This window comes from Capricornis sumatraensis, chromosome 10 (genome assembly GCF_032405125.1).
Source record: "Capricornis sumatraensis isolate serow.1 chromosome 10, serow.2, whole genome shotgun sequence".
Taxonomy (NCBI): domain Eukaryota; kingdom Metazoa; phylum Chordata; class Mammalia; order Artiodactyla; family Bovidae; genus Capricornis; species Capricornis sumatraensis.
In genome coordinates this window covers 43,496,221-43,609,141 of record NC_091078.1, presented here as the reverse complement: position 1 = coordinate 43,609,141, position 112,921 = coordinate 43,496,221, and the positions used below count along the sequence as shown (strand labels likewise).

General features: G+C 44.3%; 2 protein-coding genes across 3 annotated transcripts; one reads left to right on the top strand and one right to left on the bottom strand.

Moving 5' to 3' along the window:
• Positions 1 to 34,937: 34,937 nt before the first annotated feature.
• Positions 34,938 to 64,497, bottom strand: TAF5L (TATA-box binding protein associated factor 5 like). Of its 2 annotated transcripts, none has more exons than XM_068982331.1 (5): positions 64,455 to 64,497; positions 52,635 to 52,779; positions 49,422 to 49,526; positions 42,393 to 43,117; positions 34,938 to 36,755 (listed from the first exon to the last, which is right to left on the bottom strand). In XM_068982331.1, the coding sequence occupies exons 2-5, from the start codon at positions 52,774 to 52,776 to the stop codon at positions 35,958 to 35,960; spliced, it is 1,770 nt and encodes a 589-aa protein (XP_068838432.1). In that variant the 5' UTR covers positions 52,777 to 52,779; positions 64,455 to 64,497; the 3' UTR covers positions 34,938 to 35,957. The 2 variants fall into 2 exon arrangements, with proteins under 2 accessions (XP_068838432.1, XP_068838431.1); XM_068982330.1 differs by lacking the exon at positions 64,455 to 64,497 and adding an exon at positions 62,889 to 62,977.
• Positions 64,498 to 66,724: 2,227 nt separating this feature from the next.
• On the top strand, positions 66,725 to 90,907 carry URB2 (URB2 ribosome biogenesis homolog). Its single transcript, XM_068982704.1, has 9 exons — positions 66,725 to 66,850; positions 69,067 to 69,243; positions 71,062 to 74,383; positions 77,045 to 77,205; positions 79,794 to 79,904; positions 80,363 to 80,605; positions 84,192 to 84,279; positions 86,805 to 86,944; positions 90,562 to 90,907. Exons 1-9 carry the CDS (start codon positions 66,725 to 66,727, stop codon positions 90,757 to 90,759), a joined length of 4,566 nt encoding a protein of 1,521 aa, XP_068838805.1. The 3' UTR covers positions 90,760 to 90,907.
• The last annotated feature ends 22,014 nt before the right edge of the window (positions 90,908 to 112,921 follow it).

Sequence of the window (112,921 nt, the reverse complement as noted above, 5' to 3'; positions counted from 1 at the left end):
TTGAGGCAGTAATGCCATCCAACCATCTCATCCTCTGTCATCCCCTTCTCCTGCCTTCAATCTTTCCCAGGGTCGCAGCATCAGGGTCTTTTCCAAGGAGTCAACTCTTCGCATCAGATGGCCAAAGTATTGGAGTTTCAGCTTCAACATCAGTCTTTCCAATGAACATTCAAGACTGATTTCCTTTAGGATGGACTGGTTGAATCTCCTTGCAGTCCAAGGGACTCTCAAGAGTCTTCTCCAACACCACAGTTCAAAAGCATCAATTCTTTGGTGCTCAGCTTTCCTTATAGTCCAACTCTTACATCCATACATGACTACTGGAAAAACCATAGCCTTGACTAGACGGACCTTTGTCGGCAAAGTAATGTCTCTGCTTTTTAAAATGCTGTCTAAGTTGGTCATAACTTTCCTTCCAAGGAGTAAGCGTCTTTTAATTTCATGGCTGCAATCACCATCTGCAGTGATTTTGGAGCCCCCAAAAATAAAGTCTGACACTGTTTCCACTGTTTCCCCATCTATTTGCCATGAAGTGATGGGACCAGATGCCATGAGCTTAGTTTTCTGAATGTTGAGCTTTAAGCCAACTTTTCACTCTCCTCTTTCACTTTCATCAAGAGCCTCTTTAGTTGTTTACTTTCTGCCATAACGGTGGTGTCATCTGCATATCTGAGGTTATTGATATTTCTCCCGGCAATCTTGATTCCAACTTGTGCTTCTTCCAGCCCAGCATTTCTCATGATGTACTCTGCATATAAGTTAAATAAGCAGGGTGACAATATATAGCCTTGATGCGCTCCTTTCCTGATTTGGAACCAGTCTGTTGTTCCATGTCCAGTTCTAACTGTTGCTTCTTGACCTGCATACAAATTTCTCAGGAGGCAGGTCAGTTGATCTGGTATTCCCATCTCTTTAAGAATTTTCCACAGTTTATTGTGATCCACGCAGGCAAACGCCTTGGCATAGTCAGTAAAGCAGAAGTAGATGTTTTTCTGGAACTCTGTTGTTTTATCAGTGATTGAACAGATGTTGGCAATTTGATCTCTGGTTCCTCTGCCTTTTCTAAATCCAGCCTGAACATCTGGAAGTTCACGGTTCATGTACTGTTGAAGCCTGACTTGGAGAATTTTGAACATTGCTAAAATGTGAGATGAGTGCAATTGTGCAGTAGTTTGAGCATTCTTTGGCATTGCCCTTCTTTGGGATTGGAATGAAAACTGACCTTTTCCAGTCATGTGGCCACTGCTAAGTTTTCCAAATTTGCTGGCATATTGAGTGCAGCACTTTCACAGCATCATCTTTTAGGATTTGAAATAGCTCAACTGGAATTCCATCACCTCCACTAGCTTTGTTTGTCATGATGCTTCCTAAGGCCCACTTGATTTCACATTCCTGGATGTCTGGCTCTAGGTGAGTGATCACACCATCATTGTCTGGGTCGTGAAGATCTTTTTTGTACAGTTCTTCCGTGTATTCTTGCCACCTCTTCTTAATATCTTCTGCTTCTGTTAGGTCCCTACCATTTCTGTCCTTTATTGAGTCCATCTTTGCATGAAATGTTCCCTCGGTATCTCTAATTTTCTTGAAGAGATCTCTAGTCTTTCCCATTCTATTGTTTTCCTCTATTTCTTTGCATTGATCGCCGAAGAAGGCTTTCTTATCTCTCCTTGCTATTCTTTGGAACTCTGCATTCAAATGGGTACATCTTCCCCTTTCTCCTTTGCTTTCACTTCTGTTCTTTTCTCAGCTACTTGTAAGCCCTTCTCAGACAACCATTTTGCCTTTTTGCATTTCTTTTTCTTGGGGATGGTCTTGATCCCTGCCTCCTGTACGATGTCACTAACCTCCATCCATAGTTCTTCAGACACTCTGTCTATCAGATCTAATCCCTTGAATCTATTTCTTACTTCCATTGTATAATTGTAAGGGATTTGATTTAGGTCATACCTGACTAGGGTCCATCTAGTCAAGGCTATGGTTTTCCTAGTAGTCATGTATGGATGTGAGAGTTGAACTGTGAAGAAGGCTGAGCACCGAAGAATTGATGCTTTTGAACTGAGGTGTTGGAGAAGACTCTTCAGAGTCCCTTGGACTGCATTGTGATCCAACCAGTCCATTCTGAAGGAGATCAACCCTGGAATTTCTTTGGAAGGAATGATGCTAAAGCTGAAACTCCAGTACTTTGGCCACCTCATGGGAAGAGTTGACTCATTGGAAAAGACTTTGATGCTGGGAGGGATTGGGGGCAGGAGGAGAAGGGGACGACTGAGGATGAGATGGCTGGATGGCATCACTGGACATGAATCTGAGTGAACTCCGGGAGTTGGTGATGGACAGGGAGGCCTGGCGTGCTGCAATTCATGGGGTCGCAAAGAGTCGGACATGACTGAGCGACTGAACTGAACTGAACTGAATGGTCTAGTGATTTGCCAACTCTAAGTACACACGCAGACAAACACACACAAATATATCCAATATATTGGTTTGGCCAAAATGTTTGGGTGTTTCAATAAGATATTATAGGAAACCTGAACAGATGTTTTTGTCAATCCAATATATTGGCAACAATAATATATATATACACACACACATATATATAATGCATTTCCCATTTTAAAATAAGGATAGGCCTTCCCTGGTGGTCTAGTGGATGAGAATCTGCCTGCAAATGGTGGGGACGTGGGTTTGATCCTTGGTTTTGGAAGAATCCACATGCCTCAGAGCAGCCAGTCCCAGGCACCACAACTGCTGAGCCCATTGTGCTACAACTGCTGAGCCTGTGCACTCTAGAGCCCATGGGCCACAACAAGAGAAGCCAGCATGAGAAGCCTACAGCCACAACTAGAGAGAGCCCAACCAGAGCAACAGAGACCTAGCGCAACCAGAATAAACTAAAAATAACAATAATTTTTCATTACCTTTTTAGAAATTAGCATAAAATCCCTTGGCCACTGAAAAGAGCAAGAAATGTTCTAAAATGTGTTTGGGAAAAAAGAAAACAAACCACTTAGATGTGAGTGGATCAATACAAAATTCCTCAGGAAAACAAGGAAAGGCTGCACATTAATTCTGAGAAAACAAGCAAAAGTTCAAATGCTACGCACAGTGAGACAGAGGACTCTTGGTGGAGAGATAACTGAACAAAGTAGCAAAATCTGGCCTTCGATGAATAGAATGTTGATAGGTTAGGTGGCCAACAGGTGTCAGATTCAAAAAGGATGTGTTTTGGTCGAAACTTGAGATCAGTTGAGATTAGTTCAGGGACAGCTCCACCTGTGGGTTTTTGTCTTTTTAAAAAGGCGGCAAGGGGGACAGCAGGAGGGGGCCCCCCGCGAGGCACAATAGCCCAGGAAGTGGACAAAAGTCTCCCTGGCCTACAGTCTGACCTGTAATCTGATTGGGGGGGGGGGGGGCGGGAGGGGCGGGGGGGGAGTCATTTCACCTTTCTTAGTTCATTTCTTTTTTTCTTCAGCTTGCAGCTCACCCTGTCAGGGACAGGGTGGCAAGGTGATGATTGAAAGAGGAGCATGCAGTTCAGTGAATCACAAATGAGCAAAGGGGTGGGATCCACCAGGGGCAGAAATGCTTTGTAAGTTCCTCTGAAATCTAAACTTTTGGTAATTCCTCCACATTGTGTACTTACAGCCAACACCCATATGGCTCAGGTGGGCTGAATGCTGTGGATAAAGAAGGTGTCAAAATCTTGACTTTCACCTTCTCTCACCTATCCCAAAATAATCTAGTGAAAGGCTGTTATGGATTAAACTGTGTCCCTTCGTAAAAGGTATGTTGAAATCCTAAACCCCAGGACTTCAGAATGGGAGCTTACTTGGAAATGGAGTTGTTGCGGATGTAACGATGAGGTCATATTGGATTAGGAGTGGTGTATCCTTATAAGAAGATGGCCCTGCAAAGACAGAGACCCACAAGGAAGATGCCCTGTGAAGACAAAGCAGATATGGCAGTTATACGGCGGCACGCCAGGGAATGCCAGAGATGGCCAGCAAGTCACTAGACACTGCCAAGAGGCAAGGAGGGACTCTTTCACAAATTTCAGAGGGAGCATAGCTCTTCAAAAACCTGATTTCAGACTTCTAGCCTCCAGAACCATGAGACAGTAAATCTGTTTTAAGCTATCCAGTTTTTTTTTTTTTTTTTTTAATTGTATTAAGGTAGCTCTAGGAATGGAGAAGGCAATGGCCACCCACTCCAGTGCTTTTGCCTGGAAAGTCCCATGGATGGAGGAGCCTGGTAGGATACAGTCCATGGGGTCGCACAGAGTCGGACATGACTGAGCGACTTCACTTTCACTTTTCTCTTTCATGCATTGGAGAAGGAAATGGCAACCTATTCCAGAGCTCTTGCCTGGAGAATCCCAGGGACGGAGGAGCCTGATGGGCTGCCGTCTGTGGAGTCGCACAGAGTCGGACACGACTGAAGCGACTTAGCAGCAGCAGCAGCAGCAGCGGCTCTAGGAAAGTAATACCAAAGTCAGTGTCTCATTTGATACTGCAGTAGATGCTCACTATTTGTCAATTTCCTCATTTTTGGCCTCCCCACAACCCAATTGAATTATTCAGGCTACTTTAAACCATGAGTTTCCATATCCCATATGCTACAGTGCTTAACTTTGTTTTACTAAAAGTATGTTCGGCAGCTCTCCAGATTTTAGGCTACACAAAGAACCTTGCATGATCTAAGGAAAGGTCAGGACTGTAGACAGTGCACTTGATTCTATACTCTTTGTAACATTTAGGTACAGTATTTTTTCTTATGTTAAGAGGCTGATATTGTATCCAGGTATATAGAAAAAGTACTCATACCCTATGACTTTTCATTCTGTTTTAATTTCATCTCATGCTTAAAGATGCAAAGTTGACTGTGGGGTATATGATGACTATATTTTTTTGATCCAAAATGTAAGATCTCAATACCATCACTCCCATTCCGATTTGTGGATTTCTAACTCTAAAATTAGATGCAGACCTAATTGAAAAATATGGAAAGAAAATGAACAGACACTTCACCCTCAAAGGAAATTCAAGTGACTCAGACATAATACAAGAAAAAAAAAAGATGTTCTATCTGATTTATGATAAACATGAAAATTAAAATGATAAGCCATTAAAAAGAATACACTTGAATCGGTTCTAACGAGGTGAATGAAACTGGAGCCTATTATACAGAGTGAAGTAAGTCAGAAAGAAAAACACCAATACAGTATAGTAAAGCATATATATGGAATTTAGAAAGGTGGTAACAATAACCCTGTATGCAAGACAGCAAAAGAGACACAGATGTATAGAACAGTCTTTTGGACTCTGTGGGAGAGGGAGAGGGTGGGATGATTTGGGAGAATGGCATTGAAACGTGTATAATATCATATAAAAAATGAATCACCAGTCCAGGTTCGATGCAGGATACATGATGCTTGGGGCTGGTGCACTGGGATGACCCAGAGAGATGGTATGGGGAGGGAGGTGGGAGGGGGATTCAGGATGGGGAACACGTGTACACCCGTGGCAGATTCATGTTGATGTATGGCAAAATCAATACAATATTGTAAAGTAACTAGCTTCCAATTAAAATAAATTTAAATTTAAAAAAATGATAAGCAGTTACCCTAGTCCATTACCAATTTAGCAAAGATCAGAAAGTTCAGTTACATTGTATTGATGAGGGTGAGTGGAAATATAGGCAATGCTGATGAAAACTGTTGCACTATTTATGGAAAACTCATTATATATATTAAAAACTTAAATGTATGTGTCCTTTAACCCTGAAATATCTCCCCTATGACTTTAAAAGTGGGCTTTCTTTCCTAGAGAAGTTTTAGGTTCACAGCAAAATTGAGCGGCAAGTACAAACGTTTCCCATATACCACCTTTGTCCACATACATTCCCAACCTCCCCCATCACCACATTCCCGCCAGATGGGACATTTGTTACAAAGGGTGAATCTGCACAGACACAGCATTATAATCCAAAGCCCACAGTTTACATTGGAGTTCATTCTCGGTGTTGTGCACCTTGTGAGTTTGACAAATGTATAGTGACATGTATCCACTGTTATAGTATCATGGAGAGTATTTTCATTGCCCTAAAAATCCTCTACTTTTTGCCTATTCATCCCTCCCTCTCTGCAGCTTCCAACAACCACTGATCTTTTTACTGTCTTCATAATTTTGCCTTTTCCAGAATACAATACAGCTGAAACCATGTAGTATGTAGCCTTTCAGATTAGCTTCTTTCACTTATAACATGCATTAAAGTTTCATTCATGTCTTTTCATGGCTTGATAGTTCATTGATATTTATTATTCACTAACTCTCTATTGCCTGGCTGTACCACAGTTTATTTATCCACTCACCTAGTGAAAGATATCTCGGTTGCCTCCCAGTTTTGCCAGTTATAAATAAAGCTGCTGTAGACGTCTGTGGGCAGGTTTTTGTATGCACATAGTTTTCTACTTCTTGGGGTAAACATAAAGGAGAACAATTGTTGGATCATAAGAGTATGTTTAGTTTTGTAAGAAACCATCACACTGCCTGCCAAAGTGTTTGTACATTTTGCATTCCCACCAGCAATGAATGAGAGTTCCTGTTGCTCCACACCCTCGTCAGCATTTGCTGTTGTCAGTGTTTTGGATTTTAGCCATTCTAATAGGTGTGTCACTTAGAATAATGATGTGTACAAAAACATTTATTACAGTATTGTTTACAATAGCAAGACTGTACATTTCAGTCCAGCATCAGGACATTAATTAAATGAATTAAATTGAGGTACATTCAGGCAATGGAAGACCATGTAGAGACAGCTCTACATGGACCAGTTTGAACCCATACCCTAAGATGTACGATGAAAACAGCAAGGTGCAGAATTGCATGTGTGGTATAGTATATTTGTGTAAAAAATAAAAATATAAATACACAGACAGGTACTTATACTCACATTCACAGAATATGTTAGGAAGGATACACAAGATACAGTGATTGCTTCTGGGGAGAAGTAAATGGTATACAAGGGTAAAGGTCCTTCTGTAACTTTTGGATTTTTCACCATTATTCAAAAATCAAAGAAAACAATTAAAGATAATCTATGTAGAGATAAAGGGAGAAGAAATTTTTTAAGATACTAAGGATTACCTGAAAGAAAAATGTGGAGGAGTTCCTGGTGGTCTACTGGTTAGGATTCAGGGCTTTCATTGCTGTGGCCCAGGTTTAATCCCTGGTTGGGAAACAGATTCTGAAAGCTGGGCAGCATGGCAAAATAAAAAAAGAACAAAAGACAATATGGCAAGTTGTTTCCAAATTTTTAAAGACTAATTAATCCTCATTGTATCAAATCGTAGAAAAAGATAGATTTCTTAATTCAATTTGTGGAATGCATTAGCCATTATGAATTCAATTTATGAAATACATTAGCCATTATGAATAGCCTTTATTCATAATTGCTGTTAAAGATATCCACAAAATCAAAACACAGACAAATATCAGTATATAAATGGAAAATTTCTTAACAGCAAATCAAATCCAGTACAATGTTAAAAGACTTAAGAAAATGTTATTAGTATTAAACTAACACAATAAAAATAGAACTGCCACTTTGTACAATACACACCCGATTTAAAAAATACTATATCAAACCAGCATATGTTGGCAATTTGATCTCTGGTTTCTCTGCATTTTCTAAATCCAGATTGTACATCTGGTTCTCGGTTCACTTACTACTGAAGCCTAGCTTAAAGGATTTTGAGCATAATCTTGTTAGCATGTGAAGTGAGTGCAACTGTATGGTAATTTGAACATTCTTTGGCATTGCCTTTCTTTGGGATTGGAATGAAAACTAACCTTTTCCAGTGCTGTGGCCACTGCTGAGTTTTCCAAATTTGCTGGCATGAGTGCAGTACTTTAATAACATCATCTTTTAGGATTTGAAATAACTCAGCTGAATTCCGTCACCTCCACTAGCTTTGTTCATAGTAATGCTTCCTTTTTAAATTTTTTCAACTTATGATTAAAATTTATTTATTTATTTATTTTAATTTAAATTAAAAAGTAGTGGGGAACGACAGAGGATGAGATGGCTGGATGGCATCACTGACTCAATGGATGTGAGTCTGAGTGAACTCCGGGAGTTGGTGATGGACAGGGAGGCCTGGCATGCTGCAATTCATGGGGTCACAAAGAGTTGGACACGACTGAGCGACTGAACTGACTGAACTGAACTGAATGCTTCCCAAGGCCCGCTTTAGTTCACACTCCAAGGATGTCTGACTCTAGGTGAATGATCACACCATTGTGGTTATCTGGGTCATTAAAGCTTTTTTGTATAGTTCTGTGTATTCTTGCCACCTTTTCTTAATATCTTCTGCTTCTGTTAGGTTCTTGACATTTTTGTCTTTTATTATGTCTATCTTTCCTTTGGTATCTCCAATTTTCTTAAAGAGATCTCTAGTCTTTCCTATTCTATTGTTTTCCTCTAGTTCTTTGCATTATTCACTTAAGAAGGCTTTCTTATCTCTCCTTGCTGTTCTCTGGAACTCTGCATTCAGTTGGGTATATCATTCCCTTTCTCCTTTGCCTTTTGCGTCTCTTTTTTTCTCAGCTATTTGTAAGGCCTCCTCAGACAACCACTTTGTCCTCTTGTGTTTGTTTTTCTTGGGGATGGTTTTGGTCACTACCTCTTGTACAATGTTACAAACCTCTGTCTATAGTTCTTCAGGCACACTGTCATTCAGTGGATCTAGCCTGTTGATCTATTGAACATTCAAAAAGCAAAGGTCATAGCATCCTGTCCTATCACTTCATGGCAAATAGATGGAGAAAAAGTGGAAATAGTATCAGATTTCATTTTCTTAGTTTCCAAAATCACTACAGATGGTGACTGCAGCCATGAAATTAAAAGATTCTTGCTGCTTAGAAGAAAAGCTATGACCAACCTAGACAGTTTATTAAAAATCAGAGACATCACTTTGCCAACAAAGGTCTGTATAGTCAAAGCTGTGGTTTTAGTAGTGATGGATGTGAGAGTTGGACCATAAAGAAGGTAAAACACTGAAGAATTGATACTTTCAAACTGTGGTATTCGAGAAGACTCTTGAGAGTCCCCTGGACTGCAAAGGGATCCAACCAGTCAATCCTAAAGGAAATCAGTCTTGAGTATTCATTGGAAGGACTGATGCTGAAGCTGAAACTCCAATACTTTGGCCACCTGATGCAAAGAGCCAACTCATTGGAAAAGACCCTGATGCTGGGAAGGACTAAGGGCAAAAGCAGAAGGGGGTGACAGAGGATGAGATGGTTAGATGACATCACTGACTCAATGGACATGAGTTTGAGCAAACTCAGGGAGAGAGTAAAGGACAGGGAAGCCTGATGTGCTGCAGTTCATAGGGTCAAAGAATTGGACGTGACTCAGTGACAAAACAACAACAACAACATATCAAACCATCAGCTTCAGTATGCTTAGTAGCGAACTGCTAGAGGCACTTCTTATCGAAAACAGAAGGAAGACGAAGATGCTGGTCATTCCTGCTACTGTTACATGTGTGCTGGAGGTCCCAGCCATTGGGAGAGACAACAGTCAATGAGGTGTCATTATCAGCAAGAGAAAGATAAAATATCATTACATGCAAATGATAGTTGTGTCTCTTTCAAAAACTAAGGGAGTCAAGTGAAAAAATAGTAAGAGAATTCTACAAGGTAGTTGAATCCAAAATTGACAAAAACAACAGTGTTCCTTTATGAAGGTAAAAAATACACTGCAAAAAATATCGTTAAGAATTGCAAGAAAAATATAAAACACCTAGGAGTCAAAAGCAACAGGCAAGATAATTGTGAAGATAATAAAATTTTACTGAGAGAAAAACAAGAAGATGCAAATGAATAGGAAATAAAAATTTTCCTGAAGCAAAGGCTGAATGATGATATGATTAGAATGTAATTAGTCTCTTGATAAGTACCAGATCCTGTGGTGAGTCCACCTTCCAGTGCAGGGAACTGGGGTTCAGTCCCTGGTTGGGGAACTAAGACCACACATGCCACGGGGCAACTAAACCCATGCATTGCAACAGTGATTCAGAACAACGAAAAATGAAAGTAAACAAGTGGAAAAATATTCTGGTCACCAACTATCTTTTTTTTAAAAAAAGTCAACCTAAGATCAGACGAGAAAGGAGAACCTAAGTATGAAACTAAGTTTTTAAAAAAGAGACAGTGTTCTAGTGGATCAAACACTGACTACAAAGCAAGAAACTAAAAGTGAGCTGGACCAAGGTAATTGCCTCAAAAAGGGAAAAGGAGAAGATGGGAAGAAAGTTTAAAAGGAAAGGAAAAGTGTTCTTTGAAGGTTTGGTGGTACAGAGAGAAAAAAAGAAAGAGGAGGAAATTTGGTATTATAAGAACTGAGATCAAAGGTCATACAATTTTCTTCTCTTCCTTTCCAAAAGAAAGTCATTCATTAAAGAAATTGAACTTTATTATACTGACGAGAGAGGGCAGTCCTGAGCTATGATCTTGTGATATAACCCTAAACCACCATTCATGGAATGGAGAATTTTCATCAACAAAAAATTATTGTAAGTAGGAAACAGATAAGGAAAATAAAAGCGTTTCAACTGATAAAAATTGAAAGTGAAATTGTTAGTTGCTCAGTCATGTCTGATTCTGCGAACCCGTGAACTATAGCCTGCCAGGCTCTTCTGTCCATGGAATTCTCTAGGCAAAAATACTGGAGTGGGTTGCCATTCCCTTCTCCAGGGGATCTTCTGGACCCAGGGATCAAACATGGGTCTCCCACATGGCAGGCAGATTCTTTACTGTCTGAGCCACGAGGAAAGCCCTCCTTCCCCTCTAAATTAGCACAAAATATAAGAAAATTATAATACAGTAAACAAAAGCAAATGAATTACCTCCAAATAAGCATTTGGGATATGAAGAACATCTTGAATAAGAAATTAATGAACTAAGAACAAAATACACAAAAAGTAGGAAATGAGTTGATTGAACTCAAAGCTCATGTCAAATTAAAGAAAAAACAGTGCCCAAGCCCAAGGGAGAATAGTTTAAATTTTAAAAATCTGATGAGAAGTATTAAAAGTCCAAAAAGCCTCAAAGAATAAAAATGAGAAAAAGAAGTATAAAGGGCCAGAGAATAAATGGCTGAAATGGAAGGTAGGTAATAAAGGTCCAAAATTTCTATAATTAGAGAAGCAAATCAAAACAATAGACCAGAACTAATATTTCAACCTATAATCCAAGAAAAATTCCAAATGAAAATAACTTGAATCTACTATATAAAGAAGCCACATGGAAGTTCCCTGATGACCTCACAGTTAGGTTTCTGGGCCTTCACTATTGTGGCTCATGTTCAGTCCTAGTTGGGTAGTGGAGATCCTGCAGGCCATGATGCAGCCAAAAAAAGAAACAAATGAAATGCTAATCTCCATCAGTCTTTATAAGAAAGAACCCACAACTATTTGAGAAAATTGACACTGAATGGTCAGTTCTGAGACCTATTCTAGTAAATTTTACCTTAAAGAAAAGATTCTCAGGGCCTCCAGGCAAAAATGTTAAAGAGCTTGCAAGGGCAGGAGAATTAGCCATCGGACTTCAGACTTCTCCCGAGTAACATACAAGGCAGGTCATCGTGGAACAGCACTGACAAAAAATGTGAACTGAAGATTTCAGTCTGTGTTAGTTGCCTATAGCTGTCATAGTCAATTACCAACTTGATGGCTTAAAACACTGGACACTTATTCTCTCAGAGTGCTGGAGGCCAGAAATCTGAGATCAAGGTGGTGACCGCATCGGCTTCTTCCGGTGGCCCTGAGGGACGGTCTGCTCCCGCTCCCTTCCTGGTTTCCAGCAGGTGCCAGCAGCTCTCCACGTTCCTGGCTTGTAGCTGCGTGACTGCAATGTCTGTCTCTGGCTTCACTTCGTCTTTCCGTCTGTGTCTCTGTGTTTAAAATCTCACTCTCTTTTTTCTAGAAGGACATCAGTCATTGCATTTCAGGTTCATACTAAATCCAGGATACTCTGATCCCAAGACTGCAGGTATTTATTTATTTATTTCAAAAGGGCTTCCCAGGTGGCGCTAGTGGTAAAGGACCCACGTGCCAATGCAAGAGACAGAAGATCATGCGTTTGATCCCTGGGCTGGGAAGATCCCCTGAAGGAGGTCATGGCAACCCATTCCAGTATTCTTGTGTGGAGAATCCCATGGACAGAGGACCCTGGTGGGCTACAGTCCATAGCGTTGCAAAGAGTCAGACACGACTGAAGTGACTTAGTATGCACACATGCATATTGGCAAAAATCCATTTTCCAAATAAGGTGATGTACGGGTATCAGAGGTTAGTACTTGAACATCTTTTTTTGTGGGACACCATTCAACCCACTATGTTGTCCTTCAAGTCTTAAAACTATAGAAATATTGTTTTCAGTATACAAAAGCTTGGGAAATACGGACTTTATGAGTTCCTTTTGAGGAGACTATTAGAGGATTAACTTCAACAAAGAGATGTTGGGGAAATCTTTTGTAAAGCCAGTATAGCATTTATACTGGTTTCTGCTTAAAATAATAGCAAAAATAATTACAGATTGATGTCACTTATGGTTATCAGGGCTAAGATACTTTATTATTTGCTAGGGATGCTTGAACAAAATACTACAGACTTGGTGGCTTAAACAACAGAAATTTATTTTCTTACAGTCCTGGAGGACAGCAAGTCTGATTTCTTCTGAGGCCTCTTCCTTGCCTTGCAGACAGCCACCTTCTCCTTTAGTCCATACACGGCCTGGCCTTTCTTCCATACGTATGCCTGTCTGGGTCCAAATCTCCTCTTCTTGTACGGAAACCAGTCACATTGGATTAGGACCCACCCTAAAGACCTCATTTTAATTTGTCACCTCTTTAAAAACTCTGTCTCCAAACATTCTGAGGTACTGTGGCGTAGGACTCAAAATTTTCAGTTCAGTTCAGTTGCTCAGTTGGGTCCGACTCTTTGTGACCCCATGAACTGCAGCACGCCAGGCCTCCCTGTCCATCACCAACTCCCAGAGTCCACTCAAACCCATGTCCATTGAGTCAGTGATGCCATCCAGCCATCTCATCCTCTGTCGTACCCTTCTCCTCCTGCCCTCAATCTTTCCCAGTCAGTTCCTCGCATCAGGTGGCCAAAGTACTGGAGTTTCAGCTTCAGCATCAGTCCTCCCAATGAACACCCAGGACTGATCTCCTTTAGGATGGACTGGTTGGATCTCCTTGCTGTCCAAGGGACTCTCAAGAGTCTTCTCCAACACCACAGTTCAAAAGCATCAATTCTTTGGCGCTCAGCTGTCTTTATAGTCCAACTCTCACATCCATACATGACCACTGGAAAAACCATAGCCTTGACTAGACGGACCTTTGTTGGCAAAGTAGTGCCTTTGCTTTTTAATATGCTGTCCAGGTTGGTCATAACTTTTCTTCCAAGGAGTAAGTGTCTTTTAATTTCATGGCTGCAATCACCATCTGCAGTGATTTGGGAGCCCCAAAAAATAAAGTCAGCCCCTGTTTCCACTGTTTCCCCATCTATTTGCCATGAATTGATGGGACCAGATGCCATGATCTTAGTTTTCTGAATGTTGAGCTTTAAGCAAACCTTTTCACTCTCCTCTTTCACTTTCATCAAGAGCCTCTTTAGTTCTTTTGGTGGAATTCTTAATTGTACAATCTTTTTGAACAATTTGGCAACATGTTAAAAAAAATTTTGACAAATACACTTCATTTTAACATTCTACTTCCAGGAATGCAGCCTAAAGAAATTGTTAGGAATTTGCAGCAACCTGCATAGTCCATAATTCAATGGTCCATAGTTCGCCAAATAAATTTTGGTACCTCCCTAGAATGGATAACTTTGAGGCCATTAAAAATCATGCAGAACAATATTTGATGACAAGGGGAAATGTTTATGACAAATTGTTAAATGAAGTAAGGAGATGACATTAATAGCATCTTAGATTTGATCCCGATTCTGCAAGGTGGACACTGCTGAGTTCTCTCTGAGTGGTGCAGTTACCTGTAATTCCAATATATAGTTTTGTGATTATTGGTCTTCTCCAAGTAGCCATCAATAAAATAAGAACCTTCTTTTAATTAAAAAGCAATCTCGTATGTTCCTACATGTATCTATGTATCTATGCCAAAATTCAAATACCTAACAAAATGTTTGACATGAGGATGTTTTAGTTCCATCTTCCCAAACAGTAGTACCTCACCTTACTATCAGGGTTGATTGGGGGATGAAAGGAGTGTGTGAATTGGGGTACTGTCTTGATTTTTAGTCTCTTTGGACTGCCTGAAATCTTCCTTTTTCTTAATCAATTCGGATCATCATTGTTCATTGTTGTTGAGTTGCTAAGTCGTGTCCGACTCTTTGTGACCCCATGGCTCCTCTGTACTCCAGTGTCTCCCAGAGTTTGCTCAAACTCATGTACAGTATCAGTGATGCTATCTAACCATCTCATCCTCTGCCACCTCTTTCTCCTCCTGCCCTTAATCTTTTCCAGCATCATGGTCTTTTCCAGTGAGTCAGCTCTTTGCATCAGGGAGCCAAAGTACTGGAGCTTCAGCTTCAGCATCAGTCCTTCCAGTGAATATTCAGGACCAATTTCCTTTAGGACTGACTGGTTTGATCTCCTGCTGTCCAAGGGACCCTCAAGGGTCATCATGCCTATTTACAAGCCACGCACTACCTTTGTTCTCCTAATAGACTGCCTTGGCAGCGGTTTCCAAAGTAAATTCCTTGAAATATGGTTCCCAGGGACATCAGTGGGCTTAATGAGATTAGGAAAAAAAGCTTATAGGGTTTTGACAGCTAAGTAAGTTTTGGAAACAGTTGTAAAGTTTAATTTTCAAAAAGCTACAAAGCATGACTATTTCATACAAATATAAAATCATAATATGTCAGGGATTGATTAAGTCATTAAAGAGGGGACCAGCAGGGTGGTAACACTTCAAGGAGCATTTGAGGAACAAGAGTCCATATGTTAATCAGGAAAGACTTTTTTTTTTAATGTAGAATGAGACTGCTCCATTACTACAAGCATGGGTAATTTCCCACAGAGCGATAAATGATGGTTTTGGATGTTGTCTCTACTCTTAAGACAAATATCATTTGCTGTATTATCAGTTTTCTTTGCATTAATCTCCTGTAGAATTGTAAAACAGCCTGATCAATACTAAGAAGATTTTTCTAGGAAGCTTGTTAGAAACTTTGAGCTGGACACAGAAACAGCAGCTAGTAATCCCCTTTGCCTCTTTCCAAATTTTGGATTACTTTTCTTTTCTTTCAGTTTTATTTACTTATTTACTTTACAATATTGTCTTGGTTTTGCCATACATTGACATGAATCAGCCATGGGTGTACATGTGTTCCCCATCCTGAACCCCCTCCCACCTCCCTCCCCATCCCGTCCCTCTGGGTCATCCCAGTGCACCAGCCCCAAGCACCCTGTATCATGCGTCAAACCTGGACTGGTGATTCATTTCACATATGAGAATTTACATGTTTCAATGCCATTCTCCTATATCATTCCGCCCTTGCCCTCTCCCACAGAGTCCAAAAGATTGTTCTATACATGTGTCTCTTTTGCTGTCTCGCATACAAGGTTATCCTTACCATCTTTCTAAATTCCATATATATGCGTCAGTATACTGTATTGGTGTTTTTCTTTCTGGGTTACTTCACTCTGTTTAATAGGCTCCAGTTTCATCCACCTCATTAGAATGGATTCAAATGCATTGTTTTTAATGTCTGAGTAATACTCCATTGTGTATATGTACCACAGCTTTCTTATCCATTTGTCTGCTGATGGACATCTAGGTTGCTTCCATGTCCTGGCTATTATAAACAGTGCTGCCTGAACATTGGGGTACATGTGTCTCTTTCAATTCTGGTTTCCTCTGTGTGTATGCCCAGGAGGGGGATTGCTGGGTCATATGGCAGTTCTATTTCCAGTTTTTTTAAGGAATCTCCACACTGTTCTCCATAGTGGCTGTATTAGTTTGCATTCCCACCAACAGTGTAAGAGGGTTCCCTTTTCTTCACACCCTCTCCAACACTTATTTCTTGTAAACTTTTGGATAGCAGCCATTCTGACTGGCATGAAATGGTACCTCATTGTGGTTCTGACTTGCATTTCTCTGATAATGAGTGATGTTGAGCATCTTTTCATGTGTTTGTTAGCCATCTGTATGTCTTCTTTGGAGAAATGTCTGTTTAGTTCTTTGGCCCACTTTCTGATTGGGTCTTTTATTTTTCTGGAATTGATCTTCAGGAGTTGCTTGCATATTTTTGAGATTAATTCTTTGTCCATTGCTTTGTTTGCTATTATTTTCTCCCAATCAGAAGGCTGTCTTTTCACCTTGCTTATAGTTTCCTTTGTTGTGCAGAAGCTTTTAATAAAGGAGGCAAGAATATGCAATGGAGAAAAGACAATCTCTTTAACAAGTGGTGCTGGGAAAACTGGTCAACCACTTGTAAAAGAATGAAACTAGAACACTTTCTAACACCATACTCAAAAATAAACTCAAAATGGATTAAAGATCTAAACATGTATAATATCATATAAGAAACGAATCTCCAGTCTAGATTTGATGCAGGGTACAGGATGCTTGGGGCTGGTGCACTGGGATGACCCAGAGGGATGGTACGGGGAGGGAGGTGGGAAGGGGGTTCAGGGTTGGGAACATGTGTACACCCGTGGTGGATTCATGTTGATGTATGGCAAAACCAATACAATATTGTAAAGTAAAAATAATAATAATTAAAAAAAAAAAACTAGAGGAAAACACAGGCAAAACACTCTCCGACATAAACCACAGCAGTATCCTCTATGAACCACCTCCCAGAATATTGGAAATAAAAGCAAAAATAAACAAATGGGACCTAATTAAAATTAAAAGCTTCTGCACAACAATGGATTTCTTTTCTTAGTAAGCACCTTAAGCCAAAGCTAAACAGGTTTCCTTCTTACTGGGTATTGATATGCATATAACTGGTATGTGAAACAAGCACTGTTTGTAACATGAACTTGAAATTCAATTTTATTTTCATCTTCCACAGCCCTTATAAAGTTTATTGAGCAGAGGTAAACTTCCCTTGTTCTTAGAAGAAAAGGCAGGCAGGCACAAGGATTTCCGGCTATTCAGAGGTAACAGTACATTCTAACTAAGCACCAAACCTCCTTACCTTCCCCACTGTGGATCAGGGCAGGTCCCTGTGGATCAGGACAAGGTTTTGTCCTTTTTCCCCTGTCTTGCAGTCAGCCTCTTCTTCTCTCCCAGTCTTCCTGCACCCGCATCCTATCCAGTTTCTTGGTGCCCCCTCCAGTGTTGGAAAAGGATGTGTGGGGTGGAGGGGCATATGGAGTGGGAAAGCCCCTCTTTGAACTGGCACAGTCTTCAGGCTGCCTTCTGCTCTCTGGGCAGGGTAGATGTTTCAGTGACTAATGAGTCAGTTGCCTCTTACAGGTGGTACCACGGGATCCCAGGAGAGTCTACTGGGGATCTTTGTTCCCGTGATCCAGGCTGATGCATCACTATTGGAAGTACTCACTTGGTCCTCCTTCCTCAGCCCTTAGGAATTGAGCCTTGGGTCCCCTCTGGCCTCACAGAGTATCTGAAGGGCACACGATGACCGCATGAGGGCACTCTCTGGCATGATCCACGTCTGGTCCACAGGACGCATTTGTGATCCCATCCTGACAAAAGCTGGGAGTGGAGGCTAATCTCAGCACAGTTTTGCTCATCTTGTGCACACACCCCATTTGAGCATTTAGGTTGAATCAAGCACTGGTCTTCCATATCTCCAAATTCAGGGTATGCTTTCCAGGCTCAATAACTGCCATACCACACACTCACAGAATGAAAGGTGGTAAGGGAAAATGTTCAGTTCAGTTCAGTCGTGCAGTTGTGTCCAACTCTTTGCGACCCCATGAATTGCAGCATGCCAGGCCTCCCTGTCCATCACCAACTCCCGGAGTTCACTCAACTCACGTCTATCGAGTCAATGATGCCATCCAGTCATCTCATCCTCAGTCGTCCCCTTCTTCTCCTGCCCCCAATCCCTCCCAGCATCAGAGTCTTTTCCAATGAGTCAACTCTTCGCATGAGGTGGCCAAAGTATTGGAGTTTCAGCTTCAGCATCATTCCTTCCAAAGAAATCCCAGGGCTGATCTCCTTCAGAATGGATTGGTTGGATCTCCTTGCAGTCCAAGGGACTGTCAAGAGTCTTCTCCAACACCACAGTTCAAAAGCATCAATTCTTCGGCGCTCAGCCTTCTTCACAGTCCAACTCTCACATCTGTACATGACCACAGGAAAAACCATAGCCTTGACTAGACGGACCTTAGTCGGCAAAGTAATGTTTCTGCTTTTGAATATGCTATCTAGGTTGGTCGTAACTTTTCTTCCAAGGAGTAAGCATCTTTTAATTTCATGGCTGCAGTCACCATCTGCAATGATTTTGGAGCCCCCCAAAATAAAGTCTGACACTATTTCCACTGTTTCCCCATCTATTTCCCATGAAGTGATGGGACCAGATGCCATGATCTTCGTTTTCTGAATATTGAGCTTTAAGTCAGCTTTTTCATTCTCCTCTTTCACTTTCATCAAGAGGCTCTTTAGCTCCTCTTCACTTTCTGCCATAAGGGTGGTGTCATCTGCATATCTGAGGTTATTGATATTTCTCCCGGCAATCTTGATTCCCCTTGTATTAAAGAAACATGAGTCAAATGTAAGACTGTATACTGTGAGACTCCTAGAGGAAAACATAGGCAGAACACTTGTCCACATAAATTGCAAGAGTATCTTTTCTGCTTCATCTCCTAAAGTAATGAAAATAAAAACAAAAATGGGAGAAAATATTTGCAAATGATGCAGCTAACAAGGGATTAGTTTCTAAAATATACCAAGAGGCTCATGCAACTTTTTAATATTAAAAAACCCCAACCCAATAAAAAAGTGGAGAGATCTAAATAGGCATTACTCCAAAGAAGACATATCAATGATCAACAGGCATTTGAAAAATTGTTCAACACTGCTAATTATTAGAGAAGTGAAGATCAAAACTATAACGAGGTATCACTTCACTCCCTTCAGAATGGCTGTAATCAAGAAGTCTAAAAATAATAAACGCTGGAGAGGGTGTAGATAAAAAGGAGCTCTCCTACACTGTTGGTGGGAATGTAAATTGCAGCCACTATAGAGAATAGTACAGAAATTCCTTAAAAAAAACTGAAACTACAGTTACTATATGATCCTGCAACCCCACTCCTGGGCATATATCTAGAGAAAACTATAATTCAAAAGGAAACACAAATCCAAACATTCAGAGCCACACTATTCACAATAGCCAAGACACGGAAGCAAACTAAAAGTCCACTGACAGATAAATAGACAAAAAAGATATGGTATAAATATGCAATGGAATATTACTCAGCCATAAAAGAGAATTAATACCATTTGCAGCAACACGAATAGACCTTGAGGTTATCATACTAAATGAAGTAAGTTAGAGAAAGACAAATATCATATGATATCACTTATATGTGGAATCCAGAAAAGTGATTTTCAAAACAGAAATAGACTCACAGACATAGAAAAGTAATTTATGGTTACCAAAGTGGGGAAAGAAGTGAGGAGAGGGATCAATTAGAAGGCTGGGATTAACACACACATTAATATATATATATATATATATATATATATATATATATATATAATCAACAAGGCCCTACTGTATAGCACAAGGGACTATACTCAATATTTTATAATAGTCTATTAATATAAGGGAAAAGAATCTCAAAAAGAATATATATACACACATATATATATGACTGAGTCACTGTGCTGTATCCTGACACTAACGAGACATTGTAAATCAAATATATTTCAATAAAAAAAAGAATGCATATGATTTACTTTAGAGTTGGATTCACTTTAGAATCCCTGGGTTGGGAAGATACCCTGGAGAAGGGAAAGGCTACCCACTCCAGTATTCTGGCTTGGAGAATTCCACGGATGCTATAGTCCATGGGGTTGCAAAGAGTTGGACACAAGTGAGTGACTTTCACTTTCTTTCACTTTCAGTAATTTATATTATGCTAAGATATAGAGAAATAATGGTGATATTTACTTTAGAAATTCCTGGTAGATGTCCCATTACTTTTTTTGTATGCATAATTATTAGACTCACATGTATTGGCGACATGGGTAAAACACACATGATGTAACTTTTAGGAAGAGTACCCTCTGCAGAAGTTCAGGTGTGAAGAAGGCTGGTGTAGAGACTGGAAATGTAGACTTGACTCCCAGCCATGCCAGGTGATAGCTTAAGATTGCTTACATTCCTTTGAGACTCAGTTTTCTCATCCATAGAATGTGTAATATCACTCATAGTGAGGTTTGAATTAGGTACCAGAGCCCTTTCAAACTGCAGAAAATGCATTATTCTAGCATGCAAAATCTGAATTTGAACAACTCTGTTAGTGGCCTTCTTCAATTTCCTATTATTCACCAACTTCCTAGATTTATCAGTTGAGAAAACACAATGGAAATTTGTCACCTTTGACCTTTAAGCATTTCCAGTGTCAACTTTATGGGCTCGTGGTTTTTCTGCAAGGCTGACCCACAAAACTGTGTTCTTTCAATGTGGGATGCCCAGGGCTCCTGGGAGGAGGCATGCAGGTGCCAGAAGGTGAATTCATAGTCACAAGGAGGTTCAACGTGGTGGTGAAGTACAGTGTTAACAGGTTTACAATGTGACTCAGATGAATACAAAAGGAACACTTGTCAGAGATTGTATTCGATTTGAGATTAGAGGGGAACCAGTAAGATGACATGCTTGGTTCTGAAGGGAATTTGAGAAGTAGAGATTTGCATAGTCAGTCCAGGGACATTGAAATGAACTGGCTAATGGGTTAATAAGACAATAACCTCTGGGCCGACCTTTTCTATCCGATAGAAATCTATATATTGCTGCTTCACAGTATCGGGGCTTCAATGAAATGATAAACAACGGAGTCAAACATGGTACATCCTGCTAGATGACTGAGTAATTCTTTGTGTCAACTGAATTGACATGTCACCCACCTTTTTACCTTTTGTGTCAGTTGGGGCCTCTGGAAGCAGACACTGAATGTAAGTGAGTACTAGCGGTGTGTAAGTTGAATCATGTTCTGGCTTCCAACAAAAAAGATATGTTGAAACCCTAACTCCCAGCACCTGTGAATGTGACTATTTTGAAAGCGGATATTTGCAAATATAATTAAGATGTAAACTGGAAGGTGGTCACTCTGGGGCAGGGTGGCCTTTAGTCCGATATGACTGGTGCCCTCAAGAGAAAAGAAACCACCACACAGGACAGAGCACTGTGTTCAGGCTGGGGGCAGAGATTGGGGTGACCCAAGCTAGGAACACCAAGGGTTGCTGGAGCCCAAGCCCTGGAAGATAGGAGAGAGGCATGGGCTCATTCCTCCGTCAGCCTACCAATGCCTCTGACACCTCGAGTTTGGACTTCCGGCTCCAGAACTGAGGCGCTACAGACTGTTGTGGGCAGATACCCAATTTATGGCCACATGTTCACGGAAGGCGGGGAGTGAGGTGGAGCTTAGGAAAGACAGAGGAGAAGAAGCAGGAGCAAAACTGAGCAGGGAAAGCTCGCAGGTCATATTGGGGGCCTGACCTGCCCCAATATGGAGGAATGGAGGAAGGAAGCAGAACAGGCAGGGCGGGCCTTGCATAGGATGGCCATCTGACAAAGGCTCGCTCAGCTCGGTGGGAAGGCTGGGCTCGATGCTGTCCCTTCAAGGAGTCCAATTTGAGCAAACAAGGTCATGCCCAGTCCTTGACTAGGAGCTCCTGGAAGAGCATGGCGGCAGATTGAGGGGTGGATGGAGCCCCGAGACACTGTGGCTTCAGTGTCACTGCCAGTGAGTTCTGTCTTGGAGAGAGGTTTAAGAACACAGCTCCTGGCAGCCCTGGCTCCCTCCCATGCCACAGGGCTTCATGCTACCTGTGGTTTGGGGAGCCGGTGCTCCAGGGCACTTGGGTGTGTTCATCCCCAAGGGGCTCCTGACCCATGGAGGGTAGCGTGTTACTGCTCATGGATTTGGGGCCACAGCCAGCACACACTGGCTCCTCCTCCACTGGCTGTTCTAATTTCCCCTGCCCTCACCTGTCATTTCTGCCAGTCCTGGTGACTGGCTTGCTGGTGTGACCCCAGCCCTCATTTCTGAGGGTACAGTCTTCTTCCCAGCTTGGGGTTGTTTCACTCGAGCATTTGTGGGCACGACAGGGAAGGGGGAGCACAGGCCAACACAGGCTGACCACTTGAGTGACCACTGCCCTGTGGTCAGGCAGCAGCTCTGCTTCTTCCTGACGCTCACAGCCAGGTACTCCTGCCAAGATGGGGGCTTGTCCTCTTACCTCTGGGTCTCTGGACACATGGGTACCAAGCACCCAGATAGCAGCCGTATCCACTTGCTTCTGTACACACTTTGTTTTGTGGCAAGGGTGGGCTCCCTTTGGGACCCCTGACTCTGCAGAGTGCAGAAGGGTAGGGGTGGCAGTGGGCTCTGGAAAAGGATGGTGAGCAGGCCACTCCAGCGTCCTTGGTTCTTGGATTGTTGGATCCTGTCTAGAGGAGACACAGCTGCATAGAGGCATCAGACCCTGGAACACGAGACCTGGAAGACGGCATTCATTCTGGCAGAATGTTGTTTCCAGCTGGCTCCTCTGTTGTGCAGGGGCAGGGCCTCCCCTCAGTGCCTGGGTCCTGGCTGTGCTGGGACACATGGGATGCTGAAGTGGGTCCCTAGGGTGAGCGCCAGGTGGGTCAGGTACTTCACAGCCCCCAAGTTTGGGGCTGGCTGTAGTTCTCTGGGAAGGAAGGGCAATCCTGCTTGGAATAGGGTTTATTCCTGTAGGACAAACTGTGAACCTTTCCAGGGTGATATAAACTTGCCACTAAGTAGGTGGTTGGTTCTATCAAAAAATAGTGCCACCGCGGGGGCTCAGGGAGGTGGTAGGCTGGACATTCACAGACAGTGGTAGCTAGATCAGGCTTGGCCAGCAGAGTCCACATGATGGGCTGCATGTCAGCTGTACATCTCTGGCACTGTGGTCATTCCGTATTTGTGTCCGTCTCTCCAGGGCCGGGGTGGCTGATGACGAAGAGCGGCTGACATCCATAGGCTGAGGTGGTCATCGGTGTAGCTGATTGGTGCCTCTTCTGCGGTGGATGCTTTCTGCTGAGCATGGCTTGTTCTTCCCACCCTGAGCCCAGCCCTGATGGCCATCCACGTAGGGGTCCTCCATCTCCAACCTCCTTGTCCTTGGTCTTCCACGGCACTGAAATAGCCAGCCAGGTCATTCACCACTGCCCGTGAGCCCAAATATATTCTCATTCTGGGCCACCTTTCTTTTGCTCAGCACACATAACCAGGTACACTGTCCTCTAGGAGATTTCCCCTTTCTGCCATCTTTCAGGGTCACTCCTGAGTGTGGCTACAATGAAGCTGCAATCCATTTTCTGACTTGAATTTTCTCGTTGAGCCACCCCCTCATAAATCGAGTCTGGGCACTTTCTTCCCGCTTCAACTGTTTGTAGGGGAGCCACCTCAGGTAGCCGTCCCTGTCGGCTGAGGGAGGGGTGCCACTGCAGCCGTGGTGGGTGGGGGTTTGGCTACTGCTCACATGGCTCACATGTGCCCTCTTGGCTTGCTCGGGCTCAGACTAGATGGACCATCTTGTGACGGGCTGTATCTGGGCTCCCTGACCCTGTGAACTGATGCATCTGACAGCATAGCACGTGTTGGGCGGTGCTGATGCAGGGCCCTTGAGCCCTCCCAGAGCCTGTAGCATGAAAAGTGGAATGTGTTAATCATTCAGTCGTGTCCCATTCTTTGTGACCCCATGGACTGTAGACCCTCCAGGCTTCTCTTTCCATGGGATTCTCCAGGCAAGAATACTGGAGCAGGGAGCCATTCTCTTCTCCAGGGGATCTTCCTGACCCAGGGTTTAAACCCAAGTTTCCTGCATTGTAGGCAGATTCTTTACCATCTGAGTCATGTAATCAGGAGCTATTTTTCAGGTAGCAGATAGGATAACATTGTTCCAGAGCTGGGCTTGCATCCCTTGAGCTGACCATCGGCTCCTCACATCCTCATCTCCACTAGCTTCACGACTGTTGGATCATGTGGCCTGAGCAGAACTGTTCTGCCTGCAGCCTGGGCCTGGTGAAGAGTTTTTCCTGTTCCGTGCCCCATGCACATTTGTGTGACGGGGTGTGCGGACTGGAGGGGTTGTCCTGAGGGTGGAATGTCTCACCAGAATTCAGAGAGGCTTCTCTCTCTGTGGGGAGGCATGCCAGGAGCTGCAATTGGCTTTTCCCTTAGCATGTGTGTCCCAGCAGGCCCCTGACCTGATGGGTGAGCTCCTGAATCTTTGTGGGGATTATCTTTGTGTCTTATCACAGCTCCAGCATGCTGGCCGCTGCTTGCTTGTCCAGCTGGACCAGCTTGACACCAGCACTGCATGTTGTATATGCCTAGAAGGGTTGGCTGCCTTCTCACAGGTTGGGTCAGGCACATAAAATGGTAGAATCACATGACCTACATCTCTGTGATCTTAAACCAGTAAATAAATGATTAAGAAAAATAGTTTGCCAATTTCCTGCTTTTGTATGGGACCGGATCATCAGGTCAGAGAATGCATAACATGAGAAAAAATGAGTTAAGTTTTAGACAAAGTGTTGAAATTTGTCATCAAATTCGATTTTGAGTATTGTTTTAAATCAACTGACCTTCAGAAGAAATTTGTTTTTACTTAATAGGCTAGATCTAGGGCATTCAAGTTCTTTGGAACTGCTTAAATGCCTGGGTACAAAAAACCCCCACGAAACAAGCTACTGGGAAGGCTTAGCAAATGTTGTCACTGTTCGACCTACATGCTGACATTTCAGGTATCTGAGTACTTAGTCACACATCTGACCTCTCTGTTAACTGAAAGATGGAGGTACCAGTTAAGCAAATCTGGAAGTGTGAAATAGTTACCCTACGTGACACAGTCTTGATAACCTCTTCTAGAAGTGGGCACCACCCACAAATATTGAAAGGGCTTAGTTGATGTAGTTTGAAGTGTAATACATTTTTTTTACTTTATATTAAAATTCCTGCACATGCTTAACATTCTTCTCTTTGAACTTGCAGAAGGATACCACATCAGTAGACAGTGCCCTGTGCTGCGTCACGCCCGCGGACCTGCTGGAAGTATTTAAGGTATTTGTTTTTGATAAGAGGTCAGATCTGCAGTGTCACGGCTCACAGGAATTTTGTGGGCTGTTGTGCACACGTCTGAGAAGCAGATAGATTTTACGGTGCTGTCATTCCACCCATCAGCAAACATTTAAGCTCAGTGCTGTCTGAGTGCCTGCTGACCCCATGGCCTCTCTGGTCTGGAAGACGGAAGTGCCAGTCCTGTGTCAGCTCATCTGATTTATCACCGAGTCTCTGGTATCCAGCCTGATGCCTGGCACACAGAGTATAGTCTATAAGTGGTACCTTTTATTATGATCCTGCTCCCTTCTTTTTTATCTACTCCCCTCTCCTCTCCCACCTCCAAACGTCTCAGTTACCAGAACATTGCTCCAAAGAGTTTCTTCTTATTTACCATAGCTTTGCTTTGGCTTCACACTGATTATAACCTAAGGACCAGTCCTGCTGCTTCACTGTGGGGCTCCACAGAGAAGAACCACCTTTCATCTCCTCAAAGGGTTCACTCTTCGCATTTCACCAAGAAGATGAAAGAATTGGGGGAGTGAGGGAAGCTCTCCAGGACCTTCAAAAAGGAGCGAGCTAATTGCGCAGTGGTAAAGAATTCACCTGCCAATGCAGGAGACACAGGAGACTCAGGTTCAATCCCTGGGTTGAGAAGATCCCCTGGAGGAGGGCACAGCAACCCACTCCAGTAGTCTTGCCTGGAGAATCCCCATGGGCAGAGGAGCCTGGTAGGCTACAGTCCATGGGGTTGCAAAGAATCGAACACGCCTGCAACCACTGACTCTTAAGAACTATGTCATTAGAACATAAGACCCTGTGAGAATAAGTCCTAAGACAGGGGAGAGGAGAGGCAAGTGCCTGGCTTGCCTCTCGGTCATCCCAGTATAGCTCAGAGCAGAGCAGAGTGGGGTGAGGCTGGGAAGGGATGCCCTGTGGCTGCCAAGGCACCTCAGGGGTCTCAGAAGGGTGCTTCTCATGGAAGCCAGAGGGAAGCAGTGTGGCGAGGTTACAGGGGGCTCAAGTCCAGGCTGAGGGCAGCAGGGTCACTGGGGCTGTCCCAGACAAGATGTCAGCATCAGGGCAACTCTAGTTCTCTTGTTTCTTCCTTCGTATTTTGAAAAAATAGTCTCAAGTTCAGAGAGGCTAAAAGTTACTTGCTCCAGGAAACATATCGGTCATCAAAGGTGAATGATGTGAACAAAACTTAATACAGAGATAATCCCAGTGATTAAACATATGTGGGTCCTGAAGCTCATTCTTTAATCTACAGCCTGCCTCCCTTGCCCGCCCTTTTCCTTGACTCCTGCTGCCAAGCTTCTCTCTGCCAGCGACGTGCCTCTTGCTCACCTCTCTCCACTCTGGGCTTCTCTTGCCAGCATTCAGGAGGCCTAGACAGCACTGACCCATTTGCCAATGATGGCCTCACTCAGGGGTTGTGAACTTCTTTGGTGGGGTTGCTGCACGGCTTGTGAGATCTTCGTTCCCCAGCTAGGGATCGAACTTGCAACCAGGGGACCACCAGGGAAGTCCCTGTGGGCCATGAACTTAATGCATGTGTTGTGACCAGTGTTAAAGTTAGTATCTCACAGCACATCACACATGGAAATGGTTTTCTATGTGCTGTACTCTTTTGAGTCTACAATGGAATTTACAAAACACACTTTTGAACATTGCTGGAGTCAGGAGAGGATGGGCCTCACAACTGGATGGCACCTTACCTGCCCTTGGCCAGGTAGCAGTTGTGACATGTGAAGTGGTTTGTTAGCCCAGGTGCCAGGCCCTCAGTGCTGCAGTCACTCGTTAGTTCTGTCACCAAAATATTTAAGGATGATTTGGGAAGGAATAAGAAGCCTTATTTTGCTTTCAGAAAGCTTCTATTGACACCAAGATAAAGAAGGTGCCAACATTAAGCCTTGCCAGATGGGTATTGATGGCCTGGAATGAAATCCTAGGGACAAGAGTCTGCCCTCTTCTAAGATGTTCCATCCAAGGTGTATTTGAGGTCAAAGAGGGGCAAACTTAGGCACTGATGATTGACTCAGAAAGTTGGGACTCAGGGTGAGGAAGCTTTAGGAAAACTGGTACCAATGTATTTCACTTATAAGACTGTATAAGTCTGAAAGTGCTTCAAATAAACATCAGTTCAGTTCAGTTCAGTTGCTCAGTCGTGTCTGACTCTTTGCGACCCTATGGACTGCAGCCCACCAGGCCTCCCTGTCCATCACCAACTCCCAGAGCCTGCTCCAAACTCACGTCCTTCGAGTCAGTGATATCATCCAACCATTTCATCCTTCTCCTCCTGCCTTCAATCTTTCCCACCATCAGGGTTCCACCACTGAGTCAGTTCTTCACATCAGGTGGCCAAAGTATTGGAGTTTCAGTTTCAGCATCAGTCCTTCCAGTGAATATTCAGGACTGATTTCCTTTAGGATTGATTGGTTGGATCTCCTTGCAGTCCAAGGGACTCTCAAGAGTCTTTTCCAATACCACAGTTCAAAAGCATCAAATAAACATAAAATAAGACTTACAAACAATAATAAAGCATTGTTCATCATTTGATGAGAGTTTAAAAATGCGTCTTATAATCAATGGAGTCTTAGGTTCAATGAAACCCTGTTTCTATGCGTTCTCTGTCACAGTATAAAATGTATTTTTTTCCCGTAGGTTGAAGTCTAAAAGTTTAAAAGCCTTGTTTTTGGAACTTTCATAAAAATCAACAAAAACAAAAAAGCAGGCAGATGAATTCTGTCTGCTTCCACATGTCTGTTTCTGCTCCTTTTAAGACGTCTCCTGCACTGGCTCCACCCTCCACTCTCACCTCAACTCTTTACTCTTTTGGAAATGTTTTAAACATAATGGAAATAAAGCTTACCTGCGCCACATAACACATAAGCGACAGTTCTCAAGTGTCCACGGGGGTCACCACTACGTAAGTCACCCCTGGCACACTGGTGGCCCCTTCTGATCTGGACTCCAGCCCTCTTACAGTTTGTCTTTGAACACATATTAGAAAATAATATGGTTCATTCTGTGAGATTTGAACTCTGTGTAAATGGATACATTCTGTGGATTTTCTTTCTCTTCACTCAAGACTGTGAGGGACAGCCACTTCACTGCTTGTAGCTGTCAGGTTTTCTTGTTGCAGTTTATCGCCATGTGACTACCCAGTAACGAGCGTTTCCTTTCTGTTCGGGAGCACTTAGTTTGCTTTCAGCTCTGGGGAATGGAGAACACTGTTGTGTGGATGTTTCAGGGTCCACTCCTGGGCAGCGTGAGCCTGCAGCCCAGACAGCGGTGGGATGATAGGTGATGGCAGAGTCTGCCTTTCTCCAGCTTCGCTGTGTAATTCCAGACTGTGTCTGAAAGACATCAGGAATATCCATTCCCAACCTGTGTCAGGAGGGTCCCCAAACACCAACACTTAGCACTGTTGAGCTTTTATGCTGTTGTTAGTCTGATGTGTCTATAATAGAATCTCACTGTTTTAAATTGCATTTTCCTGAGTAATACAAGGATGAATACTTTTAAATTTGTTTATCGACCAATTGAGTTTCTTTTCTGAAGTGTTTAAGACTTTGCTTTTCTTCCCCATTGACTGTAGGCTTTTTTCCTCACTGGTTTACACGATTTCTTCATAATTTAGAATTCTGCAGACTAGTATGTTAGCCAGATAGTCTCAAGAAGTTAAATTCATTAAATAAAAAAAAAATCACATCCTTAGTTATACTATCACTATTTCAAATGCTGAAATGTGCTGCTAGCTACCTTACTGGACAGTAGAGAACAGGAGAGCATCCCCAGCCTCACAGAATGTTCCACAGGACAGAACCAGAGCACATTCCCAGCCCCACAGCTGATTCTACTGCGAAGTACAGCTCTCGACTTTTTGTCTCTGTCCCTCCCATGTTACAGGTACCAGCTCCCATTCATACCCTGTCCATTATTTCTTTTTGTGGTTCTTTTGATGAATGGATGTTTTTGAATTTAATCAATCCTTTTCTTCTTTCCTGTCTCAAAGTCATGAGGATATTCTTTTAAATGCTTTGTATTTCTGTCTTTCATATTTAGGTTTTCATTTACCTCAAATTGATTTTCACATGTGGTGAGGTAGGGGTCTAATTTTAGTCTTTCCCCTGTGGATAGCCAGTTGTCTCAGCACTGTGGTCCAGTTCTGTCCTTCTTCCCTTTTGTCTATGTCACCTTCACAGTGCTTATATTTGCTTCCTATTGCCTTTTAACTTCTCGAGCAGTTTCAATGCTCTTTCTAATTCATTATTCAATCATAACTTTTACTGCTCCACCCCCACCCCTCAAATCTAATGGGTATTCTCGCATCCTTATCCCATTTGAATTCTTGGTAGTAAGCTGACCACTCTGATTTTGAAGCATTTTCTCCTCTAGGTTTCTGGAGGAAAAGCCCATGCTTGTTTTTCTTCCTTTGTTGGCTGTAACTCCTTTCTGACCTATAAATGTCAAGAACGTCAAGTGTTAAGCCCTGATTGCCTCCTCATTATCCTTGGCCACCACAGCTATTTCCGAACTTTCAATTCCAACTACACGTCAAGGATTCTTGCCTGTGTCAAGGCCTGGCTCAGTAATTAGCAGGCCTAATTCAAATTGGAGGTTTGATGTCAGATCTACAAAGTAAGGTCACATGGCCATGGGACATGGATGAGGCTGGCTGTCAGTAGCCCTCTCACAACCTTGGGGAAAGCCGGCCTGTGATGAAGGCAGCCAAGAAGGGCAGTGGAATTACAGACAGAGCAGAATCCTTAGTGATAAGCACGTGAGATACATGACCTCTCCACTTTGTTATATGAACTAAGAAGATTCCTTATTTTAAAGGCCACTTGGAGTCCTGTTTCTGTTCCGAGTGGCAGAAAGCACTGTAATGGAGACAACCTCTGAACTAGCCTGTCAGGCTTGACCCCTCCTAAGCATGTCATCTGTCCCTCTCCAAAGGCCGGTTTGACATCTTCACTTGGTTCTCTCATAAGCACCTCAAACCTAAGAGGTGCAAACTGTCTTTTCCTTGAAACTCTTCTTCCTCCAGTAGTTTCGTCAGAGTGGGTGGCAACACTAGCCACCAGCAACACAGGGATCAGCCACGTATCCTTTCTTCTTTCCTCCCATCCCATTAACACATTTGATCATAACGGACACATTAATGTGATTTTTTTTGAATTTCAGTCACTCACTTTGAAGCACTCGGTGCATTTATCCTCTTCCCTCCACGTCTTTTGTGGCCACTCTGGCCCTAGCCGTCTGCCTCTCTCCCCTGCACAACTGCAATGAACTTTGTTGGGCCCTCTGCTCTGTGTTCCTTATGCCTGCCAGTGATCATTTTTTAAATCAGTAATTCTGTCATTAGTACTGTACTAGTTGAGAGAGTGGACTGTGCAGTGGGACAGATGGGCTGGTTATCTACTGCTACACAAGAAATCACCCCAAACTCCAGTGTGGGCTGGGAATCTGTACACTTACGCAATCACTCTGCCTCCAGGCCGGCCAGGAGCAGTGTTATTTGAAGGTTTGGCAGGCAGAGTCTGCACCCAAGCTTGCCTGTGTGGCTGTTGGCAGAGTTAGGTCCTCACTGGCTCTTGGTTGGAGGCCGCTCTCAGTTCATTGCCCCAGGGGCCACTTGGTAGGGCAGATGGCTTCCATCTCTCAGCGGTGCCCTGCAGTGCCTGGCATTTTGGGTTCAGTGAATGATGATGCCTAGTTATCCAGACACTGAATCCCAGTTGTAAATGTGATGTCTGTATGCCTCCTGTTGCCAGTGATATTAAGATGGAAACTCTTCTATATCCTGCAGTAGCTCCCACCACACCGGGGATGAGAGCCAAACTCCTGCTGGTGCCCAAAGCTGTGCCAGTTACGTATGGGCTCGTTACACTGCCTCAGCCCTGCTGGACTCTGGTGTAGTGGATTCCCTCCTGAACTCCACCTGGCTAACTCCCAGCCACCCTCCAGGTCTGAGCTGAACTACTTCTTCAGATCCCTGGGTATACACTTCCATAGCATCCACAGTGTAGTACAGATTGAAATTACATTCCTAGTTATCATTTGATTAATATCTGCCCCCTTCTCTAAATTCAAGCCAGGGACTGTATCCATTTTATTTCCACCCATTAACACATTTGATCATAACAGACACATTAATGTAATTTTTTTTGAATTTCAGTCACTCACAGGGGAGTATCCAAAGTATTGAAAAAGCAAGAGAGTTCCAGAAAAACATATTTTTCTGCTTCATTGACTATGCCAAAGCCTTTGACTGTGTGGATCACAATAAACTGTGGAAAATTCTGAAAGAGATGGGAATACCAGACCACCTAACCTGCCTCCTGAGAAACCTGTATGCAGGTCAGGAAGCAACAGTTAGAACTGGACATGGAATAACAGACTGGTTCCAAATAGGAAAAGGAGTACGTCAAGGCTGTCTATAGTCACCCTGCTTATTTAACTTATATGCAGAGTACATCATGAGAAATGCTGGGCTGGAAGAAACACAAGCTGGAATTATATCAATAACCTCAGATAGGCATATGACACCACCCTTACGGCAGAAAGTGAAGAACTAAAGAGCCTCTTGATGAAAGTGAAAGAGGAGAGTGAAAAAGTTGGCTTAAAGCTCAACATTCAGAAAACGAAGATCATGGCATCCAGTCCCATCACTTCATGGCAAATAGATGGGGAAACTGGAAACAGTGGCAGACTTTAATTTTTGGGCTCCAAAATCACTGCAGATGGTGACTGCAGCCATGAAATTAAGATGCTTACTCCTTGGAAGGAAAGTTATGACCAACCTAGATAGCATATTTAAAAGCAGAGACATTACTTTGTCAACAAAGGTCCATCTAGTCAAGGATATGGTTTTTCCAGTGGTTATGTATGCATGTAAAAGTTGGACTATAAAGAAAGCTGAATGCTGAAGAATTGATGCTTTTGAACTGTGGTGCTGGAGAAGATTCTTGAGAATTCCTTGTACTGCCAGGAGATCCAACCAGGCAATCCTAAATGAGACCAGTCCTAGGTGTTCATTGGAAGGACTGATGCTGAAGCTGAACTCCAATACTTTGGCCACCTGATGCGAAGAGGTGATTCACTGGAAAAGACCCTGATGGTGGGAGGGATTGGGGGCAGGAGGAGAAGGGGACGACAGAGGATGAGATGGCTGGATGGCATCACCAACTCAATGCACAGGAGTTTGGGTGGACTCTGGGATTTGGTGATGGACAGGGAGGCCTGGCTTGCTGCAGTTCATGGGGTTGAAGAGTTGGACATGATTGAGCAACTGAACTGACTGATCCAAAGTGTCCTTCAGCAGATGAAACTGACAAGGAATGTCTGCATTTTTTAAGTTCCACAGTGAAGATTTTCTGTTCCCCACAAAGCAGTTTGAGTCATCTGGCTGCTATGTAGGTGACAATAATATAGTCTTGGTGTCAGTTGGGCATAGATACAATGAACACTTCTAAAACATGCAACTGAAAGACAAGTTGAAGTATAGACTAATCTTTTAATTCATATACTTAATACCAATCTGGGCAATAGCAAAATCAGAAGGCTACATATGCAGGGGTTTTTTTTAATACAACCAAGACATTTTAAATACAGGCATAAAACAAATGAATAACTAGGAATCATGGATATCCTTAGAAGCTGGATCTTGAACATAATTTTAAATTGTTTCCTGTTTTATGTCTTTCATTACTTCATCCTAATTTTTGCTCTTTTGGTCAGTCTCTGTAATTTGGCTAAATTACAGAGATTTTTCTAAGAAATTTCAGCTGTTTTTTTCCCCCACCTTACATTTACAAAGATTTATCATTGTGTTTTAAAATAACAATATTCTCAGGTGTCTTTTATCTATATATTAAGTTTTTTCCTACTGCCAGTTCTTGATCCTGCTTATTGTTGACTTGACAGAGAAAAGCATGTCTTTTAACTATTGCCAGGAACACTATTACTACAGACCTGAGGCCACTCTTTACCTGGTTCTGTGGGGATGAAGGGAAACTGCACGAAGCATGGGCCCTGAGCCAGACTGCCTAGCTCGGATTCTGACCTCATCAGTTATCAGCTGTAGCCGATGACCCTTGGCACATTATTTAACCCTTCAGTGCCTCAGAGTATTCATCTGTAAAATGAGGATAAAAATGGCACTTAACTCACAGAGATGTTATGAAGGTAAATTAATTTTCATAAAGTAATTGGAGTTTCTGGCAGATAGAAGGCACTATATACATGCCTTTTAAATTATTTATATTTCCTTTTCAGAGTTTAAGTTTTTCTATCTTTAGGGCTATATCCTTTATCTAGAACTTGGAAGATCTGAAATATAGACCCTCTCTATAACCCATCTGATACGGGACTATTCCATGTTGGGTACAGATAAAACAGTTCTTCCAGGTATCTTAGTATTTCATCTACAAACTGGTAATATCTCTAGTCCTATCTGCCTCACAGGATTGCTCTGAAGATAAAACAATACAAGAAAGGAACCTGAAGAGTTGAGTGTAACCATGTTTTTAGGCACCTTGTGGACATAAGGACACAGACTCTTACAATATTTCTAAGATTCTGGGAGAATAAGGGCATTCTATAAAGTTAAATTACTCCACATTAAAATTAATCCAGAAAAGAAAAGGGCCCAAGATGCATATCATTAAGAGCCTGAAATGAAATCACAGTGTGTATGTGATCTGTAGTATGAAGGCTGACCAAACTAAGGCATTTTTGTGTTTAATCAAAGAAATTCTGCATTAAAAAATAAACATGAAACCTAAAATTAGTGATATTTTCACTTCTGAGAATGATTCAGCTCAATTTAGGAATTCATGGTTTCTAGCAATATACCACACAATCTAAGAGCTCATTTATTATAGATAAGAACACATCTGAATCCCAACCTTTACCAGCAGACCACGTGGAAGGTGATGCTGTCTGGCTAAGTTGCCAAAGATTTCTTACAATGTCTCAAATACATGAGTTTTTATGAATAAGAAACATTTCCTGTTAATTAATATTTTAGGCTCAAGTTAAAAAAAAACTTTCTGGGCATAGAATTCTAGTGTCCTGTTCAGAAAATTATGTTTTAAAAGTACATTAAAAAAATTCACACATGATTTACATCTTTAAATAAGTCCTTTACCTGAAATGGTACAATAAATGGTTTGAGTTAGTTAAGTGACATCATTTGTAATGCCCCTTAGGGATTTTATCATGGAGTCTTCACTGAAGTAGGATCTCACCAAATAACTACAGATAGAAAAATATATATCATCTCTGGTCAGCAACTGGCAAGCTTGGATGTGTAGAAAAGTGTTAAATGCTTTCAATAATCCCTGTGAATGCCAAGAAGAAACGCCATTTGAAGCCAGCTGAACAGAATACAAGGGGAGACAGGAGGGCAGCTGGGGAGTCCAGTCTGCACAACTGGCTGTCACTCCAAAGAGAGGTGACCTGTGCCTTCCAAAACAGCCCACACACCCGCCTGTTAAAAGAGATGCCAACACTTTTTTGGAAACTAAACACATTTTAATAGAAAACAAAATACAAAATAACTCTTTTCAGAAAACAGAAATATTTAATCCTTTTCCCACAAATTAGAAGTCGCTTCATCCTCAGAGCATAGTTTTCGATGTGTGTGTTCATACTTAAGATTTGTTTCACAGACTGTTCATTAAACTGCTATTGCAAAGCAGGTGGGAAGGATGATCTCAGGAGGAAAAGATGCTGGAAAAGCCACACCTCAGAATCATTGGGAAATTCAACATTTTTAAATTCTTTCTTTTGACTTTTCACTTCTAATTATTGTCATTTCTTTACCACAATCCGTCCTTTCGGGGAAGAAAATTGTTAACAGAAGTGCAGCCACAAAAAGACTCTTTCTTTCCCACCATTGCTGTAAGAGCCCAAGACTTTCTCAGTCAAATCCACCCACCCACTTCTAGAAGCATGTCAGCTGGAGTGATCCAACTGTCACCCAGGAATTTTCCCTTTCTCCCAATACACTGTGCGACCAAGTTCTTTGAATTCCCTGAACCTCAAAATTCCAAGTATCACAGCCAGTGCCAGGAGTAAAACCTGAAAGATGAGAGCAGAGAAGGCCCCCTCTGCCAGTGCTAGGTTTCCTCTTCTCAATAATAATTATAATAACAATAATAAAAAATCCTGGTTCTTTGTAATCACAGAAAAGGAAAGACGTTTGCCAGGATGACCCTGCCCCCTTTCCTAATTCTCACTCCCACTTTCCTACCTGTATAGAGTCCCTCCCACCCAGTGACCCTGTGGCACTGCTCCCGGGGAGGGTGCCTGGCAAACATCCTCAGGTCAAGTGCAGCCCCAGCGAGGCAAGGGCACCTTGGCGCCAGAGATAGGGAGAGGCCACACGAGGACACAGTGGGATCTCCGTGATTCCTATCTCACGTTTGCTCCCCATCACCACCCTTCCTGCCCCTATCCTTCCACACTTCGGGGCTAAGTGGAGAGTGGCGGTTTCAGGACATCTGCAGGGCAAGGGGGGACACGGGGAGTCTTTCACAGTCAGTCAGTGATTCCGTCTGTCCTAAGACTTGCCATATGGAGCCCTTCGCACGCCCCAGTCTGTCATATCAAAGATCCAAATCAATGTTCCTGATTTTCCTGTGTGATTCCAGTCACCAGCAGGAGGTTGCAGGCCATGAACTGCACACTCAGCACATTACTCATCTGGCCGGTGTAGACGCCCACAAGCTCGCTGGATGAGCCGTCGGCGGGTGTGCTACAGTGCGCGCTTCGGATGTCCCAGACACGCACGGAGTTGTCCATGGATGCGGATGCGACCAGACTGCTGTCTGGGCTGAAGGTGAGGCTGGTGATGTTGTCCGTGTGGCCCCGCAGCTCTTTGTAGAGGGTCCCGGACGCCAAGTCCCACAGCTTCAGCCTCTGGTCCTCACCTGCTGATGCCAGGTACTTACCGTTGGGGGAAAAAGCCAGGGAGAGCACAGGGCCACGGTGGCCCGTGAAGAGTCTCACTGAGTTCCCCTGCTGAGTGCTCCACAGCCGCACCGTTTTGTCGGTTGAGCCCGTGGCTAAGTAGTTTGAATTGGGGTGGAACTTGACACAGTCCACATCTGCCAGGTGCCCGGCGTAGATTCGCAGTGGGTACGTCCGATCAAATGACCACAGCCGGGCCGTGCGGTCGTGGGACCCGCTGGCGAAGTACAGGCTCTGCGGGCTGATGTCCAGATCCCACACGGGGTAGGCGTGGCCCTGGTACAGCACGGTGTTGGTGAAGCTGCCCAGGTCCCAGTACCTGATGGACATGTCCTCAGAGCAGGAGAGCAGCCCCGAGCTGTCTGCGAGGAACCTGGTGCTGTACACTGGCCCACAGTGTCCCCGCAGGACCTTCATCTCCGTGCCTGCGTTGTCGTCCTCGTCATCCTGGGGGCAGTGGGGACACACACAAGAGAAGAGTGTTTAGCGGTCTGCCACGGAAAACAAAATGTCCAGAAACAAAGTGACCTGCTTGGGAAACAGCATTTACCCAGTAAATGACTCTGTCCTTCAGGGTGACCCCAGGATAGCACCTTGTCTCCTACAACTTACAAATTTGCTTTCTTTAAATTCACCTTGCAGCTAACACTATAGTGAGGCTACTACTTCAGAGTAATGACCATGGACCTTACTCTTACGCTGAGGACAGATTTCAAAAGTCAATCACTCGAAAAAATTGATTTTTGATTTTATGTTCTTAGATTCTTTTATTCTACAGGCATGTCTTCACCTGTCAGTCTTGGCTGCTTTGTAGGCCACAGTGCTCCCTGTTTTTAGTCCATTAAGAAAAATCACCTCCACAGCTGGGGTCAATGATGGAGGCAGATGTGGTTTCATTTCAAGATGCATACAGAACCACTGTGGGAGTTTAGCCAGAAATAAAATCTGGACATATCAAAGAAATAACCGTCGGCTAGGAAAGTGCAGTCATCGGTAACTTACCCCCATGCCCTGTAACCAGACATGAATGGCTGGTATCCAAAAAGAAAGAATAGTTTTGAAACAGTGACCTTCTGGGTCGGCTCAAATATTTCCCCAAAGTAAAACAGGAGGCAAGGATTCAGAATTCCTCTCAGAGTCAAGTTACTCTTGTGATTCCTGGAAATAAACCCCTATGTGTGGGGACAGGAAAGACAACTCCTGGTAAAAGGGGCAGGGGGTTGTGGGGGAGGCCCCCTGCTGCACGCCCAAGCATATTCTCTGGGTTCAAATCTACTTTCCTTTCATTCTCTCGCAGACAAGCTCCTTACAACTGCAACTATCTCAATCCTGGAGTTCATAAAGTCAAATGAGTTTTGGTTATACACTGGACGAATAAAGACTTAAAATGAAGCTTCCTGAATGAAATGGGCCTTGCTGGCTTAGAAATAAATACCTTTGTGAGCCTTTGTACAGAAAAAAGCCATTCTTTTAATTTCTATTTAAAAACTATTAAATTAAAAATAGAACGAATGCCTCCAACGTATACATTTTTGAGAAAAGAGAAAATAAACATTGATGTTCATGGATATTCAAAATGGCTATTCCAGATAGTCAACACTGAAAATACATAAGCATTTGGGAGCTTAAGGTTCTAGTGAGCATTACCAAGAATATTAGTAATTTTTCTTTCCAAAGAGGTTACAATAATACTTTAAAATTTCAGGAATGACTCACTGCTCTACACCAGAGTTTATCTCTGAAGCTTAAGACATCTTCGTTTGGAGCAGGAAGTCCTGGCAGTGGGTCCTGCCTCTGAGTGCTCAGGGACAGAGAGAGGAGGACGCACTGGGAGGCAGCTGGACTTCTCAGGGGCCCCATGACTGCCCTGAGCCTGTGGAAAGTGCCTGTTGACTCTATAAACCAAGAAATAGGGAAACTAGAATAGCCCTGCAGGCTGGACCTATCAACTCCCTGCCAGGACCACAGCTTAAAATAGTTTGGCCACATTTTCTTCTGTGGGTCAGCCAGCCCCACAACGGCCTCAGTGCAGTTGAGCTGAAACCCTGAACAAGCAATGGGTCACCCAAGCCTGACCACGCAGACCCCTCCCATCCCTCCCATGCTAATAGGACAACATCCCAAATGTTCTACAACTGTCTAACCCTGCCCCCCACCACAGTAAATTCTACCCCAGATGCATCCCAAATATGAATTAATTTGTAAAGTACATTCATGTAATAATAAACTGTATTATATACATTGTAAGATATGCTTAAAATAGAAATTTTAAAAGAGTAAGAAAAACCAGCTCTTTGAATACTACAGTCTGCTGACCCTGCCTTAGACCAAGGAGCCCCGAGTCTGCTTCTGGACTTGTGTGTCCCCAGGGCCCTAGTTACAGCACAGTGAGTCCTGGGTCAGGGTGCTCTGGGATCTGAACAAGACTTGGGTTGTTCTCCAATCAGCTACCAATGGAGCCGAAAGAAATTAAATATGGCTGGGCTTGGGAGTGGGTAAGACCTGGAAGCAGGTGAGACACTGCTACTGTGTGAGCAGGCAGCAGCCTGATCGAGGAGAGAAAAGGTGGCTGCTGCCCAGTGTAAATGGACATGTGCTATATGGTTTCTAAGGCTTAGGACAAAAAGGCAGAATGTAACAGATTTCATTATCATTTTGAAAATATTGCTTACATGCAGAATGATAATATTTTGGCTACAATGAGTTGAAAATACATTATTAAAATTAATACCAACTACTTCTTACCTTTTTAATATGATGATGAGAAAACTTAAATTACACATATGGCTCACACTATATTCCTATTGGCTAGCATACATCTATGACAGTCTGGTACACAAACTACAGAACTGACTATTATTGACAACACTGACTTTACTTTTCAAACTTAAAGATGACCAGGTTGGGGCAGAATGACCAAACGTTAAATGAACTGAACACAGGAGCTGCATCGCTGGGCTGAGGTTGCAGGGAGGCTGGTGTCCTATCCACATAACTACAAAGGAGGGCAAGTCCTCCTTTCTGGTACCTGTGGTTTTATCATGCTGCATAAATATTAAAAACATGCAACTGCCAATTGACAAGCTCTCTCCGTCGTCCAGTATGTCACAAAGTGTGAGGGAATGGAAACTGTAATCGGAAATCTTCCAGCAAACAAAAGCCCAGGACCAGATGGCTTCACAGCTGAATTCTACCAAAAATTTAGAGAAGAGCTAACACCTATCCTACTCAAACTCTTCCAGAAAACTGCAGAGGAAGGTAAACTTCCAAACTCATTCAGTGAGGCCACCATCACTCTAATACCAAAACCTGACAGAGATGCCACAAAAAAAGAAAACTACAGGCCAGTATCACTGATGAACACAGATGCAAAAATCCTTAACAAAATTCTAGCAAACAGAATCCAACAGCACATTAAAAAGATCATACATCATGACCAAGTGGGCTTTATCCCAGGGATACAAGGATTCTTCAATATCCACAAATCAATCAATGTGATACACCACATTAACAGATTGAAAACTAAAAACCATATGATTATCTCAATAGATGCAGAGAAAGTTTTTGACAAAATTCAACATCCATTTATGGAAAAAACTCTCCAGAAAGCAGGAATAGAAGGAACATACCTCAACATAATAAAAGCTATATATGACAAACCCTCAGCAAACATTATCCTCAATGGTGAAAAATTGAAAGCATATCCCCTAAAGTCAGGAACAAGACAAGGATGCCCACTCTCATCACTACTATTCAACATAGTTTTAGAAGTTTTGGCCACAGCAATCAGAGCTGAAAAAGAAATGTCCACCAGAAAATTACTAGAGCTAATCAATGAATATGGTAAAGTTGCAGGATATAAAATCAACACACAGAAATCCCTTGCATTCCTATACACTAATAATGAGAAAATAGAGAAATTAAGGAATTTCCATTCACCATTGCAACAAAAAGAATAAAATACTTGAATATATCTACCTAAAGAAACTAAAGACCTATATATAGAAAACTATAAAACACTGGTGAAAGAAATCAAAGATGACACAAATAGATGGAGAAATATACCATGTTCATGGAGCAGAAGAATCAATACAGTGAAAATGAGTATACTACTCAAAGCAATCGATATATTCAATGCAATCCCTATCAAGCTACCAATGGTATTTTTCACAGAACTAGAACAAATAATTTCACAATCTGTATGGAAATACAAAAAACCTCGAATAGCCAAAGCCATCTTGAGAAAGAAGAATGGAACTGGAGGATTCAACCTGCCTGACTTCAGGCTCTACTACAAAGCCATAGTCATCAAGACAGTATGGTACTGGCACAAAGACAGAAATATAGATCAATGGAACAAAATAGAAAGCCCAGAGATAAATCCACACACCTATGGACACCTTATCTTTGACAAAGGAGGCAAGAATATACAGTGGATTAAAGACAATCTCTTTAAAATAAATAAAGTGAAAAAAAATTAAGGGAAAAATATATTACTGATAAAATGAAACAAACAAACAAACAAACAAAAAACTGGGAGGGCAGTCCCGCTCTCCACTCCGCGTGTTTCTACCATGAGGAGGCTGCCAGCAATGGGGTGACTGAAGCAGCAGTGCTGGGCCATCAAACAGATTCCTGAGGCTAATCAAGATTACCTTCCAGTGCAAACGGCAGAAGCTGAGGGCAGTGCTGTAAATCCAGTTGAATTGGGGGTAATTTTATGCTTACATAGAAGATTTTGGTTATTGCTCTTGATTTTTTAAAAAATGAGATAAAATTCACATATTATAAAATTCAGTGGTAGCCAGGGGGGGAATCTTAAAAATTTTTATTTTAATCTAATGTTCTTTCCATCTTTGCAGCTATCTTTCTACCTTTGCTATCTTCCTTTATATTAATACCTAGACTAATCCCCAAACCAGTATCATATCATCAAAACTAGTAAGGTCAGCAGGAATAATTTTTCTAAATAGAAAATTCAGAGTAGATGAGGGCAGTATCCCTCACTGCATGTGAAGAGCCCCTAAGAAGCTAGAACTGTCCCCAATGAAAAGAAACTTAATAATTCAAATATGCAATGAAAAGTATTCTAGAAGGCACTACAGATTCTAGAAATCAAAGTTTGTGCATCAGAATTTAGATTCTTTGTTCATCATAACAAACTCCTCTAATTTTCCTCTCTCAACTTCAAGAAGCAAAGACTCAAAGGCCATGCTAACTGGAAAATGACTCAGAAAACAGGAATAGGTAAAAAAGGCTGACTTTGTACATCCAATATTCTTGACATCCTTATCAGCAACTGAAAATTAACTTGAATGACTTTAAGAAAACCCTTAACCTTTCAACCTAGTGCAAAGAATTTTCCATCCAAAGTAAGCTGAGTCTGAGCTACCTGAATTCCAATGGTGACATGACAAAGGTATTCTCCCTGCAAATTCCGAGCCACCACTCTCAGGCAAGGTGAACTCTATGAAGTTCCACGTCTATTTCCCTTTGCCTTCGCTTTTTCTGAACGAGTGCTTCTCAGTGACCTGAAACTCAGGCCACTAGGCCTGCCCTTTCCAATGACCACCCCCAATCAAAGCAAACAAGATCATTACGCTGACTGCCAGACAAAAACAGGGCACCCTGGAGAAGTCAGAGGACTGCACTGCTGTGAAAGGCCAAGGGCACCCAGGATCTGCGGGGAGGGGAAAGAGAAACAGCATCCTAGTTTACTCTTGGGAAACAGCAATATACCTTTTGACCCAGTAATCCTACTTCTGATTGCTTATATATGTACACATGCACACTCACACACATAGCTAAAGGTCTTTAGGCTCAGCAATGATATCCACATTTCAGGTAGTAATACATACTGACCATTCGTTAATGATGTTCAGCTCACATTAACATTTTCCTCTTGGCCAAGGCTGGCCGTTAGCAGGAATTCACTGGTTACAGGTTACCAGGCATTAGTCTGGCATTAGTTATATGGTGAGGAATATAATGAAGTCCATTTGCTGTAACATCTGTCATGTTTGGTAAGAATACTTGAAGCACATTAGTAAGGCAGGTACAGGGAAGAAAAACCGATATGCCTACCTCCTCCTCTAGGAAATCACAAGCCAAGTGGATGCGGGACACATTTACGTGATGGGGTTCGGACTTTAACTTCTTAGAACGCAGACTCCACAGTTTTATACAGGAGTTGTCAAAGCCTGCTGCGAGCAGCTTGCTATCTGGGGAGACCTCTGCAGTGTTCAGCAGCTGCTCTGTGTTGTAGAAGGCATAGAAGTAGATGGTGGTGAGGGAAGGGGGACCGTCCTTGACGCGCTTGATGCTCTCTTGCAGGAGCTCCAGCGCAGCCTCATTCTGCAGGATGGGCGCTGGCATGTCGGCGGGCTCCAGGCCACCACCCTCGCCGCGGGAGGAGCCACCACTGGCGTAGAGCTGGTAGTCCGTCCTCTTGGCGGGCTGCACATCCAGATGGATGTGCCAGGCGAGGATCCTGCACAGCGCAGCGTTGTTGTCACTCTGGAGGTAGCGGAGAAGGTAGTTGTAGCTGTCTTCCTGCAGACGAACCACGTACTTGTTGTCCAGGAAGGCTCGCAGCCGGAAGTTAGACAGGATGTCCTGGATGGTCTGAGTGGTCTGGAGCTGCTCGATGACATCCTTCTGGCTGGCGTTCTGCAGAAACATTCCATGGAAGCGGCTGTAAAAGCTTTCCACTGTGCTCTTCGGACTATTCTGTATCAGGTTGAGGTGGAGGTAGACAAAGAGAGGGTAGAGGAGAGGCATCACTTCATGGCTGTGCTGGGAGTCAGAATCTGTAAGGAAAAAGAAGTGACGCCTTTATAACCAGCATGGTCTCCTGTGGAGTGCACAGTCCCCTTCTGGCCAGGACCCTACTTTCTGAGGCTATGGATTGAAGTATAAGCCCAACACAAAATTTTGGAAACTTGAAGCCAAAGCCTTTAGACCAAGGAAGGAAGATCACAGACCCAGAAGGCCAGCAAACCTGGAATTTGATGCCCAGAGGCTAAACAGTGTGCCTCTTCTCACACACATTCAAAGGAGCTTGTATCCAGGCCTTTGGGTTAGTGTTTTCCCCAACGCATTAACATTGCTCAAATTGGGATCTCAGACCTTGCAGAGACCCTACATGAATTCTGGGGAGACTGAGTTCTTCACAGAAACTTTAATTTGATACTTTAAAAAGTAACACAGATAAATTCAGAATTATCTGGGTGGTCTTTAGCAAGTACTGGCATACAGTCTTAGTGCTCTCATCTCCTGCAGTAACATCAAAGTTCTTAGTTCAGTGGGTTCACTTACAGGTACAGACCCCTGGTCGACATGTCCCAGTGCTAAGACGACATTGTTCATCCCTAAGTGTCTCACACCTGTCAGTGTAGTCATTTAGATTTTGTTGGTTAAAAAGGACAACTTCTCTTTGCAGCGGTAATTTATAAGAGGAATATTTTCACGTCATTAAAACTAAATAATTTGCCAATGTGAGACTTAAACACCATGAAACCACATGGCAAAGAATGTTCACATTAGTGTCCAGTTTTGTCACAGGCTGATAAGAACAGCACCAAGGTGTATGTGTGACACCTGAGTGAGGGAAGGCAGAGAGCGGTGACAGAGCAAAGGCTCCACGGCCACGTGGACAGAGGCAAGTGGCCAGCAAGGAGGCATGCCTGTGCACTGGCACCTCGGTCCATGTGGAGCAGTGAGCTATTTATGGCAAAATCCATCTGTTACATTCACTGGCTAATCTGAACTTTATTTTTTGTGATTTTGCTTGTACTTTATTTGTAAATGAGTTTAGGTTCAAACAAAATAAAGGAACCATAAAAGTTTCATATCTAGTGTAATGTCTGTATGTACCTAAGGAAATAATATAAAAATGCTTTAATTTAGCACTATATAACATTCTGATAGTATTTTCTGTTTTTATTCCATGGAAAGGAATCCACACCTGTCTCAAGACTCAGGAATACTGAATTAGGGCACTTATCTCTCTAATCAGAAGGGAGATGATTCTAGCATGCTACCTCTGCTTAATGCTCTATTTCATCTTACCATAGGTGAATTAACTGCATAGTATGTGCATTTAAGGATAAACATGCCCCCACTCAAACGCATTCTTACAAGATGAACTTCAATTACAGCGATCCCAAACTGAATTAGGGCTGCTGCCCAGCTGCTGCAGGCTCCTGCCTCTGAGCCAACAGGAGCAGGGTGCTCTGGTGCTGGCCCTGGGTGACTGAGCCTGACTGCCGCGGGGAGGCTGCACTGCTGCTCCACAGGGGGAAAGGAGAGCGTGTCTGCAACAGAGGAGGTCACTTACAGCATCTTAGTGCTACCGTCCCTGAGGTGAAGGTGAATAAACAAATGCAGCAATCCAACCAAGGCAGACCCTTCAGGAACGAAGGCTTGTGTCATCCCACCATGTAAAGAACCAGGACCAGCTGAGGTGCTAACTAAAGGTAAAAGCAATGCTGGATAGGGAGTAGAAGGGAGCTGAAGACCAGCTCTGACCATGCGACCAGTTTCAGACCCCAGAACTGTAACTATTATGAGTACTCCTCCTTATTTTATTATGAACATGTTGGTGTGAGTATCTGTACATAAGCAAATATCTTTGTTTTCTTTCCTTTCTTATCCCCTTACCACAGAATATAAGTTACACTGACTTTGCGTCACAGTATTTACTCCTTTTTTGGCTGTGCCACACGGCATGCAGGGTCTTAGTTCCCTGACCAGGGACTGAACCCATGTCCCCTGCAGTGGAAGCACGGAGTCCTGACCACTGGGCCACTAGGAAGTCCCTATATCATAGCATTCAAATCACAGAGTTTCAAGAAGAGTAAACATTACCTGCGGACTTTGTTTCTTCTTCTGAGAAAGTGATTAGGGAATTCTTGGTTGTTGTTCAGTTGCTAAGTCTCATCTGACTCTATGTGACCCCCACGGACTGCCAAACTTCCCTGTCCTTCACTATCTCCCACAGTTGGCTGAAATTCATGTCCATTGAGTTAACAATGCAATCTAATCATCTCATCCTCTGCTGCCCCCTTCTCCTATTGCCTTCAATCTTTCCCAGCATCAGGGTCTTTTCCAATTAGTCAGCTATTCGCACCCAGTGGCCAAATATAGCTGTACTGAGTGTTAGGCAGAATTATGACCTTGTTAATCATTTTTATTTGGAGATTAATTATCTTTTAAGAAGATGGGTATGGGTGCCAAGTTCATAGTGGGTAGACTTATGATGGTTAATTTTATGTGTCAATGAGGCTAGGACACAGCACTTAGATATTGGGTCAAACATTCTAGATGTTTCTGTGAAGGAAATTTTTTAGATGAGATGAACATTTAAATCAGTAGACTAAGCAGAGTGGGTTCCCCTCCATATGTGGGTGGGACTCATCCAATCAGCGGAAGGTTTTAGGAGCACAAAGAGGAGAAGAGGGAATTCTCCCAGCAGACTGCTTTTGGACATGAACTGTGGCTCTCCTGGGTCCCAGTCTGCAGGCCTGCCCTGAAGATTTTGGACTTGTCAGTCTTTGCAATCATGTGAGCCAACTCAAGATAAATCTCTTTCTTTATATATATATTCCATTCTATTGGTTCTGTTTCTCTAGAGAACCCTAATAAAGATTTTGGTATTTCTTTGAATACTGTAATTCTTTAGAAGACCTCTGGAAAATTTCAATCTCAAAATACTAACAAGAAGATGCAATTTTATCAATCAGACATTCAATATGTTCTACTGGGGTGAAGGGCTGTTTTCAACTCCTTACAATCTTAAGTTTCAGGCTTATTTTTGAAAATGAGAGGTATTTTAATTTACTAAGCTCAGAATAAAAAAAACACAAAACACTAGCCATCTAGAAACAGGGATGCAGTACTTTAAAAATTCCCATCAACATATCTGGAACAAGGTGAGATTACATTGAAGTTTTAGCTCAATTTTAATCTTGTTCCCTTGTAATCATAATATACACCTTATGTTTTACTGAAAGGACACTAAGTCAAACAAACACCAGTCCTCATTCCCTGGCCTTTCTCCACAGGGTTGGGCCTTCAGACACAACCCAACACCTTCCTTTGTTTGTCGGCAGTGCCACTGACCTGCCCCTTCACATCCATGTCTGTGCACTCCTCTTCCTACCTTGCTCTTCAGAGGCTTACCTCGCTTTAAGGAACTAACACCGCATGTATGCCTCCTATGAGCCAGGCACTTACACACAAACTGTATCCAAGAGTCCCAGGTATCCCCAGGTTCAGATCCAGAGTGACTGACTCCAGTCTACTGAGTGTCTTGGAGAAAAGGCCCCAACAGGCGAGCTCACAGAACCTCTCACCCCATGGCTTCTAGAGAAGAAACAAACTGCAGGTGCTACAGCCTTAGTACTCACTTTTTCCATTATTTCCTTTAGGATTTTTCATCTCCTAGCCTTTAATTTGTACTTTCCCATAGCTGATGCTGAGTTCTGTACCTTACATGCTATGCAGCAGGATGCCATCATCCTAACCACGTAAAAAGTAAAACCTGACTTATTTCTGCCCAGTATACCTCCCCCCGCTCCCCACTCCAAGCCCGTCATTCTCAGCTCTCCCTCCTTTACTCCTGGATATCTCACCTTGACGATGGAACTATGGACTCAAGACGCCGCTTTCCACTTCCGCAGCCCTGTCCCCCTCCTCAGGGCCTCTGTGCACTTGGGCTGGCCTCCATCGCCCCTTAACACACACACTGTCCACTGCTCCCATACCCAGAGTCACACCCGGGCCTGTCTCCATCACGCAGGATGAAGGTCACACATCTAAGCCTGTGGTCAAATCCTGCCTCCATTCTGTCTTTATCTCCAATCTGAAAGCCCATTTTCAACAAAGGGCTCCTTCAAGGTTCCTGAAAGCATAATCACCACCTCTGCCACTCTGTTCATGCCTCTGCACACAGCCCGAATCCTTCTACTTCTCTTCCACAGATGTCTGAAATCCAAGTGCTAATGTAAAGCCTACCCTCCTAAAGAAGGCCGCCTCTAACTGCCACACGCCAACCTCTCTCTCCCTTCACTTCAAATGCAGACTCAATACCCCGTGATTGGTTCTATACTGGTTCATGAAAACACTTCCCCTACTGTCACATTTCATGCAAAAACTGTGACTGTTAGCCCTCTTAGGATTAATCACCAATTCAGATTAATGACTATATGTCATACTTCTATCCTGGGGCTCAGGAGATAATTATTCATTCGATTTGGCTGACTACCCTTCAGAGACCTGATGGTAGAGAAAAATGTTCCAGGAAAAAGCATTCTGTAAGGAAAAACCATATATATTTTCCCTCTCAAAATAACCTGTGACCAAGAACTGAAGAATTAAAACTTTCTCAGTTTTGAAACAAGATGAGAAGTTACACAGGAAAAGGCTAAGAGAGACTGTCTCAGTGACAGATTTGGAGCTCCCCAAGTTGTCTGGCTCCTCCATCAGAGGGCAGGCCCCCCCCCAACACACTCTACTGTCACCCCAGCCCCAGTGCGATCAGCGCCTCATGCACATGCAGTCTGAATGGATGCAAGAGAAGGGCTCAATGAGGCCAGGCATTTCTCTCTAAACCAACTTCCTCATCACTAGATTGATGAGAAAAATCTATAAAGGGGAAATCATAGCTGTATTTTAAAAACCAAGTGAAATAATTTTCTAAAAACAGATTTTAAAAAATTTTAAAAATTGCTTAAAGCCTCAAAAACCAATGCCAATAGTTAAAAATATCTCATCTCTAAGTTCTTGCTTACCTCTGACTGAAATTCTTTTTATAAATCCAACTTTTCTTTTTTTATCTTTAGCCAACACAGAAAGCAACTGATCGCTGTTCTATTTAACATTCATATGATATAATGATCTTACTGGAGTTTCTTTCTTTACAGTTTAAACAGACTCTTTTTATTAAATTGTTAATCTTCACAATTTTTAAATTTCTGTAACAATTTAACAGACTATTCTCTACTTAATGAATCCCATCCCTCAACATCTGTGAAACTGATAAGATAGCCCTCTCCAGGGTTTTATTTGTAACCTTTCTCTCCTGTAACACATTGGTCATTCTGCCCAACTACACAATGCAGGAGATGTGGACTCTGCTTTAAGACACTGGCCACTGTGAGGGTGAAGTGAAATTAGAACGCTCAGTGGTAATCAGATATATATATTACTTTTGGTTTATATACTTGCTTACTAAAATTATTAACTCAAGGATTGTTCAAATAAGAAAAGAAAAATAAAACAACTTCAAAGTATGTGAACTATAATTTTCTACTAACCAATACGTGGCTAATTACTCTCCATCTGTTGAGGACAGAGAAAGTTTTTTATTTCTTGCACCTCAAGGTGTTTTGTGGAAGGAAAAGTACTCAAAAGACTTTGATTAGAACCAGAATTAACGTAGTCACATTTATTGTAATCATCGTCCCAACATTAAAATTATAATCAGTTGTCTTAGGACTGGTCAAAATCACTTGGTTTTGTCTCTGAATAGCCTTGTTCACTCTACATATGAGGAACTAAAGGCATCAGACAGGCTACATGACTTCATTTTTAAAAGTGACAAAGTCAAACAGTGAATTATGAAACCTCATTATAATTCCTATCTACTGGTTCTGTATTTCCACGGTTATTACGCCACCCACAAACTGGTCTAAATTACAACTTTCAATTTTTTGTGTTGCTGATTCATGAGTATTATTACTCTCTCGCACTTTTCGAAATAAGGGAAAAAGGCCATTTTGAGATGTCTTACTGGCAGTATAGCAACGTCCATTTCACATCCGCTGCATGTAAGGAGGCATCCTTACAGGGCTGACTGAGCCTCCACTTATTCAGCACAAGTCACAGTCACTGTGCTGAAGGCCATGGACTAGTGAATAGCATGCTCAGAGCCCTTTAACCTCCTGATTTAACTCTCAGGAGTTGCAACACACTATAAGTTTGAATACAAGACTTGTGTTCAGCTACCTTCGGATCCCTGGCACCTAAACCATAGCTGGAACAAAGCGGGTTCTGAGGGAAATGTGCATCACTCCCTTTTGACAAAAAAAGGTGCTGGTGCTGAGTACTCACCAGTGAGAAAATTCCGCAGCCGTCCGAACTGTACTTCATATTGCTGGGGCTCTGCCTGGCAAGGGGCTGCGGACACTATGTTGGTACAACCAGATTCGGATTGGACTGTAGAGGAAGAGACACACAAGATGCACACAGACAGACAATCATTAGCCTAAAATGTGGCAGGATGGGTGGCAGCTGGTGTTGTGGGGCATCAGTAGCATTGGGCATCTCAGTACATTTTCAAAGGACGTTGGGGCCTCTGGTTAAGTATGGCTGATACATCTACCTGCCCTTCCTGACACCCAGTTTCGTGACAGCAGAGGAACAAAAGGTATAAAGCACAAGATACACGAGCCGCATGAGAGGAGAGGTACAGAGACTCATGAGAGACTCCTCTGGACGCATGTGAGCACAGGACCTGGTACTGTACCATCATGTGCCCTGGGATGGGTCTATTTTCAACCTTGGTGCTAGGCATCCAGGGGGCCCTTTCAATCTAGAAATTCACATCTTGCAATTCTGAGAAATTTTCTTGAATCATTTTGTTGACTCTCTCTTGTGTTCTCTTTCTGGGACTCCTACAATTTCCAGATAGGCCTCCAGAACTGATCCTTTAACCTCTCCCAGATTCCATTTTTTATCTTTCTGCTCTACTCTGTGGGAGGCTTTCTCAACTTTCAACTCTTCTAATGATTTTTCAGTCGTACTGTCATGTAAGTACATGTACATACATAAATATGTGGTTTTGAACTATGGTATTGGAGAAGACTCTTGAGAGTCCCTTGGACTGCAAGGAGATCAAACCAGTCAATCCTAAAGGAAATCAAACTGAATATTCACTGGAAAGACTGATGCTGAAACTGAAGTTTCAATACTTTGGCCACCAGATGCGAAGAACCGACTCATTAAAAAAGAACCTTGATGCTGGGAATGACTGAAGGCAGGAGAAGGGGATGACAGACATGAGTTTGAGCAAGCTCCGGGAGTTGTGATGGACAGAGAAGCCTGGAGTGCTGCAGTTCGTGAGGTCACAGAGTTGGACATGACTGAGCAACTGAACATCAACAACACAAACATTTGAATGTTCTTTTTTCCTTTCAAAATAGCATTCTCTTGTTTTAAGACCATCAGTGATGATATTGCTGAGGTTTCTCTTCTTTCTGCTGTTTGTTTTCTCCAAGATGCTTCTCATCATTTCTTTTCGATTCCATTTTTCATATGAAGTAGATCAGTTTCTTTCAAGGTCTGAACCAACAGTCTCTAGTTTTCTGAAAGTCAGCATCACAGAGCTGATAAGAACTCTGGGCGTGGGTTTATCACCCAAGAGGACGCGGATGGCATCTTCCCGGTGATGTCTTAAGGTCTCTTCTGTTCGGCAGGGCGGTTTCACCAGGACGAGCGATAGTTAATCACTTTCCTGGTCAGTAGGTGCTTGGCTGCCAAAATTCTCAGTAATGGGAGGAGGAAGAAGGCTGGAATCTCAATACTCAGGATGTAAACATACACTTCATCACCATTCTGTGAGTTCATGCTTTGCAAAAAGCAAAGTTCTCCTACCCTTTTTGCTGGGAGTGGGAACCTCAGGACTGGAAAAAGGTGCCTGGGGACTGAGGAGCCATCTTTAGCAACAATCTGGATGAAACACTGACACACGTGTAAGTAAGCATGGATGTAATTTATGCAGCAAGGATGCAGAGCCATGACATACAACACACAGAGATGGGGAGATGGGTGAGAAGAATCAGTGTCCCCTCCGAAACTCAAGAGACTTGATGGAAGGCTGCACATGTAGGAGCAGCCTCCTTCTCCTGCTGCCCCTCCATGAGGAAGCCAGTCTCGAGTCCTCAGTCACAAGTGCTCACCTCGTCCTCCCCTCACTCTTCTGAGCCTTTCAGCTCAGGCTGTCCTCACTTCAGACTGGATCATACCGTAGCCTTCTGAGTAGCTCCCCTGGTTCTCATCTGGCCCTTCCTTGGTTAACACGGACACCAGAGTCATCTTCCAAAAATCCACATTTGGTACCTTGGATGCTCCCCTTCAACTCTCCCCGCTGATAAGCTCCTAATAGTTCTTTGGAAACTCAGCTCACTCTATGATTTACTGTGGGAACCATTAGACCTGCTGGGAAGCCCTTTTGACGTGCTGATCTACCTGTTTGCATAGAGGCTGAGTATCCCCCTCACAGGACTCACTATGTCACTCTCCCACGAATGCTGATTTACCTGCCTTATTTCCCAACTGTAATGTGAAGCACCTCAGAAGCCAGGATCAAGTCTCAGCTCTCTCTAGAACTTCTCAGCACCCGGCCACTGGCAGGCCTTCAAGATTGTCTGCTGAATGCAGACATAATTATTCAGATTACTCAATTAAATTATTCAGGATAAAATTTTATGATAATCACATTTCATGCTTCTTACTTTTCCTGGCAGTTTTTTAGAAGTAACAGGCAGTCTCCTGATATGCCATCATATCTAAATCAAGACAACTGAGAACACAAATTTTACAGTGGTTGCCCTACTGTCTATCAGCAGCAACACAGGTTCCAAAGAAGACAAGGCAGCAGGTGCTTACCCAAGACTGTGATGCCAAGCTCAGAAGGACTTACTCATGATTGGTACACTGGCCATCTTACTAGGAACAGTAAGGCATTCAGGAATCTATTCCAAGTCCATCATCTGGCCCCACCCTTGTCAGGGGAAGCCATCTGAGTCTGAAGGTGAGGGAGAGTGAATGAGTCTGACATGGAAGACAAGGAGGCAGATGCCTGCTGGGCTTCTTAAGAGGAGCCAGGGCTGAGCTAGAGAAAGCACTATAATCTCAAGCTTCACCCTTGGCCATTTAAAGATGCTTATACAATCTAAAAGTACTGCAGGAAAAATTTCTCAAAATTTTTTCTAAAAAATCCAAATCCAATTTCAAAACAATTTCAAACAACAAAAGCAAAAACACATTGTAAGTCTCAGGAATATGCGTATGATGCCAACACTTCCAACCACTTCCCAAAGGACTCATCCTGGAGAACCTGGCCTTCCATGAGTGAGGTCCAGGTGAGATGGGAGGGGCCCGTGCAAGAGGGAAGAGATGACCCTGGCCCCGTTCAAGGAAGGAGAAAGTCGCACACATTAGGAACAGCTCAAAAGCCCTGGGATTCCAACGGAGGACGTGTTATGACGGGCTTTCGAAGAGGCACTTGGGCCAACTGCCGCCTCTGGGAGAGGGGCAAGGTACCTGTGAGGCTGGCAGCCATCTCCTCGGTGCTCTGCGACAGCCGCAGGCCTTGCTTCAGCGGGCCGTCCGCGTCCCCGTACTGCCGGCGTTTGAGGTAGCAGGACACGGCCATCTGGATCTGCTCCGTGCGGACCCGTTTCATGACCTGTGGGGGAGTCACATGGACAGCTGGATGTCATGCATGGACAGGGGCCACCGGGCCAACTTGAGAGCCTTAATGACCAACCTCACCCTCTCTACCACCTTATCTACTGTCCCAATGACCACCTGGCCAGCTTCAATCATGGAAAATGAGAATGGCCTAGATATTAGGTTGGTACAAATGTAACTGTAGTTTTTGTCTTGTTAAATTTGCTGATACTGAAATACATTTTTAAATAAATGTGGTTATGTTATATAACATTTCTCACCTTATTTTCTTTTTGCTAATGACTTATTACTTGCTGTTTATTTTATATTCATTTCAGACTGTGGAAATGAGGTTTGACAAAATGCAAATCCAAACAATTTTCTTATTTGAGTTCAAAATGGGTCATAAAGCAGTGGAGAAAACTTGCGCCATCAACAATGCATTTGGCCTAGGGACTGCTAATGATCAATTCGCTAATGTGGTGGTTCAAGAAGTTTTGCAAGGGAGACAAGAGCCTTGAAGATGAGAAGAGTAGTGGCTGGCCACCAGAAGTTGACAACAACCAGCTGAGAGCAATCACTGAAGCTGATCCTCTTACGACTACAAAAGAAGCTACTGAAGAACTCAATGTCGACCATTTTACAGTTATTTGGCATTTGAAGCAAATTGGAAAGGTGAAAAAACTTGGTAAGTGGGTGCCTCAGGAGCTGACCAAAAAAAAAAAAAAAATCATCATTTTGAAGTATTGTCTTCTCTTAATACACACAACAACAATATACCATTTCTCAATCAGATTGTGCTGTGGGACAAAAAGTGGATTTTATATAACAACCAGTGATGACCAGCTCAGTGACTGGACTGAGAAGCAGCTCCAAAGCACTTCCAAAAGCCAAACTTGCACCAAAAAAGGTCACAGTTACTGTTTAGTGGTCTGCTGCCTGCCTGATCCACTACAGCTTTCCGAATCCCAGTGAAACCGTTATATCTGGGAAGTATGCTCAGGAAATCGATGAGATACACTGGAACTGCAATGCCTGCAGCCAACACTGGTCAACAGAAAGGGCCCAATTCTTCTCCATGACAACTCCTGACTACAAGTCATACAACCAATGCTTCAAAACTTGAATGAATTGGACTACGAAGTTTTGCCTCATCCACCACATTCACCTGACCTCTCGTCAACCGACTATCACTTCTTCAAGCATCTTGACAACTTTTTGCAGGGAAAATGTGTCCACAACCAGCAGAAAGCAGAAAATGCTTTTGAAGAGTTCGTCAAATCCCAAAGCATGCATTTTTATGCTACAGAAATAAACATTTTTCTCACTGGCAAAAATGTGTTGATTGTAACAGCTCCTATTTTGATTAATAAAGATGTGTCTGAACCTAGTTATAATGATTTAAAATTCATGGTCCAAAATCGCAATTACTTTTGTACCAACCTAATAATAAAGCCCCGCAGGGAGAATGGTTACATGTATGTGCATGGCTGTTTGCTTGAGTCCCTTTGCTGTTCGCCTAAACTACCACAACATTGTTAATTGGCTATACCCCAATACAAAATAGTTAGAAAAATAGAAGCCCCACAGACATCCCCGCCAAACTCCATTTAGATCGGTGTGTTTACATTTCAGTCATGTTGTTTACCTCTTTCACTCTTGATCTGTAACACCAGGTACAGATAAGCATCAAAATAATAAGAGGACATGTATACCTATCAGAAAGTTTCTCAGGAATTCTGTTAATCTTATTCCTGGCTGCGCTGGGTCTCCACTGTCTCGCGCGAGCTTTCTCTAGTTGTGACAAGCGGGCTGCTCGCTCTCTGGGCCTCACAGGTTCTCACGGCAGTGGCCTCTCTCATCGCGGAGCACCAGCTCTAGGGCACGTGGGCTTCAGTGGCTGTGGCTCTTGGGCTTAGGTGCCCCACGACACGTGGGCACTTCTTGGACTAGGGACTGAACCCACATTCCCTGCACTGGCATGTGGACTCTCAATGGACCACCAGGGACCACCAGTGAAATCCTCTCATGAATTCTTATAAGGGAGGAAATGCAGGGATAATATTCAAACTAATTTGAGGTGGTAATTCAAGCTAGTTTGAAAGTTCCCCTTTAAAAGGACTATCTTCCTTGACTGCTAAATTTATGATCAACAAGGACAGAAACTCATTGGCCTTCCCTAGTGGTCCAGTGGTTAAGACTATGTGCTCCCAATGCAGGGGGCCCAGGTTTAATCCCTGGTCAGGGAACTAGGGGTTTCCCTGGTGGCTCAGATGGTAAAGAATCTGCCTGCAATGCAGGAGACCCAGGCTTGATCCCCGGGTCAGGAAGATCCCCCGGAGAAGGGAATGGCAACCCACTCCAGTATTCTTGCCTGGAGAACCCCATGGACAGAGGAACCTGGAGAGCTACAGTTCATGGGGTCGCAAAGAGTTGGACATGACTAAGTGACCAACACTTTCACTTCAGGGAATGATCCCACATGCCACAACTAAGACCTGGCCCAGCCAAATACACACACACACACACACACACACACAGAGAATATCAGGAACCCCTGATGCTGCTATTGGCCTCAAGCACTCCTCTGCCTGAAGTAAAGAATACTGCAGTCCATATGAACACTGACAGCTGGATGAATTTTCTAGGTTCACTCCAGTGACGTAAAAAATATTTTCTTCTTCAGAATCAAAACACGGTGTCCACTCTGGAATGCAAATAACATTATCTGTACACAAGTGATTGTCCCCATCAGGGTGACTTTCTCTAAATCAAGAGCTTCTAATTTTTTTGTCTGTATGTGGAAGATGTGTTTTTGATCATTTATTTGGATATGTTTAAGTTTTCAGTTTCAATTATAGGCACTGGACTTCTCTTTTGTGATTTCCTCCATTTGTTTTCAGTTCAGTTCAGTCGCTCAGTCGTGTCCAACTCTTTGCGACCCCATGAATCGTAGCACGCCAGACCTCCCTGTCCATCACCAACTCCTGGAGTTCACTCAGACTCATGTCCATCGAGTCGGTGATGCCATCCAGCCATCTCCTCCTCTGTCGTCCCCTTCTCCTCCTGCCCCCAATCCCTTCCAGCATCAGAGTCTTTTCCAATGAGTCAACTCTTCACATGAGGTGGCCAAAGTACTGGAGTTTCAGCTTTAGCATCATTCCTTCCAAAGAAATCCCAGGGCTAAAATTCCTCATATTCCAAAAATCTGTTATTCTTTAAATATTAAAAAAATTTATCCATATATAATTTTTATCCATTGAAATTTCTTTCAGTGAATAACCATATAACTGTTTTATCCAGATACAGCACCAAACAAGCTGTTCCAAAATCACTGACAAATAATCCTTGCAAACTGATTCAAGTTGACTCTTTCAAAACATAATCTGAAGATTTTTTAAAACATAATCTGAAGATTGACTTTTCAATTGTATAAAAGTCATACAACAGAACAAACAGTAAAGGCTGGAGATATGCATATACAAAAATACATATATTTATATACAAATATAAAATGTTACAACATCATAAATGTTATTTTAAACCAAGTGTATAGAATGATTATATTATCTATGCATTTCATTTCTGGATTACTAGAGACAGGATCAAATGTTTGTTAAAAAGGAGAGGCAGTGGGTCTCAACCTTTTAAAAAGGTTGAGTCAGTGATACAATGAAACATATAGCTAACTTCAAGAATTCTTAGTCTCCAAACTCTTCCAAAGCAGCCCAATTCCTTATATTTTAGCTGAAACTAAAGCTTTTCCAGATTTCCTACTAGCCATCTCTTATTGCCATGGGAATGCAAACTATCAATGAATGTCCCTCAGTGTTTCAAATAAGATGGGAGTTAAGAGGTTACCTGTCTGACAGGAAATACGTGTACACAGGACAGACATGGGAAAACTGACAAAGGAGACCCTGGAATGGCAAGTGAACCCAAGGTGGGACACTGTATATGCGTGTTTAAAGAGAAGGGGAAACGAGACAGCGAAGAGAAAGCAGCTAGAACGACAGTTAAATAAAACACAACTGGCCCTATTGGGGATCACCAGAAACTAGTCTGTAAATACAGATTCTAACGAATTTGCCCAAATTAGCTGCACCAATGGGGTCACACAGAGTCGGACACAACTGAAGCGACTTAGTAGCAGCAGCAGCAGCAGCAGCTTCCCCAAACAGCAGATTCTGGCTCCAAACCACCACTTACGAGAACCTTCCCTGAGGGTAGGCAGTGAATCATCTGCAAGGCCATGGATCTCAAGGGGAGGAACACAGGCATTAAGTCTCTTTTACAGCTGCACTCAACTGAAATATCAGAAACATGAGCCAACTGACTTCCCTGGACTAGATTTCAGTGCACACATATTTTAAATGAAATAAATAAAGAGTTCTGCAAAGAAATCAGTCCCTCTCCCTTGACTGATTTCCCTAGATGCCATGTTGTTTTTCAGTAACTAAATTGTTTGACTCTCTTGCGACCCCATGGACTGTAGCCCACCAGGCTGCTCTGTCTGTGGGATTTCCCAGGCAAGAATACTGGAGAGGGTTGCCATTTCCTTCTCCAAAGGATATTCCCTACCCAGGGATTGAACCCACGTCTGTTGCTTGGCAGGTGAATTCTTCACCACTGAGCCACCTCGATCTCCATAGTACTAACACCCATAAATGGACACATGAAGAAAATAAAAAACAAAACAAAACAAACCCTCCTTAAAATGGACCGGTCTTTTTGAGAGACTCAGGCATGAGACTAACACTGCAATTCCCTTACCTGTTTATCTTTTCTCATATTTATAAAATCTTTTAAATTTAAATTGATTTTCAATCTAATTACATCTTTGTCAAAAAATTTCAGGTTTTCTCTTAATTTTCAATTGACATAAAATATTTTAGCTTTAAAGTTAAAAATACATACATACCTTTCTTTTCATATCACGTTATTAGTATTTCTGGAAACTAAAATGAGGATTCTAACCTATTGTATCTATTTCTCATGCATTAATAGTTCTCTACTATTTAATACTTCAACAAAGTTGCTACAGAAGATCAGGACACTAACGCTTGCAGCCTAACCCCACCCACTTATGTTCAAATGTGTGTGGTTGGAGGGGTGCTTAAAGAGATAGCCCCAGCCCAGCACTTCATGGGTTAAGGACTACCAATTCCATGAGATGCCAATAGAGCACCATGTGAATAGCATGTCTCCCCTTACCCCTAAGATACAAGGTGACAGCTTTGAGGATAAGAGTTCAAAACAAATCCAGGCAAACTCACCACCACTATCCTCAAATCAATTCCCTAACTGAGTATATGGACAGCAGCTAGGTGTTTCTGTGTTTTTTTTTTAAAGTGTATGTTTTCCAGTTGTAATGATGCTTAAAAACTGATAAAAATCATTTTATACTTTTAAAGTGAGATGTAAAGTGCCTACTAGGGACTCACATATCAGTTCTCTTCTCTTTCACTGCAGCATTCTACAGGCTTGCAAAATCCATTGACAGATCTTCTAAGTAGCATCTAAAAACCTAAGTTTTTGCATTAATCATCATGATTAAATGCTTTGTGGAAATATAAACCATAGCTTAAAAATAAATGAACCAGACTATTCTCAGTTTCGGTCATATATGATATAATTTTAAAACTTGCAGAATAACTAAAAGCTGTGCTCTTTCCCATGGAAATAATATGCCACAAGAATAAGGCTCACAGCTCGGGGCTTAGGAAGCAATGTAAAATCTGGGAGGCAATAGGGTGGAGCAGAAATCATACAGTCTGGCAGCCCGATAACACTAGAAATTGATCTTCTCTAACATCAGCTGAGACCTCCATAAAGTCCCAGAAGTCTTTTCTTGTCAATTCTTTTCCCGTAGCTTCCTACCCCCAGCCACTCCAAACCTGCAGTAGTCTCCTTACCCAGCCAGCCATCAGCGAGCTATTTACTTAGACTTGAGATTCCTCAACTCTTGTCAAATCTAAGTCATTTCCCCCCATTATCTTTACATGGTCCCCAGGCTGCTGAATATGCCACCTCCCCTGCAAGCGTGTCTTCCGGCTCCCCTCTCCCGTCCTCCACATTCCCTGGATCACAGCATCAGTGACACAAGACTCTCTGCTGTCTGTAGTCAGATCACGTTTCTGAGCTCAAGACTGAATGACTTCTCTACCTAGATGCTGCCAACATCTGAAATGCAATGTGCTCAAATTCTCTTCCTTCCATACTTCCTCCTTCTAGTTTTCCTAACCAGCTTAATGGTGCCACCAACCACCAACAGAGACAACAACAATAAAACCCACAAACAAAACCAACCAAACAAGCAAAAACTAGTGGCCATCTTCTCTTGTCTCCCCCAGCCTCACTTCTAAACAGCCATCATGTCCTTCTATTCCAGACAGGATTCTGTCTTGGAGCCACTGTGTTACTACATCCGCACTGCTGCTTTTTGACAGCACAAATCACTTCTCATCTGGACTAATCCAATACCCTCCCACCTGTAGGCCTACCTCAAACACCCGTTTGAAGGTGGTCAGAGAAAAAGACAAATCTGATTATGCTACTCCATGCTAAAAACCATCCTCCACAACCGATGCAGCTGCCCTCTTCTGCCATCATTGTTTCTTAGTTGCCCCAGATGAACAGTTCCCTAGAACAGGGCTTTTATCTTGGAAATTCACATTAAAAATAAAGTGAGCTTTGTCTAGCTCCTGCTTGGAATTCCCAACGGTTTAATTTAGGCACGTGATTTCTCTGTATTTTTATGAACCAAGAAAGCCACAAATATTTAATTCCTACTTCAACACTTGTTTTAGGGCTCAGAAAACTTATTTCTATACAAAACTTTGTTAACGTGGAAGGGTATGGCACAATCTATAGAATGGCTACCTATATCTACCATGTCTGCTTTTATAAAGAAAACTTTTCACATGTACTCCATTTACAATGTCTGCAGACAGAAGAAACAGGATATTGTGCTCTCAGAATAAGGGGGATATGGTTTCCTATGTTTATCATTCTCTCTGAAACAGGACTCAAATGAGGTTTTGAAGATGCTTTAGTGACATTAAAGCCTCATGTGTGTCTCAGTGGAAAGATGACTTTTTTATTCTAGAGTAGTACTGCCCATGGGCTTCCCGTCTGCCAGTGCAGGAGACGCAGTTTCAATTCCTGGGTCGGGAAGATCCCTTGGAGAAGGAAATGACAACCACTTCAGTATTCCTGCCTGGGAAATCCCATCGACAGAGGAGCCTGGTGGGCTACAGTCCATGCAGTCACAAAAGACTGGGATACGACTTAACAACTAAAACAACAGCACTGCCTGTAGGACCTCCTGCAATGGTGGGAATGTTGTCCATCTGCACTGCTCAGTGTGGCAGCCACCGGCCACAAGGGCTATTTAGCAATTAAAGTGTGACTAATGCAACTGAGAAGGAAATGGCCACCCACTCCAGTGTTCTTGCCTGGAGAACCCCAGAGACAGAGGAGCCTGGTGGGCTGCCGTCTATGGGTTCGCACAGAGTCAGACACGACTGAAGCGACTTAGCAGCAATGCAACTGAAGAATTAAAGTTTTCATTTTAATTAAAGCAACCACACGTGGCCAATGCTTACTGTTTTGAACACAGTTCCAGATCATGGTATTATTTTGTGAAAGTAAAGCAGCAGTATCATGACTTAAAAATGTCAATTTACAAAGTTCTGCAAAATAATTCCGATTACTGAATTGCCAGCTCTCCCAGATACATTTAAATACATCTTACCAGAAAGATATCTTATCTGATTGCTAAACAAAGATTTATGAATGGGAATTTTCTATAGTATTTTCTAAAGCTTGCCAATATACAACGTTCTTTAAACCATCTTCAAGTTAAAAAAAAATGAGAAGGGAAAAAGGAATTTGTTTCAGCAGACAAACAGAGCAGCAGTTACTGTCTGTGTGTGTGTGAAGTTGCTCAGTCGTGTCCGACTCTTTGCAACCCCATGAACTGTAGCCTAGCAGGCTCCTCCCTCCATGTACTGGAGTAGGTTGCCATTTCCTTCTCCAGGGGATCTTCCCAACCCAGGGATCGAACCTGGGTCTCCCGCATTCCAGGCAGATGCTTTAACCTCTGATCCACAAGGGAAGCCCTACTGTCTATAAAACTACATTCAAATAAAAGCAAGCTCAAACCTAAGACAACTTTACCCTTGCGATAAGAAAATTAATAGAGAAAAATATTTCGTTAACTTAAAAAAAGGTTCCATTCCTGGATCAGAAAGATCCCCTGGAGGAGAGCATGGCAATCCACTCCAGTATTCCTGCCTGGAGAATCCTATGGACAGAAGAGCCTGGCGGGCTCTAGTCTATAGAGTCAGAAACCACTGACCAGCAAAGAGGCAGACACCACTGAAGCAACTTAGAATGCAGGCAAGCACCCACTTCTATCTTCAACATCTATGCCTCTGTGATCACTTTAGTCACTCTGAATCATCAATTCCATTTTCTAGAACACATGACCTTCGCATCTATCAAATCACCTATGACAGAGTACTTCTTGAACCCACACATCACTAGAAATCTCAACAAAGCCATCAATACCCATTCAGGTGGGTATACTTTTTCTACTTATCACTCATTAATACTATACTGATTGTATAAATAATCCCAAACTAGCATTGACTAAGATTGTTTCAGTCCAGTACATTTCCCAAACGGCACCTTGTTGTTGGAAAGCGTAATTACAGTGTTTGTAATAGGAGACACTTAAGCGTGCGGTGACACTTTCTTTTAAGAGGGATACTTTCAGGGATACTTTGTCAACAAAGGTCCGTCTAGTCAAGGCTATGGTTTTTCCAGTGGTCATGTATGGATGTGAGAGTTGGACTATAAAGACAGCTGAGCGCCAAAGAATTGATGCTTTTGAACTGTGGTATTGGAGAAGATTCTTGAGAGTCCCTTGGACTGCAAGGAGATCCAACCAGTCCATCCTAAAGATCAGTCCTGGGTGTTCATTGGAAGGACTGATGTTGAAGCTGAAACTCCAATACTTTGGCCACCTGATGTGAAGAACTGACTCATTGGAAAAGACTTCAGTGCTGGGAAAGATTGAGGGCAGGAGGAGAAGGGTACGACAGAGGATGAGATGGTTGGATGGCATCACTGATTCAATGGACACAGGTTTGGGCGGACTCCAGGAGTTGGTGATGGACAGGGAGGCCTGGTGTGCCGCGGTTCATGGGGTTGCAAAGAGTCGGACACAACTGAGCGACTGAACTGAACTTCAGGGGGCAGGTGGGGGGAAAATCCTGCCTTGTAGTTAGGCATATACAATATATCCCTGAAGATCTTTTCAAGAGAAAAAGTTGCCTGGAATGGTCTCCAGGTTTCTTCATGCCTTCTCAAAGCGCCCTTTAAGCTTCCAGATTTGGATTAAAATGCCTGCCTCTGGTAAGCAGTCCTTTTCCTTTCAGAGTCAAAGGCAGACACAAAGCTACCAAGACAAGTGGCTGGGCCTTCCCTACTTTCAATTCCACATTACTACAAGTATAATCTTTCCAAAAAGCTAATCTGATGCCATCTGTGCTCAGCTTAAAAACTTTCTCCTTCCTCCACCAGTGGGGAAGATAAAAAAAACAAAACAAAAAAACCCATCTCCACCTTGTCATCTCAAGGTTACTCTGAACTGTCTTTGTTTACAAAACAGGTGGGTACCACCCCACTGTCTAGCCTTAGGGGCTTTGGTCAAAGCCTCCTTCTTTAATTGGAGGAACTCCTCCCCCTTTCCTCTCCCCTAACTCCTACCTGGTTTAACTAAGTCTTAAAGCGTCTGCCTGCAATGTGGGAGACCTGGGTTTGATCCCTGGGTTGGGAAGATCCCCTGGAGAAGGAAATGGCAACCCACTCCAGTATTCTTGCCTGGAGAATCTCATGGATGGATGAGCTTGGTGGGCTACAGTCCACCAGTTGCAAAGAGTTGGACACGACTGAGAGACTTCACTTTCACCCAGGTTTCACAGCCCAGCTTGGCCATCTCTTCCTCAGGCCTGATTCTCTCTGCCCATCAAACCCAGGAACAAACTTCTATCCTGGGAATCACCACACTATTAGTTTCCTACACCACCGCTATACTAATACCTAGCCCTTACTGACCCATAGGGTAGGGAACATTCCTCAGATGAGAAAGTTGAGGCTCACAGAAGTCAGACAGGTGCCGTGGGGTCCACAGTGCCAAGAGGGGTGCTTGGGTCACCTGGCTGCTGGGTCTGAGCTCTTCCCCTTTATGTCTTGCTGCTCCAAGGGTTCTCTTGGGGAACAGAACAGTGAGAACTTACCACACGCTTGTTGAAGGCATCATCAAAATAGTTACTACTTGAGAAGCTATCTGTCACAGAGAGGCTAGGAAGGGCTTCTAGCACTGTCCTGGGCAATGCTGTTTAACAGCATCTTTGCGGCCTCCTTCCAGCTGAATCATCAAACAAACAAAAACCCTTTCTCCAAAGGTGTCCTTCATAGGTATCATGGAGGATGTCTGTTTGCAAAAGTAAAACCAAAAAATTGGTTGACTGCATAGTTAACGGAGGACTTTTCCTGATTTCCCAGTGACAGAACCAAGTATAAACTTCACACATTTAGAGGCAGAAGCATCAAAATCACTCCCAAACACACTGATTTACCGTTGATGACCAAAAACAAAAAATGCTTAAGCTAAGCCCATTTTTGGTTTTCCAGCTTAATACGGATTCGTAAGGCAGAAAATATTTATAATTCATAAAAATCAAAAGTTAGCATGCTTCACATTTAATGCAAAAAATTTACGCCCACAAGGAACCTACAAAGTACTCTACCAAAAAAGTAATTGTAATAGCCGATAATTAGTATTAACAGAACACATCCTATTTGTCAGGTATTTTCATATACGTTATTCCTCTTTTGGGTATCCTTTAAAAAGTCCACTTTTAAGTTATCAGTCAATACCCCAGAAGAAGAAACGAATGCTCATAGAGATTACACGTAGGTACATGGTTTCCACAGAAGGTCGATGTAGACATCAAGCCCATCCACTACGAGAAGCTTCCCTGAGTGTAAGGATATGGCCCGAACTCCTCTTCTGACTTCCACCCTCAAGCAGGGCTGGGACCCAGGCCGAGGTCGGCCACCGCAGTCCCCTTCCCCCCACCCCGCAACGCTGGGTCACCTAGGAGCAGACAGTCCCCGCGCGCCGCTCCCGGCGCGGCCCGGGTCCCGCAGGCCGGCTTTCAGCTCCGAGACCGCCACCTGCAAGGTCAGAGGTCAGAGCTCAGCCGGCCGCCGCGGGGGGCCGACCCGGGGCGCCCCCGCCGCAGTCTGAAGGGCCTCGCTTCCGCCGAGCCCAGGACGCCGGCTCGCTCACCTTCGGCTCCCCGCCCACGCCTCGCCCAGGCGCTCCGCGGCCTCCCGGCTCCGCGGCGCACAGCCCGCAGCCGGCTGTCAGGGGTGCGGCCGCCTCGAGGGCGCCCTTGCAGGTGGGGACCGCCGCGCTCGTCAGCGTCCTCCCCGCCACCATGTGCCAAGTTTCAGCCCGACTTTGGCCTAGAGACACTCTTCTAGCTTAAACGCCCGAGAGAGCCGGCCCGCGCTCCGGGCCTCCGGGCGGGGCCGCCGCCCGCAGCCACGCCGGCCCGCCCCGCCCCCACTGCCTAGGCCGCGCCGCCACCCGCGCCCGCCGCCCGCACTCACTGAACATCCCAGGCGGCTCCCGCTTCCCCCGCCGCCGCTGCCGCCGGGGTCCCCCCGCGTCCGCCTCCGTCGCCTTCGCGGCAGGCTCGCTATCCGCGGCCGGCTCAGCCGGACCCCCGAGCCCCGAGCCCCGCCGCCCCCGCGGCGGCTCTGGGCGGCCGCCCCATGACTGACTAACGCGGAGCCGCCGCGGGCTGGGCCGGGCCGCTCGGGCCTAGACGCGCAGCTGTCTCCGCCAATGGGCGCGGCGCCTCGGCGCTCGGCTGGCGATGCCTGGCGCGCGCACCGCCCCGCCCCCGCGCTCCTTCGGCCCCTCCCAGCGCCGCACCGCCCAAACCCGGGCGGCTGGCCCCGGGCGGAAGAAGCGAGGCCCTCACGTGGTAGCTCGGGAGTCGGTTCCGTTGTTGCTGTCAGTCCCCGCGAGGTCCGGGACTGACCGCCGGGAGAGCGCCCGACTCGGGGACTGACCTCCGACCAGTCCGCTGCCCTTCACGGCGGGGCCTGCGTGAGTTCCTCACCTGGGGTTGCCTGCAGGTGAGTCCCCTCCCGGCCGGCTTTCCGCCCCGATCGCGGCTCCTACCAGGTGACCACGTCCCTCCAGGTGAGCTCCCCACCAAGGCACGGTCCTCCCCGCTGGTCGCTCCTTCGGCGGCCTCTCACCTGCCTCCTGGCTGTTAGCTTCCTTGAGTTCCTCAGGGTTCCGGCGTGTGAACGCGCAAGACGGACGCGGCTTTGCTGTCCTCGCGTGTTCGCAGAGATCGTTGAGGTCACCGGGAGCCCAAGGTTGGCAGGTCTAGGAGAGTTGTCTGGGGCGTCTTTGTAGCCAGTTCTCCAGACGCTTTTTAAGTACTTGGTAGCTGTCGTGATGGTCAACATTGAATTTCACAGTTAAGTTAGTAACTGTTGGATATATATTGGATGTTTTGACACACGGCAGACTGACATCTTTTGACTGTTCTGGTCTCTGTAACAGAGGAAGGGTATCATTCCTTATTCCCTTGTAAAAATGCCTATAGAGAATTAATTCTGAAGGTAGATCTGGAGAATTTCGGACCCCTTAGATTAAAAAAATCCAGTGATCCAGCTCTCAGTAGATCAAACTCTTTTCGTTTGAGAGTATTTAAAATAGAATCTTGAGGCCGCGATTTTGTCTCCATATTTCACTGGTCCTATTTTGTTGCTGTTTGCAGTGCTGTGGTCCGTCCTTCAGTCGTGTCCGACTCTTTGTGACCCTGTGGACTGTGGCCCACCAGGTTCCTCTGTCCACGGGGTTCTCCAGGCAAGAATACTGAAGTGTGTTGCCATGCCCTTCTCCAGGGTATCTTCTGGACCCGGGGATGGACTTGCATCTCTGTGTCTCCTACATTGCAGGCATATTCTTTACCCACTGAGCCACCTGGGATCTCTATTTCAGTATTAAGTACCATGAAAAACTTTCTCCTTTGAAGAGCTGATTTGTTTATTTTTATATAATGAGAATGATTTAATCTGATTTGTTTTCCATTTTTACTATGACTTTTAGGAGACTCAAAGCTACATTTATCTCAGTTTTATAGGATTATAAGTGGTTGGTATGTTTGTATTGGTTGCTTTAGTCATAATTTTTTTTGTATTGTATTTTTCCAACATTAATTGTATAACTGTATTCTGTAGAGTCTTTAGAAGCAGTGTATTTTCATAAATTAATGAAGTTACTGTTGCAGCTGAAATAAGTCTTTCTGTTGGGACTGGGTTTATACTTTATTTCTTTTGAACTTGGAGAAATATTACCATTTCCAAATACTGCTTATCTTTTTAAACTGTTTAGTGGAGTGGATCCTAATACATACTCTACAGTATGTATGTATTAGGACATTTTTGCTGTAACAATCCTTTCAATCTAAAGCCATGTGTGAAAATAAAGTAATTTGAGTGTTCTGAAGTAATTTGAACACTTTGGGTTTTGTTTCAGTGAATTCCTGCACACTGACCTCTGAGGATGTCATGTTTGATCACAGCAGGAATACTTTTACACGTGTGGGTAATCCATCTTCTGTCTGCTTTCATGTGAAAAGCATGAAAGTTTTCTTCTAGAAAACTCATGGACTCAAGCATCTTATATATTGACTTCTGCCCAATGGTGTTTTAATTCACTGAAGAATTTTTTTTAAAGGAGTGTAAGTTATGTAGACAATAAGGTACATAATGTTCATTTTTGGTGCCTATTAAGTTTGACCTTTATATAATGTATTTTTTTTCCCATTGCTTTAAATTGTAGGTAAAGTGCCGAAATGGCAGCTGTTTATTCTGGCATTTCTGTGAAACTTAAAAGCAAGACAACGTCCTGGGAAGATAAACTAAAACTAGCTCACTTTGCTTGGATTTCTCACCAGTGTCTTCTTCCAAATAAAGAACAAGTAAGTTTAATGCAAAAGTTACGGTTTTAAGACCTAAACTAATGGTCACTTATTAAATTGCATATTGATGTTTAGTTAAAATTTTAAAAGATTAGAGAAAAGGTTGGAGAAGGAAGCATGGTTAGAAAGTTAAAAGTAGTTTCAGTGAGAAGAAGTTAATAGATATTTCACTAACAAACTTTTTCTGTTATAAAACCTCAGCATTTCTTTTATGTTTGGAAATATCTCTTATATTCCAAATTATGTGGGTGTGTGCTAACTTACTGCAACCCTGTTCAACTCTTTGAGACCCTATGTACCATAGCCTGCCAGGCTCCTCGGTCCATGGGTTTCTCCACGCAAGAATACTCGAGTAGGTTGCCATGCCCTTCTCCAGGGGATCTTCCCAACCGAAGGACTGAACCCGCGTCTCTTATATCACCTGCATTGGCAGGCAGGTTCTTTACTACTGGTGCCACTTGGGAAGCCCTAAGTATGTGCATCAGTGAACAAGTTTGGACTTGGGTTACCTGGTGGCTCAGACAGTAAAGTGTCTGTCTACAATGTGGGAGACCAGGGTTCAATCCCTGGTTTGGAAAGATCCCCTGGAGAAGGAAATGGCAATCCACTCCAGTACTATTGCCTGGAAAATCCCATGGACAGAGAGTCGGACACGACTGAGCGACTTCACTTTCACTTACAGGAATTAGGTTCTGAGTCTGTTGGCAGTTTCATTTATTTGTAAATCCTAAGTGATGCTCCATAAACAATTCTTATTGGTGCTTTTTGAACATCTTTGGAACTTGATGAATCAAAGGTTGGGAAGTAGAGAAGCTTTAGCATTTGTAATAACCCAAGGGGAATTAGATTATAAAGTGATAGATTAGAAACAGATTAGGAAGCAAGAAAGACATCTTTCTTTGTTAACATTTCTCAAACTTATCTGACTAAGAAAAACTTTTAATGTAATGGAGACACCAAGGTGATGAACTCATTAAAATGGATTAACATACAGTCATTTGGTGCCTCAGCAGTAAAGAATTCACCTGTCAATGCAGGAGACACAGGTTCGATCCCTGGGTTGGGAAGATCCCCTGAAGAAGGAAATGGCAACCCACTCCAGTATTCTTGCCTGGGAAATCCCATGGACAGAGGAGCCTGGTGGGCTATAGTATGTGGGGTTGCAAAAGACATCAGACACAACTTAGTGACCAAACAACAATAAAGCTGTTCAAAATTGTCAAAGATGGATTACCACTGTTGAAATGATGAGATCCACTTTGTACAGCACCAGCAGAACTAGTAGTTTCTGAATCTGGCTCTACGTAAGAATCGTTTTGGCTGCCTAAGTGTCACCTGACAGCTGTGGCAGGCAGTTTGATCAAGGTTTCCACTATCCTTCTCGGGAGAGTTTTTTTCTTTTAGCATTTGCACTATTCATGCTGTTATGGACATTTCTGGTGTCTTGAGCTGAGGCCTCACCACCTTTCCTTGTGTTTATGAATAAGGAATCATGTCATAGTAATGAAAACTATCCATGTTCAGCCCTCCTCCTAATACAGTATTTGTGAATCATTCATGGAAGACTCTGTCTTCTAAATGCAATAAGTAGGTTTAGAGATGAAGCTGCAGGTAACTCAGGAAGGACACAAACTCTGGTCTCCTGACTCTGCATCTTTGCTTTTGTGTGTCATTCTTTTTGTGGCCGTCCTGAGCAATTGTTGTTGTGCTTTTAACTTTTACAATTTAGAAGTGATTAGTTAGAAGAAACTGTTTCACTTGAAACTTTTTATTGGCCCCAGGTGAAGGCAAAATTAGTTTTTTTCTTTTTTGTTTAATTTATTTATTTGGCTGTGCTGGGTCTTAGTTGGGGCACACAATATCTTTGTTGCGGTATTCAGGATCTTTTAGTTGTGACATGTGGGATCCTGTTCCCTGATGAGGGATCGAACCCATGCCCCCTGCATTAGGAGCATGGAGTCTTAGCCACTGGACTACCAGGGAAGTCTCCAAAGTTAGTTTTTTTTAAATTGTTTAATAAACATATTTTAATGTTTATTGTTTAATAAACATATCTTAAGGTACCAAAACACAATATTACCAAAGATAAGTTTTAAAGAGAGTTCTTCCCCCTGGCAGTTGTATTTGGTTATTCATGGGATGTCCCTATAAATGTCCAGTGTTTTTCTTGATAAAGAAATTCATTTATTTTTAAGTATATTTTTTTCCAAATTCAGGTATTGCTTGATTGGGCAAGGCAGTCGTTGGTTGGATTTTATAAGAAAAAATTTGAACTGAAGGAAGACATTGTTGAAAGGCTTTGGATCTATGTAGATAACATTCTACATAGCAGAAAACTGCAGAACCTCCTCAAGAATGGAAAGACAGTTAACCTTCAGATTTCCCTCATCAAGGTAATTAACAGTTTCCTGTGTTATCCTGTATGTGTTACATGTATCTCTGTTAATTTCCTGTTAATGCCAGAGGCTTAATTGTCTTATGGTTAATTATATCAAGATGCAGAAAATATCAAGGTAGGAGGGGAGATGGCTTCCCAGGTAGTGCTAATGGTAAAGAACCCACCTGCCAGTGAAGGAGATGCATGAGACGCAGGTTCGATCCTTGTGTCTAGAAGATCTCCTGGAGTAGGAAATGGCAACACGCTCCAATATTCTTGCTGGAAAATTTCATGGATGGAGGAGCCTGGTGAGGAGCCTGGTGGGGTTGCAAAGAGTCGGAAACGACTGAGCACACACACAGCACAACAGCAGGGGAGAAGAAAAAAATAGTACATTTAGAGTTATAATAATTGATGTTTACTGAATGCATATCAAATTCGCTATACCAGGTGTCCCTAACCCCTGAGAGTTAGGAACTGGGCTGCACAGCAGGAGGTGAGCGGTGGGCAGGCCTCATCTGCCATGGCTTTCATTACTGACTGAACTAAGCACTTTATATTATTTAATATTGAATAAAAGATTAGAACTTTTTCATAAGCTGGTTAATTACCTTTTTAATTAGAAAAGGTATCCAGCAGATGATGCTGCTTTATGACTTTTTCCCCCCACCTTTTTGTTGGACTAGAGGGAGATCAAAGGTCAAAATCTAGATGAGATTTTTCTCAAAGGTTTTTGACTCAGTGGGGAGGAGAAAAGCAGTAGAGGCTGGGAACAGAGGAATTAAATGGTTGATAGCCTGATGATTCACAAGCTTTAGTGGTTCTTGAAATTATGCTCTGAATTATGTCACTTTTTAAACTAATAGGTCAGTGGTCACCAAACTGGATTATTCTGAATGGTCCTTAGGGGATATGAGAAGAAAATATTTCATCTTTATATGATTTTTAAAAGGTCACCTTAATTTTTATGTATGCCTTATAATTGTATAAAATACTCGTACTATGGTGCATGTGTGTAATTTATAACCTTATCAGGTATAAAAGTAGAAAAAGTTGTCTAATCAGAAATATTTGGAGATTACCGTAGTGGAGTGCTGGCATTTAAGTACAAAATATTTTTGGTTCAGCTTTTCCGGAGCCAGCAGTTATATGGATGGAGATAAACACACCTGTGTCATTGGGCTGCTCATAACTTAGCACCTGGGATAAATTTGATTCTCAGATGCTATGAGGCTAGAAGCAAGTTGCATAGCCCATAAGTGAATTTTGGAATCTGCCTGGCCCTTGTGATTTCTGTTTTTTGTGACTTTCAGAATTTTGAAACCTGTAGACTGGGTTTGCTATAAGTAGTAACTGGCCATGTTTGTTTTCTTCTTTTAAGAATGCCTTTTGCTTTGGCTTTTTTAGATACAAAGAGTATTACTGATTATAGAAATGTGTTTTGGACCACAGGATCATAACCGAAGGTCACTGTCCCATCTACCTGTAGCATCTAAGTTGAATTATAGGTTTAGGTTCTAAGAAAACATGAAATCTTTGGACTTTAAGCCTTATAGAACTCTGCTATTTAGAAAGGGACAGCAGATATATAAAGGCATGGAGCCCTTTTCGTAATTTATATTGGTAGGAGATGGATGTGTGTAGGAATTAAGACAGGTCCTCTGGCTTCCTTTGATGTGCTAAGGAAAAGTCAAGTCCATTTAGATGTGCTAATCTGGGCATTTTTTTCTCATTAAGATCAGGGCAAGGAGCGAGTTTGCTCATTGTGTTGTGGTTTTTGAGTGTCTGCGGGTTTAGCATCAGTGACGAGTTTCCTTTCTTTCTCAATACTCAGATCATCAATGAGAGGATAGCCGAGTTCTCTCTTTTGGGATCCCAGAGGAACATCTGTGTTGTGCTGAGCTGCTGCCAGGGTATCCTCTCGACACCTGCCCTTGCTGTCATCTACACGGCCAGGCAGGAGCTGATAGTTGACCTGCTGAGCCAGCTCTGCTGGTTGGCCTGTCGGCAGCCAGGAGCCGTAACACCCCAGTTGTTTGAAGTCATTCACCTGAGCCTCAGCCACTACCTCTCACTTCAGCAGCAGCAGGTCAACCCGAGACGCGCCTTTGGGGAGTTGACTGGGCACCTGCTCCAGCCCTGCCTGGTCTTGAGACACTTTCTCTCAGGGGGCACATGGACTCAGGCTGGCCAGGGCCAGCTGCGGCCAGCGCTAGGCCGGGACATTAGGAATCAGATTGAGGCTGTGCTTCGAGGTGGAGCTTTTCAGCCTGAGCTGCTCCCTTCATACAGAGAGGAGCTCTTGGATCAGCAGCAAGGCGACTCAAAGATAGGGGCCATGAAGAATCTTCTAGCTCCCCTGGGCACTATAATTGCCAGGCTGGTGGATGCCGGCTACTGTGACCCGCCCCTTCAGGCTTCAGTGGTGGCCAACTCTGTGGCCTTGCTGTATAAACTCTTTGTTGAGTCTTACCTCAAGGAGGGGAACCAGCTGCTTTGCTTCAAGGTGCTCCCTCAACTTTTTGGCTGCTTAAGAATTTCCCACCTGGAGGAGCAGAGGCAAGCCCTGTCTGTGTCCGATTGGACCACAGAACTCCTTGTTGTGGAACAGCTTCTAAACTCAGTGGCCAGTAACACCATCTACAACATCGCTGCGGACCGAATCCGGCATGGTGAGGCTCAGTTCCACTTTTACCGTCGTCTGGCTGAGTTGCTGCTAAACCATCCACAGGCCCTCGTGCCAGCCTGGTTCCGCTGCCTCAAGGTTTTGCTCTCCCTGAATCATTTGATCCTGGAGCCAGACCTGGATGACCTGTTGGCTTCAGCATGGATCGATGCAGAAGTCACAGAGTTGCGGACCCAGAAGGCCCAGGAGGCACTGATCCACACGCTCTTCCAGACATACGCCAGGCTCCGGCAGGTACCCCGGCTGTTTGAGGAGGTGCTAGGGGTGCTCTGTCGCCCCGCAGCTGAGGCGCTGAGACTGCCACTGCTGGCTGCTGGTCCTGCCGCGGTGCTCCAAGAGTGCCTCCCGGAGCTGCCCCTGAACCAGGTCCTGGACATGTGGGCCCAGGTGCAGGAGCGGTTCCAGTCTCTGGTGTTGCCTGGCTTGCAGGGTGACGAGGACATGGCCCTGAAGTCCCTGTCACTGAGCTCGCTGCTGTGCTGTGTCATGGTCCACGCGCGGAGCTTGGATGCTGGCTCACCCCTGCCCGTGGTCAGGCGCATGCGGCAGGCCATGGACGGAATGCTGCAGGGCCTCGTGAAGCCCCTGCTGGACCTCCTTTGCAAGCCCTGGCCCTCAACGCCTGAGCTCTGGCAGCAGAAGGTTGGCGACTCTGCACTTCTGCTTGCCCACTCCTGGGCCCAGGTGGACACCGTGCTGCGCTTGAACTGCAGCCCGTACCGCTCTGAGCCCGGGGCCTTGGCGGGCGCCACCCAAGAGCCCTCAGGCCCCCTTCCGCTGCTCCCAGGCGTGGAGGCCAAGCATTGGGAGGAGATAGAGGAGTTCACGCTTCAGTCTGACTCCCTTGGTCGGTACTGCTTGGAGCAGCTCCACCTGCAGAGAATGAAGAACACCTTACTGCAAGCCAGTTTCCAGTCTGAAGAAGCCCTCTGTGCTCTGAGGCGTGATGCCGCCTACATCCTGGGCTCTGGGAGAGCGAGTGTGACCCGGGGGACATCAGCTTCCTGGGATGGCCAGGTCGGGACAGTGAGTGCGCTCACCTACCCCATTGCCCACTGGCACTTGGTCATGTCCAATCTCATGATTTTAACATCATATCTTGGTCCAGATGACCTACAGTACCTGGCCAGCATCCTGCTGAGAACTTTACCAGTGAGCAAAGCCCAGGAAGGCTTAGCGGAGGAGGAACCAGATATCACACTCGGAAAGATCTCCCAGGCTGTCCTCCACAGCCCTCTCTTCCCTGAAATGCAGTCCCTCCACTCCGCGTTCTTCCTGGGCTTGACCGCACGCTGTGGCAGCATCCTGTGTGCCGCTGCCCCGAGGGAGCCAGCTCTTCTCCGCCAGCAGCTGCCCTGGCTCTTTGAAGAGGATGACATGGTCATGGCTCACTGGGAAAGCAGATTTGCCAAAGTTGGATCTGAAGGTGTAGAGCCAAGAGAAGAAATTGCCCAAAACGTACTCTCATTGGTCAGGGGTGACTCCCCTATTCAGCTGGAGGGGGAGCAGTTGGAGAGCATCCTGCAGCTTTTGGGGATTCTTTCTGCTCTACAGCTGGACAGCCTCCCGGCACCCTATCATGTGCATTGTTTTCTTCTGTTACTGTCTGTGGCTGTCGCCACGCCGGGCAGCTCTTGCTCCTCCTCCCTGACCCTCAGGTTTTTGAGGACGTGCTACCAGCTTCTCGGTTGCCTGCAGAGAGGAAAGAGTGCCCAGACTGTGCTTAGGGTCATGTATGTTAGCGATATCTTTGAGATCACACTGACCTCCTTGTTCAGAGCCAGCAGGAGGTTTCTTGTGAGTGTGGATGACCCCTCTTGGCTGGAATTCCTGCAGGTGGTGGGAACGTTCTTAGAACAGCTCCTGCAAATGCTTATCCAGAGAAAGCTCAGTCTGAGGCTCAATTTTGGGAAAATCCTTGCCTTCCTCTCAGGGCACCAACTGCACGATGAAGTGACTTCAGGCAAACGGTCAGAAAATCAGATGCCTCTGGGCCAGCAGCTCATGCTGGTGTCCTTAACCAAGGTGTGCCAAGTGCTGGGGCCTTTAGTCAAGGAGCAGAAGCAGCAGGACGAGGCCCCAGAAGTGCTGCCCAAGCTGTTGAAGGAGGTAGTGCTGCAGGCGGGGACCCTGCTCCAGCACTGCATGGCCCCCGGGGCCCAGGGCCGCCTCCTGCCCGCTGTCATCTCGTCCTTAGGCTCGCTCTTGGAGGCCGATGTGGCCCTGCGCTCCAGGCACAATTGGACAGATGTTTCGAAAGGGACAGACAAAGCGCTGTCCGCCTACACCACTCTCTACCAGACCATCTATGCTCAGATCCTGTTGGAGTTGCCAGCCCTAGTGGGAGATCCCCGATCTTTCCAGGCAGCCGTGCAGTTTTTAACTCTGTTCTTTTTGGTCCCAGAACTACATCCTCAGAAGGATTCTGTGTGTACCTCCGTGTTTCATTCTGTGAGAAAAGTCCTTGCAGGTGAGACGTTTTCTCTTGAGCTACTTCTGTACTGTATAGCTTTTGGTGAAAGGTTACTGAGTGGCAGCCAGGTGACTTTCTGCCCACCCCCTTTTGTGAAACAGGTGTGCATTTCGGAGGGTACTACGCCAGGAGCTGGTAGAAGCCCTCCCTGGTGTTCATGTCTAGCATCTCCCTTCTTTGGGCATGTGAGCAGTTACTCACAATTGTTTTCCTGCTTTTTACACAAATAGCAGGCTTCTAGATATATTGCTTCATGCTTTAGTTCTTCACTTATTTTGGAGGTCATTCTAGTTTATAGTTTTGAATCACTCTTCTCTGATTGAGTCTTTCTGTCCTGGCCCCAGAAGTCAACGTAGACAGCTTCATCCCTCTTTGTAGGCTCTCCAGTATCAGATCTTCAGCATCACCAGTGAACTTAAGAAAGATTAAACCTGCCAACCTTTTAAAATTGCAGGTGACTTAATTTATAGGGAACCTCATGAAATTCTGTAGGGCGGATATCGTCCCCCGGGTCTCAGTGGTCCTGGTCATTGTGGGGCCCTGGGACCTGATTGGACAGTGGCTCAGCCCATGATGTCATTGCAGTGTTTTAGCTGGATGTCACTCTTGCAGGGTAGCTTATCAGGACCAAAAACCCAGCCAGTGTCTTCATGCAGAATTCACTCCCTGCTGTCCCCAGGTCAGAGGTTAGCAGACCAGAGTCCATCCCTGACTTGATCTCATCAAGGTAGCACTGTTCCCAGTTGCTGTGGGCCTGTTTTCTTATTTGCTTGTTACTGAAGTGGATGCTAGTTAAGATCCTCTGAGGTGGGGTGGGGGGCCCGCCAGCCTAGCCCAGCCCTCACAGTGCACACTGACCTCTGTTCCCTGGTGGGGAGGCTGCAGTGGCGAGCTGGGGCTGTGGTATGCTCGCACCCACAGATGTTCTTGGGCTTTGTAGGAACAGAGGCCTCCTGGGCCACAGCCAGGGCAGAGGGCTGCTGCCTCCCCTCCTGGTCTGCTCTGGGTGTGGACTGACTTGGGGGCCTTGGGCACATGTTCTGTGTTCTGTTTCACTCTGTCAGCAACTCTCATGGAATGGTGTCACCTTCTTCATGGGTTAAATTCAGTCTTCCGTTAACTCATTTAACACGTTCTGATAGAGCATTTAAGACCAGTGTCCTAAGAAATGGCCGCTGGTGGTCTAAAGCTCTGGCCCCCTTCCCCTTTGTTAAATATGAATGGAGTGTCCTCCTTTATCCCTGAGACCCCTATAATTGGAGGCAGCCTCTGAGTCCTAGTTATGTGTCCCTGGACTTGTCGTATCTTTTACCCCAGACAGAGCTGGGTCGGGGGGTGAGGCCTCATACCCTACTGCACCCCCAGATCGTTGGCCTGAGTATTGCCAGTGTTGCTGTGGGGGCAGGCCTCACACACCTGAGCTGCTAGATTCGCCTCTAGAAGGGACCAGGGTGGTGAGAGGTCTGGAGGAAAGGCCAAGGGGGGTGGCCTGGGGCTTTGGGCTGGGAGAGGAAGGGTTAAGGTGACCACCTTGGTCCTTCAGGGTAAGTCAAGTAGGTCTCAGCTCAGAAAAATGAGAATTTGTAAGAAATGCTGTCTGACAGGAGAATTGACTACCTTGATTCAGTTATAAAAAACCATCACTTTAAAAAATGCTTCCTATATGTGTGGAACTGTGTCCTCCTCCAGAGATGAATAAGGTATTGGTTTTGACCTAATTTAGTAAACAGACATTCACACAAATTACCAGAGTCACAGGGTGAGGAAAGGCTTTGAAGCAACCAACACAGTGGACTCTGGCAGTCAAGGCCTCCTGTGGGAGATGGGTGAGGGGAGGACAGTGAGGTCATGGTGCTGACGTTCAGCCATCCAGTGTTTGACCAACTCTAGGAGTTGGTGCTATCCCACCCATTTCACAGATGAGAGAGTTGAGGCTCAGGGAGGTCACGCCTCCAGAATCCTGCAGCTGTGGGACACTTGGACCTGGATGTTGTCTCTCAGAGCCTTGGGCTGGTCCACCCACCCTCAGTGCTGCCTGTAGGAAACAGATTGGGGCACAGGAGGGACTTGCTCATGGTGGGCCCCTCTGCTGGCTGGAACAGTTATGCTGGGGTTGGATCGTAAAGGTCCTTGAGCCTGCTGACTGTGGGCTCTCTGATGAACCTGCAGACCCTGGGTGTACTTCGTAAGACTGTCCTGCATTAAGTAGGGGAACCGGGGTAACTGCAGCAGGCAGGCTCCATGAGCCTGGGCTTCTTTCCATCCCTTCAACATCCCCATCTATGTAAAAGTACCACCCCACCCCTGAGCCCCTACTGAGTTCATAAAAGAATATAAGAAAAGTAGAAAAGAGTATGAAGCAATCGCCAGTCACCTGTCTCCCACGGTCTAGAGGTGAGCCCTGCTGGACGTCACCGTCGTCGTCCCCTTGGACTCTTTACACTGGGTGCACAGGTGCTGTGGGCAGGGCGCAAGGGCCGGGTGTGAGAGGGCGGTGCCAGGCTGTGAGTGTGCTCCGCTTTCTCACTTGCACTGTGACTCTGCCCATGTCTCCAAAACACTGGCCTTTACTGACTGCACACCGTTTCATCTCATTGAGATGGTTTACTTAACCTGCCCCTTGTCTGCCATATCTTAGCAGTCTCGTTTCCCTCACAGATCCTGCGATTCCGGTTCAGGTAGTTGAGGAGATTGAGCCTCACTTGGGAGCTTTGTTCACCCAAATGTTAGAGTCTGGAACGACAGAGGACTTCCGCATGTGGCTGCAATGTATCCTCCAGGGACTGGACGTCAGTAACCTGTGGAGAGCAGATCTGCAGGTGGGTTGCCCCTTTGGCTTCAATGGGAAAAGTTAGAAATGCCCATGTCAGTGCTGAAATGACACAAATGTCAATATCAATCCAACAGCGACTGTAGGCACTGTGGGAGTTTGGGACGGAGCTGTGGACTCAGAGGAGCCCAGGCCCTCAATGCACAGAGGCTGTATTTTCCAAAGGGGAACTCTTTCAAATTACAGCTGTGTTCTTATCATATGAAATACTATTGGGCTTCCCAGGTGGTGCTAGTGGTAAAGAACCTGCCTGCCAGTGCAGAAGACGATGTAAGAGGTGTGGGTTCGATCCCTGGGTCGAGAAAATCCCCTGTAGAAGGAAATGGCAACCCACTCCAATATTCTTGCCTGGAGAATCCCATGGACAGAGGAGCCTGGCAAGCTACAGTTCATAGGGTTGCGTAAGTCAGACACGACTAAAGAGACTTAGCACGCATAGCACGCACACACTCATAATCAGTCAGTTAGTTCAGTCGCTCAGTTGTGTCCGACTCTTTGCAACCCCATGAATCGCAGCACGCCAGGCCTCCGTGTCCATCACCATCTCTCGGAGTTCACTCAGACTCACGTCCATCGAGTCCGTGATGCCATCCAGCCATCTCATCCTCAGTCGTCCCCTTCTTCTCCTGCCCGCAATCCCTCCCAGCATCAAAGTCTTTTCCAATGAGTCAACTCTTCTCATGAGGTGGCCAAAGTATTGGAGCTTCAGCTTTAGCATCATTCCTTCCAAAGAAATCCCAGGGTTGATCTTCAGAATGGACTGGTTGGATCTCCTTGCAGTCCAAGGGACTGTTTTCTCCAACACCTCAGTTCAAAAGCATCAATTCTTCGGCACTCAGCCTTCTTCACAGTCCAACTCTCACATCCATACATGACCACAGGAAAAACCATAGCCTTGACTAGACAGACCTTTGTCGGCAAAGTAATGTCTCTGCTTTTGAATATACTATCTAGGTTGGTCATAACTTTTCTTCCGAGGAGTGTCTACTGATACATAAAAAGTTAAGTGCTACTCTCCATTGTTTGAGATCATTCATATCATACTTTTGAAAATGTTACTTGGTTTGGTCACATAGCCCAGCTCCCATTTGAGAATCTCTCAGGGTAGCAAGCTGCCCTTGGGCTCTCTGCCCCCAGCCTACTCGGTCATTGCTAACAAAGCCCTGACTTCACACTAGGTCAGTGTGTCCAGGGAGCCTCTGTGCAGAGCCAAAGTGCTCGAGTTCGGCCCCCTGGCCAGCCTGAGCACCAGACCGGCTGGAGGGTGTCACTTGCACAGGAGGAGGAAAGCTAGGGGCTCACTGGGTCCTAGGCTCTCTCTGTTTCCTGAGGGTTTTCTTGACTTCTGGTTAGAATTGGCACCCAGAGGTGGGTTTTGATGTGAGTGGGAGGAGAGCTGGTTGGGGGCAGATTGGGGGCAACAGAGGGAGCTTGCTGCTTCTCCATGTGAGCCCTCTCTCCACCCCCCCAACAGCATGTGCTTGCCTCTCTGGGAGTTTTCACTGTGTGTCTGCAGCTCCGAAAGCCTAGCTTTGAGAAGGCCTCTGGGCTTTCCTTCAGCCAACCAGCGAATACAACCCATGAACTTCCATTTACACCTGTCAGGGACTGCCCTGGCAGTTCAGTGGTTAAGACCCCATGCTTCCACTATAGGGAGCTCAGATTTGATAACTGGTCAAGAAACAGATCTTGCATGCAGTATTTATTTATTAAAAAGAAAGAAAGATATCATCAGCTAGTCAGAGGAACATCGTGGAAGAGGTGAGACTGAGCTGAGTTCAGAGATAAAGAAGATTTGAATGGAACTGGGGGTGTTGCTGGGGAGACAGGGAGGTGGAATGGGTGTGAGTAGGGAGATGGATGGCAGGGGCTGGGGCAGTGAGCAGACCCTTGATGGGGAGACACAACCTCCAGGGAGGTGGAGAGGGGAGTGGATCTCAGCAGAGAGAGTGGGGGTATCTGGTCAGAGGGAGCAAGGGCAAAGCGCAGAAGCTAGGATTTCATGGTGGGGGAGGCTACAACATTAGGAGAGAATTAAGGGGCCGCCATAAGGCTCGAGTTCACGGTGTGAGATGCCCACATGGGTCTAGTCACTTTCCTTCCCTTCTCATGGTTTAAAATCATCACCTGTCATCATGGCACTTGGTCTAATTGTTACACTTTGTCCATGTTTCCTTCTGGCCCTGCTTTTTATCCCTAGGCACAGATGGATCTCATGGGTAAGGGATGATGGCCTCCTCTTTTGACACCACTTGGATGAACTGGGCCCCTGATTAACATCTCTGCAGCGTCTTCTGTTTCACTGTCCTGGCACGTTTATGTGTTTGGTTTGGTGAGGTGCTACAGAGAAGTCTCTTCCTTTGCCACAGTTCTGCCCACCTAGTTCATGTATTCCCTCAAGTGGTGTAAAGGGTGTCACCCTCAGGACTTGACCAGAGCCGAGTCTCATTCCCACCCCAGCGTGGGACTCTTAATGGGCTCTGCTTTGTCACAGCAGCGTGATTGGCCTGCTTCCTGAGATGGGCCTCCTTCCGGAGCCAGCTCCTTCCACTGCTAGTGTTTTCCCTTGTCCCCTAGGCTGTGTTGTCGGCTGTGACGTTGGTTAAGTTACTCCTGAACTGTCCGTGCAGTGAAGAGAAGGCTAGTTTATTCTGGCGCGCGTGCCCGCAGATGGTCACGGCTCTGATGGTGAGTACCTCTGGGTTGTGCGTACCCCTGTCCCTGCCTTTCAGTCGCTTCTGCTTCTGTCACACTCGGGTTTTATTATGCAGAGCGTGTTTCTGGGGCCGTGTCCTGAGCTGTAAGCACTGTGCTTGCAGCTTGCGCTTATGTCATTATCAGCTCTGAGTCTAACTTGTGCTACATGAGCAATGCCCTGAATGAGCGCATTCTCAGGGCATAGGGTCTAAGCCTTCTCTCTGATCTTCTGTTTTCACTGGGAATCTGCATTAGTGGGCAAAGCCCATTTGTACCTAGGTATGGGTAGGGGGAGCATCAGGATGAAGAGGGTGGGGGTGTGGATGGAGATCAGGGTGGGACCTGGTCAGTGCTGGAGTCTGGACTTTCTTACCTCTGTCACTTCAGGTTTGGGGCTATTTCCCTGGAGATTTGCCTTCATTTTCTGTCCCTTGTTCCTTGCCCTGTAGCTGCAGACCCGAGAGGCTTGTCAGGAGCAGCCCTCGGCCCTGGCTCTAGTGGGGCCTGTCTTGGACGTCCTGGCTGCGCTGCTGCGGCAGGGGGAAGGGACCATCAGCAACCCGCACCACGTCAGCCTGGCCTTCAGCATCCTGCTGACCGTACCCTTGGACCACCTGAAGCCCCTTGAGTATGGGCGTATCTTCTCGAGGGCACACAACGTGCTCTTTTCAATCCTGCAGTGTCACCCGAAGGTGAGGAGGGCAGGGTGCATGTGGGCAGGGAAATGCAACTTTCAGGAGAACAGCAGCAGGAGGAGCGTAAGGATTTGCAAGGCAAACTTTTTGCTTCCAGTGGTTTCTAGGGCCTAAGTGGTTTCTCATGCACAGGAGGATGTGACCTTCACATCAGGCTGTGTTGAATCTGACATTTGAAACATATCTGTGTAGTATGTGTTTCTGGAAGCCCATTAGAAATTATTCTGTTTTTGCAGTTTTTATTTGGTCACTAAGGTGTGTCTGACTCTTTGTGACCCCTTGGACTGTGGCCCACCAGACTTCTCTGTCCATGGGATTTCCCAGACAAGCATACTGGAGTTGATTGCCATTTCCTTCTCCAGGGGATCTTCCCAACACAGGGACTGAACGTGCATCTTCTGCGTTGCAGGCAGATTCGTTACTGCTGAGACACAGGGATCATATATTTAAATGTCACTCACTGGCTTAGATCTCATCTTGGGTTTATAATTCAGTTGATTATAGTGAGTGAGGTATCCTGAGTTCTGGTTTTATAGTATGCCACTTTTTAAATAAAATGAGACTAGGAACAGATGCTTCATAGAAAAGATTTCAGTTCAGCTAACATTTACTGAACATGTGCTGTGTGTCTTGTTTCACCGCTACAGCAACTCTAGTCAGTGACAGTCCCATTTCATTGGCAGAGAAACTGATGCTCAGAGCTGCTGAATGATTTGATCACTGTCACCGCGCTGAGTCTGAATTTTAGCTAGAAGACTGGAATTCTTTGACCAATGTTCATTTTGGTATGCCACTGCCCTACATGATACATGGGAACTTCTAAAAAGGACAGATACACATATACATAGGCACATTCAAATATTTTTTAATGTTTTAATGCTCTAAGTTTGGAGACCTGCCAATAGTGTACTTTTTGAAAAATTGATTTTCTGGTAAACTAAGCACTCCATCCAGTGTCCTCCCCACTTAACAGTTGCCTTTGGCCCTGCCCATCTGGTCGGCATCTTTGTTTGTTAGATCACTGCTGATTCTTAGATTACTGTGTGACTGTAGAATATACATGCAATAAAGTGAAAGTGAAGTTGCTCAGTCGTGTCCAACTCTTTGCAACCCCATGGACTGTAGCCTACCAGGTTCCTCCGTCCATGGGATTTTCCAGGCAAGAATACTAGAGTGGGTTGCCATTTCCTTCTCCAGGAGATCTTCCCAACCCAGGGATTGAACCCGGGTCTCCCACATTGTAGGCAGACACTTTACTATCTGAGCCACCAGGGAAGAGGTCAGTACCAATCAGTTATAAACTGAACTGCAGATCTTGCAAAAGCTGTGGGATTTCATGCAGTTTTTGAAAGTAACATTGGAAAGCTGTGTGCATCTCCTGCAAAACCAACAATGAATAACCATTGAGCAGAATTAGACCGTTTAATAGTAGGAGAGAGCTGGCAAGGATAAGAACATGGCATTGCAATAAAGAAGGGCGTGACCTGTGACAGCTTGTGGGCACATTGCAGGGAGCAGGGCCCGTGCGTTGGGTCATGTGTGCAGTAGGTGATACAAAAGGGTTGATAGAAACCCCAGGCTAGAATCTGCTCAGGTGAATCTGAAGGGACCAGCACGAAGTGAGCCCAGCCAGGGTACCCAGCAGTACGGCAGCTGGTGCCATTCTGAGCTTTTGATATGTTTTACCTTATTTAACCCTCATGACAACCTGTTGTTATCCTCAGTTTGCAAATGAGGAAATAGGCGTGGAAAGACTCAGTGCTCTGTCTAGGACTGCATGTTAAGCAGGGTGTGAGTTCAGATGGTCTGACCTTGGATCTGTGTGCTTTTCATCACTGTGATGTCAGGATGAAGCGAGGGCCTCAGGAAACATGGTGACACACTGAGAGATTTGGCAAGATGACCTTTCTCTGAACATGTTGCGGAAGTTGATGATTTGGCATAAAGAATGGTACATTATGCTCTCCAGACCTTGCTTGAATAAACTGTACCAAAGAAAAGAGTCCTAGCGCTTGACTCACTCTTTGTTCACCCTGAGCCTTAGAGCAGTGCTGCCGAGTAGAACTTCTCCTGGGCTGGGGGTGTTTGTACCTGCATCTCCCACGGAAACTGTTGGCCATGTCTTGACCATGTGAAATGTGGGCTAAAAATTGTATGACTAGGAACTGAATTTTAACTTAATTTAAATTTCAGTAGCCCTGTGTGGCTTCTGCCTGCTTTATTTGACAGTGTCTTTGATTATGATCTCAGGATTAGTTCAATTCAGTTCGGTTGCTCAGTCGTGTCCGATTCTTTGTGACCCCATGGACTGCAGCACGCCAGGCTTCTCTGTCCATCACCAACTCCCAGAGCTTGCTCAAACTCATGTCCATTGAGTCAGTGATGCCATGCAACCATCTCATCCTCTGTTGTCCCCTTCTCCTCCTGCCTTCAATCTTTCCCGGCATCAGGGTCTTTTCCAGTGAGTCAGTTCTTCACATCAGGTGGCCAAAGATTTGGAGTTTCAGCTTCAGATCAGTCCTTCCAATGAATATTCAGGACTGATTTCCTTTAGGATGGACTGGTTTGATCTTGCAGTCCAAGGGACTCTCAAGAGTCTTCTAAACACCACGGTTTAAAAGTATCAGTTCTTCAGCACTCAGCTCTCTTTATAATCCAACTCTCATACATGACTACTGGAAAAACCATAACTTTGACTAGATGGACCTTTTTTGGCAAAGTAATGTCTCTGCTTTTTAATATGCTGTTTAGGTTGGTCATAGCTTTTCTTCCAAGGAGCAAGTGTCTTTTAATTTCATGGCTGCAGTCACCATCTGCAGTGATTTGGGAGCCCCCCCAAATAAAGTCTGTCACTGTTTCCATTGTTTCCCCATCTATTTGCCATGAAGTAATGGGACCGGATGCCATGATCTTCGTTTTCTGAACGTTGAGCTTTAAGCCAACTTTTTCACTCTCCTCTTTCACTTTCATCAAGAGGCTCTTTAGTTCTTTGCTTTCTGCCATAAGAGTGGTGTCACCTGCGTATCTGAGGTTATTGATATTTCTTCTGGCAATCTTGAGATCTCAGGATGGTTGAGTATGAAAGAATCCTGTTTATAACTTAAGATATCATTTTTCAAGATAAAGTCCCAGCTAGACCTTTTCATTGCTAAAAAATGAGAAATTTTGTTTCTCATTTTGAATTGGTTTGCTTCATGTAATCTTTTTCTCTAGTGCCCGTTATTCTTGAATACATTGGCTACTGTACTTTTTGTTATTTGTTTCTACCCATATCCAGAATGCACCAGAAACAACTTAGAGTAAAAGACAGATTCAGCAAATTCTAAACCAGGATGGCTTCATTAGATTCCTAAAGTTATGCAGTGTGGGAGCCCTACTCCAACCATGAAAACAGGATGTAAAGCAGTTAAATAAGTAGAGTGAGCATTTCCCTAGCAAGTCCTGGCTAGAAGAAGTTGCTGCAACTGTTTTGAGTATCCTGATGGGTAAAGTTAAGAAGGAAATAAATACAGCTTCCTTTAAAGTAGAACTTGAAATAAACAGTTGCCTACATATTTTTATATTATTTTGTCTCTTATTTCAGGTAATGCTGAAAACCATCCCTTCTTTCCTGAACTGTTTTCATAGATTGGTGTGTTCAATTATACATGAAGGACGGCAGAAAGATAAAGGTAATTCAGAGAAACGGTATTATGCACAATTTCAAATGTGTTTATTTTACAGGTGTCTCTGGCCACACATGTTACCAAAGGTAAAAAACCACCCAACTTAAACAACCCAGTGAAGTTTAAATAAGATACATATTCAGATCATTAAAGGAATACTCAGAACAGTTTTTTAAATGTCACATTAAAAAAAAAGTCACAGTTTTTACTGTATCCGCAGCAGTGAATGCATTTGACATCCCCTAACTGAAATAGTTCTTTTCTGAAGGAAAAGAAGTCTGTGGATTCAAGAACTATTTCTGGAGCTCATAGGTGAGTGGGGAGATTAAAGGGGAGCAGGCAGTAGCCGAGCCAGTTCATCACTCATCTAATAAAAGGGTGGAGTCTCTGCAGTTCACCATTCCCACTGTATCTCTTCAAGGTCGTGTTTGTTTAACAGTGAAGCAAACTGCCATATGGCAATCGTGTAAATTATGTGTACAGCTGGTTTTCCAGCCTTGAAGTTGGTTGATTCTTGCTAAACTTCTAATTTATAGGAGATTCTCATTATTTAGAAATTTGCATATAAAGTGAGACTCTCTATACTATGCCGTTTAAAATTTGTGTAGCGTGAACATACCGTGTGATGTGCCTGGCACAAGTGTGGATGTGCTGGGTGCTCAGGACTACAAAGGAGGGCCTGAGAGCTCAGCTGGGAGGGCATCAGGGGGGAAACCCCAAGACAATAGTTCTGGGCTAGAAATATATGGGTGGTACTCACCCAAGTATATGGTGGCAATAATCCCCACTTGTGAATCAGGTTAATGGGTTTAGACTTAGAGATTTAAGCTACTTAACCAATTACCTTTTGCAGAAAGAGAAAAAGTAGAGTTATTACTGTAATTCCCAAATTATTCTGCCTAATTTTGGGGTCAGCTAGTAGCACAATTAGGTATTTTGCATTCTCATGTGACTTTGTGAGTCTGTCTGGCAACAGGATTTGGAAACAGGTTCCTGCCCCTGTGCTGGCTGTGGGCGTGACCCCAGCTCTTTGCTCAGGCCCCTGAGATCAGTTCTGAACTCAAGAGCCAGAGCCTGGTTCTGGCTGTGCCATCCACTGTGGCAGAAGACCTGGTCCTGGCCTGGCAGTCAGGGTGGATTGGGTGTGTGCAGCTTGTGGTCATCAGCATACCCTCAAGTTTGACCTTGGGCTCTGGGTTCTGCCTCGTCATTGCTGGTGGGGCCCAGTCACCTCCTGTCAGGCCAGACTGGGCTCTCTGATGTGTTCATGGCTTAATTGCAGAGCATCTTAGCTGGTTATACTCTTTAATGACCACATGTTACATTTGGACTGAGATAACAGGTGCCAGGAATTCCTGTGTGAACCGCATGTGTCTTCAGAGTTTCTAGAGAGAAGATGTGGTATAGATTAGAAGCTAAAGAGGCTCACTCATAAGTATTACTTATTAAAATGTTCAGTGGAGTGATGTTAACAGTTTATGTACTTTCATAAAATAGCATTCACCTAGAAAAATTGCTTATATGTAAGATATTTGTATATGTATTCAATGTTTAAAAAAAGGCATTGTGCATTCCAAAAATTAAGCTCATTGTTGCATAATATATGTGTGAGAAACTGCATCCGTTTGAAGTATATACTTCAGTGAGTTTTGACGGATAAATGCATGCAGGAAAGCACCACGACAGTTAAAACAGCATTTGTTTCATCCCCAGAAGAGCCCTCTTAGGGTCCAGCCCCAGCCCCTGGCAGCAGCCAATGTGCTTTTTGTCATTATTGGCTTGTTTGCATTTTCTAGAATTTAATAAAAAGTGTATTACTATGCTGAGGGAAAACCAGGGAGGTTGCTCTGCTGTGCCAGAGTACCTGGCCCACCCTGCTGTGACAGACGAGGGGGCATGTGTACCCTGGGTTGTGGTACATTTCAGACTGTTAGAATTCTGAGGAGGAGTTTGTTAAGGCCTGGGTGATCCTGGCACTCTAGGGGAAGAGCTAGGAGTCTGAAATAAATCTGGGAAACTGGGTAGATCTAGTAATGTTAGTTGAGTCATATATATATATATATATATCTCCAACTATGAAAGAAAAATCCTAGACGACTTTTGAAACTTAATGAGGCAAAGACACATCTTATCTTTAGAACCATTTGATATCAAAAGCCTTTTTTTAAAGATGGTTTTTCTTTTTTTTCCCCCATTTAAGTTTTCTTTTAGATATCCGTGTCCTTTTTAAATACAATAGCAATCCTAGATTCATCCTAAAATCTTGGTTATTCTAGTTCATCTCTTAAAAAAACAATCATGGACTCTTGAGTATTGTAAATGTTCTTTTCTTTGCAATATAGATAAATATTTGGATGCAGTGTCTCCCCCTAATTCTGTCTTCAAATTGAGCCAATTAAAGAGTCTAGGGGAAAAAAAAGAAAAAAAACAGAAGGTTTGAATAATTGGGGCTATGTTGAAAGTGTACAATTAAAAGAGTTAAAATGCATGGTTTCTGAATTAATCAGTTTGGAAACGCTTTGCTTCCACAGGAAGTGCAGAGGACCTGCCGGCGGTGCTGGCGTGTGCCCGCCTCGTGGAGAGGATGTACAGCCACATGGCAGCGCGGGCCGAGGAGTTCCGGGTGTTTGCCCCCTTCATGGTGGCCCAGTATGTGGTGGAGGCACAGAAGGTAGGCCGAGCTGCTTGCCTGCCCAGGCGCTTCTGTTCACAGCCTCGATCACAGGCCTTCTGGCAGTATGACCCGTGGGGCCTGGTGGGCCTCCCTGGCGGCAGCTGCCCTGCGAGTGCAGGCACCCTGCAGGGTCACTGAGGGCTGTACAAGGACGCAGAGGCTGGCGGCGCCAGGCTGGCTGGCGGGCTCCTGCTGCCACCGTTAGGCCTTTTCTTGCTCCAGCACGAGCCCTAGGCCTATTTTGCTTGGTCTCTTGGGTCATGAGGGAGATGAAGTATTACCCAAGTCCTAGAGCAGGAGACAGAAAGAGGTCCTAGGGTCCCTCCCAGCAGGGGGCTCAGGGGTTCATTGTGCATGTGACTCAGCTGCTCTCACTCAAGCAGGTGACCTGGGAAAGATCCTGGTAGACTTGTTCAGTTGGATTAAAGGCTGTAGTCCCAGTTCATCTGACTTCAGGCTTCTGGATAATTCATTCATTCTTCAACAGTGATCTCACTTTGGTGTGTCAATGTGCTATTTTTTATTTCCACAAGACCCCCTGTGACCTGTGTAGTAAGTTCATTAAAAGACTTCATGTCTTCTTTGTTTAAATGGAAAGTCAGAGGCTTAAAGTACAGTATGTTCAGGTGTATATCTCTCTACTTGTGGAGTATATCTTGCTCTCGATAGAATATCCTGTTGTGAATCTTGTAAGAATGGTGGTGAGTTGCTGGTAAAGTGTTACATTAGAGCAGTCAGCGTTTCCTCTAAGGAGGGTCATCTGAATGGGATTCCTCAGAAAGCCTGGCGTGGTCTTGGCTTCCATCCTGACCCTGTTTCAGGGCGTTTCCACAGCCCCGACCCTGCTCCCTCAGTCAGTGGAGATGCCCATCATGTGGGCAGGTGGTTGGGTGGGTGGGAGGCAGGTGTATGGGAGCCAGAGCCACATGCAGGAGCCCCTTCAAGTCGTCCTTTGAATGAGATGTGGGCTTGGAGTTTGGTTTCCTTGCAATTATTTAGCATTTTTATAGACTCTTGATATTTCCCAAGCAGTCATTACTGTGTGAGCTTTTGTTGGAACACGAGTTGAAGAACTGAATGAGACAGCACAGTATCTCTTACCTAAGGACAAGAGGGGAGTCTGTAATTTGAAGCGTGAAGTCACTGATTATTATCCTGAGATTTACTGTATGAAAAGTCTTTCGCATCCCAGCCTCTTTATACATGTCTAATTTATGCTTATTGGTTATTTTTTAATTTTTAATCTTGAAGACCAAAAGCTTTGGGAATTATCTCAGGGAGTTGTATCCCAGAATCCATTGGCAGGACAGTCTATGTTTTACCTTTTCTTTGTTTTTAAAATTGGTAATGAAGAAAGTATTCCGTGTGTGTTAGCAGCTTCTCCTGAGAGAACTGTAAATCTTTGGAGACCAGGAAGACATGTTGTTTTAATTACAAGCTGGATGGCAAGCGTAGCTTGCCTTCCCCTCAAGTGTGTTAGCTCACCTTCCCCTCGCTTTTTGGAGGCAGGTGCCATAGGTGAAGGTGTGTCAGTGATTGGGGCTGGTGACGATGAGACAGCCTCGGTCAGGGAGAGGCAGCCACTGCTGAAGACTGTTCCTTCCATGCAGTGTTGTGTTAACCCTGGGCATGTGTCAGGGAAATTATGGTCACTTTTATCTTCTCTTTTACCCGTAGATCAGATTTACAGTTTTCCCTCTTTATTGATAGCTTTGGGTAAATAATTTGCACTACTCACCTGGTCTGCTGCTGCTGCTAAGTCGCTTCAGTCGTGTCCAACTCTGTGCGACCCCATAGACGGCAGCCCACCAGGCTCTGCCGTCCCTGGGATTCTCCAGGCAAGAACATTGGAGTGGGTTACCATTTCCTTCTCCAGTGCATGAAAGGAAAAGTGAAAGTGAAGTCGCTCAGTCGTGTCCGACTCCTAGCGACCCCATGGACCGCAGCCTACTAGGCTCCTCCGCCCATTTTCCAGGCAAGAGTACTGGAGTGGGTTGCCATTGCCTTCTCCTACTCACCTGGCCTAGGGTCCTTTTAAAAGTTACCTAGAAGTGTTTTCATTCATTGGCCAATGTTGTAGAAACTGGCTCCCCCCTCTTGTTTTCTCAATGACTTGTCTAAGGTAAAGGTGTGCAGTGCTTGTGTTATCCTGATCCTGCTGCCTTCTTGTTCCCCCACCCCACCCCACCCCACCCCACGCTCTGGGCTTTGCCTTCACCAGGAGATGCCAGGTAAAAGGACTGCGACATCTGAACTCCAGCACTTAGTTCAGATATCTGTTCTGCCCCGGCGGAAATTACTCTGCCTCTTCTTGCATTTGGAAGGGGGATTGTTTGTTTAGTGAGTGATGATTCAATGAATGAGTGAGCAAGTTCTCACCCCAGCTAGTGAGGTTAAAGACTTCTGTTTTTAGTTTCTCTGTTTCATTTTTTCTTTCCTGCCCTAATACCTTAGTATGGAATCACAGACCAGTCCTTCCTCCTGCTGTCCTTGAATGTTCTTATCATCTATAAAATAGTAAAATTTAATTAAGGTGATTATATGTCAAATGCTTTTTGAGCTATCATGTGAAACTAACCATAACTGTGAAGAATAGCATCATTAGCGGTAAAAACAAATGCCTCCCAGAGGTTACCTTGGTGAATCATGCTTCTTCTAGTTAATAAACTGTATCCTCGCTAGAAGCTGCATGTTTGCAGAGAGGCATGAGCTGCTAGGTCATCAGGACACTAATAAAGAACCGGCCGCCCCCCAGGCTTGTCGGCTCGAACCTTCCTGCTGCTTCTGGTTGCTGCTGCTGTGGTGCACAGACTGTGCAGCCCAGGTCCAGCGGAAGCCTGCGAGGCCCTGGCAGGGTGAGCAGTGCCTGCTGTCTTGGCCTTTTTGTCCAGATACCAATCTGAATCTCTGATCTGAAAGTTTGTGCCAGTAGCAGATGTGGTCACACCAGAGCTGGACTGCCCACTTCTGCTGTAGCCCAGATTTTGGTTAACCCAGATTCTTTGGAAGGATTGCCTCCTTGGACACAGGGGCCGATTAAATTATTCTGGGCATTTAGGGATTTAGGGCCCATTGTGTTATTGTTGAAAGAACTAAAAACCTATTAAATGGTAATTAGAAATCACATCTGACGTTGGGCCCTGTGACAAGATCTATCAGGGATCTGCTTGGAGAATGCTGCCCACCTGCCCTGCTCTGGAGGAAGTGGTGACTTTGCTACCCTCATCCCACAGGTAGGATAGCTTCCAGTAAGATTGGCCACATGGAAGAATGTGACCCATAAGGTGACTCTTACTCTACGGTTTTTAAATGTAAAGCTTCCAGTTTTTAAATACCCCTGCTAAGCACAGAAGCATCATTTACTGAAGAGCAAAGCTACCTCTGTGATTTCATGATGTTTTACTACAAGTTTTTGTTGGCTTGAGTTGACCTCTATTTCTTCCAGATATAAACTTTTGAGATATGAATATTCAATTAAGTTACGTGCAAAATGACGTTTTAAAAGGAGCATCTTTTCTCAAATTGGCGGCCAAAGTTGGACTCCGTCGTCAGGCATTCTAGGGCCTGGCATCTGCCTGTTTGCTCTCACAGACAAGTGTATTTCCTCATCCCAGGTCACTTTGTATCCAGCAGTGAAAGTCCTCCTGCAAGAGGGTATCTACCTCATCCTGGACCTATGCATTGAGTCTGACATCCGGTTCCTGCGGGCCTCACTGCAGCTGGGGGTGAGCGACATCTTCAAGGAGCTGCACAGCGACTATGTGAAGCACCACAAGGCCAAGTGCGAGGGAGAGAAAAGATACGCTGTCTAAGCTGCACCAGGACGTGCCCATGGGCCTGGGCCTGGGCGAGCTGGAGGATGTCGGGCTTCAGATGCTTGAATTCACAGCATTGAAATGTGTGCAAAATCCTTTGGGGTTTATATAATATGTATGGCCTTTTACACTGATTTTTTCACACCAGATATTTTCTAACGTATTTTTTTAGTGCAGTAAACATTACAATAGCATCCTGAAAACAGATCCTGGTGAGTTGAATAAAAATTGCCAGATCTCCCTTGTGGCTGTTCTGAATGTGGTTCTTTGTCTTAGTCCAGTGGTTTAAGGTCCCCTCTCCCCACTAGGAACTGTGTGCTCAGTTGCTCAGTCATGTCAGACTCTTTGCAACCCTGTGGACTATAACCTGCCAGGCTCCTCTGTCCATGGATTTTTCCAGGCGAGAATACTGAAGTGGGTTGTCATTTCCTACTCCAGGGGCTCTTCCCAGCCCAGAGATCGAACCCACGTCTCCTGTGTCTCTTTCATTGGCAGGTGGATTCTTAACCACTGTGCTACCTGCGAAGTCCCTAGGAATTATGTAGAACTTGTTTTTTTCACTTCAGGTACCTGGTTATATAATGAAGCCCAATTTAAATCTCTTTGCCTTTTACATTCTTTAAGAAACATGGGGCATGTTCTTGAAACACGGCTTTTCTGCCCTCCTTCCAAGGAGGTGCCCTCCTCCTGCACCCTTGGATGGAGCTGGGCAAATTGGAGCATTGAGACGTGGTTGGTGTCAGCTGGGTGGCTGCTCCGGGCGGGGATAGTGGCCCCTACTGTGCAAGTGGATGCTTGGTGAGAAGATTCTAGGCCCGGGGTTCCATGTTCTTCCTGCTTCTGCACACAGAAGTTTATTTTGGAATTTTATTTTCTTCTTTTTTAAATTTTAATTTAATATTAAATATTCTTGTTTTTCTCATATTGCCTAAGCAATATGTAACAACCTCAGAAAATAAAAATAAAGGAAAAAATGTAGAAATATCCCCTGTCTTAGCTGCCCAGACAGCCACAATCATCTTTCCACCCACACACATATATATATGTAGATATGTGTTTAAGTAAATGTGTAGTTGCTGAATTGTATCATAAATGTATTTTTTTGTTGTACTTACCAGGCTTTTTTCCTGGGTAATATTTTAGTAACATCTTGAGGACTATACAGGTACTAGACACACTTTGTAGAGGCTGCATAGTAATCTGCTGAGCAGATGCAGCTGTTTTATTTAATAAATCCCCCATGATAGATGTCAGATTCTTCCAAATTTTCTTTTACAGATGATGCTTGCAGCCAGCTCTTTCCTTCTGTCTTTAGTTATTTCTATAAGATCTTTCCTTCTGTCTTTAGTTATTTCTATAAGATAAATTCCCATAAGTTGTATTGTCAGAAAATCCTGTTGGTTTTTAAGGGTTTATGTAAATATTGGCAAATTATCCTCCAGAAACTGTACAAATTTATTTTCCCTCCAGTGAATCAACTTTAATTATTATTGATTTTCTTTGTTTTAATGCCTCTTTGATGGTAAAGTGTTGTTTTGTTTTGAATTTCTCTAATTACTAAGAGATTTTTCATTTTTTATATCTACCATTTTATTTCTTAAATTATGCAATTATGTTTCTTATGTAATATTAGCCTATTTCTCAATTGGGATATTTGCTTTTTTCTTATACATTATCTTTGTGGAATTTATGTTGGAATTCTCTTGATACCTTTTTAGTCAGCCAAAATATAAACTTGAATTATTTGAAGGATCATCACTAAGCAAAAGGCTTTTTTTTAGTGCTAATTTTTCAAGCACCTGTAATTGTAGCAGATAGTATAAAATATATTTTTTAGCTGCCTAACGGAAATAACCCATTTTCAGGCCTCAGATTTGATTGTATGTCTTGTGTTGGGTGACTGAGCCTGTGTAGTGCTTTACTGGAGGTGGGTCCAGGGCTTTCACATTTTTTACTTATTGTGTTGGCAGAATTCTGTCCATGTGCCTGGTTCTTTGCATCATCCTCTGAGGGATTGATGATGTTACTTCTCTTCACACCTGGAAATGGTGTGCTAGAGCTGGTGGGGGAACTTTCAAGGATACAGATTATAAATAGAGCTGGAATTAAAACCATATTTTTGGCTTAGTCTCCTGGTCAAATACCCCAGCAGGAGAGTCACTGATCTCCAAGACCCTCGCAGATTTGCACCTGTTTTTTCTCTGCCAGAAGTTCAGGAATCCCCCTGCTTTGGGACCGTCAAATCCCATGTACAGAGGAGCCTGTTAGGCTGCATTCCATGGCGTCGCGAAGAGTCGGACACGACTGAGCGACTTCACTTTCATGCATTGGAGAAGGAAATGGCAACCCACTCCAGTGTTCTTGCCTGGAGAATCCCAGGGACGGGAGAGCCTGGTGGGCTGCTGTCTATGGGGTCACACAGAGTCAGACACGACTGAAATGAATTAGCAGCAGCAGCAGCAGCAGAGGGCTCAGGCCTGGGGCAGTTCCATGGGCGTCCTGGTGGTGGCACTGCAGGGCCATGCTCCAGGCTCAGAGGTGCCTGCAGTCTGGGAGAGGGGATGAGGTAGCTGTGGATCCAGGTGTCCCTGCAGTGAATGACCCCACCCCCACCTGCCCCATCATTTCCTCAGTCATCTCTGCTTGAACTCTAAATCTTCCTTGGAGGAGGAAAAATTTTCCACTCTGTTTTGGTTATGACAGGGAAAAGGAAACCACATTCTTAGTGATAATCATGGGAGCTCAGCTGTGCTCATTTTTACTGTATTAGACTAGACTTCTGGGCTTCACTCGTGGCTCAGTGGTAAAGAATCTGCCTGCCAATGCAGGAGACTCAGGTTTGATCTCTGAGTCAGTAAGCTCTCCTGAAGTAGGAATAGCAACCCACTCCGTATTGCCTGGGAAATCCCATGGACAGAGGAACCTGGTGGGCTACAGTCCATGGTGTTGCAAAAGAGTCGGACATGACTCAGCGACTAAACAGCAACAGACTAGACCTTGTGGGGAGAGAGGTGGCCCCAACAAGTGGGCATCAGTCTATCTGTGCCAGGTAGTGCTGCTCTTCGTGGAGCTGGCTGCCTTCTGCAAATGCTGACTGAGCCCACCACCAGGTAAGCAGGGTCATTGCAGGGGGCATGAGTGCAGGCACTGGGTCAGGCAAGCTGCCCTGGGCAGGTGACGTGAGTTGAGACCTGCCTGAATGACTAGGAGCCAATAGGGGCCTTCAGGAGGCTGAACAGACGTCACTTGTTTCACTGGTTTTGCCAAAGACAGGCCCCTGAAGGGTGAGACAGAGGTGTTGGGAGTTGGGTAGAGAGGATTAACATGGGGCGTCTGCCTGGGATGTGATTTTGTGGGGCTGCTCTGGCTGGCCTGGGGAGCAAAGCCCTGGCTGTACCATACCCCATGGACCAAGCAGCTGGGCCTTCATGACCTGTCTTCTTCCTCCACAGCTCCCCAGCATTAGGTCAGGAAAGGCTCATGCTTTCCTGGGAGGGATTTGGGTTAAAAGTTTCATTTGCCTGGTTTCTCATATTATCTTCAAAATAATTCAGCTGCAACCCTGCCTCTTCTGTCTAATCAGCTTTATGCTTTGAGTTGAGAGGCCAGGGCTAGATCACTTTTGACTCTTTGTTCCCTCCTGTGTGTTCCTAACACTCTTGTTTCTCTTTCTCATTTCACTTTCCTTTCTGAGGGTTTCAAGCCTCTCTGTGTCTCTTCTCCTCACCCTGTGTGGAAAGTTCTCTCTCTGACGGGTGTCACTTGTGCAATCCTGGGCCCTGGGCTGGAGCACCCTGGTTGACTTGTGGACTTTGCCTCCCGTCCACTCCCACTCCCTCCAAGCCCCCCCCCCCCCTTGCCGGCGATGTGGCTCTGGGTCCCGTCCCCCCTGTTTCCTGCCACCGTTCTTTGTAGCTGAGGATCCTCCTCAGCCCCTGGCCCCACTTCCTGCGGTCGCCACGTCTGTTCCCATTGGCCACCAGGCGCCAACAGTTTGCCCTCCCTCAGAAGCCTCCACATGCCAAGGGCTTGTCCTAGTGTCACCTCGCCTCCACACGGCCCTGTCTCAGCCTGCCTGTCGTCCTTCCACCCATGTGCCCCCCATGCTGTCACAAACATCCTCTCCTTTGTTGTTCTCTGGTTGTCCTGTGCCCACTCCCACTCTAGGGGGCAGCAAACTGTGGCAGGAGGAAGTAACAACCACTGTGGTTCTCCACAAAATCCTATTCTCAATCCTCATCTGGGCCCACCTGTTGGGAGGAAAATGTCATCTTCCTCAGAGGGAGATGTGCGTCTGAGGCAGCACAGCTTTGCAGTGGTCTGAATTAATGGTGACTGGACTGTGGTAATGATTTTGTATGAGGTTGTGGCTGATTGTAGGACATAAGTGTCATAGATGAGAGAAAGGTTTGAAAAACGTTCATCCTGAATGCAGCTGAGGTGAGTAGGACAGGGTTCTTGTTACAAAGGAGTGCCAAGGGTGCAACTCATCGGGATGGGTGACGGGTGTGCTGCAGGCGGCTGGGCCAGGCTCCACGGGCTTTGGGATGAGAAACATATTCAAGAAAACAGAACCATGAAGTTTCCAGCAGATCATGCCTGGTGGATGCCACAGTGGTGATGAACCCCACAGCAAGCATGAGGGCAGCCGTGGCAGTCAGTGTGTAGGACGTGGCCACACTGAACTAGCCACCGAGGCCCCTTTCAGGACTGGGGTGACCGCCCTTGTGTGTTCTGATGTGGGTGCCCACAGCCTGTAATGTCCTGGGTCTCTGGCTGGCACCTTCTCTGTCTTCTGTATTCTGAGCTTTTTATCACAGGTTACATTAGTCACACAGGCTTTTCCAGTGACCCAGTGGTAAAGAATCGACCTGCAGTGCAGGAAACGTGGATTTGATCCCCGAGTCGGAAATGTCCCCTGGGGAGGAAATGACAACTGGCTCCAGTGTGCCTGCCTGAAAAATCCCATGGACAGAGGAGCCTGGCGGGCTACAGTCCAAAGGGTTGCAGCAAGTCGGACATGACTGAATGAACACGCACACACAGAAATGAGTCGAACAAGCCTTTTCCCAATCTTCTCACCACGTCTTCTGTCTCTCTTCTCACCATTTTCCTTTCTGTTTACCGATGGACCCAGAATATCCTTAATTTAATAAACTTGATTACTGGTCCTCTGAAAGAAAGTGACGTCGCTCAGTCGTGTCCAACTCTTTGCGACCCCATGGACTGTAGCCCACCAGGCTCCTCCGTCCATGGGATTTTCCAGGCAAGAGTACTGGAGTGGGTTGCCATTTCCTTCTCCAGGGGATCTTCTCAACCCAGGGATTGAACCTGGGTCTCCCGCATTGTTGGCAGACGCTTTACCTTCTGAGCTACCTGGGAAGTCCAATAATCACCCAGATCACCCCAGCCTCTTCTGACCACTAACCAGATATAAGGAGTAGTCTGCACTTGTGGTTCCTATTTACCTTGACATTCTTCCTGCTGAAGCTGCTCTTGAGAAGATCCCGGGCCTCCCGGGTTGGCCCCTCTTCCTCATCTCCAGGCACCTTTGGCTTTTCTGCCTCTTTCAGCTCCAAGGCCACAGGTGCTCACTCTCCCTCAGATCCCATGTCCCCAGGGGCCACTCCCAGTCTCAGCTGCTTCCTTTCCATCCCTCCTCTATCACCAATTTGCTCTGAGCAAAGTCCCTCTCAAATTTTCCAGTTTCTACTCCTTGAGTTGCCTTTTCTCTGGAGTTGATGACCGTAGAGGGCAGGGCAGCTGTTGGGTTGGCTGCCTGGACTGTTACCTAACCCTGCTGGGCACCGAGCACCCACCACCAGCGTCCACACTACAAGCCAGCCCCTGTCTTCCCCCTGTCTCATACTCCCTCTGGTCATCCATCCCACACATAGTGTCTAAATGGTTCAGACCTTAAAAACCTTTAAGAACCCTTTTTCTTCTAAAAATCACTGTCTTATCCTGGCACTGGAGGTTCTCTGTGATCTGACTACAGTCCATTGACAGCCTTTCTAGCTGTCAAGGACGGACCTTCAGCAAGGTGTCTGCTGTCCTCCAACATACCCTACTTATTAAACCTGCAGCTCGTTTCCTCCACCCCAGTGCACTCCCTAATTCACTGCCTCTCCCGGTCCCTGTAGCTGAAAACAGGGTTCTGTAGGTTAGATCTCTAGCTCAGTAGCAGCCTGATGCTGCCTTTTACCATGTCAGTGTGCATTCCCTCACCTCGCTTCCTGGCTGTGGTTCCTTGAAGGCAGGTCCCAATCTGCATCTCTCAAGCCCAGCCTGACCGTGGTAGAGAAGGATCAGGGAAACAGTCCTCTGAGTCCTGGTAAGTTGCAAACTCTATGCCAGGTGCTCTTTCTCCAAGCCCCCTCAACTGGGTGGGCAGAATGGGAGGGTCAGATGTAAGTCAGAGCTCCAGGATGCTCAGGCCACAAATGACAGACCTGGGAATTGAACCCAGCACCATCTTTTTCCAAAGGCTTTCATACCACATGGCTGAAGGGTGTTTTCAAACTGTTCCTCCCTTCCTTTAACAGTGAATGATTTTCCAATGCAAAATCATCTGTAATTTTAACAGATGAAAATAGGGCTATCACAATGAAATGCCTGGGTGCCTGGCATAGCTTGCTTTGCCCTATCTTCCCTTCCCAGTTCCCTGCTTCTTCTGGCTCAGCCTCCCTCCCCCTTCCCAGGCTCTGCCCTTCCTTTCCAGTTCTTTCCTCCTTCCCACCCCTTCCTCCTCTGACCTTCGTCTACCCCATAGTTTTCCTGGCTCTGCCTCCTTCTCCTCCTACTACCCTTAATGGACCACCAGGGTCTTTTTTTCTTTCAGAGCTTTACTTGAAAGTCTCTTTCTCTGGGAAGCCTTCTCTAGGAACCCAACTAGAGCTCCAGACTCCCCACTTTGAATGTCCTGTTCCCTTCGCTGCATTATCCCTTTTCCCTCGGTATTTTTTACTCCCAATTTATATGTATTTTATGGGCTAGTTCTGCCTGGTGTCCCTCTCCCAGTAGAAGTTGAACTCCACTTGAACAGGGACTGTGCTCTTTGTTGCTGTTTCAGCACCAGGGACAGCGCCAGCACATAGTAGGTGCTTGGTTTATGTTTGCTAATGAAAGCCTCTTGGATATTCTGGGCTTTTAGCAGAGCAGTTTAAAATCCTGCTTTACCCCTTCCTGCTTCCACAAATGTCACTGAAAGTGTCTTTGTAGAATAAATATTTGAGAGAATGAGCGAGTGGGCTGATGCTGTGTGGCTTGAACCTCTGAGGTTGCTATTTACCACAGGGAAGCTTTACTGCAGCCTCCTTCCACTTAAAGCCCACCCACAGCTTACGTTTTAGTCACATCTGGAAATGTGATGCCGGCATTGTATTTTTTAGCTTCTTAATTGTTGCAATTTCCAGTTCCATCATCCATAATCTGGTACATGTCAGGAGGGTGCTTTCAGCTGCAGAAGCTGAGGTTTTCTGAACCTGTCTGCCAGGTGCCTAGTTTTTGCTGTTATTTAAATTTGAGACCAGGCAGAAGACAGCTGTGCTGAATTTGAATTCCAGTGAGGATCCTGGCCACACATCCTGCTGCTGGCTTATCGCCTCACAGGGCTGGAAATGCAGGGGCTGGTAGCTCACTTTGCAGTGGGGATGTGAAAAGCTGAGCAAGTATCCAGAGGAGCTGAAGTGGGTTAAAAGCAGCCAGCCTGTCTGTCTGTAGCGACTTTGCATAAAGTAGGTGCACTGGGCAGATCCGAGTGCTTACTTGCCCCTTGGAGGTTCTCTGGGTAGCTTTTGGATGTTGCTGCTGGTTGTCAGTTGACAAGCTCTCAAAATGATTAGCCTGCATGTCTGTCAGCTGTGTGTCCAGTGATTGCTGATGATTTCCTCCAGCTCCTTCCAGACACATCCTCATAGAGACGGGCGCCTGGCCATGGGGCTGCTTCTTCCATCCTTAAAGAGGATGAGGGAGAACCTTCAGGTCTTCCAATGTCTCTGGTCAACTCTAGGTGACCAAACCTCAATATCTGAAAATGTCAGCCATCTAATAACAAAGCCCACCCACGTCTGGGTGGTCAGGCATGGATACAGGGTGTTGGGGGAGGGGTGCAGTGGTTTAGGTGTCTGGTCATGTGGGATGGCTGGAGGAGATATGGTCTGGGCGAGTAGCCCTTCCCATTGGTGGGCTCCTGGACCGTGCAAAGTTTTGTAATGACATTTTCATCTTATTGAATAATGTTGATGCTTCTTGCTGATACAAAGGGCATTTTTGGGAAAAGACCATGTGAGCTGAGATTGGTCAAGGGCTGAGCAGTTGGACAGGAACACACTTTCCCATCTCAGATTCATTTCAACCCTCCCTCCAGCTCTTCGGGAGCCTCACTTCCATCTGCTTTGTGCTTCTTGTGCTGTTTTGAGGCTTCTCTGTGCTTTGTTGAGCTCCCCTCCCCATGATTAACTCTTGAGCTTTCCCGGTGTCAGAAGTCCTGGAGTGTCTTCATGAATAAGAGAAGCAAAGTATGTGTCTACTTAGAAACTGAAACTACCACCTACTCCCCTAAGATGGAAGGTCTTAACCTGGCCTGCAGGGGAGCCATAAATCCACAGACACGCCATGCCTCAGTTTGCTTGCATGCGCATTTTTCTGGGGAAGGGGGCGTCTGTTGATTCTCTCTTAGCCTGGGCTCACTAGAAAGCAGAGTGTGAGACAGAGGACATATGTGATCTCACTTTATTTCTGGTCTATGATCCAGGGAGCAGGAGCTAGGGCAGGACCGCGAAGCAGAGAGAGAGATTAGAAAGGAAGTTGGGTTCTGCTCCTGTCCCTTGGGCTGCACCTGCTTTGTTAGGCTTCAGGTGGGAGATGGGGAGGAGGCCTCTGTCCAGAGAAGCTCAGGGGTAGGATGCTCAGTGAGGCCAGCTTGTGTCAGCAGAAGGTGCAGTCCACACAGAGCTGGACCAGGAGACAGGTAGTGTCCAGGGTCCAGGGGCTCTGAAAGAGATTCTCCAACTATCTGCCTACCTTCAGGGCTACCATGTACAGGTGTACAGTTGGTGCACTGCCCCAAATTTCCTGACCTGAGTTGTGTTTGCTGAGCCTGTGTCCAGGGACCTGTGCTTGCCCACAGCTAAAAGCCTTTTTCTCTCAGCTCTGAGGGGATCCTCCTCACCTGCTTTTCCAGAGTGACCAGTGGGGTCACCCAGACCACCTTTGCCTTCTGCTCCAGCTCAGACACCTCCTCCTGAGTGGACTCTGCACTGAGTGCCCATGGATGTGCACCAACTGCTCCAAGTTTGGTTCTAGAACCTGCTTCTCAGAGTCAGCTGGTGTTGCCTTGGGTTTCCTGTGACTGTTTAGATGTGAGAATTTGGCTCTGGGTTCTTTCCCTTCATCCACCATGCCCTTCCAGTGTGCCCATGGTAGGGTTGTCAATACATCTAGCTTATGGAATCTGACAGCTTCTGTGTTTTTATTTTTAAATTATGAAACTATATATTTGTGCGTTCATTCAGCAAACACTTGTTAACTTTGTGTAGCAAGAACCATTTCTTAGTGGTGAGATTCTGGGGAAGTGACTTAATTTCCCAAGTTTCATTTTCTCCTCTGTGACATGGAAATAATAATTATTTACCCTAGAGGGGTCCTGCATCTTAAGCAGGACAATGGGTATTAAAGGACTATACCCGCTATCAGCCATAGAAGGAGTTCAACAGGTGTGGGTATTCTCTCCTGCCAATCCCATCTCCTCCTCAGAGAATAATATGATGCCATGGCCACTGCCAGGGTACTCACAGCCAGCCCTGCCTTTACCCTGTTTCCATGTGACAAGCTTTCTGGGGACGGCACCTCCCACCCTGCCCTGTGTGGTGAAAAGCATGTTCTGGAACTATGCCCCAAGGCTTTGCTAACTGCCTGTGGCTTTGGTGCCTCATTTTCCTTCCAGGACACAGCTCACAGAGTGGTTGGAGGATTAAGTTAGGTAGTATGTGAGAGTGTTCACAAGAGTGATTGGCACTCAGCAAGTGTTCAATAAGCAGTAACGGTTCTCAATATCGTCACTATTCTATTACCAATGAGAGAGAAATGAGCTGAAATCCAATTTAGCATTAGAACCAGTAGTATTTGAATTAACTTGTGTCGGTTCTAGGATGGAGAAGATCATCATAGTTCTTGGAGACAATAGACCAAGCAAGTGCAAAGCCCTGTTGATGTCAGGGGACAAGGCACCTCTGGTGCTGTGAGCAGGTCGGCCCTTGGGTGCTGTCAACATCAGGATCCTGAATCAAGGTTTGAGTTTTCTAAGTTCATATCCCACTGCTGCTGTTGGATCCTCAGAATAAATACCTAGGAAAATACCTTTTCTGAATGTTGATTCTTTGTTGTGAATGCTGAGGAGACAATGCAATTTTCTGGTTTAGAACACAGAGTCCAAGTTAGACATACTTAATTTGAATCTTCTTTGTCATTTGTTAAACTGAGTGAGTTTATACAAATCACCTAACTTCTCTGCTCCTTGGTTCTCCTGTCAGGAAAAGTGGGATAATAATAGCACCTACCTTGTCTAGTTGTTTCAGGGAGTAAATGTGGCAATGGAATTTTAGCACATTTTAGCATAGTCCCCAGCAGAGAACAAGTGCTATTATCATTATTTCAAAAAACTTGCCCTCAAATTTTTCTTGTAAAATATTCCAGAATTATAGAAAGATCAAAGTATAGTACAATAAGCACTCATATGCTCTGCACCTGGATTGAAAAATGTTAAACTTAGACATATTTGCTTTATCTCTCTGTAAATGTGTCAAATTTATCTGTATATACATATATAAAACTTTTGCTAATATAGTGTAAAAGGAAATTGCCAACATCATGATGTTTCACTACTAAAAACTTTATCCTGCTCCTAATAATGTGATTCTTCTACATAGCCATAATCCCCTCATCACACCTAAGAAAAGTTAAAATAATTCTATAAAATCATTTAATGTCAGTCTATATTAAAATTTTTCCTATTGTCCCAAGAATGATGTGAAGTATCCTCCCATGGACTACTTGCTGAGTACAGGAGGGAGGAAGGAATCTTTGGTAAAGAGATCTGGTAAAAAAGTATTTGGTGAAAGAGAGATCTGGCCGTGTTAACATACCACCACTAAGTAGTGACCTGCTGACGCATTATCTCCTGAGAAATATTGCTGCCAGAAACTAATCAAGTCTCCAGACCTGTACTATTTAATATGGTAGCCACCAGCCAGTCATATGTGCTTGAGATGTGCTCTAAGTTTAAAAAAACCATGTAATGTATACCCATGGCTGATTCATTAAATATATGGCAAAAACCACTACAATATTGTAAAGTAATTAGCCTCCAATTAAAATAAATAAATAAATAAATAAATGTTTCATGTTTTGAAGATTTAGTATGAAGAAATAATGTAAAATATTTCATTATTAATCTAAAAATACTAAGTGTTAAAATGATGTTTAGTTATGAGAAAAGTTTAGTTATGGGACTTCAGTATGTTATTAACATTAACTTCACCTGTTTTAAAAAATGTTTTGGTGGGGAAACAGGCAAATTTAGAATCATGTGTGATACACATTATACTTCTATTGGTCAGCACTGTTTTAGATCTAACTTTCAGAAAGTTGAGGATTAGAGGAACAACTTAAGTGACACTGCAAGAAAACAGTCTGACAAAACAAGAATTTAGGACATTCTAGAAAGCTCATCAAAAAGTGAATGTCCTGAAAAAAGAAAAAGTGAGAGGATATTCTAGATTCAGAAATTACTGAGATAAAACAAGCAATCCTTGAATCTGGATTAGGTCCCACGACAAAAGCAACCAAACACCTCTGTGCTCCTATAACCAAACAGGCAGTCACAAGAAACATTCTTAGAAAACATTATTATTAAAGATAAACAGGTACATATACACAATGGAATATTACTCAGCCATTAAAAAGAATACATTTGAATCAGTTCCAATGAGGTGGATGAAACCGGAGCCTATTATACAGAGTGAAGTAAGCCAGAAAGAAAAACACCAATACAGTATACTAACACATATGTATGGAATTTAGAAAGACGGTAATGATAACCCTGTATGTGAGACAGCAAAAGAGACACAATATGTATAGAACAGTCTTCTGGACTCTGTGAGAGAAGGCAAGGGTGGGAAGATCTGAGAGAATAGCATTGAAACATGTATATTATCATATATGAAACAGATCACCAGTCCAGGTTCGATGCATGATACAGGGTGCTCAGGGCTCGTGCACTGGGATAACCAAGAGGGATGGGATGGGTGATCAGGATGGGGAACACATGCACATTCGTGGCTGATTCATATCAGTTCAGTTCAGTTCAGTTGCTCAGTCATGTCCAACTCTTTGCGACCCAATGAATTGCAGCACGCCAGGCCTCCCTGTCCATCACCAACTCCCAGAGTTCACTCAAACCCATGTCCATCGTGTCGGTGATGCCGTCCAGCCATCTCATCCTCTGTCGTCCTCTTCTCCTCCTGCCCCCAATCCCTCCCAGCATCAGAGTCTTTTCCAATGAGTCAACTCTTCGGATGAGGTGGCTAAAGTACTAGAGTTTCAGCTTTAGCATCATTCCTTCCAAACAAATCCCAGGGCTGATCTCCTTTAAGAATGGACTGGTTGGATCTCCTTGCAGTCCAAGAGACTCTCAAAAGTCTTCGCCAACACCACAGTTCAAAAGCATCAATTCTTCAACGCTAAGCTTTCTTCACAGTCCAACTCTCACATCCATACATGACTACTGGAAAAACCATAGCCTTGACTAGATGGATGTTTGTTGGCAAAGTAATGTCTCTGCTTTTGAATATGCTATCTAGGTTGGTCATAACTTTCCTTCCAAGGAGTAAGTGTCTTTTAATTTCATGGCTGCAGTCACCATCTGCAGTGATTTTGGAGCCCCCCAAAATAAAGTCTGACACTGTTTCCACTGTTTCCCCAACTATTTCCCATGAAGTGATGGGACCAGATGCCATGATCTTAGTTTTCTAAATGTTGAGCTTTAAGCCAACTTTTTCACTCTCCTCTTTCACTTTCATCAAGAGGCTTTTTAGTTCCTCTTCACTTTCTGCCATAAGGGTGGTGTCATCTGCATATCTGAGGTTATTGATATTTCTCCTGGGAATCTTGATTCCAGCTTGTGTTTCTTCCAGCCCAGCATTTCTCATGATGTACTCTGCATATAAGTTAAATGAGCAGGGTGACAATATACAGCCTTGATGCACTCCTTTCCAGATTTGGAACCAGTCTGTTGTTCCATGTCCAGTTCTAACTGTTGCTTCTTGACCTGCATACAGATTTTTCAAGAGTCAGGTCAGGTGGTCTGGTATTCCCATATCTTGAAAAATTTTCCAGTTTGTGGTTATCCACACAATCAAAGTCTCTAGCATAGTCAATAAAGGAGAGGTAGATGTTTTTCTGGAACTCTCTGGCATTTTAGATGATCCAGCAGATGTTTGCAATTTGACCTCTGGGTCCTGTGCCTTTTCTAAATTGAGCTTGGACATCTGGAAGTTCATGGTTCACATACTATTGAAGCCTGGCTTGGAGAATTTTGAGCATTACTTTGCTAGTGTGTGAGATGAGTGCAATTGTGTGTTTGAACTTTCTTTGTCATTGCCTTTCTTTGGGATTGGAATGAAAACTGACCTTTTCCAGTCCTGTGGCCACTGCTGAGTTTTCCAAATTTGCTGGCATATTGAGTGCAGCACTTTCACAGCATCACCTTTCAGGATTTGAAATAGCTCAACTGCAATTCCATCACCACCAAGAGCTTTGTTCATAGTGATGCTTTCTAAGGCCCACTTGACTTCACATTCCAAGATGTCTGGCTAGGTGAGTGATCACACCATCATGATTATCTTGGTCATGAAGATCTTTTTTGTACAGTTCTTCTGTGTATTCTTGCCACCTCTTCTTAATATCTTCTGCTTCTGTTAGGTCCATAGCATTTCTGTCCTTTATCGAGCCCATCTTTGCATGAAATGTTCCCTTGGTATCTCTAATTTTCTTGAAGAGATCTCTAGTCTTTCCCATTCTGTTCTTTTCCTCTATTTCATTGCATTGATCACTGAGGAAGGCTTTCTTATCTCTCCTTGCTATTCTTTGGAACTCTGCATTCAGATGCTTATATCTTTCTTTTTCTCCTTTGCTTTTCACTTCTCTTCTTTTCACAGCTATTTGTAAGGCCTCCCCAGACAGCCATTTTGCTTTTTTGCATTTCTTTTCCATGGGGATGGTCTTGATCCCTGTCTCCTGTACAATGTCTGGAACCTCAGTCCATAGTTCATCAGGCAGTCTATCTATCAGATCTAGGCCCTTAAATCTATTTCTCACTTCCACTGTATAATCATAAGGGATTTGATTTAGGTCATACCTGAATGGTCTAGTGATTTTCCCTACTTTCTTTAATTTAAGTCTGAATTTGGCAATAAGGAGTTCATGACCTGAGCCACAGTCAGCTCCTGGTCTTGTTTTTGTTGACTGTATAGAGCTTCTCCATCTTTGGCTGCAAAGAATAGAAGCAATCTGATTTCGGTGTTGACCATCTGGTGATGTCCATGTGTAGAGTCTTCTCTTGTGTTGTGGGAAGAGGGTGTTTGCTATGACCAGTGCGTTCTCTTGGTAAAAGTCTATTAGCCTCTGCCCTGCTGCATTCCATATTCCAAGGCCAAATTTGCCTGTTACTCCAGGTGTTTCTTGACTTCCTACTTTTGCATTCCAGTCCCCTATAATGAAAAGGACATCTTTTTTGGGTGTTAGTTCTAAAAGGTCTTGTAGGTCCTCATAGAACTGTTCAACTTCAGCTTCTTCAGTGTTGGTGGTTGGGGCATAGACTTGGATTAGTGTGATATTGAATGATTTGCCATGGAGACGAACAGAGATCATTCTGTCGTTTTTGAGATTGCATCCAAGTACTGCATTTCAGACTCTTTTGTTGACCATGATGGCTACTCCATTTCTTCTGAGGGATTCCTGCCCGCAGTAGTAGATATAATGGTCATCTGAGTTAAATTCACCCATTCCAGTCCATCTTAGTTTGCTGATTCCTAGAATGTCGACGTTCACTCTTGCCATCTCCTGTTTGAACACTTCCAATTTGCCTTGATTCATGGACCTGACATTCCAGGTTCCTATGCAATATTGCTCTTTACAGCATTGGTCCTTGCTTCTATCACCAGTCACATCCACAGCTGGGTATTGTTTTTGCTTTGGCTCCATCCCTTCATTCTTTCTGGAGTTATTTCTCTACTGATCTCCAGTAGCATATTGGGCACTACTGCCCTGGGGAGTTCCTCTCTCAGTATCCTATCATTTTTCCTTTTCATATTGTTCATGGGGTTCTCAAGGCAAGAATACTGAAGTGGTTTGCCATTCCCTTCTCCAGTGGACCACATTCGGTCAGACCTCTCCACCATGACCCACCCATCTTGGGTGGCCCCACAGGGCATGGCTTAGTTTCATTGAGTAGACAAGGCTGTGGTCCTAGTGTGATTAGATTGACTAGTTTTCTGTGAGTGGGGTTTCAGTGTGTCTGCCCTCTGATGCCCTCTTGCAACACCTACCGTCTTACTTGGGTTTCTGTTACCTTGGATGTGGGGTATCTCTTCAAGGCTGCTCCAGCACAGTGCAGCCACTGCTCCTCACCTTGGATGAGGGGTATCTCCTCACTGCCGCCCCTCCTGACCTTGAACGTGGAGTAGATCCTTTAGGCCCTCCTATGGCCGCACAGCCACCACTCCTTGGATATGATACATTCATATCAATGTATGGCAAAAACCACTATAATATTGTAAAGTAATTAGCCTCCAACTAAAAAAAAGAATTAAAAAAAAAATAAAGTTAAACAAGAACTGGGTAGTGAAGGGCATCCTCTGTATTTGGTGAGGACAACATAGGGAGTTTGAGGGGCTTGTTATTAGTTGTGGCTCTTTTGAAGATTTCCACTGAAAACTGGGATGCTGACACTTTAATATATTGAGGTTTGGTCAGCTAGAGTTGACCAGACAATATCCATCCCATCCCTGGGCCAGAGAGGCACAGGGAAAGGATGTTTATGTTGAGGGATCCCCTTGCATGAAGTTGGGGTTTGGTGGGTTTTCCTTTTGGACACTGAAGTTGCTCTTGGAAGTATCTAAATTGGGGTTTAATAACAGAACCAGAAAAAGAAAATGCAAAATTTATGAAAAGCCTTGACCTTCGTAGCCATTATTATCTTTGTAGTCTTTGCCCTTTAGGTCATAGACTTGAACTGATAGTCTTCACTCCAGGCAATGCAAGTATTTTAATATGTAGATAGAAGGACATTTGGGTTCCTAAAGTGTTGGACATGACTCAGTGACTTCACTTTCACTTTTCACTTTCATGCATTGGAGAAGGAAATGGCAACCCACTCCAGTTTTCTTTCCTGGAGAATCCCAGGGGCGGTGGAGCCTAGTGGGCTGCCGTCTATGGGGTCGCACAGAGTCGGACACGACTGAAGCGATTTAGCAGCAGCAGCAGCAGCAGCAGCAGCAAAATGGACACAATCCACTGGAATCAGAACATCCTCTGAGGTGGCTGGATGCTGGGGGTTTTGCATGTGTTTCCTTTTTATTTGCTACTTCTCTGAATCCAGTAACCCTCTGGGGGTTTTGAAATCGTTTCTGTTATATTTCATTTTAGAAATAGCTAAACACCAACTGATGGAGATGAATTTTACACTAGCTCTGGGCTTTTTTTCCATCAAAATTACACATTTGTTGAGAATGCTATGTCTATAATTTTCACTGAAAATGAAAAGATCACTTAAGCAAATTGATAGGCAGGGCACTATATACCTTTGATTATATTTACAGTATATTTCTGATTTGGATATTTTTGTAAAGTTTTGTTATTTTATTTCCATTGTAGCTGTTGGCAAGAGATCAGTCGCTTTTTCCTCTCCTGAGATGTGAATCTCAAATCAGTCATGTTAAATCAGAAATATTGGAATAGTCTAATTTTTTAGTGCTGGGGAAAAGGTATTTGGGGGTTTTCTGTGTTTATTTGCCCTGAGAGTTTCTGTGATTCTTGGTGACCAGAGTTGCACCTGCGTCCCACATGGATGGCTGTATGGACAGGTGTGCCCCCTCCTGTTGCATTTTCTAGTTGGTAGGCAGTCATCCTGGTATAAACACACATTTAAGCCATGAGGTCACATGGTTTGTGTTAGGCTAATTCTGTTGCCATGAGTCATGCCAGTGATAGAAATGCTGAGGTGGTACAAGCAGGCCACTCGTATGGGCAGGGCTTGCGGTGGGTCAGACCGCTAACCCAGGGTTCCCCTGTGATCTGGTGACATATATTCATGCTAGTTTGGGAACCTTCACTGTATCAGTGAGCCCAGTGTCAGCTAGTTTCTGAGTTAACTCACAATGTTATGATCCCCAAACTTGGAAGAGGTTTTCAGGGGACAGATTTGTTGATGGTGATTCTTACTGAATGTGCGAAGCCCTACCCAGTTTCAGAATCCTTGGGAAGCTTGTTCTCATCCTTTGTGGGTGATTTTTATGTAAAGGGATCTGCAGGGTCCTTCACATGGGTCTTTACATCATACCTCTGAGCTTCAAATGCTGACAGTCCCAACTTGCTCCTGGGCTCCCACCTGGCTGTCTAGCCCAGGCTGCTGCACTTTCCCCTACCCCCAGCATTAAAGTGTGGTCTGTGCCTTTCTCCCCCTCCCTATCCCTGCTGTCACATGCTTGTCTGATAGAGTCCAAGGGCCATCAAAGCCTTACTCATTTACACAGGTGTGCCAACCACAGCTCTCTGCCTTGAGCTTCATTCAGAGTCCTGTTGAAATGAAAGACAATCAAGGAGAGATATAATTGGCAAACTACAACAACTCATTTACAAACATTGTGCCGGATTACCTTCCCCTGCAAAACAGCCTACAAATGGCCCTACCACACCAGTAAAGGACCGATGCTGTCCTGTGTCTATCTTCCCTTTGCAGAGGAAGAGATTCACCAGGGATGTGGCCACAGAGCATAAAGACTATGCTTCCCAGCCTACCTGGTGTGGCCACGAGCTGAAGTTGTGTGCGCATCTGCCTGATCATTCTCCAGGAGAAAGTAGATTGGGTTCTTTTCCTGTTACCTGGAGTGCAGCCAGGTAGACAAGAGAAATACCTGGGGGTTGGCAGGCGACCAGGCGGAAGAGCTGGGTGATGCCCATGAACATGTCTTTGCTTGCAGAGCTGGAAGGTGGGAGTCACAGTTCACCTCATGTTCTCATGCCCACCTTTCCCTGGCAGCGAGACACAGCCATGTTCAGCCTTCCAGGATGTGCACCTCTCCTCTGAGGCCCCTGCAGCTGGTGGAGATGCAGGTGTGGGGAACAGATTCACAGTGAGTCTCTTACCATTTGGATTAGTGTGGACAAGTCATTGAAAAGTGAAAATATTAGACTCTCAGGTGTGTCTGACTCTTTGCGATATCATGGACTGTGGCCCGCCAGGCTCCTCTGTCCATGGAATTCTCCAGGCAAGAATACTGGAGTGGGTAGCCATTCCCTTCTCCAGGAGATCTTTCCAGCTGAGGGACTGAACCCAGGTCACCTGCATTGCAGGAAGATCCTTTACCGTCTGAGCCACTAGGGAAACCCATACAATTCTTTACTACATGGATAAATGAATCATCTGTCCATCCCTCCATTCCTTCATCCACCCATCCATGAACCCACCCACCCATATATCCCTTCATCCATCCATCTATCCAAACCAAAAAAAAGGTCCCTGCCCTCATGGAGCTTATTTTCTTACTATTAAGGTAGCCAGAGGAAAAAAAAATTCTTAATCATTGACACCTCCTATTTACCAGATCCCATTCTGTTACTTAATTTTTTACAGCAACATATAAAAAATTACTTTTATTTTCTTGGCTGCTATCATATTATGTCATAACTCCCAAGTACATAACCCATATCTTAATTATATATATATATATATATTTTTTTTTTTTTTTTTTCCATTGCTAAGTCATGTCCAACTCTCTTTTTGACCCCATGGACCATAACCCGCCAGGCTCCTGTGGGATTTCCCAGACAAGAATACTGGAGTGGGTTGCCATTTTCTTCCTCTTCCTGACCCAGGGATCAAACCCACATCTCCTGCACTGGCAGGCACATTCTTTACCACTGTATATCTTATTAATGTCATTTTCAGAGAGTCAGTTCGTTTCCAAGTTTTTGAGGTATTTACTTCTGTGTCTAAATGACATTCATTCACTCATTCAAAAGGATTTATTCTTTTATCAAATGCTTCTTAAGCAGCAATTGTGTGCACTGTTCTAGGTGCTGGGGGTATAAGAGAGAATCGGACAGGCAAGTCTTCTCAGTGGTGCAACTGGGAGCAACATACCATTCGGTTGTGATCACAAGGACAAATGTGAGTGAGGCCAAAAGAAAAGGAAAGTATTTAACCAAATTATTTTCATTCTAGTTAAAACTAAAACTAAAAAACTAAAAATGGATGAGTTCATCTAAAATCTGCATCCTAACTTAAACATCAATATATAACTATGTCACAGCAGTAAAGATGTTTATAAATTCCACATTTTTCTTCAGTGAATTTTTTTCTGGTTTCTGTAATTTGTGTCATAAAGACATCAGCCCATTTACACTAATCATTATCCCATTTTTTCTCATTAAATATACATGCCGTTCATTTTTTGCAGAGGCCTTGGATCTTAGCCACCATTAAATTCAGTCTGTATTATGAAAACCATTTCACGAGCAAAAATTATCGCAGATGATTCTAAAATGAATTTAATAGTTTTCTTTTACGTTGAAATCCAGGAATTCTTTTTGATGAACCAAATTGTGAATTCTTCACTTCATGCTAATAGGCCTACTAGTTTTTCATTTCATTCCTGACTTAAATAGAAACATCAGAATATTTTGTTTCCAATTTTAAGCTATATGCTGAATACTACCTAGCTGACATTCTAAGTCATATTTTATTTGGCATTTTCATATATTTTGATGTACTTTCTACTAATATGTCTTCCTCACCAATTCCACTTCATTCCAAGTTCCTTTTGTTCTCATTGCTTTCTTTCAATTCTTAATAAAAACTTCATTTATAAGGCACTTTATTTCCATTATAAAGAAGAGAGGAAAATCTTTCAAACAATTCTTTATTGCATGATCAAAGCTATACTTTAAAGGGAACTGCCTCATTTGCTTCCATCTATAATTCAACTGCTCACACTGGCCACTGTTTATAGATTGTTAAAATGCTATTCTTTTCTTATTTATTATTTTTGGTTGCACTGGGTCTTTATTGCTCTACATGGGCTTTCTCTAGTTGTCACGCATGGACTGTAGAGCTCAGGCTCAGCAGCTGTGGTGTACAGGCTTAGTTGCCCCACAGTACATGAGATCTTCCTGGACCAGGGATTGAGCCCATGTACACTGCATTGGCAGGCAGATTCTCAACCACTGGACCACGAGGGAAGTCCTAAATACTTTTCTATTTAGAATTAAACAGTAAGAATCACTACTTTATTTTCAAAACAATTGAGAGAACACAAAATAGCATTGGCATATGAATTTGTATTTCATATATTGTTCTTAAAAGAACAATTCATAGAATTTCATAGAATTCAAAAAAAATCATATTAATTCAAAATTCAGAGAATTTTGCTTGCTTGCTTAGTCACTTTAGTTGTGTCTGACTCTGTGCAACCCCATGAACTATAGCTGGCCAGGCTCCTCTGTCCATGGGATTTCCCAGGCTAGAATACTGGAGTGGGTTGCCATTTCCTTCTTCATGGGTTCTTCCCGACCCAGGGATTAAACCCGGGTCTCCTGCATTGCAGGTGGATTCTTTACCACTGAGCTACTGGAGAAGCCCCACTTAGGTAGGGGTGAAGGCAAAAAAGGAAAGTGATTTACTCTGAGGTATTCGAGGCTTGAAGCTGCACATGCAATAGCACCTTCCTTCTTGAAATCCCTTCATTCTTTGAGAACTTTTCTATATTCTCAATGGAAAATGATGGATGTGGGATCAGAAGACGTTCTGACAAACATTCAAGAAGTGGACTCCCGGGGTCTTTTACTGAAGTAGTAGGCAGTGACTGCTGTCTTAAATTTGGTCTCCTGTGAATGACTTTACATTGCTTATTGATATTTAAAAACAATATTTATAAAATTGTTGTTGTTTAGTTGCTAAGTCGTTTCTGACTCTTTTGCAACCCCATGGACTGTAACCCACCAGTCTCCTCTGTCCATGGGATTTCCCAGGCAAGAATACTGGAGTGGGTTGCCATTTCCTTCTCCAGGCAATCTTCCTGAGACTCCTGCACTGCAGGCAGATTCTTTACTGCTGAGCCACCAGAGAATAACAGTGATCAAAACCAAATTATTCCACGTAGACAGGGCAACCATCCACCCGGGTCCACCTTCCTTAGTGCCTTAATTTTCACAGAAATCACAACGAGGGCTCCCTGTATAACTCCCAATCAAATACATACAGAGGATCCCTTGACAGAAATGCAGGCTGAACACACACACACACACACACACACACACACACACACACACACACACACACACACACACACACACCCTGGCTCAGATCAGTTCCTCGGAGAGCTGAGAATTGGATTGCAATGGTTTGGCCTCACACAGAACTTCTCAAACTCACACATTCTTTTGTTTTATCCTAACGGTGGTGAAGAGTGTAAATTGCAAGTGTAAGATGTATAAAGCTTATCACTGTATTTATTTTAAAGGTGTGGTCAGGACTATCCATGATATCATACACTATTATTCTCTTTGTGAAGACTTGTGGGTAAAATTCACAATATCAGAAAAGTTGGGCTGTCCTAAATTTGTTTCTATCTTAAGGATATTGTGACTCATAATCAGTATTCATTTTTGCTTTGTCTGCTGGGAATCTTTAGTATTGCTGGCTCATTCCTGACTTCTAATCAGGATGATATGGAATGAAATTCTAGGGTATAATCAGGCTGCAATTTCTTAATTATGTTTTTCCTTTACCTTGACTTTTCAGCTATTTAATCTAACAGTTAAGAGCTTAAGGCCTTGGACCTGACTTGAATTCTAGCTTTACTGCATACTAACTATCACATTG

What these genes read in the sequence shown, in the direction of transcription:
- URB2 (XM_068982704.1), top strand. Translation starts at nt 66,725, where the DNA reads ATGGCAGCTGTTTATTCTGGCATTTCTGTGAAACTTAAAAGCAAGACA. An exon ending in TGTGAGAAAAGTCCTTGCAG is followed by an intron (nt 74,384 to 77,044) that starts GTGAGACGTTTT and finishes TTTCCCTCACAG; the next exon opens with ATCCTGCGATTCCGGTTCAG. An exon ending in TGTGGAGAGCAGATCTGCAG is followed by an intron (nt 77,206 to 79,793) that starts GTGGGTTGCCCC and finishes CTTGTCCCCTAG; the next exon opens with GCTGTGTTGTCGGCTGTGAC.
- TAF5L (XM_068982330.1), bottom strand. An exon ending in GATGGCTGCCAGCCTCACAG is followed by an intron (nt 49,527 to 52,634) that starts GTACCTTGCCCC and finishes CTTCCTCTACAG; the next exon opens with TCCAATCCGAATCTGGTTGT. An exon ending in GCTGCGGAATTTTCTCACTG is followed by an intron (nt 43,118 to 49,421) that starts GTGAGTACTCAG and finishes TTTTCCTTACAG; the next exon opens with ATTCTGACTCCCAGCACAGC.